This window comes from Maylandia zebra, linkage group LG23 (genome assembly GCF_041146795.1).
Source record: "Maylandia zebra isolate NMK-2024a linkage group LG23, Mzebra_GT3a, whole genome shotgun sequence".
NCBI lineage: Eukaryota > Metazoa > Chordata > Actinopteri > Cichliformes > Cichlidae > Maylandia > Maylandia zebra.
Window position 1 is genome coordinate 15,748,611 of NC_135188.1, and position 125,372 is coordinate 15,873,982.

Sequence of the window (125,372 nt, forward strand, 5' to 3'; positions counted from 1 at the left end):
ATAGATAGATAGATAGATAGATAGATAGATAGATAGATAGATAGATAGATAGATAGATAGATAGATAGATAGATAGATAGATAGATAGATAGATAGATAGATAGATAGATAGATAGATAGATAGATAGATAGATAGATAGATAGATAGATAGATAGATGATCTTCATCAAACTATCCATATATTAAAACGCTGTTGGTTTGTCCAATTATTTGGGCCTCTACAAATTGCTGTAAAAAATGGCTTTAATAGGTAAAAAATTAATGCAAGTGATATTTGTGCTGATGCTATGGATGTGTAATAATTTTAAAAGTAAACCAAACGAAACTTTGAGCCAAAAATTTTAAAATTAAAATGCAAGCAAAAAGTTGCAAAAGTAATAATAAACTGAATGAGCAAAGTCTACATGTAGCACATATAACATATATGCAGTATGACTGGTAAAACAAATCTGGTTGGCTCTAGAATGCTTATTATCTCTACTGTAGTCTTTGGCATATACAGACAGACGTTTTGTATCAACAGAAAGTGTCAGGCAGCGAGCCCGAACTGCCTAAAGCAAACTAAACTTTGTACCTGACAAAATTTGAAACACAGCTGTGTACACTTTCATTTCTGTGGCTGTACATTATTAAAAAAGGATCAGTAAGACAATTGCTTTTGACATGAGACTTAACAATGCATGCATATTTCCTGGAATCAGTGTATAAGATACATATCCAACATGCAAAAACACTAGTAGAATACATTTGTTTTTGGTCCAGCATTAACAAAATATTGAATGTGTCAGTTACAGTTATTGTTGCTGACAGGGGGATTTTTGCATTTTATCCCTGCTTTCAGTATTTGTGCTAAGCTAAGCTAACTTTCTTGAGCTCCATACTAAATAAACAGATGTGAGAGAGTTTAAGAATATTTTAATCTTTTAATCTATCTCTCAGCAAGAAAACTTTAATTTTGAGAGTGAAAATTAGTCTTAAATTAATCAGGACAGACGCAGCTCTGACTGAATGCTAATAAGGCTCTCTATCTGCTGAGAGTGCTAATAGGCACCTCTCTGATAACAAGTTTCGAGATAACTCTGCAGATGTAGCAACCGTACATGACATTGTCTGCTTATCGGAGGATATTTTAAGAGGATCGCTTTACCTTGAGCAAGTTCACGGTGGAATATAGCAATATAAAAAACTTTATTTAGTATTTGGGTGAAATATTTTTCATAGTTTTTCTGGGGAGGATTGCTCAAAATAACATTGCCTTTTCAGTTACAGAGAATAAATTTGATAACTGTTCTTTTCCTCCTTTGGGGCTCAATGCAACTTTTGAAAAGCTTTGCAGTAAACCTGACTTTGATATCAAAGGAAACTGCTGGGTGCGTTGGGCTGCTGTTCCATTCTGTAGGCTTGTTGTTGCCTTTGTAGTCATCTTGTTGCTTGTCTCTTAATTGACAGAGAAAGTAGACCACAATGTTATGGATTGTGGGTGTTATCTCCAGTCTGGCATTCCCTCGGCACACTGCACAACTCATTTCTCACTTTGGTTGCAGGGGCTTGGAGCGCATCTCTTTCTTACAGCCCTCAGAAGTCAGGTGGCCCTCAGCCATTCCAGCTGTCTGTCGAGTGTCATTGTGAATCAGCATCACGCAGGGGTGTAAAAGACAATCACACAGTTTTACATGCTACATTTGCCTTTAATTGAGGGGAAATCGTGCGCAGAGCTGAGCCCCAAATAGAAATCTCCAGCAACACTTCTGTGCATGTGTAATTAGCGCAGTAAATCTCCTAATTAGCTTGTTGCGTTGTCAGTGGTTATAGCAGCATCCGGATGGCGGGGGGTGGGTGAATGGAGGGTCTGGGGTGTGGTGGTGGCGATGGTTGTGATGGTGGGGGATCCAGCAGATGGCTGCGTGCTGTCTTGCAGGCACACATTCGTGGAGCGAAGAGGCGGAAACTGTGTCAGACAATCCTCTGTAAGGCCACTGCCAGGAGCCCACCGACTCTATCCCTCCAATCCCCCCACACACCCTAACCCTGCTCTCCTCCAACCCAGCAGCCACAGAAGCAGAAGTCAAGAATAGAGGAAGTCTTGTCACATTGGATGTAAAGGCATCCCATGTTCTGAGGGGTGATACACCCTGGAAACAAACAACCGCCGCTCGGCTGTGCAGCCCTGATGTTTGTCTCTTTCCCCTACTTATTAGTCCCTTTTGGTCAGATACTGTCACAGATCTGCACCGCTTGCAGTTGAGGTTTGGCCTCAAGTTGACATAATCCAGTGTCGACTATAATGTTTGGTCCCTTTATTGAACAGAGCCTGAAAACACCAAAGTATTTATGCTGATATCATTACAGATTTTATATATATTCAAATTTTCTCGTCTGTCAGGAGAATGTGGATGAAAATGTTTAACAAGATGATGAAGATTCTGTTTGCAGACTGAATGTGATTTATTTAAAAATAAATTCTGTTTTAAACATGTAAATAAAAACAGAAGGTGTTAAAAAAAATTCTCCTTAGTTGGTCATTGCTGCTAAAATATAACATATTTAGGACAAATCATTACAGCGGTCCTACATTGTGCCTCAGCTAGCCTGAAATCTGTTCTGACGCAGAGAACAAAAGCGGTTCGGGGGACTTTTTTCTCCTCCAGATGTTGAATTTGATTCGAAAAGAAAAGGTGATTTTGAGGGGGTTGGGGGAAAAAGGGAGGAGGGAGGTGGGTGCGCGGGGGACAACGACAGCTGCTGCAAGAAAGCAAGCAGACAGCAGTGGAGCATTACGATGCAACGCCGAAAGGTGAGAGTAAAAGACAAAAATATTCCAGGGCAACAACAGCAATGGGCAAGGTGTGCACATTGTTTGTCAAATCTTATTATGGCTGATGGATTTCTCATTGTGCTGTCTTGTTTTTCTCTTTTAAAGAAGAAAAAAAATACACACTTCATTAAATATATGTGCTCCCCTCACAGATTCAACAAAGTGGAAAGCTTGCCGCTCACTGCTCATCTAGAAAACTAAAAAGCAGCTTAAAGGTTAACTATTGAATAGTTAAACAATATTAAGAAAAATGTATAAATGTTTGTCCTTTTTAAGGTGTTGGCATAAGATGTAGATGGATAGATTCCTATTTTAGTTTTATACATTAAACAATAAAAGTTACCAATAAATTAACGAATAATTCACAGATCAAAATGAAAATTTGTTGTTTGCTGCTTTCATTGGTGAAGTAACATTATCTTGTCAAAGGTCTGTTTAGTATTAATTAACTGATAAAGAAAAAATTATTCAAATAATATATATATTTTTTGTTTTTATGATCAGAGAACTTAACAACTTAAGACCAAACAACTGAGGTATTAAAAGTAGATTTTGACAGAAGAGTTTTCTGTCAGTCAACCCACAGGATTTAAGACCTGATATTGGATTTTTGATTTTTTTATGTGCAAAAGTGAAAATTTAGCTGTTAGAAGTGTTAGTTCAGTTGTTTTATTGTATTGTTTTAATTAAACAGACCAAGATTTTAAGGGGAAACCTGGGACTTGTCTGTCTCCAGAGCCCATTATAGTGAATAAAGTTAGAATAAAAGAGCACCCAAAGCTGATACTTGAGGGACACGAAAGATGACAAAGGACAACCATGCAAGATGCCCAGAGTTTGCAGGGTTGTTGAAATAAATATAGCAGAAATGTAGATTGGGCACTATTTCTAGGCTCAAGTGCTCAAGCACAGATATTACTTATGTACTGTTGTGTAGCCTTATCTACAATAATGCGGCATAATATATTGGATTTTTATTTCAAAACCTTGACCACCAGTGCTTTTGGACTCTAAGGAATCCAGATAATGAGCATACCCTCAGAGAGACCTGAGAAACAAACAAATATTCATATTTAAGAAGCTGGTAAATCAATGCTTTTGTGTTTTTGCTTGAGAGATATCAATTAAGGAATGTGCTGCCAGTTACTTTGCTTAATAAGCTAAGCTTTACAGCACTAAGCGAATGGGATGGTATGCTGGTATCTGTGGAAATAATGAAACTGCAACTTGTTTCTTAGTAAAATATTTCAGCCATTGGGCCTTCAGGATATGAGATCTGCCTTGGCTGCTTCTGGACCACATTTTATAAACAATTCTATAAAATTTCACGTGTATGCTGATGATATACTACTGTATCACAGTTACTGTGCAATAACAACATTGTTGTCTATCAGTGTAATGGAATGAATGGACCGGTGCTTATACAGCACTTTTCTTCTCTAACTGAGCACTCAAAGTGTTTTTGCTACATGCAGCATTCACCCATTCATACCCATTTTAGACACATTCAGGTTTGACTGTATTTGACACCATTTGACAAGAAGGTATTGATGCGTGTGCTGATGCGGATCTTCCAGTTGATGGTTGTACTTTAAGTAATTTCTTTAGAAATTCACTTTTTGTGTTTAAATACTTGCTGCATGTTGTCTTTTTTTTTTGAGAAATGTTTTCTTTTTTGGATATCGGTCTTTTCTGTGAGCTCTAGATTTGTCTTTCTCTTATTTATTTAATAACCCTGTTATTACATTAGTATAATCTCTTTCTTTGTCCAATCTGTTCTTTTCACCTTTAACCGTTTTGGTCTAAAATTGTAATAAGTCTACAGTTGTATCACAGTATAAATATATTATAATGTAACTAGAGATTTAATGTAACATCCCCATTTTACTGCAATTAATATTAATGACAAGATGATGTGAATATTATTTTATCAGATGGCAGTTTGCCAAAGGCACAAAAATCCAGAAAGAGTTAAGTGTCAAAAAAATTGAAACAATTTGAGAACCAGCATGTCCTATATATTTCTGATATAGTTTAATTAAATGACATCCAGTGATTGAAAAAGATATAGTTTCAATTAAAAGAGGCTTAATTGAAAAAGGTCATTTCAAAAACTAAATGTTCTATTAGAAATTCAATTACCTCCCAGAGAAAAGGAATATAATATAATTCTTCATAATGGACTCTGGAATGTAATATGTCGACCAATTAACTATTTTTTATTTGATTTAGGTAGATTTTATGATCTTTGTTCACAATATCAATTACATGGAGAGCTTTGTGAAGGCAGTGTTCATAATGGCTGCAAATGGCAGAGGAGGAGAGAACCCTTGACTAATTAATGCATCCCTAACCAGCTTTCAATTATAACACAAATCATGCACTAACACACATGTAGGTCAGGATTCTGAGCCTTTGTTCAATGTGGAGTTTTAGTACAGAAAATTTGTCTTTTCCAAACCAAAGCCAACATCCAGCACAGTTTTATTGAAATTTATCGTTTAAAGTTACAGTACCGTGTGTACTTGTAAGACTCGAGTGGTGCTTTGAACACTGTCAGGTGAATCTTTGCTCCGTCTGGCTGCTTTTCCACTTTTGACAGATATCAATCAATCCAACAGATGAGGTCAGGTGTTTTAATTTGCTCACGCTGCGTCCTGGGAAATGAATATTCAGCACTTCGATGATAGAGCTTTGCTGTTTATGCACATTGAAGCACACATTAATTTGCTGGCACCACTGCTCTTTTTTTTTTTTCCCTCGGCGTTTTTATAATATGCAGGCCGTAACAGGAAAAAGTTGTGCTGAGAACATTTTTTTTAAAAAGCAGAAAATATGAATATTTAGTGATGCCTCGCATACATTTTCCTTGTTTACCCACATCGGTTTGCTTTTTCCACCAGTGCCCTGGTTCATATTCAGTTTGGTGCAACAAATCGAGGAGGTGCATGATCACTAACATGACAAAGTTAAAATCTTATGGGTAAGAAATAGTCCAGTAATAAAATGTAACATTCATTGCTAATCTAAAGACTGACTTGTGGCCCTGGCAACAAATCTAAATTATATACCTGAGTATCCAAAGAAGGAACTTTACTTCATTATGTGTTACATTTCACGCCACATTTTGTCATTTTAATTAATCCCATTTATCTTAAAACAAAAGCAGGACCAACTTCCTCATTTGCGCTCAGACTCAAACGCTGGTGACCTGACTTTCTTTTCCCCCTTTATCATTACACAAAGCTTCGCACTGACCTTCATGCAATGTAAGATACATAATTATGCTCTTTCAGCCAGACACCTTCTGTCCTTAACTTAAGCTTGTTATCTCCCTTTTATCTTTGCATTCTCCTTTGTCTTTCTGTTAAGACCTAGTCTTGCACTTTCAATAAACACAAAAACAAAGAGGTCAAGGTTGGTGGCTCAGCTTCAGCTAAACAGCAGAAATAACAATCCAAACACATAATTCCTTATATTTTACCTATTAAACATATTTCCTAACATTGGGCTTTGTTCCGTGGCATACAATTCTGAGGTCACAGTGACCTCAGTCTTTTAAGCAGCCGTTTTTCTGCACGAGTGCTTTTACTTTTGACACTTTTCTAATAATCCTTTGCAGGGATGTTGAATTCAGAAATTTTTACATGTGGTATTACTTTGATGTAGAAAAAAGCAAAGCTATTAATACAATTAGGAGTCTTTACTATAATGCATAAGACCACAGCATTGATGTAAGAAAACATTTCTGAAATGAAGAAAATAACAACTAAATAACATCAATCATCGTAAATTAGGACTTGGTTAGGACATGATGAAACAGGACTGGCCAACCTCACCCTGCTGTTATGCTATATGGGCCCTTTTGTAGACACTTAATTCTATTTTTTTAAATAGTGTGAGTGATTCCAAGTACTTTCCCTGTTTCTCTTGTATACGTTCCGGGGGTTTTGTTGTTGTTGTTGTTGTTTTCCTTTCCCTACCATTTCTGAATTGTAAATAACTGTGCAAGTACTCCCTCACAAACACAACACACACAATATTGTGTCTTTAATGTTTAAATGTTACCAATGTTCTTATTCTGTTCAATGGTTTTTCCTATTTTGGAAATTTGAAGAAAGAAAGAAAGAAAGAAAGAAAGAAAGAAAGAAAGAAAGAAAGAAAGAAAGAAAGAAAGAAAGAAAGAAAGAAAGAAAGAAAGAAAGAAAGAAAGAAAGAAAGAAAGAAAGAAAGAAAGAAAGAAAGAAAAATGTCATTGTTGCTTGTAAAATGTTTTCTTTCCTTAGTGTTTTTGACAATGGCTTTATTATCTATATGTTGTCAGTTAACTGTTCATTCTTACAGCCAAAAAGAAAGAAAGAAAGAGAAATCTCCCAGGTTCTTTAGTGTATGAATTTCTTCCTTTTCTTTTCTATGCAACGCTTAAAAACCTGAGACAACTTAATATGTCACATTCAGCTTTGAAGAATAGTGACTGGTGATTTTCTTACATTTTCTGGACTTTGAACATCTGTCAGAAAAAAAAAATAATATGTTGATATGTTGAGTTGCAGCTCAGTTTGCTAAAAATTAAAGCTCAGTCTGCTGTCTTCCAGCAGGGGGCAATGTTAACCAAGGAGGGAGGACAAGCCAACGCTGACTGAAATTAAGGTGAAGATTTGTTACTGAAAAACAAAACTGGGAGACAAAATCAAAGCATATCATATCAACTGTTTTCCAGGAAAAGAAACAGATTAAGTATGATCTTCTGAGCTGATGGCCTACAAACACACCGGCTCCCTGATCACAACATGCGGAAGTGTTCAACCTAATGTGATAAAATGTTGTTGGAAATCCAACTCAATTGTACAGCTGCTGCAGAAGAGCAACGGCTGCTCGAAATGATGAGATCCCTTTTTGTAAAACGCACAAAATAAACGAACGCCTGATTCACAAGAGGCACTTTGATATCAGATAAACACACTGATGTTTCACACAAACCAGCTTTATTACACATTTAGTCGCTAGCTTGAGGATTTGTTTTAAATACAATGCACTAATACGCACAAACACACGCACAGGTACACACATCACATACACATGTAAATACTACAAGCTGCATAATTTCGTTCTGCTTCCACATGAGCAGTGGATTATTACCACTGCATAATGTATTTTCACCTTGGTGAAAGTGTTGTGCAGTTATTCAGAATTGTTAGCAGCAGAAATTCAAAATCATTCCACATAATTACCTGCAGATGAAGGACATAATACAGGCTGCTGACATAGAAATAACTTACTGATATGTTGCCGAGTTCACTTTTGTCTCTCAACAGTGTAACTGAGAACAGTAACCAATTAGAGGGACTTCAGTGCAATATTGAGGCATTTTCTTTCAATTTAAATTAAAATTGCTAAATTCAATGTAACGTTGCTATAACCGAGAGTTTGCAAAGTAGATTTTATCTTACAACACAGCAATTATTTAATATGGAGCATTTTTAGTAGATCATTCATAGCACCATATCATGTCCTCTAGTTCAGACATGATTAAATGTGACTTTAAATATATTCAATTAGATGTAAATGCATTTGTTATGTATATGTGTATTTTTCTGCCTCTTCAGAATTTGGACTGTGCTGTTGTCTCTTACACTCTGAATAATCCAAATAAAGACTGAACTTAGATATTAAATGTCATCTAAGTTCTAAAGCATTGACAATAATATCCCAATAGTATATAACATTTAAGCCTATGCTTTGATTCATTAAGCCTGTTTAGCTGTTAGTACTGTGCTTTTCACATAAAGTAGTAAGATTTTTAATATGGGACTTCCACTACCATTGCTTTTAAACCTATTTAAAAGCAACTTTTAATAAACTGTTTGCTAAATACCAGAAAAGTATGAATTTAATTGCATTTAATTATTGGATAGTTTAAGTAAACAAAAGAGATGAAGTATTTTATTAAATAAAAACATCACAGTTCTGTTCTTTCTTTTCATTTTTTGTTCAGCCTCGCGTGTGCTCCAGCCACACTATGGGGTGTCTATCACACTTGTGTTGTGCTGGGAGAATAAGCTTCTGTGTGTTTGCGTGTGCATGACTGTATGAGTGAAGGGTTGGGGCGGCAGCTGGCTGAGGCTTTTTTTCAATGCACTCGCCTTGGGGAGCCCCCACTCCAGCTGTGATTGATGCGCTCCTGTTGCTGACCGTGCAGAGGCCAGAGCACGGGGACCCGCCGAGGCTGATGTTTATTTGTGGTCAGAAACCGCCTCGGTCAGGGGGCCCTGGTCGTCAAACATCTTAATCCTCGCAAACACAGCTCTGGGTCTGATTTTCTCCTCGGGCAGGATACATCAGGTTCTCTTTTTGTTCTTGACTCGGGTGCACTGCGCTAAATCTCTGCTGATTTTAGCTGTTGTTCCTTACCATTGTGTGAAATGTCAAACATGTTTTCAAAAGGTAAAAAAGCTTCAAAGATTTTATTTTATTTTTTGCTGTATTTTGGGAAATAAACTTTATACATTTTTTTTTCCTTCACAAAGAAAACATTAGTTTGAGAGAGCTTGTGTGTTTTCTCTGACACATGCAGCCAAATATAGTTATAGACACTGAAATCTAAACACTCAGGACTTATGGTTCTGTGGGAGAGTGCCAGATACATTCATGTCTCTTTGATCTCAGTGGACGTTGGCTTCCCTGCACTGAATGAAGAATGCTTTTTGTATGTGACATTCTGGAGCACTTCAAGGAAATGATCGGTCAAAGTGCAATCAACAGGCAAAGCCAAGACTTCGTACCTAACTCCCTGCGGGGCCATGAAGGTAAAATCACAGAGCCCTGAACTCACTAAGGGAGAGCTCAGGCAGAAGAGCACAGCAGTTTGTTTTTGTTTCGGCTGCGCTCTTTATTGTTCTTGCAAAAAGCTGTTATTTAAAAATTGTAATTATTCACTTCATTGCTTGGGGCTCATAATGCAAAATAATTTAATTGCTGTCTGACAATGAGTAAACAGACTTTTATACTTATGAACAGCTTGTCTGTCTTTCTGGTAATCATAAAAATATAACTGCTCAAATCTTCCAACTCATAAGGAGTAAATCAACCAATCACACATGAGTATTATTGTCACAGGACAACATACAAGGACCTGTCTTTCTGTTACAAAACTGGTTACTGTTGCTATGTGGTATTTGTTCTGTTTATTACAAGTATTTAGTACACCTCTGCTGTGACTTATACTTTTACCAGCATTGAACATTGTCATTGTTAAATGCTGAGAAAGATGCTCCTCTTGTTGTTGTTAGTGTACAGAACACAAAATACATGAGAGAGATGTAAAAGTCAGATTTCAGGCGGAGCTGTTGTGCACTTCACTGACATCTCTGGATAAAGTGATCTGTGAGTGCGCATCACAGTGTTACTCCAACTATTATTCCTAATATCAACTTCAATTTTGATGAAGTCTTTATTTAAGTAAATACCAAAACCTAACAAAATACCATCACAAGTCTGCACACAAAATGAATAACAATTATTAGCTCTGCTATGCTGTTATAGATGACGTTTGGATACATATTCCTGATTCAATAATGCTTACATAGTCTTTGCTGTTGTTAGTTGAGATGGAACCCGTACACTCTATCTTAAAGACTATTAGGCAGTTTAACCCTAACCCAGGTTTTGTGGATTTAAGCTTTAATGAGGTTAAGTAAATTATGCAGAAGTTTCACTGCTCAATAACAAGAAATGTTTAAGTATTTAAGCGTGGTAAATCGAATTGGAAAAATTCTATTACTAACTAAAATGACTTTGTAGATTCAGTTTAATTTGATTAAATAAATGTAAATTCAATTGTCATGTTTGAAAATACATGCAATCTGGGAAGCCGTTGGGAGTAACAGACCATTTTTCAGGGCTTCCAGTTAGGCATCGGCTATCTGGGCCAAGACTTCCTGTTTAATCTGCAGGCCTTTGTTTATAATGCAAATGAATCAAAAAAACAAATAAAATACAGATTACCATTAGACATTTTTCAATGGGCTGGGATTTCAGCAATGCCATGCTTCTTTTGCACTACACAGTGACTGTTCACCTGCATGCAAAAGCATGCAAGACCTTAATCAAATTTGATTGGTCAATAGAACTTGGAATGTAAAGGGAAACCAAGAAACTCCATTACCAAAAATATTTTCCCTTGCCTACAGATTCTGCATATTCATATGCAGATATCACCCTCATTCAGACCTGCTGCACAAGAAAGATTAAAATTTAAGTCAAAAGCTGCAAAATGAGCAATTTTTGTGTAACAAGTATTCAGACTGCTGGACTTGTTAAGCAGTTTTGACCGTGTCTGTGCTCTGATGGCACATCTGCAATCTGTGTTTGTTTTTATAGAGACCTGCTTTACTACATCTCTCAGCCCACATTACCACAGGTTAATGGTTGACTTTTAAAATTAATGACCCTGAAAGATATACAAACACTTGCGCTTAAAGGCATGATGTAGATGTTCGTGTCATCGTTGGGCACAATTTTCAGTGTGTTATTTGTTATCATGCGCTGCAACACAGAGAAGAATTTTACAACCATTAGTTTGTGGTTAAAAGTGAAGCTTTTGCCTTTGATTTTCACAGTTGTTATCTAAATTGACTCGACCTTTTACAAGTAAAGGGCCAGCGTGATGGCTAAGTAAATGCAAAATGATTCCAGCAGTATTTTATTGATTAACATCCGGTTGTGTGGCGACAACAGATGCTATGAATCCTTCCAGGTTAAAATTAAGCTTCCTCTTGGCATGCTAGTGTGACAGCGCTGTTCTCGCAGTGTCCAAAACATTCAGTGGATTACCAGGAATAATAAAACCAACACCCAGCACTTTAAGCGGGATGTGCCTATCTGATGCAAGAGGGGGAGATTGATCTCCCATAATGCTTTGTCTTGATGAGACAATGAAAAATGGCCCTAGCTGGAGACATGTCAATATCAGGGCTGGAGATGCACCGACGGTCCTAGGTTCTTATTTAATCCAGTTTCCTTTAAGATGATAGCTCTTGTTACATTTTCACTGCCTGTCTGTCAGCTTGACATCGCAATATTCCCCCTCTCCTCACTTTCCTGCTCAGTTTCATTTATTTTAAAACGCCATTTCACACACGGCTGACTTTAACAAGGCATTATACAGCACTGAGGGAAGGTCTGGGAGATAGAATTGTGACAGATACAACATTTTTTACGGCAAGAATACAGAATATTGTAAACAGCAGAGTGTATAAATGTGGCAGAGTTCAGAAAGGAAAGCTGCTCATGTATGTATAGATGTCATTCAGTTTCTTCTTCCCTGTGGAAATTACATACATGGGCAAAACACTATTTATTTAGAGCTTTTTAGCAGTAGGAGCAGCAATGGTTCCAGTTTTATTCATTCAAATAAAACATTCTATTTCACAGAGTGATTACTGAGTATTGATTATGTGTGATTTAGTTTCAAGGTCCTATTAGAAAACCATAACCAGGCAAGTATGGAAATGTGCAATTTTAGAATAAGAAATGCTGAGCTGATCTACGGAAAGCCTCTTCACTTCTTATTGATACCATTCTGCTGAAATTCACTGCACTTCATCCTCAGGACGTGTAAAGGTAGTCCTTAAGGGATAATACTGAATGGAGCTAAATGGCAAAATTTTTTATTTACAGACCACTTTTTATTTTAGTTTTTGCAAATATTGTCTTGATTTTATAGTGACAATGAAATTAAACAATACTAAGATGGTTCAGTTTTTCTTACAGAAAACTGAAACTGGATTTTTTTCCCCATAAAACACATAAAATAGCACCTTTGTACAGTTTGTGAAATTAACACTGACAGATTTCCAACATGACTTACGGTTGGTGCACTTTTTCAAATAATGGCTAGATATTGGATGATCAATACTCATGGCCTGATGCTGTGCTGAGCTTACAAAGCCCAAGTGTGGTTCAGAACACCCATGCCAAGTGATGATGGCTAGTTTAAGTTTTTGGTGTAGTTCACCCCAGTTTTGACAGTTGGCTTACAAAGTGGCAGCAGGAGTGGCAGCAAAGCCCCGCTTTGGCTATCACTAACCATAACAAGAGTACACATTGGGTATGTAGTGAAATCAAAACAGTAACATGTGACTGAAGTAGCCAATCACAAGCTAGGTCTTAGACTCAGGTAAATGTGACGGAACCATAAAAGCAGATTCATCAGGTTCATACACACATATATAAACAATTAAAGATTTAAATAATAGATTTGGAAACACAAATATGTAAAATAAACTAATGATGAATAATATGACTTATTCAACATAAGTAAAATCTCACAGTCTTATATTTTATTGTATTTATTTTTCTATGGTTTTTCTCTTGTCCACTAACTAACTTGCAAAACACTTTGGTCAGCTCTGTTACTTTGAATATGCGATAGAAATACAATTGCGATTGACGCTGACATGACTGCATAAAAAGCAGCTTTTTGGGTGGTCGGTGTTGACAGCTAGCCAGGAGCTTTTTTAGAAATTCTTATCTGTAATTGAAATCAATAGTGAATGCTAAAAAGTGGCATGGCTAATGCAATATCCCTGTTAACAAGGAAACCTATAAAATGTTATACTCCTTGGCACCGCCTCCCTAGGACCCGATGTATCCTGGATATCCTGGACACCCACTATGAAACCAGAAGTCCCAAGAGTGAAAGCTCTTTTATTTAGAAATTCTAAATAAAAGAGCTTTAAGGTCAACTGCCTTAAAGCAGTGCTGTGACAGAGAGGCATTTTTTCTTTTACTCCTCAATAATTCCCCCCAGAATCCCTATGGAAAACTTGTGATATTAGTGGTTTAGTATTTTACCCCTGTCTCATCTGCTGTAACCACTATGGCTTTTCACTGTGAGAGTGCAGTGACAGTAAGGGTGTAGTTGCTCGCTGCACCCTCCACGATGCAGCTGTGGGTGAAACACGCTGTGGCTGACATATCAGTGATGTTTATTAAGAGACGAGTCTATCAGGTCTCATAAGCCGGTTCTCGCAGGCGGCAGATCTTTTGTTTCTTCCGGAGGGTGTCATCAATCTTGCGTGGCTGCGCTCTCCTGAGCGCTTGATGGGAGATCACGGATTCCTCCCTCCCATTGCAATGGGTTCAGTGGTAGACGCAGGTAGACAGCATACACGCACACAAACACACACAGAGATATACACAGAGAGAAGACTACATGCTCTGTAGAGTGCCTCTATTCCGAGATGGAAAACACAGAGGGAGGCTCTGTTGTAGACATGACACTGTATTTCTTTATGTTACTATGAGGGATGAACTTGCCATTAAAAAGCAGTAAAAAATATACAGTATTCATATTTTTGTTTTGAAGCACCATGAGGACTTTAATGTTTAATATCTGCTCTGTTCTAGTATGTTTCATTTTCTCTCCTCTAATCTGTACCGGGAATTTTGTTCTAAATATATGACGTTCATTTTTTAGCTGCTTCTGTTTATCTGCTTGATTTTTCTTCAACTTTTCAGGGCTCCCAGAATTTTTATTTTATGGTTGCCAGCTAGTGCAACCATCTTCAACTGATCTGGAGCCCTCCAGGCCTGTCAGAATCGGTAATAAGTGGATTTTTTCTTTAAACTTTTGGGCTGAAATGGTTTCGTCCTTGATGCCCTGGAAGTAAACTACATCACTAGGCTGACCTTATTAAGAAATAAAAAAGTCAATGAAAATAAGCTTCAAGAAAGAATTTTCGACATTGAATAAACAGGTCTCACCTGAAGCAAATTTACCCAGTCAACTCAAAAAATTTGCCGACATAGACAAGCCTTTATAAAATTCAGGAGTGTTTCTCAAAGTCCCATTTTTAGATGTCCTAAAGCGTGCCAGTGTAAAAAACCACAAGTATTAGTATTAGTAGTGTTGTCATGTGGACAAGTGTAGTTTTTTGTTGTTTCCCCGTATAGAGAAGTATACTTACTAAGAGACCATTTAAAACTGGGAGAATTGATTGATTCAAGCAAAAAGTCTGCAGCGCTGCAAAGCAGCAGAGTGAACACACAGACAGGGGACATTACAATACAAATCCCCCCAAGAATGCATTTTTAAACCCTATTTAGAGATGCTCTTGACTTTCTGATCATACCATATCGCTGAGGTTCTGCTTGCAGCTTTGAAGTAAATATTAAATTCTACCTATTAAATCTTAATTAGCTTTTAGAGAAAACTGTGAAAACCTAAAGAGAAAATCTGTTATCCACTCTTAAATAAATATCATATAACACATATGAAAACTGAACTTAAAGTGCATTGGGTGCGCACGATCCTGTAAGTAGTACTGCAATAGAAGTACAGCCATTGACGGTAAATATCTATTGAATGGTTTTTATGGTGTGGTCTTGCAGTGAGTGTCTCTTGCCTGTAATATTAAATTGATATACTTGGCATATGGAGACTTGGATAGAAAGTGCCCTCTGCACCAGCTAAAACCAAATGAAAGTAGATAACAGCATCGACTCGGAGCCTTCTTCGGTGTCATAACTTGTATGTAAATCTCTGTGCCTGGGATCGGAGACCTTCATTAAGTGCGCTTTAGTAGATTTATGAAGTGATCTGTGCAGGAGTCGTTTGTAGATGCTGTTCGCTTTAGACCTGGACATGATGAATATACTCCACTTGGCTCTGGCTGGACTGCTGAATTTGAAATTGGTGCTGTCCAAAGAACGCTGCTTTTTCCAGAGCTGGATGGAGCACTCCTGTTTATTCTGGGAGTCGACTCTACCGCGTTGACCTTTAACAAAATATGCCACCACTCTTGCAAAAGGGCATTCATTCCTTTAAGTAATTTTTTGCCATTATGATTCCTTTACATCCTCTGCTGCTGAGACACGGTTACCTTTGTCAGGATTATTAAGTGTGTAACATTAAGCAGCTCTCAGTGCTTCAGGTTTCATTACAAATGGTATTCAAGCCACATAGAAAGGTTAGCGTGTTCTGCCCTGAATCCTCATCCCTCTCTCCCAATAGTAATGAATTGAAGGGATCATTTCATACTAATTGCTTTTTCAGGATGATAATCCAAGCAATAAACTGCAAAGAGGCGTTGGCTGTCCGCAGGGAAATACGCCCAAATGAAATAAACACCCGTTCACTTTTGACTCCGATCTGTTCAGCTGCAGACCAGAACACATGCTGGCGCCTGAACTGAAAGAAGGCGAGGAAGTTTGAATCAATATTTCCTATTAGAGACGCTGATGCTTAGACCAACAATGACCCACTCTGAATGAGGTCCAGAGTATTGTGTGTTCAGGTGTATGGAGTAATTGAATTCTCTATTGAAAAGGCTCCTCTGATTAAACTGAAGAATAAAAGGAAAATGCAATCAAAGAGACGGTTCCTTGGGACAAAGCGTTACCTTTAAAGTTTGTCATCAAAGTTATTTTGATTAATGTGGGAGTCTGTTCCTGGAATGGTGCTTTAAAAAGAACATACTGAATTATATTATTTTGCAAGCATGGCTGTTTGTGAGTTTTTAAATGATCCACAATCAGGCAGTCTCTTTCTCTTGCAAGTTTGTTCCTTGAACATGCATGCATTCACCGTGTTCTTATTCATGTGTGTTTATAGCTGCCAGGTGGTGTATTGTGTTAATAGACAGATAAAAATCAGCGAGGAAATGGCCCTCCCAGCGCTGACCCTTCCACCACCCCGGCTCTATCTGTCAAGCTGTCCTCCCTCTGACTTTTCACCCTCTGATCCCCATCTCCTGCTTTGGACTAAGAGAAAACAGACCAGTACTCCCAGAGCACATTGCAAGCCAGTTAAAGGCTGCTGCAGAAATGCCTTAAAAAGCAGGCATGGTCATGCAAATGCATAGACAAAAACTGTTTTATCCTGCAAACAAGCAAAAGTAAAGTATTTGCACTAAAGATGAGCAAACAGTTATAATTTTTTGATGCATATTTGCATTTTAAATAATTGAATTCTTTATCCCTAAACAAAACTATTACTTAATCCTTTGCATATATTTCCGTGCTTTTAAAAAATAGCCAATAGTTTGTGGACATATTTATGGCTATGATATCTACCATAATAGTGACTAAGTGACATCTGACAGCTGATGTTTGTAGTGGGACTCTTTGTCAAGTACCTCTGTGTTCCATTGAATAGCCTATTAGCCTACAGACCTTGAAAAAAGACGCTTGCCACTGGCATTCAGTTTTATCTGAGCTTGTTAAAACATAGTGAAATTTAAGTTAAGCATTCCTTTGCAAAATTAAACCCAACAAGGTTAAGCATCTACTCACACAAAGTAGAAAGCTTGGCTAATTATTTCTGCTTTTATAAATTAAACAGCAATTATTCACAAACCTTCACCAGTTTTTCTGCAAATGAGTTTTTCTGGATAATTCTTATATATAAAACTTGCTTAGCATTTATGTAATGTCGCATTTGAGTTGCTATAATGCAGCAAATACATCAATTCTCATTCCAACTATAATGTTCCAGCTTGAACATTAACACAAATAGTTAATGTGAATTTCTGTGTATGTAGTTCGCAGCAGGTTTGCCAAATAAATATAGATTTATCACACTTAATCTCCGCAATACCACAAACAGACCGCATGTAATTACCAGCCTGATCCTGTTCAACAGCAAACTGATACCAGACTTATGGTTGTGTTATTGTTTTGCTACACCAGATTTGCTCTGAAGATCGTAAATGGTGTTTTACATGGTCCCTGGCTTGGATGCAACCATTTCAAAGGCAATAAGTTCACAAGTTCATCGCACATGGTTGCAAAAATGTTAGTCAGCATTAGCTTGTTTATGTTACACTGATTTACTGATTTACATCATTTGAACCCGGACTCACAGCTGTCATATGAGCAAGCTTTGCTTCTGCCTTTTGCACTCTATGAACCCTTCTGGAGAATCATTACTTAAAACCTATTTTTCTAGACTTTGTTTGCTGTTGGAAGGCAGCTGTTTTAGCGATGTCTTTTAGAATGGCGGCCAATGGGGAAAAGTTTTTTTTTTTCTAAACAGTGCATGTATAGAAACCCTCACAGTTGTGAAATGGTCATGGACATACATTTCTTTCTTTTGTTCTCTTTTTGTTTTTGTTTTTTTGCATATGCACATTCATTTTGCATATTCATCACAAATTTACCACATGTTCAAAAGGTTTTCTAGGAAAGTCTTGGTAAAAAATTAGGTGAAGGCACAAAATAAATTTCCTGTTCCACAAACAAATACATTTTGAGCATATGTATGGAGCATTGTGAGCAGCTGGTATCTAGTCTCATCCAGGCTGTATATTTTGGGTAATCTCTTTCCATGTCCTCAGCTCCTTGAGTATCTAAGCATCAGGTGCAGATAAAATTTGCTGTGATAAAACACTGCTGCAGGAGAAAAGTAAGAATTGGTTGCTGTGCTGATTGCCTTCCCCTGCCTGTGTGTCAGATAGTGATCAACAAGAAACTCTCGAGTGTGCTTCATCCCATCTCCACCTGCCTGCTGCTGTCCGTCTGTCTGTCTGCAGCTTCTCATTCTGTTGGCCTGGCACAGCAGAGGGGAGAGGAGCAGGACTGAATAGATGTCTGAAGGCTGAGGGAGACCTCTCTTTTTAAACTCCCATCTGATAGGACAGGCACAAAGGAGCCAATCACGGTTTTGCTGAAGTCAGTATATTGGAGGCACATACATTACAGGGTTTCCAGGAGAAAGAAAGTAAAGGTGAAAAACAGAGAAATTAGACAGGCTTCTTTGTAACCCTTTCTTGTTGATTTTGCTCCTGCAGTCTCTGCAAACTGAAATTGATAGCCGGTTAAAATTAGATTATTTTCTTCTCCTCAGCTCTTGATGAGGCAGTAACAGTAATGCTCTTTAATCTTTTACTCCTGATGAAAAAGGAGTGATATCTTCATTATCAGCCTTGTTTTATTTGCTGTTTGTTTGCTATTAGCCTTTTTTAAAATATTGTTATTTTCACATATAATCTATTCCATGTTAGAGAGAGTTGTCTCTGGTGGAGCTGGTGGAATACTACAGTGTTGACATTCAAGTGGTTTAACTTCCAAGATTAGACTGACTTAAATATGACAGACATTGAGCACAACATTAGTTCAGAAAGACCTGAAGAAATCAAACAGCTGACTTTTGAGTCATTCCCTTTGCAACCCATCTCAAGCTCCTCCTCTAATGGTATATCTAATGTAATCTAGTCTTTGCTGGGTCTTGCTGCTGCTCTTAGTGCACAAGAAAATTCAATTCAGTTAAGTTTTTGAGCTGTAGTGGTCCTGACTGAAACATAGTAAGTAAAACATTGCCTATTTCACGTGATAAAATGAAATATCACTTCTTCGTTTCAAATATATGTGCATTTTTGATTTCAATGTTGTTTATCTAACAGTTTGTAAGCTGCTATATATACTTCCTACTTTATTATTTCAGGTATTTCGTATCTATCACATGCTATTATTAGGTCTATTATTATGGCTCTGCTGAGTGCTTGTATTATTTAGTATTTTTTTACTAAATAATACGTGTTTTTAGACATCTTTATGTAATCTGTGGAATAAATCTGCATCTACTAGTAAATCCAAATTTTAAAAATCATTAATAATGGCTTATTTTAAGCTAAATTTATAGTAATTTGCTTAGAATATACTGCCAACCTAACTCAGTTCACATCAATAGTGGTGTTCTAGTTGTGGCAAATACAGACATTCTTTACTTAAATAGAAGTACAGATGCCTGTGTTAAAAATAATACTATTTGCTCTCTACTTCTCTCTACTTCTTATGTAGAGGTTGACTTTGCCTCCACAAGTAGCAAAGCATGGGAAAAAGAATCACAATAATTTCTAATGGAAGCTTTAAGATTCTCATTTTAACATACCGATAGGAAAACCTGCTATGTCTCAGCATTTAAAAACGTTGTCTAAAAAGGTTTTCTGTTGAGATTTTTTTCATAATTTTTTATTTATTTTAAAAGGGGTTTTTCGTGTATTATTGTATTTTTTATTGACTATTATGGCAATTAATGTTCTTATTTATTTCACTCTTTTTTACATACAGCACTTTGTGATTGTTTATCGGTGACAAGAACTTAATAAGTAAACTTTACTTACTTTCCTTAGACAACTAAATTCAACAAGATACGAGATGTTTCACGAGCTCTGTTGGCTGATCCTACACTGACAGTATACTGTATATTGTCTAGGTGGAATTAAGTGAATTATTTTAGTGTCATCGGTGTAAATGCAAATCGATAACCTAATACTGACCATGAGTACCACAGCCACCGTGCACCAGCCGAACATAGTGATTTACTGTAAATTCACCACAGTACAAGCTAACCTTTTTATCCTGCTATGATGCAACATTTGAATAACACAAAATTTGTATACTTAGCTGCTTTGACATTTTACAATATGGAAATAAATCATTTATCATAATACATCACATACAGATCCAAAATGTGATTAAAACTGCATTTAATGTTTAAATCTGCAGTTTAGCAAGTGTCACTGAGCAGTCTTTACCTTTAAATATAACTTCTGTTCTTCTTGTCCTGTCCTGTTTGTCTTCTTACATCTTTCTCCATCTCTGATTGAACTTATTTCACACTCTTTTCTCTCTTAGGGAATAAAGAAGCGGGACCTTTAGCTAGCAGCCCACTATGCGACAAACTACACACGAACAATTTGTGTGTTTGCTGATGTTTGTTGAGCTAATAGAAAAGCTGCATTTAAAAATACCTGCCACTTAAAAAAATGTTACTCCCTTTATTCAGCAGCAATAAGTAGATTCTAAAGTGACACAACTTACAGACACCGTTTGTTCTGACCCATTTTAACCCTTAACTATAAATGCTATAAATGACACAGCTGAACCTAAAGTAAAGGGTCTGTTTTGAAAATGTAAGAAATTACAGATATTTGTGTAAAAATGTAGGGAATAAAAGTAAAAAGTTGCCAGAAAAATAAATACCCAAGTGAAATACAGATAGTTAAATACAATAATAAAGCATTTGTATGTTCGCTACTTCTCTGCCTTCCAGATAATTTTTTTAAAAATTATCCATCTGTCCTTCAAGAAAACTAAAACTAGGTCCTCAAATGGCTTGTTCCAAAACCTCAGTCTCGATAGACACTCGATAGACAAAATATCATCCCATATTCTCAGCAGAAAAACAAACCCAAAGTATAATATTTCCACCTCTGTGCTGGACTGTGGGGGTGGTGTTCTTTGAGCAATACTCAGCATTTCTATTCCTCTAAATGTAGCACGTTGACTTGATGCCAAAAAGTTAGATTTTGGTTTCATCTGACCACAGCACTTTCCCCCACGCTTTCTCTGGATCATTTAGATGTTCACTGGCAAACGTAAGACTGGTCTGTACTGCACATGTGCCTTCTTGAGGAGCCTTGCCAGTGCTGTAAGATTTCAGTCCATTACAAAAAAGAGTGTTACCAATGGTGTTCTTGATGACTGTGGTCCCCAATTGCCTTTATATAATTAGCAGACTACTTCTATGTGGTTTTGAGCTGACCTTTTTCATGATCATCCACACCCCATGAGGAGCTCCTGGCTGAGGGTGACTGATTCTTTTTATGTCTCTTCCGCTGCCAAAAAATCGCACCAACAGTTATCACCTCAACAGGCTTCTTGTTGATGGTCTTGCATTCCATTCTGGACGTGTGCATTTCCACAGCCTTATCCCTGACATCCTTGTTATGTCTTTTATACACATACGCTGAGGTCAGCAGTGTCTGTAATGATTCTGGCTATATACTTATTTCACTCAATGAAATAAGTAAAGCAAACTTATAAATTCAGCAGGGGATCAAATAATTATTTCCCTAACTCTATATAGACTCTATCCTACATCTAGAATACATTCATTATTTCGATGACCTAACCCTTTGTTTATTACTTCTTACTATTTTATTAGAACTTGCCTTAACAGTAACATTAGTAGTGATGTTAATATCAGCTTGTGTGCAGTGCAGTGCAGATATGGGGTCACAGGAAGTGTATTTTTCATGCAGATACCTTTTTAAGCTATAATTCAAATGTATAAAAAATACATCTAAATTTTCCAGCACTCTGTCATGACTGAATACTTCAACAGACAGTCAGCTGGCATTCACTCCCAGCCGCATCCGAACTGACTCTGAGAGAAAATATTAGGCCGAAGTATCTCAGGCGTGATGTGCCTATTAGATTATTCCAGAGACCAAACAACAGAGCTGGGAGAGGAGGCAGTGGAGAGGGTGGCAGACTGGGAGTAAAGCCTCTCTGAGCGCTGGCAATCAGGTGGTATTAGGCTCTACCAGTTAGAAGCATCAGTGAGGCAGACACAGCTCGGTGTTAGCTGTACATGTGTACATGCTCTCAGTCATCATCCTAGACACAATAATGGAAAACCAGATACCTTATCAAGCTTAACTGTCAGTCTGGAGGCCAAGCTGAGGAGATTAAGTGCAGGATATGTGTGACGGTGCGATGCATGTGGTCGGGAAATGGGCTGGGAGGAAGTGTATGAGAATGAGAGTTAGGGGATAGAAGGGTAAGATGCCTTCCTGAGGTTTGGTTGCAGAATAGTCCCAACTGTATTATATCTGCTTTGTTACAGAGAGAGTACAGCATGGTATTGTTCTCTTTATCCTACTGGGAGATCCTTAGAGTGTTTCTTGATTGACGCTGGAGATCCACCCACTCCGGGTTGTTAATGAGAAAAGCCCTGAGGACACAGAAATTCAGCAGACATTACTCCATGACCTTTGTGAGGTTTGCTTGGGATGCTGCAGCAAGGCATTCATGCAGCCACGGCGTGGGCCACGCGTCAGGCTCCTCGGGGCTCCACTCAGGGACAGGGAGTAACACTAGGGAGCCTCGTTATGTGCGCAACATCAAAACGAATCAGGCTCTGTCCGCCACCCCTCATCTCAGACCCCCATTGTGGGCTGCAGGGTGAGCATGTGGAGGTAATGAGACCGTGTTGCACTTCGGCCCCCACCGCCACCTCCACTACGAGACACTAACAACTACTGGTGCCCCAGGGATGTCCGTTAGATACACAGTGAGAAAAAGAAAGAGTGAAATGGGGGGAAAAATGAGTGTGAGAGAGAAAGAGAGACCAGGCAGTCCACCTAACCAGCTGAAGTGGAAGTTATCCTCATCAAGTGTGTGTGCATGTGTGTGTGACTCATGCACTGCCAGGGGTATTCAGAGGTCTTGAAGGAGCTGTGCCAAGTTGTGTGGAAGTTTCTCTTGTTGCCAAAAGGCGCTGGGGAGTCAAGCCTCCCTGCAGTCACACAGAGAGTGGTTGAATCTTTATTCATGAGTAATCCAAGTGTCCATGTAATCAGAGACTCATTGAATTAAAAATTGACAAAATACATACTCTTTGGTGTATTTTCTCACTAAGCACAGATGATTTCAGGCCACTAAATGGTCTGCAGCTGGAGAGAAAGAAGGAAAATCTTTTAAGTTCTGCAGTAAAGCTGCAGAATGACAGAACACACATCCTTCTCAAAAACAACACAGAGCCCCAAACAGTTTTTTCACCCAAACAGCCACTTGTACCAGTAGCAAGTACCAGTTTACCATTTGCACTCTGACATGATTAAGGTGAGTGATATAGCTTGGTTTGGCCATTGAAACATTAGTGTTAGAAATTCAAACATTAATTTTATCAATGTCACAACCATCTTGCACTAAGTACAGGTTGTATATTGGTTGGAAACTGAGAGTAAACTGAGAGTTTTGGTAACATGCGTTCACCATGCAAATAACGCTGGCAGTAACTATCTTTATTCAACATGAGTCACAACAATAGGGATCTTCTTCCATGCTAACAGTCCCAAAATAACACGAATCCAGTATTTATGCACTTTAAAGGTTTGTTTGCCCACTTCCAAAAAGCTTATTTTGTCACTGTTTCATGCAGATAACTTGAGAATTTTTTCCACTGGAGATTTTGTCTGCCCACCACTCATCATAAGGATCAGCTGCACTGACCATTCCTTTTCCAGTAACAGTCAACAGTTTCATAATATCAAATTTAATTGCTTTTATGACGATGGGAAACAATATTTAAAAAGCTTAAAGTTTTTTGTTGTTGCTTTTGTTGTTGCTGCTGTTTTATTTCTCTTTTTGCTTATTATTGCACTTTTTCAGTGAAAGAAAGCCAACATCACCCATTGTGACTAAGACTTGGCAAATTATACAAGTGATGCTTTTGTTCGTCTGTGACATAATTAGTGAGCAAGTGTCTAAGAGGCAAAGAAAGCCATCTTTTGAAAAGATTCCCACACATGGTGTGTCATGTGTTTTCCTACGGTTCAGCTCTGCTCATCTGATTATTAGAATTACAAATAGACTAACTGTATTTATACCAAACCCTTCAGACTCAGGAGTATGTGCTCATGAATCTTTTCATGAACACATTATCTTATATAATAATTTTTGCCAAAGTTTTTCTGTCTTCTACCACCTGCACTATGTTGAGGGGGCATCTTAGAGCTGACTTTCCAAATGAGCTCATCCAAATGCCTCCTCTCAACTGTAGATAAGCTGCTGTTTCAACAGACATCACCATAGAAGATGGCTGGCACCACCACAGAGTCAAAGCGCCCCCTCCACTGCAAAAGATCTTAGTCTCCTCAGCAGGTGCAGTCTGCTCTGACCCTTCCTGTAAAGAGCATCAGTGTTGTGACTCCAGTCCAGTTTATTGTTCAGGTGAACACCCAGGTACTTGTGACAGTCCAATGTCAGATCCCTGGATGTTCAGTGGTGTAGGTGTGGTGGGTCTGTGCCTACGGAAATCCACCACCGACTCCTTGGTTTTCCCCGTGTTGGACTGGAGAAGGTACCGTTGGCACCAGTCCACAAAGTCCCGAATCCACTGTCTGTACTCTGAGTCATCCTCACCTGTAATGAGGCCGACTATGGCAGAGTCATCAGAGAACTTTTGTAGATGGCAGCCTGAGTAGTTGATGGAGAAGTCTGCAGTATAGAGGGTGAACAAGAACGTTGCCAGCACAATTCCCTGCGGGGCCCCCGTACTGCAGACCAGCCTTAATCTAGTCTGTGATACAGTCTGCTATGCTGTCAATGTCCTACCTGTGAGGAGCACAGAGTTTTCCCCGTTTTACCTTGCAGGTTGGAACAGATAACATTTTTTACATTCAAGTAAAGCATCTATTCTGTGAAGTCTTCTACACTTTCTCACATCCAGGATAGTGTAGATTCTAGGATATTCTGGAAAACATGACGCTTACCTGATGCCAGCAATAAGACGAGCAGCTTTGTTTATTGTTTTTGGCCGGACAAAATAAAAACAATCTAAACTAATATCTTTTGCAGGTGCTTAACAAGTTCCATTAATGTGGAATACAGTACAAAAACATCAAATGTATTTGAAGCACGCAATGAGCATCCAGTGCACTGTTCTGGCACCAGCATACGCAAAACGTGCAGCACCTTGATCGTTTTTTGTCATATGGACCCTTGCAGACATGCGCACATCATGAATTGTTGATTACTGTACAGTATGCAAGAAACATGGACCCAAAACCGAACCTTAAATAAAGGTTGCTCTAGTTTTGGGGTGGGTTCGGTTTTTGTAACTAAAGTTAAAGTGCAAAAGATTAAAGTTCCTCCTGTTTCCATTTAATGTATGAAAACGAGTCAACCCCCAGACTCCAATTTTGACATGCTAAACTTTACAGCAGAAATAAAAACGTTAACAGCAAGGTTCACATGTGTTTTTGGTCCATATAGCTAATTCCCCCCTTCCTGACAACTGCTCAGTGGTATTTTTGTTCTTTATTTTTTATTTTTATATTTATATATGGTTTTCAAATCACTTGTCTATTAAAATTAAATTAAAGCTGAAGTTCAGTTTAAAAGGGTGGAAGGCTGGACTTCACTTTTAATTCACTGAACCAGACCTCTTTAATATATTTGGGTATACATAATTTTTAATGCAAGTATTTTATAAGTAATTTATCAAAATTAACTGTGCAATATGAAATTTGTTGGAAAAATTACTTAACAGTGGCATTGGCAGTGGCATATCTGAAAGAGCCCATAGCATGACTTTAATTACCCTGTTATTATAAATAGAAACCTACTAAAAGAACAATAATAATTAAAATGGGACATAGTGCAACAGAAATAAACGTACAGCAAAGTTTGTAGAGATGAAATGCTATTATGGGGAAACCAGTAGACCTCTATGCTCAAGGGGAATAATACCAGTGGGTTTCCTTGGCAACAAAATGGGATGCGCCAATTAGATTAGGGTAGGTTTAACAGACGCAAGTCAAGCTTTGCATAAATAAAGCTACCCAGCCAGGGTCTGTTTTCCTTCCCTAAAAACCTATCACTCAAAGAACTGCTTGTTTTAAATCTGTTTAAGCGTTAAATATTTCAACCTGCGTATAGCTGTTTGAAAGAGTTGCCTATCGATACACAAAAACTGATGATATTGTTAATAAATGAAGTGAATAAGTTTGTTGTGCAGAGAAGTTACACGCTTTTTTTTTCTTTTAAAACAAAAAAAGGATCTGTGTGCTCTGCACATGTGCTAATATAATGGAAACTGCAGATTTTTAAATGTGGCAGGAATAACTTCTGTTATTTTGGGTCCGGTCATTCATTTTGAACCTGGCAGATTTTGGCTGGACTCTAATTTCAGCACAAATTAAACTGGTGAACAGGAGGAAGTGTCGCCAGCAGCATGTGGCACAGCAGCTCAAGCTGTTAGCAGCTGAACAGGCACAGCTGAGGAGCAGTCTCTCTAGGTCTCAGGGGGCTCGTGCAGCAGTCTGTCTGTCCTTACCTATTTCACTTCTTCTCTGCTCTCTTTGGGGACTTCTCCTGTTAGTGTAGTGTTTGCTGTAAGAGACAAGTCTGCCTTTCCATCTGGGCTCAGTTTCAGAGTGAGCTAAACTGCAGTCAATGTCACACAAGAAGTTGCTGAATTATTAAGAGTTCCAGATTTGCTGTGCACTGCACATCTTTCATCCATCTGTTGGAGGAGCATTCATATATGGCAAAGCGTACCTGCTGCAGTTGCTGGCAATCTGTCGCAGATCAAATTTTGATGGTTCAAACATTTGTTGTCACCATGAAGAAGTTTGGCTCTTGTGGTGTTCGACTCCATATTACCCAGCGAGCTTTTCTCCGATTTTCTGTGCTCCGTGATGGCACAGTACATCAGGTAAAATCCTCTTTAACTCTGAATATTTTAAAGTAAGTGAACTGAAATGTCATTATACCACCTTGGATAGCGCTTATTAACAATTTGTTTCCAGAAAGAAGGAGAAAGAGATAATAAGACAGACAGAAAGGGAGACTGAGGTGTAAAAATAGCAGCCCACGAACACCCTCCTAATCATCTGGCCCATTTCCTCAAGGTGATATGGTATAAAAGTTAGAACTGTAAGTCCTCGGTGAGTGCAAGGAGACGTTGTATCACCTCTGGTTTAATCATAGCAGCTTTAATCAACAGGTTTTTACAAAGCGAAAAGCAGGTGTAGTGTGAGAGCTCTGAGATACATCTCAGTTGTCCTAATGTCATCCTCTGACCTGCAGTGACCTGTCATATGTGTCATTATTGCTGCTTTTTTTGTTTTGCACTAAGCCATTTAGTGCTAGGCAGAAATCTGAAGAAGTAAGACGTAATATGCATAATACTAAGAGGAGAAAGAAGAAGCTATTTCTGTTCCGTTTCTGTCACAAGCCATGTTATAGACTATTTAATTTTCATATTTATGGAAATTAGGCCTTGTAAAACCATTTGCTATAAACTGAATGATCAGAAGGTCCCCTCTGTAAAACAGCCAAAAAGTGGGCTTGACAAATATCTGTGCAATGACAGCAATGTAATATAGTGCCATGATTTGCAGTATGAAACAGGCATAAAATACTGAACTGTCTTTGAAGTCTTTTCTATGTATTGTATATGTCCTCAAAAAAGCATTTCCCGATCAAAGGCCTTGGATCCTACTGAACATGCATGATAATGTAATTTCTCTCAGGGTTTACAATATTCAGATTCCACATTTAAGAACTTTTTCGTTATTGTCAAGCAAAATGAAATAAAAACTATGGCTACCTCACGTGGTGAGTGATATTGAAAACACGATAAAACAGATATCCACCCATGTATTCCCCTAACTACTTTACTTTGGACATTTCCCAAGGCTGGTACACAGAGAGACAACCACGAATACAAAATATAAGGAATATTAACATAATAAAAGCACAACTAACAAGGATACAAGCTCGTCATCAGCAAGATGCATGGAAAGGCCTGAATTTAGCAATAAACCCATAATATATTTCCTGAGCGCTGAGACCCCTAGCAAACAAAGTCGTCAATGTCCTGCTGACTTAATAACTCCAGAGCCCCAAACCTGCTCTAGCATGAATATCAGCACACAAACTCTGCGCCTGGCAGCTTTATGGCATGGGTTTTCCATCACCAATGTAGCTGTAGTGTGTAGGTGACCCAATCGTTTGGCCCATATGGTGTATCACTAGATTTGCAACACCCAGTTTTTTGTATACGATTGTGTGATTGAATTTTTACAGAAAATAAAAATCTGAAAATATTCATACCGAATGTATCTGTAAAACTGTTTATGAAAACATTTTTCTTGGTTATCTGTGAATAATAACTTGAAGCACACAGGGAAGCATGTTTTCTGTTTTCATGCTGCAGTGAATCAATCTTCCCCTAACCATGACCAAAGTGCTTTTTTAGCCTTAACTTCACCACACACAGGATGCAAACCTGTGGCGTCAAATTCTCACATTATGTCTACCTATTGTCCGTCCTTGGAACCTCTATACGGTTACAGCATTCAGAACCTCCTGTATCAGAAAACTATGTCAGAGGGTAATAATAGTCCTGTTAGCAATTATGTTTTCCATCAAAACATAACTGTCTGTTTTTTCTGCTTTCAGTTTGCTATTGCACATCCTGATAGGAGGTAGACTTCCTTTCCAATGCACTTATCTAAAACTAAAATAGAATTGCATTCATTTTATTGGCTGTTTAGCGTGCCCCTGTGACACTGATTGTATTGTAATTCTGTTGATCAATTTGTTTATATATGATTATAAGATAATTACTAATATACTACTACTTTAATGCCTGGAATTGTGCTTTATTTCGCCGTGGTCGTTGCCTCCCAGTGCAGAAGCTCTTCTGTGTTCTGTGGCAGACTTCGTACTTGACATTTCCATGATTCATGCCTGGTGTGATGGCTGGCCTGGAGGCTCACAGAACCTTTACTAAGACAGAACCAGGCTGCGGTTGTCTGCACGGCCAGAGAGCACAGTATACTGCATATATAACTGTGCCCGTGGTTAAAATTCTGCCTTTTGATGCTTATCAATGTTTAAAACCACATTTTGTAGGATCTGTTTTGATCCATTGTGTAAACCATATTATTTACTTTATTCTGGCTTGAGCTCACTGTTGGAGTGCAGCACACACAGTTCACAGTGAACTTTTTCTTTGCAGAACTTGAGTTCTGAGTGGTATTCAATATTTTTGAGAAACCCACACAGCGTATGCTCTCTTTTCATGTTTTAGAGAAATCATGAAGTCAGCTCCACATGCATATGTTTCAGTGCTTTGGGGAAATGATAGTGGCTATGAATAACAAATAGATGTGAGTCAGTGCAGTTGAAAAGCCTTGTCTTTGTTGCTGTTATTAAAGTCGTGGTAGCTGGAGAAATGGACCCAAAGTATGCTGTTGATCTTTCTGTGAGCTGATATCAAAGCCCGGACAGCAAACGAGTGGTAAGTAGTGGGGGACACGAGGGATCCCTGGAGCAAAAAAAGGGTAAAGATGAAGGGATGTGGAGGAGATGAAAGAGGGAGAAGCGAGAGAAGCTGAGAGAAAACAGAGGAAGAGGAGAGAGAGCCTGTGTGCCTTTGTGTGTGTCTGTATACCAATGTCTGCTAGAGGAAGGACTTCAAAGGCCAAGCAGAGCAAAGGCTGCTTAGCTTTTTCACTTTTTTCTTTTTTCCATCGAAGCTTCACTTGTGTCTGATCCCCCATCCCCCTTTTCTGATTATTCATCTGTCTCTCCTCAAAGGCAGAAGGGCCTATTGAATTCTGCAGGGCACTACTGACATGAATATTTCTGCTGCATCAGAGACATTTGCTGTAGGTGCTTCGCAGTGGTTCAGTTGTAATTGAGTGCATGATCCCTGAAGCTTCCCACAAAGTTTATTGACTGCAATATTGGCTGCATTATGGACTGCAATGCTGCTGTCTGGTGTATCTAATAAAAGTTGAGCCTCAGTGCTAAAAACAGTTTTTTTTCATTAAGAGAATTGTATTTTCAAAATTGTGCACCATTTACCAAACATATCATTGCCAAAAGGACACCTTACCAGTCATCTGTCGAATTTACTGAAGCCCCAGCAGTCTCAACAAAAAACTTTTATTAACACACAAACACAAACATTTTCAGGAGGCGTATCCCATTTCGACCTCGGGCCTTCCTGGCCATACTCAGCTCAGATGTTCCTGTATACTATGCCAGCCAGTTGTATGTAAGAGCATCTTTGCACAGCCTGGAGACCCCAGACTCTATAGATCTTGTGCTTAGAGCTTGTTCCTGTGCCGCCATGATTAGTGCCTCTGTGCTGTCTTTAAGTCCAGCTTCATCCAGTCATTGATAGGTTTCTTAGATATCCACCACTTCCTCTATCTGACGGTGGTACATACTGTGCAAGGACCTGTCCTTCCATTATGGTTCCTCTTCTTGCTCCTCTTCTTTCTTGGGTTTCTGCTATCTGAGATATTCACTAAACACATGTTGTTTCATCCTGAATAGTGGTTCTGACACTCACTAGTCTTTGGCCTCATTTCTTCCACTTAGAGTATATCTCAGGGTGCTGGACTTGTAGTGACACCCTCCATGCATGGTAAAGAGCTTTCTTGTCTTAATGTCAGTGGCTTCTATCTCCTCCTTTGTCTAGAGCAGTGGTTCCCAAACTTTTTTTGCTAGGCCCCCCTTTGTTTTACAAGAAAAATGCCCGCGTCCCGCGCACGCGCGCACACACATGCACGGACATATCCTCCAACCACACACACCCATATTTTGCTCCATTGCGGTTTCTTTCACACCTCAAACATTTAGTAAACAATTAAGCAAATACAAGTAATCTGCAATAAATGACAGGTAGTAAGAAAATAACCTACTAACTCTTTTAGGCTACGTCCACACCTACACGGGTATTTTTGAAAACGCAGCTGTTTCGTCCACACGTAAACGGCGTTTCGAATCACCGAAAACGGAGATTTTTTTAAAACTCGTTTTTTTCCGTTTACGTGTGGACGAGGAATACAGAGTTCGTCACGCAACGTCAAAGGTATGTGCCTTTTTTCACGTCACGCTGTGCGTCACGTTTACATGAGATGAATTGCAGAGTGGCAGATAGAGACGAAATACTGTTAATCTGACTATCTTCAGGTTTTACACGCAGTTACTGTCCCTCCATTTAGAAAGAAGGCAGAGGCGTCACGGTGTGATTATTTTGTGTGTGTAGTTGTTTTTTTTCCTGTGTAATAATATTCAACATTGCTATCAATACAGATTTTAGACTCTGCTGTCTATACTAGAGGCACCAAAACACTGAAACATTACCCATTTCTATAAGTCTTAAAACTAGCCAAAGGGTTTTCAAATTGGTTGTGCCTTAATTGGAGGAATGGAGTAGTACATGGGCCTATATGACCCTCACACACAATCAGGACACTATCGAGACTCATTCTATTGTTGTAGATCTTATCTAAAAAATATTCAGTGCAAGTGCTTTTAAATGATGTAGTAACACTTGCTGAAGAATGAGACAATAAAAAGGATTGGTGACAGCAACAGGGCAGAATGCATTTAAAGTTCTTATGGGCTTCCAGCCTTGCTGTGGGTGTCAGTGTGCCTTTTTCTCAGTTTGTCAGTCTTCAACTCTGTGACTGATTTACTCTCCCCAGTCAAAGAGGAGTCTTTCAGATGCCATAATGCTGATCATGTTGCTCTTTGAAGAAGAAGCAGCTTCCCTGGAGGTACAGATGGCTATGTGCCTTCTCAGATTGTGTTAAGAGAGATGAGGGGCGGCAGGGTGGAGTTTGTTGTCGTTGTCATCGTTCTATACATGGTGGAGGTTGAGGGATGGTGGCGGTGGGGTGTACTTTTGGGGGAATTTGAGAAAAATCAAAGCTTTGTTTGTGCTCAGAGGCATAGGTGAGTGGGTACAACTGGTGGCAGCTGCTGTCACATAAAGACAGACTGTCAGGGCTCTGATGGAGCTCATGGTTGTCTAATTTTGACTGGCTCTCATTCATGACACACTTAAGTGGCATTTGTTTCTCTTTGCCTCAAAGCCTGGTTTAATTTTTTATGCCAAAAGTGTCCACAAAACAGAGAAGTTAAAATGTGAGGATGTCTTAAAGGGATGTCGCAACCAATTAACTTACCAAAATTCTGAATTCATACGTTCGCATGGGCGTGCAGAGTATCTTTTTGGCACGGTGGTTGATTTAGGGGGGGATTCTGAAGAAAGACGTAACTTCATTTTATGCCATTATCCATTGATTTCAAGTCATTTTCATAGCGGGGGCGATGTTCTTTTGGATATTTTATGGTTGCATCAAAAGTCAGGTTGTATAACAATAGTCACACTTCCTACTACTTCTTTGTTTTTGTGTTTTATAACAGATCTGTAGCCTTTCCGAGATGTAAAGTTACTGTGGAAGTTAAAAATCTATCCAATGCTCTCAGGTTTCTCTATTCTGTCCTCATTCACAGATTTTGACAGATAAATCCTCTCCCCTGTGTTTGTAGAGGGCCCAAAGGAGTTGACTGACTTGTGCGGACAATATATTGGCCCTATGAATGTACTTTAAGACACTGGTTGTGAGTGGATCATTATATTGCATAGACAGAGATTGTTGTTATATTGCAAATCCATGAAGATGGGGCTCATCGCTGTTATGGATCAACAAAGGGGACGGGCCATATAGTGTGAGTGCACAGTTGTTAACATTTAGAGGGGGTGAAATAGTTACGAGCATATAAAATTTGATTGCCCCTTTAGAGAACTTAGCAGCAAGTGTAAAGTTTGCACTCTGTGGGATCAATGGCTCCCTTTTTCTATTGTACACTATATCTCAATTTCCGTCTGTTACTTCTCTCTGGTGGGTAGTAGATCTGAGTTCACGCTGAAGTAATAGCTCCCTCTCTCAGAAATACTGTCTTTTGATGCTATATGCTTTGGATCCACCTTGTATTTATTACGGTGAGAATGCTGTAAAGCATACATTCTGGGAGTAGAAAAGCTCCTTCCAAATATCAACTCTTAATAGCGCTGCATGAAGTGACAATAATTCCCTCTTATTGTCTATAATGTAATAGCTGTTGTTTTCATGACATATACATGACACACTCGGTCCAGGATTGACAAACAAGGCCCCGGGGCTTTGTAAAACACACCACCCTGAAGTTAACATAGGTTTGACAAACTCCACAGTGTGCATACATGTTCCTCCCCTCCCACGTGGGCCTTGTAAAGACTTTATTTGAGAAGGTAGGACTGCAGTTAAAACTGAACACAAAGGCAGTTTGGGAGGGGAGGGGCGACGTGTTAATGGGCTAATGTGTGAGAGCTAATCACCACTCGGCCGTTAACCACACGCAGGCACCACTGGGCTCATTCCAGGGGTTAACTAAACTGAGCCGTGACACATGGCTGGGCTTTATGGGGTCCAGGCAGGGAGAGGAGGGCCACGGATGACGCTAAAGAGCCCATAATAATGACAGCAATTACCACAATCCGCTTAAACAAATGGGAGCGTGCCGAAACCTCATCATACTCTGATCAGATTGGCCCTAATGAGATAAAGATGCCAATTAATCCTGTGTTAATTGCTGCAGCGCATTCTCAGTAAAACACTGAAATATGCACATGCAAATGTAAGACAGGCCCTGCTGTGCTGTCCAGGATCCAAACTGCAAAATGTTGAGAGCGTATTTACATAATGATTATGATGATGATGGTCGTGTGGATAATGATGATGTTGCTGATGAGTGTTCCTATCTCAGCTGTAGATTTTGAATGATGACCCTCCCTTACTGATCACTTGCTGCATTTCCTCGAATCTGCGTGACTCAGAGTTATCACAAAGCAGAGACGTGCTCAAAGTCAGACTGACATTTGCATTAAGGTAATGTTTGGTGACTGATGCCACCCTCTAATGATTCCAAATGCTGGTCAGGTAACCTCTCTCAATTCTGTGTCTGAACCCCAAAGTGCTGAGATGACACTGAGCAGTTGGTGACCTCATTATGGCTATTACTGCAGTGAGGAAATTTATAACATGCATGTCTGTGATGACAAATTCTATAAATCACAGCATTAGCTCCTGCTCAGAAGTCCTTCGCTGTTAGGTTCCCCTCAGCATCGATGCCATTGCGATCCATTTTCTTTCATGTTCTCTAATTGCCGTCCTCATAGTTTTGCTCTTTTTCATGCCAGTGTTGACGTGCTCTAATAGTCAGTCCATCTAAAGTGAGTGCGTTGTCGCTTCTGCCATTATACAGGCCATTTTCATTTCATCTGCAGAGGTCCTGCCTCCTAACCACAGTGACAGCATCCCCCTAAATCATGCCCATGTGTAATTGCTCTCTACTTACCCAAATGGCTATGGCCTTCTCTATTTGCCTAAGAGCCTTTACTCAAGCTTCTCGGGAATTCACGCTTCTGTTTCAAAGCTCTTTGACTAGTTCTTTATGCTGAACTCAGTGTCATTTGCTTCATTACACTCATTCATAGTAAGGTCAGCCGAATCTGTTTTGCATCCTGTAGCTGTTAATGGGAAAAACTTGATTTTTTCCCCTTTGTTTTAAAAGGACCTTAGGTTTTTAAGAAAATTTAATATGTCAAATCTTTCACGTCATTAAAATAGAGTAATGCATCATTCTGTTAGTTTCTATAATACCAAGTAACCATTTTGTTTTTAATCATAGTGATGCTGCTAAAAATAGGTTCTACATTGCAGTGAGATGCATGCATTTCATGCATTCTAGACACATTGGAGTGTAAGGCTGAAAAAGAGGTATATAAATAAAGTCTATCTGAAGCTGGAAAGCTGGAAATTAATGTCAAATGTAAAAGTTCCATAGCCGACATTTAAGCTCTTCGATATCTGATTATTATTGCATTCCCATATATTAGCATGTTTGTTTTTTCAGTGTGTGACAGGAATTTTAGATGCAAGAGCACGTAAGAAAGAGGCAAGTAAAGAAGACTTAGGTTTTACGGTATTAAGGCTGTTTTAGGGTAACATCGCTGTATTAAGGCTGTCATAAAGTGTACAGAGTAGAGGTGAGGGTGCAGATGCAGGAGGTAACTGCTTTTGTGACGGTTCAAAAACAAGAAAAAAGAGACTAGTAACAAAGTCCAAAGGGTAAAGAAACAGAAATGTTAAATCACGAAAAATAGGAACTTAAAGAAGAAAAAAAACCAGGACAGCACAAGAGGAGACATAAAAAAGGCAATGTCACAAAGAGGAACACAAGACTATATACACACAGAGGGCTGATTAGACAGCAGGAGACAGGTGGGGAACGAGGCACAGCTGAAAGTAATTAATGCAGGTGAAGGCAAATAGGATGCGCTGACAGTCACACGGGAGGAAAAAAACAAAGTAAAACTAGAACAAAATACAACATAAAGCTAACCAAAGGAAAGACAAGCCAAAGGGACGACGAGACGGGTACCACTAAATGCAAAATGCAGAAAAAGATAAACCTCTGCACTAGAGTTACCACGACGTAAAAACAAAAATCAAAGACTCACTAAAGTCTCAAGGAATTAAACATACAATTTACTAAAATGATAAAGAAATCAAAATAGGGACTAAAAACATTCAAATAGCACAAAATCAAAACTTCAAATCCAGAGCTCACATCATAAAATGTTGTGATTATAACTAAGGCTTGTGGAGCAAAACTTGCTTTAAAGCTGTTTGCAACCAACAGAGGGAAAAGCAAGGAAAAAGGTTGTTCCTAAGAATCCATATTTCTTATTGATGATGGCGGGGGAAAGGCAAAGATGGTAATTAAAAACTTTATGCATTGAGATCTGAGGGCATGAGGCTGTTTTCTGGAACAAGTGAGGTCTGCAGGATAAGTTTCCGTGATGATCTGCCCCAGTGCAAAGTACCTTTGTAACATTGAAAAGAAAACCCTGCAGCTACCTGGCTTAGCCTGTAATCCTGCTTCATAGTACAGACCTCTTAAGTTGTAACACCAAATTTGTTTCATTTGTACAGTTTCCATAGTTCTTTTTGAAGTTTGTGTCAGTAAAATACACCAATGTCCCAAATGTTGACAATGAAAAAAAAAAGAGCAATCTTTGAGCTCATGATCAGAAATCTTTTTGCATGCACCCGTTATCACTCTGCTGGTAAAATCTAACACTATTATATAATGAATGAGCCAAAAGTGTCTAAATGTAAATACATTTTAGGTCATTGTTTTTCAGGATGGCTCATATCCCCTTGAAATTGCATCAGGAAGGGCAATCCATTGAAAAATCTACTAAATCAAATATGCGCAGCTACCCGCTGTGGTGACCCCGTGTGAATAAGGGACCAGTCGAAAGTAGGTTTTGCTTCCCAAAACGTCTCATGAGTGATGAGTGTTTTACGTCTGAGCTGACACCCGTATAGAGCTGAATGACTGATGCAAAATGATTCATGTGAACTTTGTCTGATACCTTTGTGGTTAAGGTCTGTTTAGGTACAGACATAGATTTTTTATCTATGTGACACTTTAGTTAAAAGTATGTTTTCATACCTGGTTAAGACAATACCTTCTTGGTCCTGGTCACTGAAAGAAGGAACTATTCACTGTAGGAAATTGGAATAAACAATGGTCTCTTGCTACACAGCCTGACGCTTTATTTTTTTCAAGCTCCATATCTAATTTTTCATTTAATGAATGAATCTGAGGAAGACGTTGTCCCAAACTCTTCCGTGATTTTCCACTACAGCTGCTTCTCACCACACCTATAAACAATTTTACATCCATCCTGTTTTGTACCAACTATTTTGTTTTGAACAAACAGACAATTTTAGTCCCTCTAATGCGTCATTATTTCCAGCTTTAATCCCGCCAGACATCCATCTTAGTCTGTAGACAGTTACAATAATAACAGCAGAATACAAACACACATAAATACCATATTTACCATAAATAGTAAAAAATGGATTTAATGTAATAAAAATCTTCAGGATTTTAAGGATTATAGCTTCGACTTCACTGACACAGCCTGTCAAGTTGACATTTTGGAGATTTTCTGCCTGACAACAGTGATATTTGTCTTGTATTTGTATTTATTTATTAGATAAAAAGTGACACAAGGGATGAGAAAAAGATTGCCCTATCACACCCATACACACATATTGTATATTTGCACACACAACAGCTGGCAGATTATGTCTACACTCTGACAATGATAATGGCTGTGTCCATTGTGGTGCCCCACTTTTTAATTTTGATTTTGGGAGGTGAGTGAAGTCATTATATTGCAGCCCTAGCCTGGTTTTATGAACAATCAAATTCCCCAGAGGCTTTCTCCTCTCCTCTCTTCTCCACTCACACACAAACAAATATCCAGACATGGACAACAGATAAGCACACACACACTCTCATATGCACATACACATACATCACACCAAGTCAGTCCCCTTCCCCCCAGTGATTTGCCCTGCTATTAGGCCCACAGGTTCCAGAGGGCTGCTGAGCGAATGGGGTGTCCCAGACCCACTCAGCGTCAGAAACACATCACTTAACCCTGACGCTCTCACCCGCCTTCACTCGGCATGAAAAGCCAAAAGCCTTTTCCAGTTAGGCCCTGCCTGTCTTGCCGCTATTGATTTTGTGACAATGGGAAAGTCTAGTGTCAAATCAAGGAGCAAATCATTGAGAGAAAGTTTCAATTACTTTTTTTCCTTGCTTCTCCTGAAATTAAAGGCTACAGTGGATTCTGCTCTGTCCTCCTCTCCTCTGTCCTGTCATGGGTAATGGGGTTGGAGGCCGAGGCTACACAGTGAGGAGAACCAGTTACAAACCCACAGCCAAAGCATTTTGAAGATCTAGTGTTTAAAAATGTTCACAGCAATCTTTGCATACATCTTCAATACAGTATGTTCTTATTGCCAGAGTGTCAAGTACTGCTGCTATGTGGAATCTGGTGGCGTTTCACAGATATGCACAATGTGTTCTTGGTGTCTGTGCTGTGACGCACCAGGATATGGCAACATTTATCATGCCTGGACGCTTATAAAAGAACCCATGGCCTCACACACTTGGTAAGCATCATTCTTTGATGTGCATGGTTTTTGCTGTGAAAGGGGCATACTTTAAGACAAGTAACATGAGGTGATTCCCAGCAACTCTCCACTGAGGGTGAAAGTGAAGAAAAAAGCAAGTGTGATGCAATCCTAAACCATTGTCCACATTATCCTTGTGCAGGTAACAAAGGCAGTTTGGCGCAGTCAGACTTGCAGCATTGTAGCCTCTAATTGTGTTCGTGGTCATGGTTCAACAGCAGAATCACTTTGGCAATCCAGTCGAAGCTGGCTTTCAGCTTTCTTTTGTGCTGTTGGCTTTGTGTTCATGCATAAACACTAAAAGAAAGATCCCATGTGTCATCATTAGGATAGGGATTTGTGTTAGCGTGTAGACGAGTCATAAACCTTCTTACGGCCTTGTATCTGTAAGAGACAAAACTTCTTGGGGTTTCATTTCTGCTGTAAACTGGGGTCTGTGGTGACTGACTCACTTTTGGAGCCACCCTGCAGTTGGCACTCATGAAACTGCAGTCTTTGGCAGGGCTTCATTATTCAGCATTGGAGGTTGCCCTCTGAAGAAACCAAAGTGAAACAAAGTACACAACACTCCCAAACAGGACATGAACCGCAGTCTCCTAGCTGACAAACTCGTGACTTACTCCGCCGCCACCCTCCAGCCTTATAATGCAGACTTTGTGTTCTTTGAAAGCAAATCTTGGTGCCTAATATTGATACTGCCAGTTCATCAAGTCACTGACACCAAAGGACACAATGTTCATATCTATGAACACCAAAGGAATTTGACAGAATGGCAGCATTTGATGCCCTGGGACGCTTTGGACGACACATATATAGCGAACAGTAACTTTTGTATAATCGTAATCCGACAATTGCTCTGTAACAAGCAAAACAACCTAAAAATAAAAGCAGTAAGAAGTCATCGCATTACTGATGAAAGACCAAGCTAAGTAAAACATAACCAGTTTGGATCTGATGTTTTGTGCACACAGTTGCGTTTGACTGTTTGTCATCCTCCAATGCAACGGTACATAATGAGGAGTGTGGGTTCAGCAGTGATTGGATTAGTTGAGGTTCTACGTCTTTTGACTTCTACACACTTCTAATGGAGATGGAACTGGCTCTAAAGTGATTACTGTCTTATTTAATCATTTCAGGAGAAAATGTTCTAATCAATTCTGCAAGTGTGCAGCCAGATGTTTGGAGTTTCTATAATTGAGTTATTTCAGTCAGACAAACAGAGATGTGTTTGGTCTAATTAGACTCCGTTGTCAGGGAAATCAAAAATTCTTCAAGCGGGAGCTGAATGCTTTTAATACACCCGTTGAGTGATGTATCATTTTTAGAATTAATTTCTGATGCAATAAAAAATTGTCTGATCTTTGGATGTTCCTGTTCATCAAGAGCTGTCACTTATTTCTGTCATAATTTTCTCGGAACAAACTGTTTAGAAAGTACATTGTTTGTCTCCGTTTGATCTTCCCAGAGTAATCAGGCGGTCGCAGATATTTATAGCACTCTTCCTCAATCTTGGATGGAATTAATATTTGAGCAAATGAATGGGCTCTTTACTTCTGTCAACGTATGTGGCTCAAAGATGATTTGTGCTGTTGTGATGTTAAAGCATCTTATGGTTTTCGCTTAATTTATCTGTGTATACATGCAGAGCTTTGAAGAGAAACTGTCTTTAGTTGGACTGGGTTGATTTTCTTTCTGGCAGCGCTTAGCCTGTGCGACTTCATTACCCCCGTCAGGCCCGCCAAGCACATTGGCTAATTACTCAGCGAGTCCAGCATTGGCAGGTAGTTGCACACATATTGATCAAAGTGCTTAAGGCTGGACTTTCAAACAGAAATTAATCAAGCATTATTTTTGCTGAGGAAAAATATTAAATATCAAACTGTTCTGTATTTGATGTGATGTGCGTGATGTGGTGTTTACAAATCAATTTTTTTTACTAGATTATTGGCTAAACATAAGATGACATCAGAGAATATGAATCACTGTGCAGTGACGTAGAGGCATCCAGTGTAAAGGACTGGTTCTAATCACAATCCAGTCAGCGAGTTGAAGATGTCTGGACATCTAACAACTCGGTACAAGATTTCCAGTTCATTCCACATCTGAGTCATACCACCACCTTCAGGGTGAAGATTTCAACATTGCAAAATATCAGAAAGGGCTATCAGTAAAACCAAAGCTGGTCTGTCTGTTTTTGGACACATTATGTGTCTTTCTTTCATTGCATTTGCTATGCAGATACTGTATCTGCATAGCAAATGCAATGAAAGAAAGACAGGGACTGTTACTAAGAATGTATCTGAGATACATTCTTAGTAACAGTCCCTCAGATTTATTGATGAGGCTTTAATTTTGGCTTGAAAATAATTGCATCTAAAGAGTGTAACCGAACATTATGAGCGCCGTAGAGATTTACTGCAGGGCTGTTGTGAATGGGATTGTACTGAATGGAGCTGGTGTACCTAAGAAACTGACAATTAATTTTATGATTTATTGCCTTTGAAAAAAAAAAAATACTAACCATGGTAAGATTTTTGTCTAGAAAGTTTTTGATATTTTTTAAAAACAACAGCAAACAGTAATATAATGTACAAGCATATTGTGAAGGCAACACAGTCCTCTTCATCACATCAACAGCCTTCAGTTCTGCACAACATGCTGATGATTCCCTGTCCATGCACTCCACAGACTGTATATAAAAAACAGCTTCCGTGCATTACCTATTGATTTTTCAAGTCTTGTTAGTAACCCTCGAAAGAGCATTTTTATTGTTGCGTTGTCGTTGTGTTTTTTTTTTTTTTGTTTGTTTGTTTGTTTTTGGGGGGGGGGGGTGCTGCTGTTTGTCTTAAATCAGATGTCACTGGAATTGAGGATGCCTCAAGCTCGTGTAGTGGCAACCTGTCAATCACAATGTGACTACACACTAAACCGTACACCCCCCTTTGTGATCAAGCAAGCAACTGAGATGATAAACTCATCAGGAAAGTGTTTATTGAGGTCATAGATCAACTGTGCAGCAGAGTCATTTATTATGATGAACCGCAACCAGAGGAGTCGCCACCTGATGGTCACTAGAAAGAAATACAGGTGTAAGACACTTCCACATTGGCTTCACTTTTTATACATGCTTTATGATAGTGTTGTCATTTCAGCAACAAGACTATAACTAAATATATTTTTGCTGATAATCAAAGTACAACTAAATTTTAAAAAAAAGTCAAAGAACTTCTGTGTTCTTTGACTGGATGGATCAGCGCAACATTTAAATACTAGGCGGAGTTGTGTGGCTGTGTCATTTTTAAACATGTTGCTCAAATATGGTCACATGCAATGCTAATATGAGAGGTGCAATAACAGATTTAAAGCATGAATCTTTTAAAAGTTTTGGCAATCTTAACAAAACTTCCAAAAGTAAAAAAATAAAGTCACATTTCCCTTCATTTTATATGAATCAGCTGATGACTTTCAGTGTGTAAGTTTGGTTAGTCTCTTGAGTTCAGATGAAAGTATGTGCTCTGTAGCCCTGTGGATTTATCTGAGGTCATTTCTGTAGCTTGGTGAGCTGCCAAGAAGCCTGGATTGAAACGTACGTCAGCAGCGTGATTAACGGATAATGACAGACCCGGGTGTCGATATGTTCTGCGCTCAGATTTGTGGTGTGAGCATTATCACAGGCTCGGGCCCAGTATATCATCCGAAGGGAGTCAGCAAAGAAGTGTGGCAGGAGAGCAGTATGGCGACCGCTGCAATTTCAAGAAGGCGAAAAAAATTAGGAGAGAAGATTCGAAGCTCCCCTGGTGACATGTGGAGCTTATTTCTCATTTTCGTGTGCAGACAGTAAATACTTTGCTTTTTTCCAGGTACTCCTGACCTGAACCTGTGACCTCCCCTTGGTCTCTGATGATACTCCCATGGTCCCTGGCTCAAGGCTGCCGAGCAGGCGGCACAGCCAGGGCCCGGCTTTGTAATTCACAGGCCTCTAGATCGCCTGCCACAGCGTATTGATTTTTGTTTCCCCAATCTCCAAGAGAGAAGCAAAGAAAAGATTAAAAACACTGTCAGTTTGAAGTTGAATAAGAATCCTGCACTGGGGAGATACCTTGGAGAGCAAGGGGTCACAGCTGTGGTACGTATATCTCTTTACAGGTTTAACCCTTCCTTGGCCTGTAATCCAATTATCAGTACACAAAACCAGCATGTGGGCAGAATGTTATTTTGATATCTGCATTTTATCATCCGTGAACACAGACACTATTTATGAATACATGAAAACCAGGTTGTGAGTCACATACAGGGTCTAACTGGGGGCCAAACAGCAAAGCTGCGTAGGCACCCGTGGCTTCTATAGCTTTATCCTCTTCGCTCATCTTCTGCCATTGCATTGGGAATCATAGCATTTTAAAAAGTTTTCAAATCAAGCACGTAGATTATTCCACAACCTGGACTAAACTATTCCAGTATCATAAATAGATCAAAGTTAGAGGTTCTGATATTGAAAATCTGGTGTTGTTAGAAAGGGTTCACAGATTCCTTTGATTTCTGTCATAATTCAATTATGGAAAGTTTTTTTTCCACAGATCTTCAGATCAATTCTCACAAAACTTATCAGATGGATTTTAGATCTTCAAAACACTTCATTGCAGCCAAAAAGAAGTGAATTCATCCCAGCAACTGTTTTACAGTCTGACTGTACATGTCCATCTGCATGTACCCTTCACATGCTTTTTAGGGAGTTATAGTAATTATTATATATTCACCAAATTTAAAGCTTCAGAAAGTAAAGATGCATTATGTTCAAAAAGAGATGTTTCTGTTTCTTTGAACCATTTCTGTTTTTCACCTCATTGTTGTGGCCTTACGTTTTAGTTGACTCTTCCAGTTCTCAGCCTTGTTTCCAGCTGTGCCTTCAGTGAACTAGAAAGTAATGACAAAGCACTTGTATATTCATTTGTTTCACACATGAATTCTGTACAATGTCTCTAAAATCAGGTGAGACATTGTCTGAAGTTTTCCTCTCTCATATGTAACACACAGCAGGAGATAGCTCACATCTGATGTATTCTAATTATTGAAAATGTCTGATAGTACCTGGACGGACACAATGACTTTGCGCTAGGGAGGATACCATCCCAGACCATCAAATTGCAAATACGACTGGCTCAAAGATTTGTGTTGACTCTTGTGGGGGGAAAAAGCTCAAGTCAGTCTAAATTGTTTTTGTACTTCTGTGTTATGAGCTCAAATTCAAATCTCTAATATGTCAATAATTAGTATCACTTTGACTCAACTCTGTGAGTGATGTACCTGTACTTTAGCTCATATGCAACTATGAAAAAATCAAATGCATCATGTTCATTTCATTAATATTTATGTGGTTACAGATGCAGGAGTAGCTGCCTTTAAGGGAACTGGGGGCAATGGAGTCTTTGAATGAACTAGAGGATGTGCTTCAGCTTTAAATATTGAGTCCATGTGATGAAAATTTTAATCTTTCCCCCCCAAAAATTTTTAATATTACCATATGTAGAAGCTAATAAAAATAGATTTTGTACCTCAGACCTGACCTACATATTTTTTCTTAAGCTAATCAACAGTAGACTAAAATAGGAGGTTACATTAATCAAAGAATCCCATAAAAAGAGCATCGTTGCATTTATTCGATGGAGGGTGCCAACACAGAGTTGGCAAAGTCTAAACTGAAAGCAGTATTTTGGGAGGCCCCCGGAGACACACACTCTTGCCTGTATATACTGCCATCTTTCTACATTACAGTAAAGAAAGCTGTTGTTCAAACTCTATGTGTGTGTCTGTGATGTGTAGCTGGCATTTTGATCATCGCAGTCAGGCCCTGTTCATCTCTGTGGTATTGAAAAGGCTTCTTATTGGCCCTGACCCTACATGAAATATTGTGTTATCAGCTGAGCACGAGTTGCCATGAGGCATTAGGGCTAGCGCATTTCTCCAGCTCCCCTCCCCTACAATCCCCATCCACTGGAAAGAGATCACAAATACAGTGCTGTCACTCCCTGTCCGCTCTGTTTACTTGATTTCTATCTATCTATGGTCAAAGCAAGAATGTCAAATCGAGTCAGAGTCTGGGGATGTCTTTAAATATTTTTGCTTTATTGATATTCTTAAGGAGGGCAGCTTTTTTTCCCCACTCCTTGCAGATCTAATTTAATTGTCACAAGTAACTGGATGAAATGTATGTATGTAACCGCAAACGTACTGTACTCGGGATGTTTCAAATACAGGTGATAACTCTAATAAAAGATGACAGAAGACATAAGAAAACAAATTACAGGGTGACAATTTCCTCAGAGGCTGTCACCCAAGGTTCAAATGGCAGACACCATGTTCTATTATTTATTGAGTTAGTTGATGAAATGTCATCTTTGATGATGTGATGTTCACAGGGAGGGCTGACGTCTAAGAAGTTCAACTGACAAGCATCGCCGTAGCCTTGCCAAAAACATGTACTCTTCTTTAAATATTGAAGGCCTACATAAGGAGGAACATGGAGTCCTTTGTGCTGCCTGTCATTATTATACACATGTCAGCTGGTGCAAATTAATTGGCTGGATAGCACTCTTTTTTTGCACACTGATTAAAGGAAACGGGATACCTTGTAGCTTTTGTGCAGGTGTTTTTCTAAGTGTATGGTCAAAAAGACATCGAACCTTGGACAGATCACTCTTGTCTCTGTGTTTTCCACTAATATGCAGTTTATATTACTGGAGAAGGCATACTAGCAGCTATTTACTACTGGTATTACATTGCCTCATTTTTTATCAAATTAGTTTAAATGCGCTAGAAAAAGTCAACAGAAGAGAGCAAAAAGCAACTGACAGGATACACAGCACTATAAAATTCCCACAATTTACAGAGCAGGATATTGTATTTTATTTTATTCATATGAATTTGCCTTTAGGCAATTTCACAAGCTTAAAGTCTTGCACAATATGCCGGGCCTCCTCAAAGGGCATATTAGTGTTTGCTGTTGCATATTAATTTAGCATCCAGGATGACTGACTGGATTCAACCCTCCATGCTCCTTTATGCCTTCTTCTCTCACCCTGGAGGGGTAATATTGCAAGATTATGAGTCCTGTGTGTTATATTTATACCCCCCCCCCCCCCCCCCCCCCCCCCCATCCCCTCCTCTTTCTACTCCTTTTTATCTCAAGCAATTATGTCTTTCATCCCATCAATCTGTCACTCAACATCTACTTATACCCACCACACTGTTTAGCCGGGAGACTCATCTGTTCATTCACAGCTAAACACTTTTTGATCAGCCCTCGTTTAGTTAATACAGAAGATTTTGACTGCAGCCTACACGTGGCACACATTAAGACGTAATTTTTGCAAGTGAGTCGTTAAATATACTTCCATGCAGAGCACATTTGAGCAGGCGTCGCCGTAAAATAAAACATTTCTTTTGCTGCTATTAGCCACAAGCTACATGCTGCTGTATTTACGTCATGCCCAACAATCTCATTGAAAAGTTATTTTTGCCATGTTGACGTGCCTCCATATGGCTGTACAGGTGTGAGGGGAGAATATGTGAAGAATCTATCACTACTGTACCGCAGCGGCCCTAGTTATTTTTGTTTGTCCCATCCTCTTTGGTAGAACACGGGGGGGGGGGGGGGCTCAGGGAGCGCGTGGAGCAGAATATGTGCGAGCAGAGGATCAATGGGAAGAAAAAAGCATAAGCCCATGTGCACAAAAGAACAGAAAGCGCAAACAGAAAACACACCCACACATCATAAACAGGCGCACACATGCAAACATTATAAATACACAGCGTAAACCCAGGTGGATTTGGTGCAAGCTGTTTTCACTGGCAGCAACTCCCCCCTTCCCACCGCTGCCACACCCCCCCCCCCCAGCCACATCCCAGCCCTGTTCAGCAAAGCTGTCACAGCGGCAGCACTCATAATGAAGGGTAAAATATTTTATTCAGATTTATTAATTTGAAAATGAAGCATGCCTGTCGACAGAGGGACAGTTCTTCTCAATCTGTCAACGCGGAGCCACTCTGCGCTGACACCAGGATTCATTTGTCTTGTCGGCTCTGACAGTCGGATTCTCCCAGTGCTCTGCGGAGAGGGATCGCCCAGGGATTTTTTGAGCTGGATAAAACACATTCCGACAAGGAACAGCCTCTTTATTAATGCAAATTAGGCCAGAAAAATTCCAGCAACAGCTACTTGGCTCCAGAGTCCTGGCTCCATTCTGTTTTTTCTTCTTTTTTGGGGGGGTGGGGGGGTAAAAGATGGTGGTGGTGGGGGGTGTTAATAAAAGCAGCCTCAGTGTGTTTGTGAGAATAGGGCCTGCAGGAGGACCTGTCACACCGCAGCTGTGACACTCTCCACACACATGGGACCAAATTTTGGAGCCCTTCCTGCACTTTTAGGTGCCCTTTCCAGGTATAATTGCTCATATCACAACAGTGAATACTGTTTTTGAGATTTGCTTTCAAAAAGATAAACTAGTAGGAAAAACTAGTACGTCTACAAGCATTAATCGGGGTTAAACTATTGAATTGTTATATATAATAGGTGCATACTGGCCAAACCTTTTACCCTCTATTTTTGAATTGGGATATGGATTTTTTCTCTCTGCTGCATGTCTGTGTGCCTGTTTAGACCAGAGGCCACAGGACTCACGAACTGTGGCTGACTTGCGCTTGCCTGGATGAGTGCAGGCGAGTTGTTGTTTTATTTCGCCGAGAGTCCTTTGACATTTATCTCTCTTCACCTGCTCCCTGATGGTGATTCCAAGTGACAGGGTCTCCTCTCTTTATTCCTTCTCTGTCTTTCTGTCTTTTCTCTCCAGCCCCCCCAGCCCCCCCTCCTCCACTCTGCTTCTTCTTCTTCTTTTTCACTGTTTTTGGTCATTTCTCCACTTGCACTATAACCCCATCCCTTCCTTTTTCTCTCCTCCAAACCTCGCTGCAGATACGTGAATTTTAAACCTGACCACTATTGGAACTGCACAAAGTAGAAACAGCTCAAGATGCCGGGGTGAAGACATGCATGATGGGATTGTTTCCTTATAATGTTCAAAACCGGAATGCCTCTCTGATCCTTCAATTACTTAAATGGATGAGATAGGAAAGGAGAGCATGTTGCCACTGTAGCTCTACTGTTACATTTAGATTAGTTAATTGGTTATCCTCTGCAACATGGTAGAGGCTGTATTTCACTGAAGCAGACAGGAGGCTTCGCTTATTCAAAGTCCTCACACTGTCAATATATTGTGGCACACAAGGGCTTCTGTCTGGTCTCCTGCAGTGTGGATTTACTCTTGCCTGAAGACAGATGTATTATATGTAACCACTGCACACTGTTGCTATTTGTGAGGCTCCAATGCGATGCGGGCTGCTGCAAAAATTCGACTAAAATGTCAGCCAGAGAGGTGGCTGCTTCAATTTGTTTTCACCCGGTGTATTGGCCAGGTCTTCTGGGAAAAGTCACCTTAATTGCAAAGGCTTCAATACTTGACCTCACCATCAGTTCATTAACCCAGCAATAAAAGAAGCCCTCATTCTGCCAGAAATGCACCCACTCTGCCCATGTGAAAACTATCTCACTCCCACAACCCTGTTTTACCCCGAGAGTGAACGCCTCTGATCGCCACCCACTTTATCAATTGCCTTCATAATTTTAAAAGCCTTTTTTATGTTGTTGTTTTTCTCTCATATAGTAAATGGAGCCATAATTTAATATTTTAATGCATGTTAATGTGTTGTTTAACCTTCTAGCAACAATCAGGCGTCTCTAAAAGGTTAACCTTGAACGTGAGCCAGTGCAGACAGCAGCACAATAACGCGTCAATCTTTGAAAAACATCTCTGTCTAATGGATTAGTGGTTGATTGCACAGCCCCATCTCGAGGTAGATGCCGTATATATTGGATAGGCATTAAAACGAGCATTCCTCAATTTTCCCGCTGCCGCCCCTCAGTGTCAATGGATCGCTGGGGCAACAAAACGCTGAGTCAACGCTCCTCTCTTAATTTATCTTGGGCTTGATTATAGCTTCATTCATGTCTGCAGGAGTCCACCAGCAAAAAGTTAACAGGTTAGATTTAAAAGAAAGGATAAGTCTGTTCAAATTTCCCTTTTCCCTTTTATGATATATCGGTGGTTAGACTGTAAGGTTGTATGAAAACACGGCAGACCTGAACTGACATAAAAGGTAAATAATATTGTAAGAAACATGACAGGGGGTTTAAAGAAACAAAGAATTTTCTTGAAATGAATGAGAGAAAGGGCATGCAGCTACTGGTGTGTGAAGGGTAACTAGACTGTCAGTAACCTTTACGTGATGGGCTGACATTGTATCTATCACATTAAGGATTGGTCAGGTGGAAACACAGCGATCAGGCACAGCCTAATATCCTGCACCAAAGGAGGGAATTTTATGAATGAAATACATTTCAGTTATTTTTCTGTGACCTGAAACGTGATTTCTTATTGAAATATATTTTATACATATCACACATTTAAAGGCCTTCGTATGTGTCTTTTGTATAGGCATTCAAAGATCTGAAAAACTATAAAAGTTATTCAACAATTACCGGTATAACACAGGACAAACACAGAAAATCACATTAACTATTTACAATTCCAACAGAACGTCATTGATTTGAAACAGAAATTCTGAAATTTCTCAACAAAGAGTGATATAGTTGCTGCAATTTTAGTATTTTTTATTTAAACAACCTTTCATACACATGGGAGAACAAAGCAGAATCAAGACTAAAGTCAAGGCAACAGAAATGTAAAACATAAAATTTCATTTAAAACAAAGAAGCAGAAGAAAAAAGAACAAAGAAAAAATTACAAAGTGCAATTTAAAAAATAATCAAAAAACCCAGCTATTCCATTTACATTGGATATAAGTTGGGATTGCTGAAAGATTCAGGTAATATATTCACGCGTGCAACCAGTTGTAGACGAGGGTCACACTGCAAAGAAAGATGATCAATAACATTGAAATAATAAAAAGAAATAATACTTAAAGTTAGTTATCTGACACACTTACAACAGGGCTTACAAGACTACCACACTTACAGTTATTTAGTATGGTAATCCTTTTTTAGTCTGTGTTAGAGAGTTTTGCTGCTTATCAAGCAGAAAGGCAACAGAACAAAGTCTGTTCGGTCTAAACAGGTCGGGTACATTATCCGTGGAGGTTTTTGATTTGATGCAGGTCTGGGGTCTGCGAGTCAGAATGTCCAATATCTGAGATTCCAACCTAACAAAATACAGAATACTTTCCACTGCCCTGAGATGAAACTAAAGAAAGGAAATCCCCAAAATATCAAAGTTATAATCTGCCTTGTTACATAATAAACCCTTGTTGCAACATGCCACTGAGTATGGTACTGCTACTAAGCCACTGTTAAAACACTGTTATTTACGGAAAGCTGAAACATTTTGTAAAATCTAAAGGAAATAATTAGATAATTTAAAGAAAAATATTAAAACCTATATTGAAAGTGAGAAAATTTAAGAATAGATGCTGGTAATCTACTTCCAATGGCATAACACTAAAAAAAAAATGGTGGAGCATATCACAGCTAATAAAGCAACGGGTAGTTAACATGATTGGGTATTTTTAAAAAGCCTGACAGAGAGTCTTTCAGAAATTAGGATGGGGAGGAGTTCACCACAAATTTTAGAATTTAGGAAAAGAGTGTTTATTTAAACAGGAAGGGTAACTCATGATATTAAGAGTTTCTTTTGCAAACGTGTCCAGCTGGCTCGTAAATCACTTTACGCTTTGCCTAGGCGTAAAGTCCAGTTCACCATTAACTTTTTATAGTTATTTGAACAAGGAAGCATTAACTTAACATATTTGTCCAACCATGGGAGAAGTCAGGGCTCCCAGAGAAACAAGCACAAGCACAGAAGCAACATGCAAACTCAGCACAGAAAGGCCCTGGATTTGCACCCAGAACCCACTCACTGTGAGGAGACAGAGTGCCAATGACTGAGCCCCTCTACTATCTCGATAATAAAATATCAATTCAAAGAATCTTATAATACCTATAGCCACAAGTTAGTGGGAAAAAATTCCACTGTTACAGCTTTACAAAAAGGAAAAAAAAATGCTGCTGGCATCGAATTCAGATATTATTAAAAAGAAAAAGAAAAAGTCTTTGTTGTCTTTGATCTTAGGAAACCAATTAGGTTTATATTTACAATTTATTTGATTTTCCAACTTTATTGGAAGGAGATTTGTAAAAGTAAATAAAGTGTGTTGACTTGAGTTTGTTTGTCATGGAGTAGTTTGTCTGTCAATCTGCTGGTTGTGTCCCAGGTTTCCGCTGTTTATCCACCCATTCTCACATCTATCTTTATCCCCAGTCTGTAACCAGAGGCTCGAGCTCTGAAAAGGTGCATGTGAGATGCCTGTGATACACTACAGTGACAGTAGTTGAGCAATGGGCCTGTCTTGTTCTGGTGCCCCTGCTGAAGCACAGTTCCCCTTTGTTCTGTGATGTATTGATCCATTCAGACCTCCTCCCGAATGTACTCCACTGGTGTTCACTCTGCTCAAACCAGCTTGTGCCATGGATCTTCCTCTAATGCTCACTCTCACTCAGCAGCAAGAAACAGAGTCTGCGCAAAACCCAAAGACTAAGCTCTCCACCACAGTTCTTACTCTAGTAATAATGTTAACAACAATTAAAAACGTGCTGTTTTTTAAAGCTACCCAGCCCTTACACTTTGTTGTCCATCTTATCATCTGCATCTTTAGAAGACTACATCATTTTTATTCTCTCCACATCAACGTGTCTTAAGATGCAGAGGCATTGTTTGGAAAAAAGTTCATTTGAAAATCTTACAGTCTCACTTTATATTCTCTCATAAAGTGAATGCATTTAGGGCCGTTAGTGCTACTTGCCAGGTTACTCATGGTATAATTAACATGCCATTACACTTGCACCCATAGTAACTCAGAAGTGTTACACAGAGGCAAATCTTTCATTTATTAGGAATAAAACAAAACAGATAATAATGATGAAAAGCCAACTGCAGTAACTTTTTACATTTTTGTGGCCTTGCAGTTGTCCGAATCAACGTGTGTTAGAATCAGCGAGAGGGTTATGTGTTTGAATCTGTTCCATTAGAGCTGCCTCCACACAGCCTAAAAGCTGTGCAGGATGAAAGGGAGGATTTATCTGCACAACCTCATCACATGATGTGACCCAGGGCCTGAAGCAGAAAGGTCTCTCTCTCAGGTGCCATGGAAACCAGCCCACCTCTGGCTGCTTGTCCTGCTTCGTCCTCCATTCGCCCTCTGTGCTTCTCCTGTGGAGGTTTCTGAGGCCTGTTGAATGTCTGAGTTTTTTAAAAGGCTATTCCAAATCTGTAAGAATTTTAACACATGCTTTTATGAATCTCTAAATTTCAAATTTCGCAAAATTTCTAATTAAAAAAGAACAATCGGATACTAATGCTCTAAATTGTCATCAAGTTCATCCTGTTTCCTTTAATTATCCTTGTGATAATGAATTATGTGTAGAATGGAACTGGCCACCAGTGGCAACATGTAAACATTGTCATTTCACTGTATGTCAGAAAGATTACTGCTAGAACTACCCAACCAAATTTCATGAAACATGGTGGAGAGGTGAAATATTGACAAAAGAAGAACCCGTTAAATTTTGATGTGGCTTCAAATCACTTTCTCTAAAAACAAGGAAAGAAGACGCTCACTCCGAAGTGGACTTCTAGTTTAGGAAGCTAAGCCTGTGTGTGTATACAAGGTGCTATGACTCACCCTGCATGTCAGAATAAAATCTAAGCCATTGATAAGGAACTCTCTGTAGACCTTTCTGTAGAAGGAGTGGTGAGGCATAGATCGGGGCTTTGAGCACGGTGGCCTCGGTACTTATGAAATGCAAGAAGTTAGAACCATCAGGGCTCTTTCTAGAGACAGTTGTCTGAACCACCAAGTAGGCAGGTCCTTAATCGTGGAGGTCACCAAGAACTTAAAGGTCACTCACTGCTTAAAAAGTCAGTTATGGTAAATGGCCTGTATTTATATAGCGCTTTTACTAGTCCCTAAGGACCCCAAAGCACTTTACATATCCAGTCATCCACCCATTCACACACTGGTGATGGCAAGCTACATTGTAGCCACAGCCACCCTGGGGCGCACTGACAGAGGCGAGGCTGCCGGACACTGGCGCCACCGGGCCCTCTGACCACCACCAGTAGGCAACGGGTGAAGTGTCTTGCCCAAGGACACAACGACCGAGACTGTCCAAGCCGGGGTTCGAACCGGCAACCTTCCGATTACAAGGCGAACTCCTAACTCTTGAGCCACAATCGCCCAGTTATGATAGGACCTGCTGGAAAGATGTGCATCTCTGCAGCACTTCCTCATCCAGGTAGTGCAAACAGACAAAAGCAAATCTAAGTAAAATACAAATGACAACCTGTTGGGAATTTCTAATTGTATTATGGGAATGCCAAGAGCTTTAGAACAATGATTTTGAGGTGGGCTTGAACTAAAACTTTTGTTAACAAATAACACCAGACACCACCTAATGCCATGTTGCCTCTAGATTGAAGTATGCTGGTGGTAGCATAATGCTATGAAGGTACTGGTCAGTGGTGGTGGTAGGGAAACTGGTCATACTGAGTGCATGAGACTAATAACTGGAAAAGCCAGACAAAGAAAGAAGAAAGTCTGCTCAGCAGCGCAGACAGTGTGAGATTGCGCAGATGGTCCACATTTGAGTGTAATCATGACCAAGACAGCTTGGAAATGTCTTTGGGTCAATTTTCCTGCTGTTCTTGAGTGGCCCAACTATAATCCAGAGTTAAACCTCACAGAACATCTGAAGATAGTATTTCTAACCAAAAATACTGTCGCAAAAGCTGCTGTAATTGCTCCCAGAGGGGCTTGAAATGACTGAATTGATATGTTTGTATATGAATAATTTCAGTTTTTGATTTCTAGTTGATTTACAGAAATGGCGCAACCCATATGGAAAAGAAATAGTAAAAACATATATGATTTACTCATGAAAGTGGCCACTTTCTCATTACTTTCATATTTTTTTTTAGTAAGTATACAAAACATACAAGTTTCATTGTATAATTTTTCAAGGGATCTTATATCTGTTTTCACTCTTGTATGCTTTTCATACAAGTTTCATACAAGACAGATAAAAACTTTATAAGATTTATATATATCTTTTCCATATGGGAAGACCCACTATCTCTTTTTGATTTACTGAATTTAGATTAACAGGCAGTCTATTCATTATTATATAAACTGTGCAAAATCCAAAGGCTGAGGATACTTTATGAACCAACTATTGGACTGAGGTTCCACGGTCAAGACATTTTATGTCCGGTTTTGTCCTTTGCTGGTGCTCCTGAGGATCTGCAGAGCAGAGGTGTCAGAGCTGAAGCTGCTGTCATGTCCTACACCTGAGCGTTACATTTGCCACCACTGTTAGAGTCTGCCTTTGTTACTTTTAATAGCTGTGATGGCTTCACAGAATCCCACTAGGGTCGATGGCACTCTGGTATGGAAAAATTCATTCATTCGGCTCAGCACTCCATAATACACTGCTTACATCTCTGCTGAAAATTAAGCATTTTACAGGACATCTATTAGCATTTCCTGTTTCATCACTAGTGTGTAGCTGATCGTGTGTCAGCTTGGCAATAAATGGAAGAAGATCACTGCCAGCTCTGTGATTTGTTTGCTTTGCCATGTAGCCTGAAAGTATCAGCATATATTTAGATTTCTAAATGCCCTGCTAACATAACTTAGCAGATGTTGGGGAGTCATATGGATGTTGGTGTAACAGAGACCCCCTCAGGTATTCTCATTATTCTACTACTGAGCAGATGGCAAGGAAACTTACCACACGTACTATTATCCATCATACATATTCTGCTCCCAATTTACATAGCTGGTGCTTCAAGGGAGCTCCTACAGGGAGAGCTCCTAGCTCCAGGATTGCACTGCAGCTCCACCTGAGGCTTTGGAAGAGAGTCTGAGATGTCACTGCCACTACACCTCAAGCTCAAATATGCTAATGGTTGTACAAAGGAATTCCAATGGGTGCATTCCACTTTGTATATTTTGATTTGAGAGGGAGAAAAATTTGCAGCCTGATGATTTTTAAATAGTTTCATATCATTCAGGAAGTGTTTTACGATGAAACAGCCTTAATAAGATGAATAAAATAGACAATTTTATTACATCCATCACTTATCAGGCTTTCAAATTTCCAGCATGATGCATTTACATGTGGTGGCATTTCAAAAATAAATTAACATTAAAATGCCCCGAAGACCTATTTTCTCATTCAGCTTCTTTCTATTATCCATGGTCTCCTACACAAGTCCACAGCTGTCTGCCAGAGCTAAAACTGTGTTGTTCAGTTAAATGGGTGTGTTCTGAATAGGCACTTTGAATCAAGCTGTCCTATCAATTGTGACTGTCTGAGTTTAAGTATTATCTGATTATCTATAGTTTGTGTGTGAGTGCGTTTTAATTCCAGTCCTGATTTGTGGATATTTTGTAGTGAATATTTAAAAGGAGCCAAATTTAGTTTTTGATTACTAGTAGCACTATGGGGCCAGTGTATTTTTACATAAATTCCAGTTTTGTTTGGTCTCATGCACACACACACACAGCTGTACAAGCTGTGCATGTATGCGCAGCAAACGCCAGGGCTGAAAATTGAAACCAACATGTGATGCCACAAACTGCTGTTCCTCAAATAGCCACTTACGGCTGGCTCCAAAAAATAAATATATAATAAACAAGTCAGTAATATGCATCCTTATTTCAAAATGCTTAGATATAGAGTGTAAATAAATATGTGTATAACTGACTACACAATGTACACTTTTTTTTGGTTTTTTTGGCACACATCATGACTTTTGGAGAGACATTGTTTTTTAGGTTTTTATTTGTTAGAACTATAATTCCATTATATGAAGTAGAGGCAGCAGATAAATCCAAAACTGGCCAGGTCGAATCAAACAGTATAGATGTATACACAGCACTACGAACCTGAGGAATATTATATAAATTCCACTGGAGGGTGTACTGTCCTTTTACGTTATGAATTATTATGGTTGTGGCTACTTTGACTGAAAGTTAAGAATACACACATGGCTGCAGTCGGCACAGCAAAGATAGTGGAAGACATATATATAACTTTCAGGAGAAAATCCTTTTTTAAAAATAGATTTTGGGGAAAAGTAAAAAAATAAAAATAGCTTTTCTCATTCAAATATGTTCATTTCTGGCTCCGAAAAACTGAGATGACCAGCCAAAATGCAAAAACCACCTCTTCATAACTAATGGCTGATGGCAGCTATTCATGTTTATTTATACTATACATATAAAGCTGTCAAAGGGCTGAAAAAGACCGCTGAAGACCAAAGATAGACATACGAACACCACATGCTTTCCTAAATGGTCAGTAAGGGTGTTTTTGCAAATATTTTATGAAGAAAAATCTAGAATGAATTTGAATGAACTCAATGCGATTTGGTGATTGACACTGAATGCAATTTTTTTATTTTTAAATTTTGAGAAAACACTACTTTTAACATACTGATGATAATGCAATGTATTCATGCAGGCTTCAGGGTTTTGTTTTATTATATGAAATGTGTTGGTCGGTCCACTAATGCACTGGCTCAAGTGCACATTGTTTGCAAAGATTTGCAGAAATGTTTCATGCTGAATTGAATTCAGAGTGGAGATGAGTTTGCAGGTAGCTGTCTTTTAACTCTGCTTGTAATAAAACACCAAGACACTCTTATGTATTAAAATACGCTCCATTTTATGTGTGTCACACATGTATACATCCAGGCCAGTGATTTGCACAGCACTGTCCTTACTTTAGTTCCACTCTGGAGCTCTTTTTGCCCCTCCTCTTCTGCCTCCTTCTTCTCTCTTCCCGCTGAAAGACTCTCAGTGGTGGAGGGAAGCAGCAGCAGTGAGGCAGCACTGGGCCTGAAGGGCACTTTTCAGCCTGGCCAGACACACTCAGGCCTTGCTGCTTGGCTGCGCAACATGGGTCACCGCCTTACATTAGGAGGACCCTGCCAAAGTCAGCCAAGCGGAGCCCTGCAACATACCTGAAAATGAATGAACAAAGTCGCTGTGCCTACTGCAACAAAACAAGCATGTCTGACTGGGAAGTCAGTTTCTGATATCAAAATGAAATATTAATGACATCAGAAAGGTGTTTTTCATAATGCGTCTCATCAGTAGATGGATTTTTCTAGTCGTAAATCTTTATGCACATTATCTATCTAATATTTATAACAAATGAGAAGGCTGGCCAATAGTTTTGATTGGTGCCCCTTATCTTGGCACAGCATGGAGATGAAATGGTCTCCACGGGGCCAGCTGGGGCTGTTGTTGAGGTCAGAAGGAGAGGCTAAAGCAGACCTCTTATTATTTATTTGGAGTTCAGGCTCTATCCATCACTGCGGGTCCTCAGAGTCTCCCTAGTTGTAAGGCAGGAACCACATCTTCCAGCTTCTCCACTGAATCCCACTCTTACAGTCCAATGATAGACGTTTCACGAGAGGCACCTCAAGGTGGGGCTAAATGGTCTTACAGTATATTCCCAATCATGTCGCGTAGGCGGAGTCTGACTCTCATGCTCTTTGCTATGTTGCTGCCTGCCCAGCTTCTACTATAGCTTACATGACAAAAGCAAGGGGATGGAGTGAGTGAAATAAACCTACACTTCGTGTTTCTCACAGCCACTTTTTGGGGGGTAATTTAGCAGGGAGAGGGGGGTTTGGATCTCTGCGCGACATTACAAGAAAACGCGCATGTTTAGTAGTAGAAAGCAGCTGCCTGTCTCTTTTACGCATATCCTACTCCAGTGAAGGCAGCAGCAGTTCAGATCAGATTTCACATTCAACCCCGACCAGCTGAGAGAGGGAGAGAGAGACAGCCAGAGAGCAGGAGTGCTCGTTTCTCCGCTTTCGTCTCCGAAATCCCCTTTTTTCCTGAGCGCCACTGACCGTTCCAGCGAGGAAAAACCCGGGTGTGCGGCGCAGTTATCGGGATTTTTTTTATTTTTATTTTTTACCTCCCTCCCTCCTTTTTTTCTTTTATGTATTTTTGCAGGATTTCAGCAGCGAGAGTACCACAGAGAATTAGATAAGAGGGGAGAAGAAGAAGAAGAAGAAGAAGAGATGGACGAGCAGCCGAGGTTGATGCACTCTCACACGGGGGTAGGCATGGCAGGGCACCCCGGCCTGCCGCAGCATATGCAAGAAGGCACCGGAGGAACGGACGGTGACGGAAGAAAGCAGGACATTGGAGACATTTTACAGCAAATTATGACCATCACGGATCAAAGTCTGGATGAAGCCCAAGCCAGGTAAAGGACACACGCTGGTTCGCTGTCAAGAGACGGCGGCGGCAAAGTAGATAAAAAAAAACTAAAATTAAAAGATGGTGAAATTAAAAATAAAGAAACAAATTCTAAATATATGCGCGGACATTTTCAAATTTCCTGAGCGCTACGGCGAAGAGGAAAGTAGAAACGTAAAGGCGGTGCGTTTCTGTGCAAAAGCCGACACAACCGATTTTGCTCCAATTAAAATAACTCGACAGCCGCGCTTCAGCAGAAAATTAAAGTGTGTGAATATGGCGTTTATTGCCAACGTGTCGCCCACTGAGGGTATTTTTGAAACACTTTTACTTTAGCGCAGTCAAGCTGCTTTTATTAGTGCACTCAGATAAAGCTCATCATTTATTTCTAAATATGAAATGGAGTAAGCGAGTAACAGCCCGCGCTGTCTCTGGAGTGTTGTGCAGTTCACAGCAAATGCAGAGCAACTTTCTTACTTGTGATACATAATTCAGGATTTCACCCATCTTGTGTGTTCCGCCTTAAATTCAGCGAAGATGAAGTTATGCATTAAAAAAAATCTTTGTTTTTGTTTTGTTTGTTTTTTAAATTGATGAACTATAATGATATAATTTTATTTTCTTAGTGTAAATATTGGAGCGTACATAAAGGTAACTATCAAAGGGTTTATAGCACATGTGTACACATACAGCTGTTAATAATTTACTTTTTTCCCCTGTGATTGCTCTGCAGCGTTTAACTGCTAAATTAGTTAAATCGGTAGTTTCTAATCAGTAATTTAACACAGGATAAAATCTATGCTTTTCCTTGCTGTGGTTTGCTCATAAAGCCACTTTTCTGTTTCAGGAAACACGCTCTGAACTGTCACAGAATGAAGCCAGCTCTTTTCAATGTCTTGTGTGAAATCAAAGAAAAAACAGGTATGTTCATACTAATTTCGCAGGAGTGTGTACCACTGCTCTGTCGCTGCCTCCAAATATCCTCACGCAGGTGAAGGGAATTCAAAAGTGCACACACTGTATTATTAAGTAGCTGAAAAACCCACAGAGGCACAGTACCTGCTCTCCTTATCACCAGAGTCTAATTTGCTATTGAGGCTCAAATTCACGTTGGAAGGCTCGATTCAGTCACAACACAATTCACCATATAAATTTCAGTGACATGTAAGACATGTGTTTCCTCATGTAGCGCCAAAGTCTGCGTGTTTTAGCGGTTTCACAATAGGAACTGTGGACAATTACCTCCAACAGTCCTTATCAATTATTGTGTCAAAATATGAATGAGGTTCTTTTTTGATGCTATTGTGGAATAATAGAGAGTATTGAGCAAAAATTGTCACAAGCACGTTGATGTCTCCCCTTGTGAGTTAACTGTCAAGTCTGCTGAATACGTCTCTTTCTATTATGTATTGTGTCTCTCTATTAAAGCAGTTGTGAGAGAGCATGTCAGCAGAATAATTGCTAGGAGAGAAATAACGTAACATAGGAGGCGTAAGTCATGTTTCCAAATCATTCTCCCTGTGACATTTTTGAAATTGGCACAGAGAGAATTCAGTGCACTTCAGCTTGATAGCGTGCACCTCGTCTTTTATTTCCTTGTCTTTACACCGATGTGCTTTAGGACTCTTGCAAACTTACATTGTTGAGATACCGAGTTGCCAAAACCATGGCAGCAAGAGTCAGGGTTTCTGTGTTTTCCACTCATTAGTACATGACATCAAATGGAAGGGGGGGGAGGGGGGGGGGGGGGGGGGGGAGAAGATATTGTTTCATTGTCTCCAAAGTTGCACTTGCTTATACTTGACCTTTGTGGTAGCGGTGATTGGTGCTGTTTGTGTTGTTTCTCGTGTGTGTGATCCCACCCTCGCTTGGTGCTTTCATGGATGTTTTCATTGAGGCTTTCATTGAAGATCACCTCGCTGCTCACCCCCCCCCCCCACAAGCGTGGCAGTTTATCTTGAATCGGCCACTGCCTCAGGAGAGAGCAGGGGGGCCTTTTGAAGCCTGCTGGCTCACTCTCAGTTTTGTTGTCTTGGTAGGTTTTATCGAAGGGGAGTGACACAGTTATGCATAGTGTTTTACTCCCTGGCGCTTCTCGGAGTTCATCTAAAGTTCGGCTCTTCTGAGAGTACAAAGTAACTTGGACCCCTTCCTGCCTGCACTCCCTTTTGTTTTCGCTTTCAGCTGGTAACCTATAAATACAAGGTGCAGCATAAGGAGCTGTGTGCTGGAGATCTGGTGCCTGTCGTGTTATTGTAGTTTTTTTTTTCATTTTATCCAGTCAGCTTTGTTCTAGTTTAGAAAGAAACATTTATGCAGTTTCTACTAATTCGGATACACTTTAAATGCCACAGTAGAAATAAAGCTCAGAGATTACTACAGCAAAGAGTAACTGTGCATTTCTCCTTTCTCACACCTCAGCTGTGCAGTCAAGTTTAGTGTAAATAAAGTATGGAGTGTGAAAAACACTTCCTTCCATGTAACACATCAAGTCACTGACAGATTAGGCGCCATTATACAAAGGTTGTGCCCGCTCTTTTGACTTAATCCTTTCAATAATATTTGCCTTTCTTGATGAGACCAGCAGTGTGCATTTGTACACGATGAGCGATATTATGAATGAATATTTCTTGGGTCAGTTTTTGAATTTCAGCTGTAAAAGGCTTCTCTGCTGTGTTGTGAAAAAGTCGTAGCTTGTTGCTCCATCTAGTGGTTTTCCCTTCTTTTGAAATCTAATTAAAGTAGTGGAATTACTGAGTGTTTAATATCTTTTCTATTGTAATGTAATTGAAGTTAAGAATTTTTTTTAATGTACATTTACACAAATCTGAGGCTATACTGGCAAAACAAAGTAGCTGAATTGGCTTTTATGTTCAAAGGTGCTTCAATGTTTACTGTAAAGTGTAAATTTGGTTCTTTTTACTACATTTTTTTGGCACACCTTTTTGCTTAGATGTTCTTCACATTTCAATATTGAAATTACTACTAAATCAGTATGAACCACTTTTAAATATTTCAGCGCGCAGCTTTAGCAACTGCTCGGAGCTGCAAGTGTGCGGCTGTAACTTTGTCCTCAGTAACCATCAGAGTGCAGAGACAGTGTGTATCCACAGAGCTGCTGTTTGCTTGTGTATATTTTCCATCCCTGGAGCCGCTGACAGCACCTGCAGGACACAATGCCAGTGCTGATCTAGGGCCTGAACTTGTGACCTGCTCTGTGTATTTTTACTGGGAAGAAGTGAGCGATGGCCAACAGAAATATTGTGCAGTATAAACAAGCACAATAGAACACCGACACCAGGGAGGAAAAAGAGGAGGAAGGAACACTTTATTTAAACCAGTGTTTTTAGTTGCTTTTTTTCTTCCTTTTTTGACAGGCAGCGGCTCTGACTTTACCCAGATTCATTCCGGGCATATTTGGGCTGTCTATTTTACTTCAAAGGAATGCTGTTTTCCTGATGCTGTGTGTGTGTGCGCGCGCGCGTGTGCAGCATCATACATTAATAAGAGGAGACAAAGCATAAAATATATAGAGCATATTAATTATATGACTGTATTTATCTCAAATGTGGAGCAAAGGTAAAAGCAGCACAGCTTCTCTGTGTTAGTGCTCATCGTAGCTGTGCCGCTGAGCTCTTGTAGTTTCACATAGATACTTTCCAAAAATATGTCGTAACAGTTGGACTCCACTGCCATTGGACGATATAATCTTTACCTCTCACTAACCGATTTCTTTAAATTCGCAGGGTGTCAAAGGTGAATATATCAAGTGAGCTATTTATTTGTCTATTAATGTATCTTTATCACAGGTATTTGTAAGGTGCCCTGTTTTTTTTCTTGGGCTTCTCCTTTACTTTTTTATGATTGATGAAAATGCCTCTTTAGATAAGCAAAGGCTTGACAAACTGATTTGGAAAATGAGCCGCCTTGACCTCTGTAAACACTTCATCAACATCGTAAATCTCTGGCAGTGTCAAACAAAACCACTCCTTGACTGAGCTGCTCAGTAAATGCGCTGCGCTGACTCGCTGTTTAATTTTTTTCCTCTCAACCTCAACAAAAGGCCAGCTTTCTCGTGGCCCGTGTTTGTGTAGTGTAAGGTTTCAAGCCTAGGGGATCCTCCATTTATAAAAATGACTAGCCGAGTGATGTAATGTTATTTTTTGAAGGGTGAAAATAGGGTGTTTTATAGAGGGCAGCCGAGCAGTGTTTGACAGGATGAAATGAGCCAGAGGTCTGATTATGGAAGGTGCGTGGAAGCCTACACTACATTGACTTGTCAGACCATTCAGATGCTTGGCATCTGCCTATTTGTATTAGAGGCTGAACTCGGCTCAGCTCTGCACGTCACTGGCGAAACGCTTTGAAGCAGCCTTCGAGGTGATCGGGTATGATGTAACCTTTAAAACGTGATACAGCTGGTGCAGTGCTGAAACCGCTGGTCAATACTTAAAAATTGGTAAGATGACAGAAAATCTATCACCGCTGGCATTGATATGTGATCAATCACCTTTAAAGCAACAATACAAGTATGTCCGACGTGAGGATCCATTTATAAAAGGAATATCTTTTGCTTTTTTGCCACTAAATGGCTTTTGTTATTGACTGTTTTTATTAATGAATTGGTTAGCTTTGTGACTTATTAGAAATCAGTGACTTAATGCAGTTTCATGGGATCAGTCAAAAAGTATTCAATTTACTGTAATTTAAGAACAAGAAAAGGAGTAAATTCTCCCATGCGAGCAAACAGAGTTGTCGATTTATTGGTTTTTTATACTCAAACAATTACTTTAAACAGGTCTCGACACATTTCGATCAGCCGATTAATCAAATAATTGACGAGTCTTTGCAGTTTGCCGCAAAAGAGAGATCTGAAAAAAATCTTGGAAAATTGTGATCACCTTTCAGTCCACTAAATGAAGCAATTGACAGATCAATCACAATTAAATTGTTTATGAACTGTTTTCTTGAATATGTACCTGACTGATAAACTGACGGTTTGGTCTATTACATGTTAGAAGGTTGTTAAAAAAAGGAGTTAGCTGAAGGCTCTGTTTTCAGGTTACCAAACTGATACACATGGACTTGATATATGAAATAGCCACATTACAGCAGCAATTAAGCGTTTGTAGGGCTTGTTGGGAGTCACTGCAAGTGCAAAGCAGCAGGTAGTAACAGTACACATTACCTTCCGCGTACTGTATTACATGTCGAGGTGGATGTCACGGGGCCGTGCCTCCCCTCTCGTGATCGTCTCCCGGTGGATGCAGATACGTGCAGCCTTTGTCTCCCTCTTATCCTTCCTCCCCCGTGCTGATACAGCAGCATCCAGCAGGAGAGAAATGCCAAGCTCGCCGCCACAGCTGTTTCCCCAATCGCTCTGCTTAATCATCCACTGAGAGAGAGGAAGAGCTGAAGTCTAATTCTGCTCTGAGGATGTCGACGACTGGGGAAAATGTGTTTTGATTAACCAACATAAGGCAGACTTTTTTTTTCGGTGCTGCATTTGATGCAGAATCGTAATCACAGAATCATCAGCGAGTGACAGCATTGTAAATGGCGAGCTAATACCATTACAGTATAGAACAATGTGGTTACATTATACATTATGCAAATTGTCAGTCGCCTAATTGATACATGTTAATCATATTAAGGAGCTTAATTATAGGAATCTTAGTGTGCTGCGATTTGGTAATTAACACTGACATCACACGTACAAGGAAAGTGATCTATTTTTTTCCAGGACACATTTCTCTTCTCATCCTTGTGAAAAGGAAGCAGCAGCTCTACATCGTTTTTATATTTTTGAATTTCCTGAACTGATGAATGATTTTCTTCCTCTCTGCTGAAGGCTACTGGAATGCAGTTTGTAGAAAAAATTACATTTAGCTCCCAGCAGCTCTGCCAGTGTGGAGATTACAGACTGAAGGCGAGATCCAAGCAGACTTGTAAAAGAGCGCGGGCCTCAATCTTTTACCTGAATGTCGACTCCTGCGCCTAAATATCACTGTTCTGCCATTTACCTCGATCAAGGCTCTCTTTGCAATCTCAGTCCCTGCAGGTTTGCTCTGCCTTTTTTTATACTGGCCTCCTTAATATGTTACGAATTTAATCAAGTCTACAAATTTGTTATGCACGTTAAATTGAACATGCAATGGCACATTCGAATGTGGTTGCCATACCAACCCCCCAGGAGTTCATTTTCCATAATGTAGTGTTTGGAATCTCATTTCCTCCACTCTCCCCTGCTGCTACTTGCAGACGCCACCTCCAGGCTTCCACTGTATGTTCGCCACGAAGGAGGCTCGACTGCCACAGCTTTCAAACACTGGAGGGAGGGAGAAAAGAAGGAGAGAGGGAGAGAGAGGCCTCTCTCCACGTAGTGGAAATGACACAAATTAATATACACTACTTAAACCAGACCAAGATTAATGGTTCCCTTTCGCTGCAGCTTAGTCCCACTGTCAGTTGCCGGGTGCTCGTTGGACAAAATCAACACTAATCAACATTTATTCCACTTTTGCCCTGGGCTCTCAGGAGTCTGGCAGGACTGCCTGCCCCCCCTCCCTTACCTCCTCTCTTCCCTCCCAGCAATCCACCCCTCCCTCCGTCCGTCTCGCTACGCTTTTCACCTCTCATCCAGCTCCTCCATACATCACCCTCCTCACACCGCTCGGCTCCTCAGAGAAGAGTGCGCCCCCTCCTATCAGGCCACATTAGAGTCATGATAGATTTTCTCTTTTCATTTGCATCTGATATTTAACACAGCAAAGCAGTTGCTCTGTCACTTTACAGTACAAGCGTATGAGCGCGTGCACGCGGGCTCTTGTACGCGTGTGTCTTTTTGAAGCAGTTGGTAATCTTATCTGCACTCAGTCACCACTGCATTATGGGAAACAGGATATTCATTCACTGCTCAGTCAGGAGTGTGTATGTGTGCACGTTTCAAGTTGTGTATTTATACAGCACTTCATTTGCTGGAAAGTAGTATTTTAGATTTCCCACCACCAGTAAACTGAACTCCGAGGTGTCACGTGTGCATTTTCCGAGTATCCATTCAGCTTATCGTGCGCGTCGTAAATTTCCCTTTGATTTCAGTGACTGGCACTCGGATCTGCTGACTCTTCTTTCAGCTCCACCATCAGCCTCGCACAGCAACAATAAGTGTCCCGTGAAGGCTCATAATTGGCCGAGCTAATGCAGGTCACAATTCCACTGATGCTGCACGACTCTTTGTCATTCCACCAGCTATGATAAAAAAAACGCTCACAGGGGCGATTAATAAGAAATATGAACAAAATTAAACAGCATCTATATCCTGACTGTAACTATGGGGCAAACATGGAAAACATTATATCTTGACTGAGGCTCATGCTGCTGCAACTTAAGGAAATTTTAATGTTTTCCTTCTTGTGATTCTGATGCTTTGGTACATAATAGTATTTATTCATGCAGTGTGATTTTTCCACTGGAAGTTTTGAGGACAGACAAAGTAATTCAACCAAAGGAAGGAAATAATGAGGAGAACTACATCTGGATGATGTAACGATTCACCATCATTAAATTTTAGGGACTGTTAAAATTGTTGAAAATTATTACATGATCCGATAGTGTTATGGATATTTCTGGTTAATCCATCAGCAGTAAACCGAGCACTTAAAAATTCCAGTTTAAAAATAATTCCTGACATTACTTCCTGATATCTGGATATATAGGACTAATGTTAATTTAGCTGATGTGGTTGTCAGATGCTGTACCTCGAGCACTTCCAGGTCGTATAACATAACATTTTTAGATTTGACACAATACCTGTAGATGGAAAAATCTTAAATATACAAAGTCATGCAAGTAAGTTTGTTTCCATAGTTGTAAAACACAACAGCCTACTAGTAATATTAGCATGCCACTATAGATGCACCCACTGCTGTTTAGATTTCTAAAAGTCTGATTTCCTCATTCCATTTTTTTCCCCAAATCCTGTTCATTACGTTGTAATTACAAATTCAAAACATGAGTTGGCGGTAGGATTGCTGTCAGTGTTGGAGCTAATAAACATTAAAGAAGAGTAAGGCAAAAGAGAAAGAAAAGAGAAGACCTCAGAACCAGTTAACTGATTGGCAGTCATGAAGATGAGGAAAGAGGAAATGCTACACTGCCAGATTACTGACTTTACAGAGTTAGCATCATGAGAAAGCAAGTTTGGAGACATTATCCAAATCAGTTCCCAACTGGAGTGATTCCAATTAGTGCCTGGGAGATGTGACATAGGTTAATATGATCACCAGAGAATCATTTATATCTGAAGCTGATTGGCCAGTTTTTAACCATGAGTTGTCAGCTGTGAAAGAATTATTTCTTTATGATAAGTTTCTTTAAGTTTCAAATTTATAACAAAAACAAAAAAGACAGATGGGAAAAATAGACCTTGGCGTTGGATATTGGTTAAGCTTATTTCAAAGATTGACATCAGCCCAGAATTTCTCAGTTGGTCCTTATTTGTCACTCAAGTAAGGTGCTGAAACACCCCCCCACCCCCACCCCCTCCCTCCCTCAGATCTACAGTCCTCTTTTGTGTGCGTTGTTTTCACAACCATTTGGATTTTCATTCATCCAGCTATTGTCTTACCCACTTGTTCCTATTTAGGGAGCTGGATGTGCTGGATCTATTCCCAGCAGGCATTGGGTGGGAGCCAAGGAAACACACTCAGCGGGTGAACAGTCCATCACAGCAGTTCAGATTTTATTAATGTCCAGTAATCTGAGGTGGAACCCCTACTGCGACAGTCTCAGATTTAGAATCTGCGTGTTGCTTTATCCCCCTCTGAAGATGAAATTGTGCAAACAGCTGATGCCTCTTTTCCTACTTTGCCAAGATATTCAGCGCAGTGTTGTCCATCTTGTAGGACTGCACGGCCAGAGGCATTGTCATGGAACCAACTGGCCTCATTGAAGTGACACCTAGTGCTTTGTCAGCTTTGTGTCTCAGGTGCCAACCTGCGCTTCCCAAAATAAACTGTCATGCAATGTGGCAGGACAGAAAAATGTAGAAGGAGCATGTTGGGGCCCTGTGCCCCCCTGAAAGGAAACAAATGTTCCATAGCAGAAATGTATTGTGGCTTTGGATGCCTTCCCAGCACCGACACCAGCGACGTGGAGGGAAACTTAAAGCGTGGAGTGTGATTGTCTGCAGCATCAGCAGGGGTCGCAGCAGGTGGGAACGTAGAAGTAAAACGTGAAGTTTCTCTGCATTGACATAGCTTTTTAATTGCAATTATTTCAACTTATTTCATTTCACTGTGGACCTGTTAGAGTTTGACAGCTCTTTGTTACTTGCAGACATCCTCTTCCAGAAATAGCTTATGCTTACTGTAGTTAGCTGCTCTTCCTGTTTTTATAAATGGTCTGTCATTTTCTCTCTGCGGTGCAACATCACACCAGGGAAGTGAGCGGAGGATGTGTTCTTGGTTGAAGTCACTTTCAGACTGGTGTCAGGAGGCTGGAAAGGGTGAGCATGCGGAAAGTCATATGCAGAGATTCCTTACCGACCTCTAAAGTGTGACCACCAGCCGTGTCTGCCCTGTTGGATTTGGCCCTGAGTGTGTGATTCCTGCTAGATCTCGCTGTGGCCAGTGTGTTCTATAGCTGCTATGACATTTTTATGACTAGTGGACTGAAGTAAAGGTGGGAGTCACAAAGGCTTGAAATGGATCTGCACCTCTATAATGAGGAACCAGAAGCTAATCATGCACACAAAGGGAAGGCTTCTGTAGGCTGACAGCGAAAAGTATAATGATGTTTCACTAAACATGGATTGCAGAGCTGGAAAGGTTGTGATGTGAACATTGTTTGAGCCAGGATTGTCTGGAGGAGGAGAAATGGGCTCATTAATACTCTACAAGGGGGTCACTGCTCCATCCAAGCGAGACAATAAGCACTTCTGTTAAAGCCGTGCACCTACTGAGCTCTGAAATGTTACATTTGTATGTTAAAAATTGTTTTTCAGTACAAACAAAACACAAAAGATTTTTCTAAAATTCAAAGTACAACTAATTCTCGAGGCTAATATTTGAATTTTACAGGAAGTCAGCATAAAAGACGTTTTTTATTTCTAATAAAACTAAACCAGTTTGCTAAATCACGTTCGTTTTATTACACTGTCACTGTGACAGCTACACGACTTGACAAATGTAATAAATTTTAATTGATTGAACAGTCCATGGTATAAAACTGAAGATGGATTCATTTTTTACACTTTTTGTTTTAAATAAATATACCAAATAAATCATTTCTAAATGAGATTTCATCCACATTTATCCTGTTGCTCCGTCATACCTTTAGCTGTGATGCTAACGTTGCCAAAGGAATATGAAACGTGAATGTGCTTTATGTAATTCCAATACTAATGTCATGTTTTAGTTGGGTTTTCTTTACCAAGGAATTCAGAATGGTGTTTAGTGTCTACTGTTATACAAGATACAAGAAGCATAACTGGAAAAGGCTACAAAACTAGCTAAAATAAGCTATCTGACAGACTCTGTTGGTAACTTAATAAGAGGAAGTATTTTAATGTTGCAATTTGTCTTGTACAAAGTTACATTTTACAAAGTGAAGTTAGACCGCTGACAGACCTCTTGGAAAACATCAGGTGCAGGGGTCATTGCAGTTTCCATTAGCCTATGATAATCCTACTAACCAATTTTAAAAGAAGAAGAAGAAGAAAAAAAATCCAACCAGTGACAAATCATTTTTGGATTAATTTCTTATTTATTCTAGCAGTATTATTGCACCGTTATTCCAACATTACACCTTTTTTAATTGTACAATTAATCAGCCAAATAAAAAAAACATCAGGATAATAATTGATAATCAACATAATCATTAGCTGTATTTCTAACAGCCAACTGGCCGACCTGTCATTGCTCTTCTAGCTGATAAATCCGCTCTGCTCCTGCCTCCGCTGTAAAGAGATTGTGTTGATAAGTTAATATTCCGACAACAGAGATGAGATAAAGAGGTTTAAGGAGTTTGGAGGATAGTGTAACCTTGATAAAACGCTCATCTCAGTGACACTGATTTTCACCATCCATCTTCATCTGATATGAAGTATGCAAATGGTGGCATCGGCTGGGAGTGGAGTACGGTGCTGTTAAATGGGCCATTTCAAATGTTCTTTGTACCATGCTGACTTCCAAAAAATTCACTGTCAGCCAGCTCAGCGCAGACTGAAATCTTTTTGGAGACACTTTTCCACCTTTATCTTATATCTTCTTCTATTTCTTCCCACTTCCATCCGCCTCGCCCTCTTTTTTTTCTTCCCTTCTCCAGCTTTCCCTTCCCCTCTCCTTGCGTGCCATACAAATTAGGTAGGCACTGACAGTGTCAGAATGGCTACTCATGAAATATTAACAGCTTGTAGAGAATTTTACATTGCTACATTTCTCTTCATTTTTAACTGTGTCAGCACAGGCTGTGGAACATTTATTTGTGTGAGTTCAGGAAGGCTATTACCCTAACAGCTTTTTTTTCTCCAATGTTGTAGATGATATCCATCAACCCTCTTTCCAAATTCATGCAGTCTATCTCACCTCAAATATTTTTGCCTTGCAAATGGAAGTGATTCGATTGTGTTTATTTGTACCTACCGCATCCTGGATACGTGATCTTTGGGTACAAGAGCTTCGATGTAAGAAGCTGTTTATTGCCTTATGAAGCTGGTAATTATCTCCTTATGGGTAAAATAAGAAAAACACTGTGGATTAGACAACATATGGAAGCCTGTTAAAATGTCTGCATGGAAGGTAAACCTTGGACTGACTGTGATAAACAATGAGTCCAATTATAAGTTGTTGAGGATCAGTATTACCGAGCGTTAAAGAGAATCTAAAAGAGGTGCCATGCTTCTCTTGTTTGCCTTTAAGACGGTTGATTTTGCTTTTATTTTTATTTTTTTATCTCTACTGGTCTCCAAGCGCCTTCAGCTCAGTGGGCGGGGTTGGCCTCTCTCTCTCTGCCTTTTTGTTGGATGGCCTCTATAAAGATGGAGCTGTCAATCATCTGCAGGCTTCCCAGTGCTGAGAGGCAGCATCAGCTCTCTGTGAGAGACTGGAACAATGACTTTTGTTGTCACACATGTGCATTTCTGTGGAGCGGTCTGTGGACAGCGTTTTGCCCTTTAATTAAATTCATTCTTTCAGTCTGGAAGGAGTCAAACAGATGAGAGTCTAAATAATTGAACAGACCAAATACAAAGATGGACATACAAGCCATTTTGGGCTTTTTTTGACAGCTTATTACAACTTGGGCAACCGTTTCTCCTAGAAATCACGTTGCTGCCCACAAAGCACCAGATGTCTTTGGATGTTGTTTTCTGGTTGGCCAGTTGTTCCCTTTAAAAACACGTCCATTTAAATCTAAAAATGAAGGTTTAGTAGACGCCCACGTCACACCTAGCCATTGTCTGGCTTAAATCATGTATCTTTTTTTGATGCAACACTTGATTGACGTTTTATTTGGTTGCGAAACGACTGTGATTAAACAGCCACACAACATTTACTCCTCATACACAGAGTAGCATTACAGATGGCAGCATTTTTATTTTTAAATATAAAGACTTGCTTTGCTGGTTACATCTGCATGCAATGTTATGGATTTCATGGTGTTACAGCTTATTCTGTGTTGTATGGTGAGGTTATCTATCCTCTGGACAGTCTAAACGTATTGTTGCTACATGCTAGTGCAGCATGGTGATGAATGGTGTCTCACAGCAAACCCACTGGCTGCTTTAACCTTGGTCACTGGTTAACCAAATCCCACATTGTTTAGACATCCAGTAAAATCGTCTTCCCAGGTTTTTGGCGAGTGGTGCATAAATGGTTCGGTTAAATTTAGAAGCATAGCATCATTTTTAGATGTATATAGTGATGGAGTCGATTCAAGGGTATATTTTTTCTTCTATCACTATTTGTGGTGTTTTGTTTTATAGAATTTCTATGAGAAAGGTTTGACTTCGATTTCACTTTAGTCTAAAAAATAAATATCCCAATACCAAAATACAGCTAATTGTGGCTAATGTAGAGGTTTGTCTATATAGCAGGAATTGACTGTGGAATAATTGCTTATTATATAAAGAAAAGACATGTTGGAATGCTTCAAAAGTTTTATTTTAAATCGTCATTGTCTCATTATTAGTGTATTTTGCATTTTGTCGTAACTCTATTCTTTAAAATAAATGAATAAAATGATAAAATCCTGAGAGTAGTTTCCTATTTTAGCTAATCTAACGAATTTAAAAATCAGGGCTGTAATACAGAACAGTTACTATTGATAAAAATCAGTTTTACACTGATTTATTATACTGGTCATCGAACTTGGAGTCAGACAACATGTGAAAACTGTGGCATAGTCCGCTAGTATTAATAGGACAGAGTGATGTGACTCACTGTAAAAGACAACAAAAAGGTAAATCAGATTCAGGTGTAAATATTGCTTCTATCATAGTTTTGTTACTTTGAAAAATAAATGGAGGAAAATTAGTTAATGAGGTGTGTCCTCCTCTCTTATTATATGTGGCTGGGGCTTCCTCTCCTCCTGACTAATGATGATGTGTGGCACAGGTAGCTGTCAGCAAGGCATGATTAATTAAAAGAAAAACTAGGCCGATTTGTCATATCGTTCTAACTGTGGTCAGAGAGCAAGGCGACTTGCGCTGCTGCTGCCTTCCCACCCGCCACTGTACCTTGACTTCTAGAGCTTGTTGAGTTCTACAACTGTTTGTGAGAAGTCTCATCAGCTCCAGGGGAGTTTTTATCAGCGTCTCTCTGCTTAGACTGTCTCAGCACAAACCCGATAACAATTAGGAGGCGTCTGCTTTGGAATGGAGCTAAGATACATAACCGTGCCAAGCGAGGCTGACATAACGAACAGATCCAGCACAGAGGAGAGCACTCCTTTGTTGAGTTTGAAGTCTCAGAGAAGCACGGATCCTTTGCCACTAACACAGCTAAAGCCGCATTTGATGTTCAGCGTTTGTGTTTTAGAGGCTCATCCATGCAACATTGATTACCAGCGCTGAGATTCCAGCATTGCTTTCAATGCACGCTGACTGAAGCTTCTCAGCTGCCTCTCACTGCAGGCCCAGCAAAGAGAGCAGGAGTCTTGTTTGTGTTGGACTGCAGTGTTGCTCCCAGCGTGCAGCCTGGCCCTTGTCAGCGGCCCTGTCATATCTGTCTCGGGCCTGTCCCGGCAGCCAACCAAGGCTCCCACGTCACAAAGGCGGGCTCATCCTGGGAGAGACAGGTGTCAGCAACTTCCCCCTTCCGTACCCCCCCCCCCCCCCCCCCCCCTCCCTTCACCTCTCCCCCCCCACACACACACATTTGTCGAGGCAGATGCCTGCTGCAACAGAGCCTTATATTTGAAGCTGAGCAGCTTGGAAAGAAGGGTCATCTGTGCCACCCATTCACAGTCGCCATATCGCAAGAGACCGCAGCTCCATCAGCTCCATCAGCTGTGTGAGAGCGCTCGTGTCAGATACGAAGCATCCACCAGAGGAGACTGTCCCGGTCCGAAAGCATTACAGACTGGGGCTGAGTCCTGACTGACTGACACACTGACTGACAGCTTTATTGTGTCCTTTGAGGAACGAGGATAAAAGGCTCTTATGAAGAGGCCTTCCAAACACAGACCGCACTCGGTCGTGCTCGAAAAGAATTACTCGTTTCTTTGTATGCATTGTTGTTTCTTTGTGTAGAGTCCAGGTCTTTCAGCTGACAACACGATTTTCTTTTAATTGTCCAAAAGCAGCTATGGAGAAGTCTGACTAGCTTTGGTTTCAAAGCTTCAGGAATAGCATTTAGAATACTGTGTAACTGTACTACAGTGTAGGTTTGGGCGTTATGTTAAAATTTTCCAATCATCCACCATCGGTCCAGTATACAAGTGTACAAGTACTCCCTCTGTGTGCTCACACTCTTACATATTCATTTAATGTAATAAATTAGTACAAACTGACATATTTGGCTTTATTTTTGTTCTAAATCAGAGAAAACTGGCATCCCTAAGGACCTAAATGAATGAGCTTTGCCAACTTTACATGAGCAGAGATGTGAGGGTAATATGTGTTATTTGATGATCAAGAGGGAAAACCTTAAATATATGGTAGTGTCGGTTAAAAACTACCAAGCTAGCCTAGCAGGAGCTCTGATAGCATGTTAGCTCAGAAACTAGTAAGATACCGGAATACCTATTTCCACACTGGTGCTCTATTCCATTTAACTACTTAACTATGAGACCATGTGACGTGACCATGCAATGGCAGTTCTCCACAGGGCTATAATCACTAGTCATATATGATGAGAATCCCAGTGAGTATCTCTGTATGTTATGGGCCAATACAAAGAGAAGGAGTGTTATTCAGTTTAAGTTAATTATTTAATGTTTTGAATTTTCAAGGAGGCAAACTATTAAATTAGCAAAAATTACACAATAAAACTCATGTCAGTCATTGATGGCAGATGCAATCCTCTAATCACTTAACCTTACAGCAGTTCTTGAAAGTACAGGCTGCCGACTCATCATCACCAGAGGCGTGGCTGATGATAACAATCAAATATAAGGCGGAATAAGTCAAATAAGCTGCTACTCTAATAGTAACTCTGAGGAGAGACACTTCAGTAACGTAACTTTCACTATCATCAAGTTTTCTTTTATTTACTTTGACGTTTAACATTAGATAGCTAGCAACGTAGCGTAGTAGTCAAGCCCTGCTGGCCGTGACGTGACTGAGCCAAGTGCGCATTTCTTTTATTATGAATCTTTGCTCAGGGCCTCAGCGGACTGTGGAGTCAGCACTGATCATGAGTCTAGTACACCTTGAACATGGCCATAAAATGACCTGTGGGTGGTGCAACTCAGAAGGCAGAGCAGGCCGCCTATCCAGGCTTCTCAAGTTTGTATGTTGAAATGTCCTTGGAAAAGATCCTGAACCTTATATTTCCCCTGGCATAAAAATGTGTGCAATAAATAAAGCATGTAAGTGCATAAAGTACTGTGTGTGAGTCAGTGTGAATACTGAATGTGTAGTTTTAAAGCACTTTGAGGGTTGTTAAGACTGGAAAAGCATTAATAGCAGTCCATTTACCATTTAAAATTATTCTCTGGATTTTTTTAAGCTGAGAGACAAAGAGAGCAGAAAAAAAACATGGTAACGTCGCCTCATTTTAGAAGCAAATTTGTCCTTGTTCTGTTCCTGATCTACCTGCCAGTGCATGACATTTTTATTCAAAGAAGTGACATGAAATAGTGAGCGCTATCCCCGTTCTCGTGTCTTCATGCTATGCGGCCAGCATCTCTATTTTTCCCCTGCATGTGTTATTTTTGCAGTGATCTAAATTGATCCAGGGTGAAGCCAGACAAAGATTGCTGTATATTTAATGTCTTTCAGCAGCCACATTAAGAGTGCATTTGTATGGCAGTGGTGGTGGGAGGTGAAGGGGTGGGTGGGGGCTGCTGTGACATTAATAATTTAATTGCAGTCGTGTATCTGAATGCTGCAGGAGCACCAAGTGATGGATATTTTTAATGATATGAAGAGCGAAACCCTGAAAGATCAATGCAGGCAAACACACACACACACACACACACACACAGTATCTGTCAGTGTTAATCTAAGTGCCTGGTGAGGATGATTGTGCTCCCACACTAATATTGTTTTGGTCCATAAGCCGTCTGGTCTGATCTTGCGGGCTGAAGGTCTCCGGCCCAAATGACTCTGTCCCCTTTGCTGGTGCTGTCAGAACTGACAGTCCTCATGTTTATTTCATTTTACGTCTGGGCTGTCTCGTTTCCCTATCCTCCAATGTCATTAACGCTCTGAGCCAGGACCCTGCAGTGGCGCGCCTAATGAATTCCTCTGCGGCTCCTCACTCCCCACCTAGTTACCCCAGCTCAAGGTGTCAAATTAAAGCAGGCTGCAGAGAGAGAAAAAGAGAGAGAGAGAGAGGAAACAGTTTGAATGTGTCTGTGTGTGTTTATGTTTGTTTTAAGTTTGTTACTGAGAGAGCCTTGATTTCCTGACCACCAGAAACAAGCGAACTTTTAATCTTTTAATTAAAAATGAGCCAACAACAATAGACAAAAACACCTCTGTGGCGCAGCAATGAGTTTGATGCTACAACACAAGAGCTGTGTCTGATGTCGACATGCTGCTTTAACCTTCTTTTTGGTTTTCGATGTGTGTGATTATTAAGCCTCACTTGATGAGGAATTGTTGCTTTTTAAGATTCGGGATCTCCGGGATAATTTGGGGAGTGAAATCGGCAGCAGTGTGGATGCCCGGGTGACTGCTAATTGTGCTTATTTAGTTGTCATTGTGATAAGCGTAACGAGGCCAGACGTGTTATTGAGCTGTGAGGCTGCAGTGGGGAAACAGATTTCTTACATTCAGCCCACATTGATAGCGCCTTCATGATGAGCATTTGTGTTTCTGGTAAATCTGCAATATCATTTGTTTCTCTCTTTTTCTTTTTACTTTATGAGTATACAAGACACATATTGAGGCAAAGCGATGCCGGTTCTCTGTCAAAGTGTGTGGGTCTATTTCCCAGTGGAGACCTTTCAGAAGTGACCACAGTGCTGCAGCCTGAGAGCCAGAGGAGCAGGCCTCCTTGTGTGGCTCACTCTCTCTCTCTCTGACAGCGCAGGAAGATGGAAAATGGTGTCAATCAATTCATCAGAGCAGCACGGGTGGCTGTGCAGAGAGGAGAGCTGGGGGCGTGGTAATGGCAGCATGCAGGAGGAGCGCAGCGCATGATTGTGGCTTCCTGCTGCAACTATTCCCCCTCACTGCTATAGCTGATGCTGCAGTCCCTTAATGGACTGAGTGACGGTACACCCACCGGCTACAAAAGAACCCTGTGGTGCATCCTTAGTGGATGGCGTTGTGTTGTGTCGTGGGAGTGTTTGAAGGGGCCTCCTTCACAGCATCTCCGTACGCTGCACAGTCACGACCGTGTTTTGGTCCACCTCGGCACTTAGTCCACGGCTTGTTAGGCTAAAAGAATGTGCTGCGTTAATTAAAGATGTGTAAATATGCTCGAATGGGCTGCATCTTCACATTAGAGAGATTTGCGGAATCAGCGCTGTAATATATTTTAATTAAGGATTAATTAAAAAATAATGTGGATTTTATTTTGCCTGGCAGACTGGGTTTGGGCATGATTCTGGCGTCTGCTGTGAGCTCATCAGTGGAATATTGAGCACCTCGCCGGCTCCTCAGGAGCACGGGGAGACTCTCAAGGTCTCCTGGAAACAAAAGCTCTGCCCTCTTGCCTGTTTGGAAAAAAGAAGAAAGGAAAACACACATTTACTGTGGGAGGGAGTGGCCTATGCGTTGGCTTAATTAAATTTTTTTCAACCCCCCCCATCCTCACCCTCACCCATCGTCTTCCCTCTTTTTCGGCTGGAAGAGCAGCAGAGTGGCTCTGAGACACGGAACACTAGTTGTGCTGGCAATTATGTTAATGGGATGCTATTAGGCCATGATTCCGTATGAGCGATCGGGGAGAAGAAGAGCCCCGGCGGCAGAAAATGATAACGGAGCGTGCGCCTCGTTGATACCGCTCCAGCAGGATCATTTGCATAATGAACCCTCCCCACTAACGAGGGGTGTGGCCTCGACACTGAGCTACTTAGAGAGCTCGGGAGTCGCAGCATGAGGCGAGCCGACACTGAAAGCACAATGTGACAAAAAGATTCATGGACTTCACTAGTCGTTGGGAAAGCCATTTTGGCACGAATGTAACTGTAGCATGCAAATTCCTGTGCTCGCTCCTTCACAAACTCAGTTTACAGGCACTGCTCAGTGTGTCTTTCTACAGAGAGACATGACAATGCAGTTTCTTTGTAATGCACTCTTATTTTGAAAAATGAATGAGGCAAGTTCCATATTGCCAGCTCTTTGGTCTAATCTAGTCCTAGAGTGACTAGAATCAAAGGTGATTTTTTTCCCCCTGTGCAGCGTTGGCACATATAGCATGCTGTTATTTTCGGTACAGTCTAAAATGTCTTTGGCTTCTATAAATAGTTACAAATCAAATATTCATTACGCTGCCATTCTCAATTAATTCATGTTCTTTTTATACTTTCAACCTCTCTTTAGAGGCAACATTTTGCATTCTACAGCACACACACACACATGTATACAGATAGCGTGTGGAATATTTGGCTGTATGATTCACTAAGCGTTAAGAAGGAAACTACCTTGGGGCACCAAAGCCCTGTGGATTCCCTCAGCAGCAAAAATAAAACAAGCTGAGCTCCACTTCATTCACACTGCTAAACACACTGCATGTATAGTAGCCTTTTTAGTCTTATGTATACAGATGAGGTTATGCACTCATGCTATTGATCCAAATAGTGACAATTTATTATTAATCTAGTAGCACAAGGTTGCATTTTTATTCGTGCATTGCTCCTCTCTCTTGATGTCTTGATGTATTATTTGTGTGTCCACGCAGAGCACATATTTTCCTGAGGCACGGCCTGTCGTCTTTAGACACAGCCTCAGGATTTGATCAGAATGATCTGGAGGCCCAGGGGAAGACATTAAACACCCAGAATGCCCCTCAGGCTGCTCTCCCCTCCTCTCGTTCTCAACCTTTCATTCTCCCTTAATGAGAACTCCTCCTAATTATTTCAGTGGCTGGAGCGTGGGGACACAGCCGGAGTTAGATCCCCTGCGCTCGGACGTGACTGCTATGCTGATGAAGGCAGGGGATCAATAATTTAGGCCCTAGCCTTAATGGTGGGGTGAGAAGAAAGCGATACATCTGAGTCAGAGATTACATTTTAAAGGCACAGCCTGAGCTCCAGCCGGAGTTAACTAGAAACCCCTGAATGTGTTTGCTGTAAACAGCTGACACATTTATGTTTACTGGAATCCTTATTGCGCTTCCTCTAAAGCTAAGTCTGTGTCTAAGTGCTTGTTTACCTAGCTTTGTATCTCCTGGATTCAATTATTGCAGTCTGCACAGTCACTCTGAAAATGTCTCGCTTGCCAAACGATTTGCATTTGAAGTACATGTGGATATAATTGATTTAGAGGCATGAATATTGATAGCATCTTATTAGCTCGGTGCCCATCCCTCAAACCACTCTGTGGAGAATAATGGTCCTCTGAGCATTTTTCTGGTCATCTTGCTTTAGCGGATGCACACATAATCTTTAAGTGTACAGAGCATTGGCTCCATGAAGCCCTTCCATCTCCCTCTGGGGAGGCATCCATGCATCTTTTAAGGACTGTTCACATCAAGAAGGCCTGAGCAGAGTACCCTGCAGTCTCTCCCTCAATTATTAAAGCTGGGATTTTGATGCTCTTTCTCTAACTTAGCTTTGGAAGAAAGTGAAGGCGAGAAGGGATCCACATGCAGGGGACAGTAGCCAAACCAAACCTCACATCCCTCCTTTGGAAGGAGGAGAAAGATGGTGACAATTTTCTGTGGCAGTTTATTAGAAGATTCTTTTTCTTTTAATGGAAACTTGGAGGAGGTTTTGAAACATTCATATGGATTTCATATTGCAGACATTCCTGCTTCAAACAGAATGATTCACTGCGGCTTGCATTACAGTTTTCCAGCGCTGCGTACACTGTCACTGTGTGATAGAAAAAAGGGCTGCATCCAATTATAACAGGGGACACATTTGCTCACAGTGTTTCCTTTGATTGATGTGTGAGGGCTGTGATCGGCCCTCTAACGAAGTCCAAATGGCTCAGATTGAAACATTACTTATTGACTCAGCCTGACAAACAATAACATCGACAACAGACATCAGTGTCCTCTGTGCTCGTTGCCATAGAAGTGGTAAATATGAGCGATGAATCAACTAAGTACAAGACAAGATCTCACGTTATTCTCTTCATCACGTGTAATGTAGGAAGATTTAGTTATTGCATTCAGGAACATGGTACAGAATCCCCACTTGGCCTTGATTGGATCATTGTTTATTTTTTCCATTTAAGTGCCAAGGAAGTCATGCAGACTCCAAAAATGGTTTGGCTGATGGCAATGGCACTCCATATAAACTCCCATCTATTGTCTCTGTGAATTGCAGCTGCCTTTAACTCTGATTAAATATTGATATCCATGTGAACACTTGTGCCATATTGAGTGCTTTATTCAGAGCCACAGTCTCCCTCTGCAGTATGGAACGAGCCGGTGTCCGCTTGAAAAATAGGCCCATTGTTTCTGGGATCATTTTTGATTTATGGCGACAAAATAAAGTGTTCTGACACGGAGCTGGAATTAAGACTCGCCCGATCTCCCGCTAAGGTGTTGGAGAATTTGAATAAATGCTTCTGAGAGTGCGAGCTAACACGCGTGTTCTCAGTTTACGGCACATGTGAAGCTGCTGTGAATAGCAGCGGCTGTCGCAGTAATTTAATATTGTCTTCCACGGGCATAAATATTCTCTGGTTGGGAAAAGACAGAGGATTAGTATGGCCTAATTGATATTTGACAAGATTTATTCATTGTGATTCCACAATCAATCAAGACAACACTCTTTAAAGTGGTTTGTTACATGAAAGCCGGTCATATCTTTGATTTGCACAAGCGTGGGTCAAAGTGTGTTATACATGCTTACGAAGACTTTGGAAAGATTATGTGCACATTTGCGTCTCTTTAAGGTAGACGTGTGTCTCGTTGATGATTCTGTGCCTGAATATAATGGCGTAAATTGTCATGAGAGCTATGGAGACAAGCTTTAGTCTTAGTATTTCCTGTTTTACAAGTATATTTATATATTTAAATACATTTTCCGCACACAAATAGCACTACTTACATCAGTACAACATAATAACTTCCTATAATCGCTCTCTGTCTTTCTTTTCTTTTCATTTTTATTCCAGAATTAATTCTCAGTACATCCTGCTCAGTGTTGTAAATGTGCTGGATATAACCAAGTTGCAAGAGGCTGGGTGCAAAAACCAATCCCCATATTAATTCACAATGTTATGAAAAATGTTAACAGACAAGAAACTGATTTGACCTCTGTGGCTAATCTCACCTTTGCACAGTAACAACTGTACAGAAACAATTTAAAAAAAAAAAAAAAGTCCTTCATTTAAAACATTTTAGGAGACATGGCTGCTAAACTGAAATACAAGCTAGCATAGAGAGCAGGACTCGACCGCTGTGTGCTAAACTACAGTCATTTGAATCACTCAAACACTTTTATGGCGTTATTTGACTTTTGACTATTTGATTATTTGAATTGTTTGACAAATGCCCCAGACATCTGTGCTCCAGTTTTGTTGAGCATGCTAGCATTAATGGGTAACTTAGCGGGCAACACCCCGCCCTCTTCTTCTGGCTCCAAAAACCAACAAGGTGATGGTGAAAATGCTAATATTTAGTCTTCAAAATGTAGCGTTACGAATGCCCATCTTTTGCAATCGGAAGACTCATGGAAGAGTTTTGGATAAAACAGAGTTGCAAGGTAAAATTAGAAATAATTAGTAAATGAAAACATTATTTATGCTAAAAACACAGAAATTTCAGTTACTACCACTACTTTGATCTTTTTTACTGCAATACTTCCTGTTTAGCTGCTTCACATTAAAAGCCTTCCAAGGGCTCGAATAGCGTAATCCCACTCATTCCAGTAACACATTCTGCAGAATGGTTTTTTTTTTCCCATCACAGTGATTGTGACTGCCATTGAAAATAATTAGTGAATGAAAATTGTTCATCTGCTGAATGGGGAAATTCCAGTTGCTTCTTCTTTGATGGATTTGTTTGTCCTGCCTAGATGCTTAAAGACTTCCAGCAGTTTAAGGAGCAAAATCTGTTCCTTTTCTAGTAATGCGATACAGACGACCGTAGGAAGTGACCGCTGTTCAGCAGTGATTGAAAAAGAAAATGGCAAAGTAGACACGATTAGAAATGCATGACTATTGGTGAAATTAGAGCTGAGGAATGTGCATTGTTCCATACTTATCATGTGTGCCATTACAAGGCCCCGAAATTCCTCTGAACCCTAGTGTTGTTTAGCATCTGCTTTATTTGTTCAAGCTATAATTTGAGAATTGTTCATTACTGAAATCCCTGTTTTTATCTGAGAACCTACTAAACTCAACCATCAGACAAATTGCACGATAATCTGGGGACCCCATCATCTTGGATTGCATCCACAGATTAGCTTGAGGCACAGTGGCGCTCTCTCCCTCCTGTGTCTTTCATCCCACACTGCAATAGTTGCCACATACTGAGATAATGCTACTGCAAGAGGAGACATTTTCTTTCCTTCTCTCTTTCTGTTTTTCTCTCTTTGTCTTTTCTCCGAATAATAGATCTCCTGCCAGTGGAGTTTCTTTTTTCCCCCCTCTGTGTTTTGCTGATATCTCAGGGTCAACTCAATAGCTATATGAAATAGAAACATTATAGACTCTTACTTTGAGACTTTAAAAGTGTGTATGTTCATGCAGTATACCACGATCCGTGTCTGAAATGCCATGCTCTTGGGAGAGGAGAGCTATCCACATATAAGAAATGAATGAGGTAATGTGCTGGGAGGTAATGGGTTTATGCAACATACTGGAACAGAGAAGCTCATTAGGAGACTGGAGCCTTTACCCCAGTGCTGCTTGCCTTTACTCCCTTTGTCATAACAGACTGGTGGAAGCCAGGGAATTCGGAGCGGGAGTGGCGGGAGGGGGGGCTGGATCCATTTTGGGAGGTGGAATTTAATATTGGGAGCCTTTGCACAGAGGCACAGGTGAGTTGCTTTATGTATGAAATGGCCTGTTTCCAAACAGCAAACTAGCCATGTCACTTATACTGGCAAGGAGCGCAATCAGTGAGAATGCACTCAGTATTAATACTATATAAGCAACCTACATGTCATATTAAATGTGCAAAAAAGGTCGATGGAAATAGTGATTGAAATCAAAATCTTAAAAATAACTGCTTAGAAAAAGCTGGAGCTGAGTGCTTAGTGCAAATCAAAATGTGTCTGTAGTACTAAACTCCTTCCACAAGCAAATCTCACCACTTGGCAGCCATATTGAAACCCCCTCTGAGCACCTATTTTGGCAGTTATTTTGAAACATTATCTGCAATAAGTGTAATTTCAGTGGGCACCCAGGCATAAACACTGCATGTGTAGTTTCACCAGTCCAAAAAAAAAACAGTTAAAAGTATGCAGCCTTACTAACAGAACAAGGTTACAACAGAAGAACAATAGAAGAAGTTTGACCTGAAATACAAATAATTAGTTTAGGGCGAGCGATGAATTATCATCAGTTACATTTGCTGTGTGGGTGTCAACTGATTATTAGAACATGTTAAAATAGTGTAACCAACAACAACAAAGGACATGAGAGGTTAAGCCAACAGGGGAATGCCTTAACTTAGTCTTTTTAAATAATATAATTTTAGTTGTTGGTAGTTTCAAGTGTTATGAAACTACCAACTATGGAAAGGCTTTTAAGGATTTTAATTGCATTCACTTTTGAGGGCATTTTTCACTATTTTGTGCTATTTTGCAAACCAGATTATGCCAAGCAAACATTTTATTGCAATTCAAAAAATAAATAGATTCACTTTAGAACCTCTTGAGACAAATCCCTTAAAATCGAGAAGCTAGAATTAGGCAGTTTTTGGCACTTTTACTTAAATGTAATTTGATGATTGCATGATTTTTAAAATACTTCCCAGTTTTTGTCAGTTGGCTCATCTGTAACCGAGTTATTGTTTCAGTGTGTATAATTTGAAACTTATACTGAATACTGCACGGGCTCCCTTAAAGTAGTTTCCATTCAGTATTAATGGCCAGTTCATTTTAAAAGGTTTAAAACATAGTCTCAGATATCTGTTGTGATATTGCGAAATTTGTTCATTTAACTGTAAACTTCACAGCCTGGATTTTAAAAGTGAGCAGATGCACTGCTACAGAAATAGTCTCTTTGCTTTGATGAGGATTTTGTTGTACAGCGAGTGTAATGTTTTGTTGGTAGCTGCACACAACACGACAGGAAAATTCAAGTCTGGGCTTTGTGCCATCCACAACGTTATCACACATCAGTGGACAGCACATCAGCTGATGGAAGTGTGTGCACACTTTGCTCAGTGCTGGTGTCTGCATTATAACTCAGCGGATAACATGCTTCGATCATGTTTGGTTTGGATGATTGAGATGTAGTTGAGAGGGGGTGTGTGTGTCTCTGGCTAGGGTGGTAGGATTTGTTTGGCAGGCAGGCATCACCAGGTTTCTGGCCTCCGTGGAGGCAGAGTTTCCGGTCTATTTCCAGCACAGCGTGTTCATTCTAGGTGACTGGGGGTGGGGGGATTGGGGGAGTGTGTGTGTGTCATTAAAGGCCCGTCCTCTGCCTCTACCCAAGTGTGAAATGCTGCGCCTTGGAGATGCTGGTCTGCTTTTGTTTGTTCGACCACTTCAACTCAGAGATCCTGGGCAGAAGGTTATCGCTGCTTTTAGAGGTCAAAAACATGCTGCGCTGCTTCAATCCAGCCTTTCTTATATAGATATATATAAGATTTAAGATAAGCGACCAACCGAGCCCATATCCTTATCACATATCATTGATTTTTGCTTTTTTCTCACTTCATTTGTTTTGCAAGACAAATTAAATACATCTTAATTAGTGTAATTCAGACTGCACAGGCTTATTGAAAGACTACTCTATACAGTTTTCTCATTTACTGTCAGGAAAGAGTAATGAGCCTGTTGGGACAGATCACCACAACAATAAAATCGCCCAATTACCCCCTTGTTGACTATTTCAAAACCATTTTATAGTTGATTCAAAGATATAAAACTTTATTGGATAAAAAGATACGGGACAGAGCACTGTATGGTTTCCTTGGCTCTAGTTTATACTATCCATATTATAGGTCCTTCATGACATTTAAAACTTTATTAGACAGGACTAAGAAATCTGGGAGCAGTATATAAAATGAGGAATTTATTAGACTTTGTGCCCTTTTGTGTAGGTTTTCTTTGAAATATTGTATAGCGAGACAGATGAGCCCAGCCGGTGTCTGTAATGATGTGCAGTAAAGAGCAGGTAACAGATGCTGAAATAAAAGGAACATGATATATCAATATTTAGCATAGCAGATGTGATACGGCATTTTATAATGCCAGTAATCCCCAACTGACCCTGTAAGCCTGTAACAGCCGTGTGATTAGTACATTTAACTAAACAGCAATAAGAGCCAGGACCTTCTTGTCAGATATACAGGATTTTATTTTTGTTTTCAGGGTCATCTTCCCATGATGCACCGAGCCGAGACGTATACATCCTGCATAGTGAATGATATCTTCTAGATGTGGTTCAGAAAAGGCTATAAAAGCACCATGTTAAGCCGGAGACTTTTTTTTTTTCTTTCTTTCCTGAGGCAGGTGCGCATCCTTAGCCACGAGAGCAGAATTTAAAAGGAAGCAGGGAGGTAGGCTCTGCGGGGAAACCAAAGTAGGAAGTCAATATAGCCTGAATCTTTTATGAAGGCAGAGGTATTCAGATCACAGCTCTGCTGACAGAAAGAGCAGGCTGCTGCTTATATGAGGAGACAGAGACTAGTAGAGGGTCTAAATCTCTCCCAGATTTACCTCAGTCCTCATTAACGCAGGAGCTGCTGCTCGTTACAGCTCGCAACTCGCTGTATGTATAGCTTCTTATAATGCGATGCCAAAACTAAGCTGCAATGTAGGAATACATGCATCCACACGAGGTAACGCTTGAGTGCATTTTTCAGTTCGTATGGGCTACATCAGTTAAATGCAATCCTTTTTAAGGAAGAATACATTTTTTATATTTTGAATACATATATTCACGTCATTATTTCACACTGGTAACATTTCCTCAAAACAACTGATGAAATCTGGAACCATACTGGCATAAGTGTATCAAGCAGTTAAAACCAATGCATGCAATATGTCTGACCGTGTCATTACGATTACAAGTGCTGCAGCTGGTCATACTTTAGATTCAGATTCAGATAACTGTTAATCCCAAAGAAGGCAATGTGTTTGCAGCTTACCCACACAGCTTAGAGAACTAGCTTTGTTAGATGTACTTAAAACTTTTTCTAATGAATTCATTAAATTGAAAGCAACATCAATCAAAGTGTAAGACTGTGTATTTAAAAACTGAACATTAACTACAACTCCCAAGATGCAATTAGGTCAAAACCATTTGATCTTTGAGCTTAAATTACTTCGAAGTGCTCCAGTAATGGCAGCTGGAAGCTGGGAAGAGCCATGTTGCGGTCTTTCACAAATAGTTTTTTGAGATGTGCCACGCAACCTTATCTGATATCAAATGTGTTTGCCAGTGGCCACAGTGGAGAGCAGTATGAAAACACTGCTATTATATAGAAGGATGAGGGCAGGTGGAGATATGGTAATGCTTAAAAAAAACAGAAGAATGATGCATTTTCATGGAGATGCTGATAGCGTCGTAGGCATGAAAAGTGCTTCGCGTAGCCGAGCAACAATGAAAAGATGTAAAGTGTCCAGCTCTTTTATGACCTACACGTCACACAATGAAGTGCATGTGAATGTCTGATCGTCAAAGTGATGCAGACAGAATGCAGTGTTGTTAGATGGTGAAAAGTTCTTTTAAATACTACCTTAAAACTTATGGGATCCTTTGTACATAAATTTGGCAAAGGGCAGCATAATTTCCTGTTTTGTCAAAGCAATTATGCTAAAAACTGCCCTTGTCAATTATAGTTATATTAATAGTGGATCACATGACTGGGTGGAACGTCAAAGGGCTCTCTTGTTGCCATGAATCGACTAACAATTATCTGCAGTTTCCTTCATCTTTACAGAGAAGTTTATTTATTCGTTCAGGCAGTTGCAGCAGATCAGCTGATCTTAATTAAAGCCCGCATTAGTTGACGTCTCAGCTGATGCCCTCCAATCACGTAACTGGCAATTTTTACAGTGGGCCCCCTATTTAACCTGCCTCCCTGCAATTGCATCTGCAAGCCACTTTGCAACCCACCTCCACCCCTGCTACTCAGTGATAAATTTGCTCTGTTTTACACCAGGTGGGTTTTATGTTCCCTTATGCGCACGGAAGGGCGGAAACGTGTGCTCTCCTGTCGTCTGGACCTGCATGTGGAAAAGGAGCAAGATCTCAGAACTATGCAGCAAAATATAAAGTACTACAGATGGAAAGATTTAATGTCTTTTGATTTTAGTGGTCCTGACTCCTGACTCAGCTACGTGCTCACCAACTTCGTCCCAAGGTGGAGCATTTAGCAGCTCGGGAGATGGTGAAGATCAAAAAGGAGGTAGAAATGAGTTAATACTGAACAAAATCATGACACTAAATTAATGCTAATCTTCGTTTTTGTTCTGCGGGACGTGTAAACAGTTTCCTGTTGGTCATCCATGACATTTCTAAGATGCTACGTCATTGCATTGTGTCTATGCTAACAAGTGTCCAAACGTCAGTTAGCAGCCCATCAAGACAAGCTGAATAAAAAGATGAGGTATTCTTTGGTGTCTGAAATATAGATAATAGCTCATATTAACGGCAGCCTTTTCAGCACAAGCACTACATGGTTCCTGCAGGGCTTTAAGACTCAGTTCACACTCAATCATCTTTGTCTGCTGTCCTCACTTCACTCAGACTTTTTCTGAGCTCGTTTGAGTGTGCGTTTTGTGTTGAAAGACAGAGCGTCTGAGTGGCTCTTGTTTACCAAGGCTGCATCCGGGGGAGTTTAAGTCTGTTATTGATTAGGGAGCCAGAGTGCATCTGAGAACTGATGTTTTGTGAAGCTTCGGCTGAAGAATAGCCCGTGTTGTGTCGAGAACTGAAAATAGCCCATCAGCGCCTAACCAAATTAATGCGTACTTGCTGCTGCCAAGATCTAATTTAGCATGCTGGAGAAATGCACAAAGACACCAAATGACACGGGATGAAAAGGGAAAATATTAATTTGAGAGGGAAACAAATATCCAACAGGGGTTTAATAGATTCCTGGAAATGTAACAGTGATGCTGCCCTGCTCATTCATGATATCGCCTCGGCGCACAGGGAAGAGCAGGTGCAGCATTGCAGAAAGGTCGAGGTTGGGCTTTGTGAATGTTGGCCAGCTACTCTGGGGCCTGGGAGATGTCCACAATAACAGACCTTTTTTATGTCCTTTTTCTCACCCAGAGATGCTCCGCTGGCTCTCATTGCAATTAAAACCAAGTGTCCATCAGTGGCTATCTCTGCTCTGTGTGGCCCATATGTTTGGGTGCTGATAGAGCGTGGATTACTCTGTTTGGGACACAGATAACAGGCTGTTTATAACCTTGGCAGAGTCTGGGGCCTAATCTGGCAGGAGCATATTTCCCCTTGCTCTCTGATAAAGGCCTGTTAGCAGCTTTATCACACGGGCAGATAGAAGTCGAGCCAGAGCGAGACGAGCACAGCTCTGAGCCCAATCTGGCACCACACACACGGTTCTGCCGCTTTATTTTTAGAAGCCTTCTCAACCTCCCCCCAACACACATACACACATTTACACAAACACCAGCCCCGCTCCCTGTCAGAAAGAGCAATTAATTTCTACATCTGCCTTCTCGAGCAACACAAGGACCAACAAACAAATTAAAAGGACAATGTCCCCATTCATCATCATAGCATTTGGAGCTGCATTATGAGAAAAGAAACGAGAGCAGCGAAATGGAAGCCATTCTCTCTTATACATGTCATCATGTTTGCTGTAGTTTGTTATATATAATGTAGCACCTAAACATAATTAGTCTTAGCCTGCATTTATGGGAGCTATTCTTTATGTATGAATGGCCATCTCAGTTCATTTAAATAAAAAAAGAACCCATCGTTGTCTAAATAAAAGGGATGGGGTTTTATAGCCTGTTTTCTGCTTATACCTCTAAGTTGCTGTGGGATACGTGCAGCCTTGCTCTGCTATTTTCTGTATCCCCATCTTGATGGCTCTGCGTAGGCGCAATTAGAGAGAGCACTCCTTTCACAGCCAGAGAAAATTGTCGTCCTCTGTAAATTGCTTTTGCCGCAGCTTAAAGAAGATCTCTTGTTACCCTCTCATTCAGTCTTTCTCGCAGCCCGCTCTCCCCCTCTTTCAGGAAAATTGCTTTCTCGCAATCAACAGATTGCTTGCTGCACTTAGGGGTAAATACAGGTAGACTAGAGCATTAGCATAACATTATTCAGACAAGTGTCAACCTCTAGGCAGTTAGCGCTGCATCTAAGCTCAGTGTGAGGTGAAATGAAGTGCTACAGAGTTGGAGGAGCTGCTGCTGCTGCTGCTCATGCCGAGATTTTCCGAGAGGAGCCTGAATTGGCCAAAAGTGTAAGAGTAAGAGGAGATGATGCACTTAAGTGTTTCTGCACTCAAAGAGGGGTAAAAAAAACAACAACAAAAAAAAAAACACAAGTCATCTTAAAGGAATTGAAGCATGGAAATGTGACAGCGAATCTTGCTTCAAGGTGACTTAACGTGTGCAGTTTACTCCCTGTCAGGCTGCTGGAGGAGTCAGATCCTGGATTCTCTGGAGGTCTGCAGCATGTAGGTCACACCAGCCTCATCATCCAACTGCAAACCGTGCAGGATACAGGCTTTATTGGTGCGGTGGTGATATATGGCACGCTGACACGAGGCTGGAGACAGAGCTGGATATTGGACCAGTCCTGCTACAGAAAAATGTTAATGCTTTTTTACTCGCGTCGGTTAGCTCAAATTAACCTCACAAGCAAGAGTCTAATTAAGTTTCCTCATTGAAGCTTAACACCACTCCTCTCGTCTGTGGATGATTTGATCCCCTCTGTCCTTGGGGATGGGCTGTGAAGAGCAGCAGGCGCGATCTTTCACCGAAGGAGACACCCTCTCCGTCCTCTACTATTACTCCACCCTGTTCTCTGTTCTTTCTTGATTGACAACAGGGGTTCCTTCTGACCTACATTTGCATCTGCTCCGTGACCCAAAAAGGGCCCACGTAATGAGCTGCTTGGTCATTTTTTTAAAAATCCCCAGCACTCAACTTGTGTGGTTGCGTTTCACTGTGTTGTGGTAGCAGTGTCCCCAGGGCTTTGTGTCTGGAGCTGCACGGCTGCACAAAAGCACCGTCCCATCCAGACGCCTGCCTGCATGGTCACCCAGGCCATTCTGGGTCATCTGATTACTCTTCACGGTGATTACTAATCAGGGGCTTGTGCTAATATTGCTCAGACGCAGAAGCGAAATCATCACTCAGATCTCAATCTTATTTGTCAGATGCTCTGTCTTCAGTTTTCCTGAAGTGTCTTCTCAAATGTGGCAATAAAACCAAAATCCATTCAGAGTCGTAGCCATGCAGAGCACCGGGTTGTAATATAATCTGACTGTGCAATGAGCCTGTTATTGTTTCCTCCCAAACACCGGGAACAGTCATCTCTGGCAGCAGCTTGTACACAAACAGAGAGAGATCCCCTGGGATCCTAGTGTGGATTCCACGAGCGAGTGTGAAAGCCGTTTGCTGCTCCCAAGACATGCAGCGAATGTTAGTGCAGCACAACCTGTCTGATAAACACGCATCATGACATCGGAAATATGAACATTTTCTTGATAAAGATGCTTTGTCAAAAAATAGCTCTGAATACACTGAAGTGCACTTAGAGAACAAATGGCCTCTTTCTATTCTTACACAGCACTGTCAGATTGGATATATGAGCTGTACAATATTGCTAATGTTGTAACATCTTATTGAATAGACAGACATCACACAAATACCTGCATGCATATCATACATAGAAATAGTGAGGTGATTGAATTTAGCTCCAGCAGAAATATAAATTTAGACTCAGGAACAACCCTGGAACTTGTTTCCTGGTTTCATTTCCTGTCTCTTCACTGTGGGATTTTCTCTTATCAGCATGCGTTATATCATGTGAATAATCTCATTTTCCTGCAGCTTTTTTTTGCAGCTTTCATAATGAGAATTTCCCACAATCCTGATTTTGATGAACATTCTCGCTGCTGTAAGCGTTCCAGAGAAAAACCATTCCTTTTTGGAGGAGAGAAGAATAAGACATATTCACCTAGAAATTGCTTCTCTTTTTATTCATTTCACTCCTGCTTTAGTCCACCTCATTTCAGATATTACTGCTCCCATCTGTGCTGAACAATCAGAAAGGAAGCCTCTTTTGTGGCTCTCATTTTCCTCGGGCCTGCAGTCTCAATGACATAATGTTGTGCACGGGCCTCTGCAGGGCACGTCTTGCTATCTCTCACTGTGGATTCACACTCAAGTAGCTTCACTGTTCCTGATATGTAAAATACCAAATCCTATCATTTCTTTGGCTAAATAACACTGGTCCCAAAGGCGTTGTGTGATGTTTTAATGAGAGCCCCGATTCCCGATGCTCAACGGCATCTTCTCCTCTGCATTTCCTTAAACTGCCAAGTAAGAGCCCCATTAATAATTCAGCTCATTAAAGTGTGTAATTAATCTGGAGCTGTGTAACAGGGAGAGACTGGGGCGCAGGGAGAAATCTCTCCAGGGGGGCACAAGAGAAACATTGGGCTAAGAGACACAGCACACCCGCTGTGATGGAACCAGTTTCCCGGCACACAACCAGTCCTCCTGCATCATTTATCTGGCAGGAAAAAAGCCACAGAGAGGCGCCGCCGCTTCTGCTGCTACACCCGAGACATCTTCAGGCAACTCAGCCAATCAACAATTCAGCACGGGTACACACAGGGGCAGGCACTCTGTGGACTCTGTGCTTGCCTGCACGTCCTTGTGAATGTGGAGAATCTGTTCTGGTGTCTGTTTATGGAAGATGTAGGAGGTCAGTTTCTTGGAAGGCGGTTTTAGTCGCCATGTACGTCCTGCAAAATATAAATCCAAAAATACAAATATCCAAAAGTTCTTTTTTTTAATTCAAATAATTGACATAGTCGTAATTAAAGAGCCGCACATGTTATATGTTACTGCGATATTTAATGTATAGGTTGAATCACTGTTCAGTGTTTTACTGGCATGTAAATATATTATGCTTTAACAACACAACACAAAAATTATATTTTTGAAGTCATATTTATGTGTTTGTGTGCATATTACCTTCCCAATTTAAAGTTTCTACTTTTATAACCATTAAACATCAGATATGTTGCTTTGGTTTGTGATTACATGCTCCGTCACTGGAAGCTCAGCTGTTTCACAACGCTTTTTTACATTAGTGCTAATACTGCTCCACAAAGCCACTTCACACAGTCAAAACAGATAAAATATCATGTGCTCTCTATGTAGTTATTGTAGATGCTCAAAGCTAAACCCAGTTAACCGTTTAAGTAATTGAGGCTTTTTTGTACCACCTAGATGAGTTTTTTTTTTTAAATCATATGAAAAAGTCTCATTTGCACCGACAAAAACTAATAAATGTAGTCCTGTTAAACGATGCTAGCTGTATGCTAACTAATCAAATTTATTACATAATTTATTCACAACTAATGTTATAATAATATAATTATACTAGATAGTCTTTGCAAATAAAAGTATGAAAGAAGCAGGAAAAGATCCCAATGAATGTCTTTTGTATGTTTTTAAAATTGTAACATTATGGTCAGCTACTACTACGACCATGCTCCTACACCTCTGTCTGTTTTAACTTTAGCAATTAATGCTCAACCAAAAAGCCCCACCATGAATGTAAAGTGCCTAACAATCCATTTCCTCAACTTCATTGTCACTTCCTGTAGTTACACGTTTGACTTTTTAAGGTAGTATAATTTATTCAAAGCAGCTTTCATGTCAAAAATGCCAAGGTGACATTCAGCTGACTAGAACGGAAGCGTTTCCTGCACATATGTTCATAGGTGCATTGACATTTACATGCTGCAGAATTACAAAGTTTGTCACACTGACTGATAACACATTAGCCGCATCACCAAAATCAGAAAAAGATGCCGTATTGCTGATTTGTGGCGAGAAACTACTCTTCAGCTCTCACACAGAGCCTCACTTGGTCACAGTTCAAGGAATCCTTATAAAAATTACTGTTTATTTTATGTGTTTTTGGAAAATACTCCTGGTAAGCCAGTGTGAGACTCACTGTGTTGGCCTCAAACATCAGTGAAGACTCTGGGAAAAGCAGAAACCTGGAACCAGACGCTGTGAATAATTTATGCTTTAAAATGGACGTGGGATAATTTATCAAATTTATTGCCAGTTAATTTCATTTTCATCAACAGATTAAATGATTTTATCACTTCTAATAGTGTCCCGCTTATTACAGCATCTTTATCAATCCTTTTTAATTGTAATTTAGGCGGATAAAACTTAAACTGTGATGTATGACTAGCAGCCTCTGAAAGCTACTTTGTTATCACATTGTGTTGAGAGATTTCTCAGTTAGTGAACCCATTTTTGAATAGTGCGGTAGGTTGAATTACATTGTACAACACAGATATCTGTGGACTGAATTTGTTTTTAAGTTACAAAACTCAAAGGATATCATCAGTTCTCAAAGGCACAAAGCCCAAACAAGGCAACTGAGGTGATATTTGTGCTGTTTGCTTTCAGATGTTTCAGGTAGACCTCAGTAAACAGTGGCATTTACACTCAGCATGCCTGCTGCCACTCACGAGCCCTCAGCTGCTCCAGATGTGGCTTAATTTACTGCGACTTGGCTAATCATGGTGATTAAGGATTAATTACTGTTAATCACTTTTACATAAACTGGTTGGCGGTAGGAGAGCTGTGCTCTGAGAAACATGCCACACATCACTGTGTGTAGTCAAATAGATGGAATGGGACAGAGCTGGAAGCTGCCAGGCCTCTCAGTCCCGGGTTTCTGTGCATTTCTGATGTAGCTTTTTAACTCCAGAGTTCACCAGTATAAGGAAGTCAACCTCTAATAATACTTAATTCTGGTCGTGTGGTGCCAGTTTGGTTTTCACTGAACATATGTGGGGATTGGTTAAGTCTCGGCATACCGAAGCGGGAGCATGTTTCTTAGTAACAGGAGAGGCGTTGTCAATATTCAACACAGCAGTTGTGTCTGGTCAGCTGAGGCTAAACAGACACTGCTGGGCCGTGTGACTGTCCTGCTACAGGAGATAAGAATGTGAAGGAGCAAAACCACTGGGAGTTCTATTAACACAGACTGACAAGGGAATCACAGGGACATCAGGGGGTCCGCGGTGAGGCTGACAACAAAGCCGCTGCACTGTACCCCCCCACCCCCGCCCCTCCCGCACAAGCTCAGGGTGGCAGTGTGGTCACCTTCCCTCCTTGGCCTGGTTTCACACTGTGACATGCTCGTCTGCTCTCCTGAAGGAATGGTTTTAATAAGGTGGAGCAGATCAAGGCGACTGTTAATGACATGGCAGGCCCAGTCAACACAGTGCCCGAGGCCCTGGATGGCCCCAGTCTGGTGCATGCTGCTGGACGCTCAGTGTCTCATGAGGGACACTTAGAACACTTGTCTGGATGCTCTTTAACTGCTACCCATCCAAGTGTCGTATGAAAAAGTTCCACAGTGGAGTGAACCCAAGCAGATGGGCTTATATTTGTGCCTTTTGTTACTGATATTTGTCAGTTTAATTTTATGCAGGATCGAATACTTATGAACTGAAAGCACATGATCAAAAGGTACACCATTATAAATGCAAAATGGCTGAGTATTTTATAAATTATGCTAAGGTGTTATATAGAATATATTAAAGCTTTGTGCGACACAGCAAAGCAACAGGATAAGTAAAAATTTTACAGGCTTGTACAAAAATGACTTTTTAGTCTTTGGAGGTCATTTACACTTTCTTGAACACAGCATAAAGGGTTAATCTTTTTATATCTCACAAAAGTTATAAATAAATTAAGAACAATATTAATGCATTGCTTTTCTAATTGATATTAGTGTGTTAACACTACCAGCTGTAGTCACTAGCTGTCTGCTGTTGGTGGTTTAAGTCACTAAGCACTGGTGTCTTTTGGTGCATTTTTAATGCAGTTATCTGACAAAGAGGTCCTGAATAGTTGTCTAAGTCAGTACAGGGGCATACCTGCAGTGTTTATGTGTGCAGCTTCCAAACCAAACTCAATAGGCTCTGCTAATAACACTTCACCCACTTGACCAAATATGGCCACTGCTAACTCGGAAAAAGAAAAAGAAGGATACTGACAGCCATAATACTACAAATCAAGTCACTGAAGCAGGACTTAATAACCCAGTGGGTATTTTATATCATAATGGCTGCATCAGCATATGATCGCATGTAGAGTATCATAGAGGACATCTTTGAATCCTCATGCCACCCACAGCAAAAATAGAAAGTCAGTTATCTTCTCTGGCATCAGTTTTCACCACAAGTCCATTAGCTGACCAATAGGAACACAGTGCACTCCTTTGTATGCCACATGGCAACGAGACAAGCAGGCTAAAGAATAAACCAGGTCTCACTTTTAAGCTTTTTTTTCCAGACAAAGAAAGCAGTTATGATCATCTAAAACACTACAGTTTGTTTGCATTGTTCTCATTGAAAGTTGCCTCTTATAGCTCCTTTTTAATGACATAATACTGTCTCCAAGCCAATTCAAGGCAGCAGTTTATGGTATTCCTCTTAATTGCCTACACTGAACATTGAATTTGTTTGGTATTCTTAACCCAGCACAAGAAGTTTGTGGGGAGGGGTAATTTTTTATACATGTTTCTACACTTTGTGGGTCAGAACCTCGTGAGACTGTGCAGATGAGCTGAAAATGCAACCATGTAAAAAGAGCTCAAACTTTGTCTGCACCTCATGATCTCCAGCAGTGGATACAAACCAATGAAGAATATGAAAAGATTGAAGCTTGAGGTTTTTCTTCTAATTTAGTAACAAAATACATTTCTGCAACTTTTCTAAATGACATGAAAGAAATTGCATCTCACTGCTCAAACTATGACAGGGATTTCAAGATGGTTTGTTTAATTTAATCAGATATACTGAAATATTCTTTGGAAAAGTAAATTTCGCCGTTCTTGGCTGAGTAGATATTAACGGAACTAGATGGAAGCCCGAGGCTGTCAGTGAACTAATTCATCCTGGATGCTGGGAGATTAGGTCAAGCATTTAGTTTTGCTAAAAAACTTTTTTTTTCTAAAATGTCAGAAGAAGAACAACTATATACTAAAAAAAAAAAACCCCTGTAAATTTTAAGTGGTAAGTTTTTGTCTGCTGTGTTATTAGTGGCCCTAAGACCTCGGTGGATCCAATTCTAATTCCCTCCATTAGTGGTATCAGTAGACGATTGCAGTGTGTGCGATCAGGACTTCCTAACAAAGACAATGCTGCTTCTTTCTCTTCTGAACTGGTGGTGACAAAGCAGAGGGACCACATGGTGGATGAGAGAGCAGCGGAGCGCTTTAATGTGAAGGCTGTCAGCTCCACTCCCCTTGGTTTTCACCTTCTGAAGAGCACGAGGCCTTATCGGTTTAATTGACTCTTTATCTTTTTGTTAATTTCCCCTTTAGTGCAGTAACTCCCATTCTGCCTTTTGATATGTCATTTTACACTGGCTTTTGCGTGACTTACAGGAAGTGTCTGTATAGATTAGTATATTTCATGAAAAGGCAGATTTCCTTTTAACAACACAGTAAAGGAGCTCAGTTGCCACTTAACTGTCGCCATTGTCCATTAACCTCTGTGATATTGTCTGTTAACCTTCCTCAATTAAAATGAATCTCGAGACTTTATGCATTTAAAGTAAATGCAGTAAAATAATTTTATTCTTCACACATCCCAAAGCACTTTTTGTGCATATCTTATGAATGAAGTATAATTTTATATCACCGGCAGCGATCCTTGAGTCCTTACAAAGGCAAACAGAGGGGACTTAAGGAGAGCAGGATTTAACAGTTTGATGCCTGTCGTCTTCCTCCTGGTGTATGTTGGTTCTCTTTCCATTCCAGTACACTTGCGACTGTATAATGAATTATGCCGATGTTGAATTAGCATGTAGCTGTCGCTTCGGCTCTGGTGCCTGCCTTGTGACAGGACCACCACAGCACAGGCTTGTGTAGAGAGAGGGGGCTTCTACTGTGATTTATTAACTGCTAAAACCACAATGAAGTGTGTCCACTGAAGCACCAATACAAACAAATAGGGCCAATCCCGTCACTGCAAATCCAGACAGACAGGCTCGACCACTGCCTGACCAGAAAGGGTTAATTATGCAAAAGCGTTTGGCTTTGACCCGACACACAGTAATGTTTTAAAGAAGGACTGTTTAGTGCAGGATTACACCACATTCTGTTTATTACTTTAAAAATATAGGGATTTTACTCACATGCATTTTCTTTGAAAGCTCCAAATTAATGATCTAGTTGTTATTTTTCAAGCGAAGAGAAGATAAGAATATTTTTACAGTTGCGAAAAATGTAAAACCTACTGAAGTTAAAATATTTTCACAACGACATAAGTTAACAACTACTGGATTTCAACTACAGTCGGTCACGATGACGCGTTTGCTTGGCGGAATGTTTCTGATTAAAAAAGGGCTACTGAGTGACTGCAGTCATAAATAAATGGCACAAATAAATAACCATATTTTTAAAATGGCAGTTTTCCATGTGAGATGATGACATTAGCATTCACTTGTTTTTTTCAGGCACTTTCCTGAAGTGCAATTAATCCGTCCCTTGTCCTAGCATGACTCCCTCTGCTAGACGTCATTCACAACACACTACTGTTTAGCTCACGCTTTCAGCACCGTGCATACACTAGCTTATATTTTATGATTCATTTATACACAGTAATGTACACCGTTGATACAGTTCCTACAGCCAAGTTTACAATGGAATATCATTTGAATAAAACGACGTCTCTGTAGGTACAAGATAAGGCCGTATTTTAAAGCAAATTCTTAACACACATAACGAAAATTATCCACAGCAGTTTACTGTCGTATTGCCATAAATAATTTCTGCCAGGCCAGAGTGACAAGCCAATATAACTGCAAGTTTTTCCTGGCATTTCTTTTTTGGTCTCATCCTTTCAGCATGATTTGAAAGTTTTATCCAGCAGTATAGCCTGTAAACTAGAGCCAGCTTGATGTACAGCATTTTTCAGTTGACATTTGCTTATTAATAATAAATTGTTATGGATGTGGATCGACATGAAAACTTTCTGGCTAGTTTGTCCAGCAGAGGGACTCCATTATTCAGTATGCTCAGCTCTGTCTGCAGCACATGTAGCAGAATAGCATCGTAGCTGTACAGATGTTGGAGCAGAGTAGCTGCCATATTTCATGCATATGCATACAGAAAATTAGTCAATATAGAAATACCGGAATTTTTTACTCTGATTAAATTGTGAAGTTTTCTATGCATTTTCTTGTTACTGCTGACTGCTTGCTTAATGCTTGAGCAAATAAAACCTCAGTAAGTTAAGTGGCATCAGATAGGCTGGATAGAAAGATAAGATGATGTTTTATATTCAAAACTAAGCAGAAGTTTGAATTTTAATAGAAGTATCAACCCAAATACATATTTACTCTGTGTTTTTAGCCCTATCTTCTGTGCACCACTGAAAAACTGACTGAAAACATGAGCGGCTGAAGTCTTTGCTGGCAAAGAGCTCTTCAAAATGTCAAACCAGGCAGTTGTTGATCTGACTGAGCATGCTGTCACCTGACCGGCATCGAGTGTCACTTTTGGCTGTCTCTCCCCGTGCCGCTCCTCGTGACGTAACAGTGCAGCTCACAGTATCTGGGTGCAGAATGGGAGGCCTCCAAAGGTCTCCACCAGTCTGAACTAAGGCATCCAATCTCTGTCAGAGGCCTTTATGTTTTACCGTCCATCTCGCTAACTATGACAGACCAGCCCAACGTCATTAATTAAACATAAGGCTTCCCCCCAATCACCCGATCTCCGTGACAGGCTGCCATGCCAACAGTCCCTGTCGACATGCCTCCGAAATCTAGAAGGGGATTACATATGGTAATGTTTTTTGACAGCCTGCCATTTGCCTCTGTTAATCTGATAGGATAAGATATCTGGACTGCAGAGCATGGTGTGCAGTAACTCTTTGAGTCTGATATTGTTATGCCACAAAAAAACTGAATCATTTCGAAGATGCAGGCAGTGTCCTGGAAGAAATCTTAATCCCCTGACAAGCTTTTGATACAATCCCAAATATTGTCACTGACTCAAAAGTATATTTTTAGACTTGGATCTGGCTTGTATTTGCTGTCAATTTTAATATTCCGCACATTCTTGAATCATATCAAGTATGGTGAGATGATGTGACAATCTATAATGGACCTGTGTCCTTCCACAGCATTTCTCCAAAGACACTAGTTCTGTTGCCCCAGGCTACCGGCCCACTTTCATTTTGCCACGGTTCGTTCTCCTTCAGAGGGAGAAGACGGGTTATTCTCTGGTCTTTGTTCAATTAAGACCAACCCCAAACTCAGAGCCTCTCTGAAATGGTGCATCTCTGTTGCAAGTTGTTCAATTAATATTTCAATACCCACAGACATCTTCATGTAAGGCCATGAGCCAGTCTTCTCGGATGACTAATAAATGGGAAACGGAGAATGTTACACATGTGCTCGCTGAAAAACAAGCAACGTGGGGGGAGCGGGAGGAGGTTTAGGCAAGCTGCTCTCCCCCAAACAAGGACGTTAATCATCTCCAAGCATGATATTCCGAGCTTACCCTCAAAGAGCAAAAGCTTTTTCCCTCAGCCTCGCGGAAATGAAATAAATATTCCCAGAGAAACAACCAGACAGTTAAACATCCACCTCTCCAAAAGCCAATTGCCCTTGGCTTTTATTAAATATCGATTTGATTTGTAAAAGGCCAGATGTTGGGAAGTTAAACAAATGTCGTGTTCTCCCATTCCAGTTTACTTTTGTCTTCTCAGCCGGTGACATTTTGTCTCTCAGCATGTACACAGAGCAGTAAAACCACCAACCATCCTCTCCCAATCCATCCACACAGAGACACCATGAATACGTGATTTCTTCCCGGCAAAATCATCTATTGTGCATCCGATTCATAAATTCATTAATAACAACAGCTACTGTGGTAAAAAAAAAAATCCCATGTTTTTATTAACGCATAAGCAAAGCAATAAAGCCTGGTGCGTGCCTCCTTGAGAGAATTGCTTGTCAACAACAGGAAGGGGGGGGGGGGGGGGGGGGAATAAGGCATCGTCTGACAACAAGCCATCTTTGAAACACCTCCAAGAGAGAAATGGCATCCATTAGAGACATACAAAAAAGCGCGTGCTTGTCGACGAGCAGTGGGGGGAAATCTCTCGCACACACATCCACAGATAATTGTTTATCCCTGAGAGAACCTTCAGTGTTTGTCTGCGGGTGGCTAAGTAAGTTCACCAGCACTATTGGACAGGGAGTGCCCACCAGACCCAAGGCTCGAAATACATTAGGATGAATCAATTAGGCTGCCATTAGCCAATAAAGTGGCCCTCACTGAGTCGTGTAATTATGACCCACAGCAAAGCCAATTTTATGGAGGCACATTATCCCTTTCTTTTCCTTATTAATTGTATTTGTTTGAGATAATCCCTCCATGGTTTTAATTATGCGCTTTAGGTTCAGGGTGGAAGAAATAAATCATCATTTGCTTCAATCACTTCCAAATACTGCAGGTCTGCAGTTTTGTTTTGTTTTTTCTCACCGTAAGGGAAGCTACCCATCGCGGGGCAATGACTGCACTGATTAGGCACTTAAATTAAAAATGAATGCAGAAATCCAGATTAACCCCACTCAGAGCGAGTTCCCGTCAGATTCTGCGATAAGATGCCAGGAAGAGCTGATATTATATGCAGCCAGCTACTTAGCTTGTTCCCAGCTCAGAGGACACTGTAAGTGTGACAATGTGCTGTCAATGAGGGATGACAGTACACAGCCAACATGGCGTAATGCATTGTTCCTTCCTGGGTCCCTCCTGACAGATGCTCTCCAAGACAGCTGGATCAGCAGCAAGAATGGAGCCGGGATACGAGGGGAGGATATGATATGCGGGCTGATTAGCGAAGGTATACACGTGTCAACAAGCGAGGCCTGGGGATCACGTCGGAGTTTGTGTTAATTGTCAGTTTAAGACAGCGTTACCTACTGATTTTGAGCACAATGCAGGGCTTTGAATAAGCAGCATTGCTGGATGCAGTCGTTTTCTTTCCATTTGTCCATGACCTTTCTTATTCGTAGAGAAAAAATGTCAGCCTGCTAGAACTTTTTCTGTTTCCCATCCAAGAGATCTCCTAAGAAATGACCTTCTCTGCAACAGGCACTCTTCTAAGACTGATGTTGGAGGAGCTTCAAGCCAAGTAAAATAAACACTTTGAATGTTAAGCTGGAACTTGGCAGACATGAACTGAATCATTTTTGTGGACACAGGGAATTTTTATGTTCCATTTTCATTTGACAGTCTAGACATTTTATGGGTTAGGGAAGAAATCTAGTCTAGGACTTTTGCCTGAAACATCTGTGAAGACATGCTGATGTTCTCTGGACTTTTACTCTTTGTTCCTGGACTTGGGAAGCAGGAAACGATATCTTGTCCCATGTGCTTTATGTCAATTTTGAAAAGATCATTTTTATTACAGATGCACCAAATGTAAAGTCCTGGGCCAATTTCAAAACACCCAAACTGTATTATAGTTTTTGTCTTAGCCACTTTAGAGATGTGTCACACATTATGTTGTCTAATGTTTATTCTTCTGTAATCTTTTGCTCAAAAACACTCTGTACTCTGCCATATACAGTACTCTGTGTATGGCTTGTTTAGTGAGACGCAAATACACAACAGTGGCAGCACAGATTACACGTTTCACAGATTTACTAAGATTTAGGGGCTCTGTGACCATCTTGGATTGTGAAGCCGAGGTTGCTGGGGGTTCTCCAGCTTTCCGAGTTGGAGATCCAACTTGAGGGGACATTCCAGTTCCCACTTAAAATTAATCAGGGCATTCGTTTTAGAATTACTGTAGTCAGTAATCTCAGGCAGCTGTGCCAAACAGCAATATTTCTGTTAAATTAACAACATTTTATGATAGTCATGTAATAAAAGCACATTCCCAGTGTTCCTTTAAATGAACTGTCATTGGGAAACCAGAGCTGCTGCAGAGAATGCTGGACTAATGCTGTGTTCTTCTGCTTTGCTAGCAGTTTAATAAATAGTGAATAAACTGAATGTCTCATTAATAATAACCAATAACTAACCAACTAATAAGGCAGCATTAGAAAGCATTGTTTTGTTTTTTTGCTGATTTTGGTCTTCATTTCCTCCTTTATCCTAATGAAACAAAGCATCTTCATAACTGATGAGTTAATGAGTGGTTTTAAAGTCTAATACATCATCACACCGTCTGAACAGTTAACTAGAGGAAAAATGATGTAACAAAACAGAAACACCGGCCATTGCCAACATTAATTAATCAAATAGGTCCACTTAAATATCAATCTTCTACTTACACAGCACATTAACAGGCTTTAATTTTGAAGAGGTGTTATTTAAGTCAACTCTTTACGTCTAAAACTCAGATAGATAGTTTCAGTATGGCTTGACCTATAAATCCTGCAACCTGTTTTCAGTTCAGTGTTACCATAATGTAAGTTGTCAGCCTTCTTTTTTCTTCTTTAAGTATGTACTGCTGTGAGATGTTTTCCTACTAAAAATTACTTCCAGAAAGGGCAGCTAGTCCATGGGATATTGTGGTGTGCTCCTATTTTAACACCCACTTTAGATCGGCATTTATGAGGTGGTAAATGTAGAAAAAGTGCCTCTCTGTACTGGTGAGCATTCAAGAGCCGTGGGAGCGGCAGCGGCGGCGGGGCCACTGCTGATGTACGTTAACTAAAGCAGACAGGCGGGTTTAGAGTTTCTGATGGAGCAGGTTTGATTGGGTCATAACGTGGCAGCAGTTGTGACGGTGTGGAGGTAAGGCGCGTGTGAAGCCATCTGAGATTTTCCCCTCTAAGCCTGTCTATACATTACTGGAGTGATGAAAGAGTCTTGGTAACGAGACAGGATGTTTGTACTGTCTTGCCATCTCAAGAGACGTCCCCCCCCCCCAACGCCGCCATTTCTCCTCCAATACTCCTCCCACACTCAATCTACCTCCCGCTGAGTCTATGGCCTGAAACCCTGACCTCTTCCACTCGCCAACAGTTGCCATATTTGCATTTCCAGTCCACTTAAAGGCAAAGGTGGGGGTGAATGTGGGAGCCCCCCTCCTCTTCCCCTACAAGTACAGCAGGCTTCATTCTCATCCCAGTGACCCCCTGCCCAGGACTACCAACCCGGACAGCAGTCTGGGGTTAATGCACCAAGCACTCCTATTGTCTCTGAATTAATGAAGTGCTCCGTGCCTGTCCCTTCTCATTCAATGACAACGAGACAAATGACAAGTGGTATTGTTTTAAATGGCTATCGACACTCAAGGGGCGCAAAGTCACAGAGTCAGGGCTCCTGTTAGGTCCGATAACGGTAACACCAGCTGCCGTCAGAGTGCCTTCGATGTCCACTCTGGGGTCAATTTGAATGCTAGCAGCACAACGCTTCACACAGGAGAAGGGATTTTATATTGAAATGGATGGTTCTCAGATGGAGGAGGAAGAGTCTGAGCCTGTGTTTTCACCTCAGAAAATGGAAGGTGGGGACTTGGATGTCCTAAAGAATGGCAAGGGAGACCTCTAGTGGCAAAGAGGAGTATTTGATCAGATTGTTTACTGACGCTATTAATACTTAAACCATACTGTTTTAGGTGTGAAATCAGCTCACACCTAAAACCCACACAGGCACATACACAGCTGCAACTCTGAATGAGTGCTGTAAAGAATAAATAAAGTCCTGGTGAAAAGTTTAAAATATTGGGGGTGATCAGAGTGACTTTCAGAATATTTCTTAAAAGAATTTCCACTTGCCTCAGTGCAATTTCTACTTGATTTAAATGCAAGATTATAGTCAAATTGTACCCATTTTGATTTTAATTCCCAAAATGATTATAGCATTGTTTTGGAAAAATGAGAAATTATCTCAAACCTACTCGTATATAGAAAAACGTCAAGATATAAGGACAAACAAAGACTATTTAAAAAAGTCTGGGGTCCTTTTTTAACCGTGAATTTGGATTACTCTGTATCAAATGGGAAGAGCAGTTTTCTTTCTGCTTTGTTTGTTTGTTTTTAAATTAATGTTAATATCCATTTAAGGAAGAAAGGTTGACTAAAATAACAGGAAACAAAATATTATTTCAGATGTCGGGTTTTGTCAAAAAAATTTAAAAAATGTAAAAAAAAAAAAAAAAGACGACGTAACCCAAGAAAAAATAAACGAATTCCACAACCTAGAAACTGAGAATAGGGAAATATTTGTCAAAACAGTTGTTGCTTATTATTCTGTCAGTATATTAACCAAATAAGGGGACTAATTACTTGAGCTCAAGTGAATCTGGCAGCCAGCTGAGCTGATTAAAAAAGGAAGTGTGGGTGACCAGAAGCCTGATGGGAGAGCTGTGCGATTTTTTTTTGGGGGGGGGGGGGGGAGAGTGGACAAATTGTGGAAAATATCTAAAACATGCAAATCAAAGAAGCTTATGTCTCCAAAAGGAGTGTATCTAATTTGATCATGAGAGCTTCTTTCCATAGATCGTCTTCAGGCCTGTCAAAGTCATTAATTTCTTGGGGTATTTGTGGAAGTAGCTTTGGATGAAAAACAAATGTGAAACCAATTAGGAGGTTGAATTTGAAAGTTGAATAGATAAATGAGAGGAGGCAGCACCATCTTCAAATGGTCCTTTTTTACAGCAGACCCCATGTTTCCTTCAGTGAGGCAGACTTCAGTCTCCCTCAGCCTGTGTGTCGGTCTTTGTTATACTGCACGGCTCACGCTGAGCTGGTGGATGTGTGGGTGCAGCTCAGGGGTGTCAGCTGCACGGTTACGGCTTGTTACGGTGCATCACACCGCTGCAGGTGCGACCTTTATGACTGACCTCTGGCCCTCTCCTGTCATCGCAGTGCTGAGCATTCGCGGCGCCCAGGAGGAGGAGCCCCCAGACCCCCAGCTCATGCGACTGGACAACATGCTTCTGGCAGAGGGCGTGTCCGGACCGGAGAAAGGCGGAGGTTCTGCGGCAGCGGCGGCTGCAGCGGCCGCCTCTGGAGGGGCAGGGGCCGACAACTCAGCAGAGCACTCTGACTACAGGGCCAAGCTGTCCCAGATCAGACAGATCTACCACACAGAGCTGGAGAAGTATGAACAGGTAAGAGCAGACGATGCACCTTAGACCAACACCTGACAGAGTGGGAAAATAGGGCTGTGACGTATAGAGAATTTCTACAGAACCATAACACACTGATTTTTTGAAATAGTGTTTTTAGTGCACGCACACACACACACACACACACACACACACACACACACACACACACACACACGTATGACCAGCTTAATGATGTTAGGGAGTTTCCTGTGCATTTGCTGTGACAGCAGGACACATCAAAAGCAACATCACGATGTGCACTTTAATGCCATTTTAGCTTGTCGTGCATCTCCACGTTTTTGTAGCCTGGCACGCACACCACAGCAGGGCTAGAGGCTCAGGCCTGCAAGCACGGTGGTCTCTAAAGGCATTTTTTATGATACATAACTGCCAGAGCAAAGAGATTCCCAGACAGCGCGGGGAGAAGAATTTCTGCAACAGTTGGAAAAGATGAAAAAGTTCTGCTGAAAACTTTGAAAAAAGGAATGAAGCAGTGATATATTCTGTGCTGCGAAGCCTGAAGCGACTCAAGTTTGAGTCAAGGTTATTGAGCTACAGTTCGATTAATTAAACAATGGCCTTAACTGCCGCTTAAAGCTGCTTTCAGTGTATCCTTAAAAGTCTTTAAATTAAATAAGGTCATAATGAAACATCTTATATGTACTTGTAAGAGCCCTTTAAACTTGAGATGCTGTTTTTATGTGAGACTTGTTCTAATACTTTTTATACTTCGAGTAGCTATTATTTTATGCGGTCCATATATCTTTCCTCGCGGATTTATGCGTGAACCACAAAAAACAAAGAATGCAATAAGATGTGATGAGCAAGTTTAGGAGATGCACCTGGGATGACTTGGCAGGGGATGAAACTATTTGAAGGCAGCTTGTAAGCTTTGCCTTGTAAGATGGATCTTGATGAGGTTCCAGTTTGATTTTAAAAAGTGTGAAACGTGATAGAAAAATAATGTTTAGTAAGCAATGATTTATTTTATTTGTCAAGTAAAATGACCAAAACTTTTCTTAGTTTCAGATTCTCAAATGTGGCAATTTGCAGGTTTATGTGTGATAGAAAATGGAATATTATGAAGTTCCAAGAGTTTGACGAGAAAAACATGTTTTTTACTACTTTATCACATTTTACTTCAGGGTTTTCCAGCTCTGCACACTTTGAAGATGCAGTCCTTCTACAGAAAGTACAAAATCAGTTCAAAAACTGATTATATATTGCTGAGCTGGTCCATCTTCCTATATCTGCTTTTCCCTCCTGAACTTTAATCCAGATTTTTTACTCCTCGCTGAGGCAGGATCACTCTTAAATCAAGTGGCAACCCTTCGACTGTTTCCTCAGTACACGTCAGTAAGAATTCACTTTAGACTGTGTCTTTACCCCAGAATAGTCCATCATATGCAGCCTCTGTGTGTATTCCAAGTATAGTCTTGAAGGGATGCTTTAAAGGAAGGGGGTGATTTTCTCTCATTGCCTTGATAACCGATGCATTCATGACAATAGCATCCCTTTCAGATGAGGCGAGTAAGACAGATGAACACAGAGATAGACAGACACAGACAAAGCCTGACACGGCGAAATCCAGGGAGAGATCGACAGGAGGAGAGGAAATAAAGAAGAGGCGGCAGTAAGAGGCGCGGAGTCGGAGTGTAATATCGTGGCAGATTCACGGCTGGTGTCACATGGGGGGGTGCGATGAATAAAACGTTGTGGCATGTTCGTCTCTCAGGGTTGGCTATGCTGTAAAAAGTGTGTCTGAGAGGGGAACAGCTGTCATTGGTTCCTCTCAACATACTGCCATCACCATTTCTGTTAAATATGAAATATATCAGTGCTTATATTCCCCCTTGGCTCTGCGAGAAAGCTTGCCCCAGAACTACATTAAGAAAAGCGCACGATTTGTGAATTTTAAATACTCGACTCTGCGCGGCAAATTTGACAAATTGAGGTCTCGTCTGCAGTTTTGTCTGACCTTAAGTGAAGTGTGCTCTTGAACGTAATCCTATGTGTGTGTGTTTATCTTCCCTACAGGCGTGTAACGAGTTCACCACCCATGTGATGAACCTGTTGAGAGAGCAGTCACGCACGCGACCCATTTCGCCCAAAGAGATCGAGCGCATGGTGAGCATCATCCACCGCAAGTTCAGCGCCATCCAGATGCAGCTCAAACAGAGCACCTGCGAGGCCGTGATGATCCTGCGCTCCCGCTTCCTCGATGCCAGGTGTGTGCCTTTGCATACAGGTTCAGGTCGTACACGGCACGCTCTGTGCTGCAAATTACAAAATCCTCTACGTGTGCTCTCCTTCTCTGCCTGATATCCATATGAATGGCTGATGTAGGAGGCCTATCATGCCATAAATGTGGTGTAACACATGCTGTTTACCACACATGCTGGACTGGTTTGCATGACTGGGTGCCATTTGGACTTGTATACCCAGCAACACTGGCCAATGAGAGCTTCGTGCATGATCCAAAACACTAACTGCTTCCTTTTTTTTAATGTAATCGCTTGTTCTCTTTGATGCGTGCTTTGGATTTGCATACATTTCTCTAAGGATAAATCTCACTCACTGTCTGAGTTGGAGGCATAACATTTAAATGAGGCATGCACTGCCTTACAAAGCTCCCTATCTATTCTCTTGCAAATGATTGTGGTGGTGCAGCAGCGAAGGGGAAGGGAGAGGAAGAGCTTTCGCTGGTTGAGAGGCACTGCCATGCTCAGCTCCACTGATTAATCTACTGGCTGCTAGAGCCCATGCTGTGCACATTTACATATTCTCATCCAGGCTTTCGAAGCGGGGGACAGAGATTTTAGCACAAATCTCCTCACCGGTGGATCCACGGAAAGAGATTTTCCAGGGTTCCCCTCCAGCTTATGTAAAGCCCTCTTTAGACGTGGCACACGCAGATATGACCTGATGAGTGCAAGAGATGGAGGGGTCGGTCAACTCATGAGCCACCAGCATGTGATATCTGTCTGCTTCAAGGTGTGGTGTTGGCAGGATATCGCTGGATTCATTTTCATATTCAAAGCATGACAGAATGCGTGTTAGCATTTCCTGCTGAGGTTTTACATGGGTGTAAACACACACACACACAAAACAGCAACATACAATAAAGTTGCAATAAAATTCAGTTAAAGCTGTTAAAAATACAGGTGAGCTTTAAAAACCTATTTCAGTGAAGCTGCATCTCAACAACGTAACCACGCAAACCTTTCATGAGCGATCGAAAAAGTGATCAAAAGCTTATAAAGAGAGAGAATGCAGAGTTATGACTGATAAAGTCAGCAGTTTGAAAAAAATTTGTAACCCAAGTTTCACTGTTGACACCAGAGCACGTTTTTGACACATTATTTAAAACTGCTCTAAAATTGAAGCATGGACCTCCGTTTTTTTAACTGTGAACAATGTCAAACGTGGCCATCGAGAGCATTACTACTGAACTGTACACTTCCTCTAAGCGTTTGGGAACATTGTAACATATTTCAGTTTGTAGTTTTAGTTTTGTCACCTGCAAATTCTTTATTTAGTTATTATTCTCACTAACTTTATAGCTGTTTTAAAAAAAACTATTGATCAACCCACTGTACATTACTATACTGCAGATATATCCTTTATCCTTGAAAACAGTGACGTATTTAATAGTTAATTCCTCCTAGATAAGGTGTAATTAATAAAATAAATGCTAGAGCTGTTCCATATTTGCTGGTGTAATGCAGTCAGAATATCAGATTTTCACCACAATGAAATTTGAAATTATATTATCAAACATAGAGATTACTCAAATTACTATTCAGCGTATTTTATCTCTTTTTTGTGAGTATGAATGCAAAAAAGACATGTGCAAATGCACAATTATTTATGATACGTTTAATTGACATCCCAGTGATAATTCTTGAGTTAAATGTTATGTTAATGAATGGGTTTAGGTTTAAACTGCACACTTTAAAACTGTAAAATAAGATTTCCATTGTTGTCCTTTAATTATACATATATATTTAAAAGGGGGAAAAAACACTTAACTTAAAAAATTCTGTCTAATCACAGAGCAAGTACACAAATCCAGAGCAGTCATAGTCAGTATATTCCCAAAACAGTGTTACGGTTTAAAGCGGAGCCCTACCCTGGCTGGTTTTAACGTCTGTATGTCTGAATATTCAAAAGGAAAACACTGCTATTAAACCTTTTAAAAAATGGAGACTGTGATTTCTTCTTTATCTCCCCACAATTAATAGTAGATATTGACTTAATTATTATGACCCAGTTATGTGCTTTTATTGCCAGCCCTAATGCTTTCTTCAGATGCTCATAAACAGAGCTGTAGTGCAGCAATTCTGGGCCTAATTGTTCTCTTGAGTCCTGACAAAGTGTCTCAGTGCAAAGCTGCAGCTAAATTGAAAGTTTCTGGTGCAGCAGAGGTTTTCACAAAGGGGGGTAATGTACATCCAAATCAAGGCCAGATAAACCCGCAGAGACCGTGCTGGTGTCAAGCCAACATCACGGATGCTCGGCTTATAACTGATGACCGGCTTGAGTTGGTATCGGCGTGCTGAAAACCACTTCCTCCATATTAAAGCAACCACAATATTTAATAGGGTGAACTTGCAGAAATGTCATGTTTAAAAGTGAATCCAAGATTTCGGATAAGGTTACATTTGTAGTTGTTGTGCAGTTTATTTTAGATTTTTCCTCAGTTTTGGAGATGGCCGCTGTAGAAATGACTGCCGTCTTATGAATACATTGGAACTAAATGACACTTGCATTGTGGTGCGTAAGTGCCAAGAATACATTTTAAAACTCAGCAGCGATGCATCTTTCCAAAGTCATGACCTGATTACAGTAAGAATGCACAAACTTTGTCATGAGCTATTTTATGGAGGAACAATTTTCTTTCTGTCAACTACAGACAATGAGGGCGAGGCTGGCTAACTAAAGAAAAAAGACACGTCCATCCATCTTTTACAATTTCCCCGATTGTCTCGTCCCATTATATTTAAGAGAAAGCAAACATCTCTGCAGTGGAAAAGTCCCAAACTGTTACCTTGTGGATAAAGGCTGGAGGAGAAATAAGCAAATTTGATTTTGAGATCAGAGCGCTTATGACTTCTCTCTGTAATGATAGTTCCCCAGCGTTTCTTACCAGTTCCATGTTGTTATCGTTGCTCTAAACTTAATTTTATCCCCGTTTGAACCTTCACTCTTTGCAGACGAAAAAGACGAAACTTCAACAAGCAGGCGACAGAGATCCTGAATGAATATTTCTACTCGCACCTCAGTAACCCCTACCCCAGCGAGGAGGCTAAAGAAGAGCTGGCAAAGAAGTGCGCCATCACAGTGGCCCAGGTACACCGCAGATCACCGCCACCTCACAGCACCTGTAGGAACACTGCCGTACACAGAGTAGCAGGACAAAGACGAGTTTTAATATGAAGCTGGCGCAGAGCGTCTTGGCAAGTAACCTAATAATATGTTTTGTGACTGTCATGAGTACAGACAGCGTCTCTAATCTTTTAGCAGTGCCTTTCATTGAGACAACAAAGGACTTAAAGTATAAATACGCCTTGTCATGAGTCTGTAATCTCGTAAATCAAACCAGACAAAGCTATTTTTGACCAGTGACACAGTGTTCCTATTGAAGTAATGCAAGCTAAGCACAACTCAGCTGTCATAGTTCTTATTGATCTAATCTTATAGTGGATCACATGCACCACTTGCAACATAAATTCTAAATACAGTCCAAGTACTTTTACAAAGTGTGACACAAATGGTGAGAAATCCAGCATACTTTGTGCACGTATTTTTTGGGGGGTAAACGAAGTGAAAATAAAATAGACTGAAGTTTCTAATCGAACATCTTCGAGAAAGCAACTAATTGATTAATCAGCAGCTGCTTTCAGCTTGTGAAATTCAGCGCTGGGATCATTTGAGGCATTTGATGATTAAATCTAACGGTAACTTAACCAACATCTGTCTCATGGCGAGTGCGAAGACTAAAACATCTTTGCATTCCAGCACTCAGGTTGTTTCACTCCTGTGAGAGTTGATAATACGGAAAGCAATGACAACACCAAGGTAAACAGCAGTTTGTGTTTTGAATCCATCATTTGGGAATGGATTGTTTTCTCAATTGGTTTCATTAATTTCTAAGGAATGATTGGAGGGTGCAGCTGGGCCTGATTGTGGAAGCAGCTCGGTAGCCGAATGATTTGTAGAGTTTCCGTTTCTTGGCCATAATAAAGGAGAATGTTTACCTACTCTGTGCATTGGAAACTTTGCAGGATTGATTTGGTTTTCATTTTAATGTTGTTTATCATTAGCGCTGGGATTACCCCCCCGGCTTCATCTGGGAGTCCATTAGCCGTAATGGGTGTTAGCGGATGTTGACTGATTGGTGCTTGCGTGAGTTCTGATGATAGCTGCAGTCATGGTGACATAATGAGACTGTTATTGGCAATCATTCCATTCTGGCACTAATGCAGATTCACAGCACCAGTCTGTGAAGCCCATACCTCTGACAGAGGCTCTCTGCAGTGTTTTGCATGCCATTAAGGCCATGCAAGCTAAACACTGCCATGGTTTTTCTGAGAGCCTCTGTGTGGTAATATGTCGTGACAATTAAACTATATTCTTTTGTTTGTCTGCTCAGGTTTCCAACTGGTTCGGGAATAAAAGAATCAGATACAAGAAAAACATTGGTAAGTTCCAAGAAGAAGCCAACATGTACGCTGCGAGAACTGCCGTGAATGCGGCTAATGCATCCTCACATGGAAGCCAAGCAAATTCACCCTCAACTCCAAACTCTGCAGGTGAGACAGGAAGTCCCTGGCTCTGCTCAGCTATTAGATATGTGCCTCCTCTGTGTACTACAACTTAGTCAATTTTAGAGTTTTTTCATTGCTGATGCTGGTAATTTGTAAAGGAGCAAAAAGTAGATCTGTCAGGCAAACTCAGTTATACACAGAACATGCCTAAAACCTGACAAAGCACCATCGTTACTGCTGAACAAATTAAACATTTCCCCTTCACGACTCTAATTACCCCCCTAGTACTAAAATATGTCCGATTAGACGACCTGAACCCCGTGCCAAGTCTCCATAATCTCACTGTCCTCTTGTCTGGGTCTCAATTAATCCTGTTCTTCATGTATGCTTATTAAACTCTGTATTTATCACGGTCTCTGCTGACACTCTAAGGATAAGTCTGGTAGTATTCTACATTTTTCTTATTTTTGGTGAATAACAGTGGAAAAAAGACTAATAGTGAATTGACCCCACTTACTTTTCTTGTTGAGCCACATTAGTGTACAGAGATGATTAACTCTGACGTCTCATCACGATTACCTAATCCTAGGCAATCAAAAAATGTACTTCATATTTTTTTACAACTGTTACCAAGTGCTGCCAATCAGAGGAAAAAAACGTATCATTCCAACCGAAATACATCAAAACTATTCAGGTTTTCCAGAAAAGTCTATTTCTGCCTTATCCGGTATATAGAATTAGGGTTAACGTTGCCACCTTCTATCAAACCATCACATCTACATTCCTTTTTTTACCTTTCATACACACATTGTAGTTTGTTTGGGGGTTTTTTAATATACCACCTATACCATGTTCATATGAAAAATACCTGCAACATAAATTTCAATTCACACTTGCTTAAATTGCCTAAAATATATAGAAAAATGTTAAAGTTGCCTCTTTCATTAGTAGAATGAAGGATTCAAGTCTTACAGGACATTAATATTTAATCAATTTTTTTCTTTTTTTTTTTGCTAAATGTGTAAATAGCCACAGGTGAAATAAAGCTTTTAAAATTAAATACACTACGTGTTTTAATTAGTAGCCTTTATTAAAAACTGCAATGCCCTGCTGTTATGAGATATTACTTATTTTTAGTTAAGAATGAAAGTTAATTTATGTAATCAATTTTTATAGCAATTTTTGTAGTGGATATTAATTTGACCTAGGAACACTTAACAAAAACATTGTTTGGTTTTTACCAAATAACAACGTTAAGATTGAAAACAGAGCGTTAGTTTGCTTTAATGTCTAGCAGTCGTAATTCTGCATTTTAAGCCACAACATTAAAGCTCAGCTCGCATGTTTAGATAGATATATAGAGCTTTAGCCTGAATAGTGAAGATGATCTTCAGGCCAGGAGAAATATAATTTATATAATCATAGTGTAGTGGTTTACACATGTGCCTGACATGTAAAAGATCCCATTCAAGACTGCGACAAGACAAATACCCAAAAGTTCTGTGTCAGGAAAGGCAGCTGATTTAAAAATCTTTGCCAAATCCCTCTTTAGCAGAAGTAGTTCTTAATTCAGGACTAACATTGAACAGATAAATGACAAATGAAATGGAAATAAGAGAAAAAATATAAAAACCTGTTGACTGCTGTTCCCGGTAGTTTAACTACACTCCTGCATGTGGAGTCCAGGTAGCCCTAGGCCTCAAACTGACCAGCTTCAGAGTTCAGCAGTAATCCAGTAACATCAAAAGATGTGCAACCCCTAGGTCTGAGGGTGGATCGAAAGGACCACCTGCCTGTGCCTAAATTACCTAAATATCACTCGCAGACTTGACACACATTTAATGGGACTGGCGTGGCAGCCATCTTGGAACCTTGAAATCTTATTAGCCTCTATTCCCCTTGTTATGGCTCCCTCTGGTGATGGATAATCCACCTAGTACCACACTAAGACTCTGATATGTTGCCATGTTTACTTTGTGATGATTCCCAGGCTGTTTTCTGTCACCGTGACCCCCCCTAGCCACACATTTATTGTAGTAACAGCTCCCCCTCATCTTAATCAGTCAAAATAAAAAACATCTCTCCCCATACTTTTTGCATAAGCGTTATATCATTCTTCTTCTGTGGTATTTTCTCCAGAGGCAGACAAACCCTCTGCCTCCTGTTGACACCAGCACATCCATGCTCACTGTACATGTGTGGTCATATATTAATGCTTTACAGGTGTGCTTATACACTTTATGTATTGCATAAAGTAGTAAAAATTTGAAAGAATGCCAGACTTATCTTTTTCTACAGTCCAGTGTTGTTGGGAAATGTTTATCATTTGCTGTCTTCCATGGATGAAATATCAGACTTAAGAAGAAGAATGGCTTTTTCGGGCTTCTTAAAATGTCTTTTAAATGTTGTATTCTCCAAAAAAACACAACAACAAGTCACCATCACTAAAGATAGTTTTGTCTTTCAATGAAAGCAGTCCAGGCTACTTGGATGAGACAGCAATTGAGTGCATTTCTTATTAATCTGGGCTCCTTTCTTAATTCTTTTTTGCTAATATGTAAACAGATTACCTGGTAAAACATATACCTGATACACTACTTCTCGGTCCTCACTTCACCCCCCCTGGTCTAACAGCCTGCACGGCTGCTAGCTAACCCTCTGCATGCTGCTCCTCCAGGCTGCTTCCTGAACGGGCTGACTTGCTCCTCTTTGCTTGCTCTCTGTCTCTCTGTGATTCGACTGCTCCCTCTCTCCTTTCAGGTTCTGGTGGCTCTTTTAACATGTCAAACTCGGGGGACTTGTTCATGAGCGTGCAGTCTCTCAATGGGGACTCGTACCAGGGGGCTCAGGTGGGAGCCAACGTGCAGTCGCAGGTAGGGCCCCAAAGCAGAACAGAAGGTGATACAGGGGCGGATCGAGTACTGATCTTTGTAACGCCAGACTCGTCATGCACAGGTTTTAGATGAATTAACTAGTAACTAGGGTAATTTCACCCTCGTAGTATCAGGAAGCATCTGATAATGCTTAAATTAATTTATATTAGCTTAAAAGAACTGCAGAAATATGACAGTGCATCTACAGCCAAACCAGCCAATTCCAAGGAAGCTAGCAAGATGGACTGCATTGATTCAACCTCAAAAAGCCACGCCCACTGGAGGGGAAACGATTCAGTTGATGCTACACTTTTGTGTTTTAGCATTCAGTATTTAATTAGCAGTTACAAAGCTAAGGTTAGATATCTTTTAGTCAACTAAGTTTATCACCAGCTATGCTTTCTGAGTCATCCACATTCCACTATAATGGAAGTTATGCAACTGTTATTCTCATTTCAAACTCCATTTTTTGTTATTCTTAGAATAGCTTTGCATGAACCACAACATCATCATCTGTATTTACTTTATACTAGGAGTTGTGCAGCCTTTTAGTTCAAGCTTTGTCTGAAACAATTCAGTTTAGCTCCCTCCCTTGCAATTTCCTCCTGATTGGCCACTTTTATAAATAGGTCTGAACAGCAGTGGGTGGAGCCTCTGTGTTCACGTTATGATCATATTAAGAGTATCCCCTCTCAGTGAGAACATCCCGAGCCAAGACAAGAAAAGCATCTGAAATGTTTGCCATATTTAATACAAGCAGAAAGTAAGGAAATGCATAACAAGTAGCTTTTAACTTACAGAAATATAGGTGTAAAACTGACATTTTGATATTTGACTTATTAACAACAAATAATGACTCTCATTAATAATAATTAAGCACAGTCCTGCCTGAAATAGTCAAACTGATGTGGGTTATACCTGTTGGTACTGTTTTCCATCACCCTGGTGCTTTTGGGAATTTTTTTTATTTATTTTTTTCTTCTAACAGATGAAACTCACATGGAGGCTTCTAATAACTTGTTTCCCCTCTGATGTGGGCGGGACTTAATTGCCCTCTACCTCTGTGCACTTACTTGTACTCATACACTACTTGTTAACAAAATAAGATTCAGACCCTTTTTCTATAGTGGGACTTGGATAGCATTTGTGGGACTAATAGGGGACCTTTTATTTGTCATGTTTTAATGATTTCTGCTTTGACTGGCACATGCTGTTAATGACGAATCTTCTTAATCTAAATATTGTTAATCTTGCTGGCATAAGAGCATGTGTTCAACTTATTTTCTAATAAACTTCCTTTTTACCCTTGTCATGCACACCCCCTCCAAAAGAAAACACCCAGCTGCTTACTTTTACCTTGATGGAAAAGAGTCATTAATACCCCAGTCTCAAGGGCAGAAGATTTGTCATCCTGTATTCATCCTACAAACAGTTTGATTTCAGCTGGCAAAAACCAAACATCTCTTTATCCTGAATTCCCTTTTTGTTTTGGACTTTGTTGTCTCCAAGGACATACTTGCAGCAGTGTACTCTTGTTGTCTCTCTTGTTGTCTTGTCATCTCTCTCTTTTCTCTTGTGCTTCTCTTGTGTTGACTCTGACCTTGCTTTGTCTGCTCTTTCTGAATGTTTCAGGTGGATACCCTTCGCCATGTTATCAGTCAGACAGGCGGATACAGTGAAGGACTCACAGCCAACCAGATGTACAGTCCGCAGGGCATCAATGTAAGCTTTCCTTTTTTCCCCCTTTGTTTTTCCTTTCTCTCCCTACCAATTATTTCAAAGCCATAGGGCTCAGAATGCCACTTAGTAGGACTTGTCTCCACTCCATGGTCACCTAGTTGATTGCTTCTCTAGCACTCGTGCCACAGGCAGCACGGTACCCACCGTACGCAGGCGTGGTGCTGGCCACACACATGCAGAGCCGCCTTCTGAGCCTGTCATGTTCAATCAGGCCTGGAGTAGCACCTGCAGCCACGTATGGTCAGCCGTGAGAGAGCCGCACAAACAGGTGACACCTCTTTGCTCTGGACTTCAGCTCCCTCTGACCACCTGACCCGTGATTAGCAGCCCCAAGGCCAGAAGTTCCCATTAATGCCCCACAGGAGACATCAGCACCGTCCCGCTAAAAATAAAACCTCACGCTCCTGGAAACGACTCCTCATGTGCCATAGGGGTTTGTCCCCGACGTGTTTGTCTTATTTTTCTGCAGAGTTCGGGTTTAGATGTGGGGGTATGAGGGGTGGGGTGGGGGTTGCTAGCTGGCGGCGGCAAACAGTAGGGAAATTCACAGCGACAAGCCGTGTCGTAAAGGGGAAAATCGATAAGACAGACACAAGGAGAGCAGAGTGTGGACTTGGGACAGCAATCCAAGCGCATTGCTCAGATCATGTTCCTGCCACACTAATGGCCCTGACAGCGAGCCGCGCTGAGGACGAGGACGGTCACAGCCGCGGCTGGGTTCCTCCGCTGTCGTCGTCGTGCCTCACTGGCCATATGATAATCAGATGAAATGTCTCCCGTATAAAAACATGTATGTGTATTCAAATAGGCTTCCTGGCTGCTCCGAGCGCATCCCACAGCTAGCTGTGCTAACCCTGAGAGGACGCTAACGTATTCAGGCCCTGTTCTTTCTCAGTCCTTTGACCTCACAGATACGGTTCTCCTTGGACGCCTGCTTGCTCTACCACATCTTACACTGCCACAGTATGCTGTGTTATTCACTTTTATACCCTGTAAAGAAGCTCTGCAATGCATAATGTAGGAGCAGGATATCTGTCTGGCAGCCTGTTTGCCTGTGATTTATGTTGCTAAGGCTGGTAAATTAGGAATCTCTGCTCTTCACTTGCCTGTTTTTTCTCCAATCCATGCACGACAGTTTAGTTTGATATAATGTTTTAGCAGATAATAGTAAGTTATGACAAAGCTGTCTTTTGTAGAAAACTAGATTTTTTCCACTGAGGTATCTCAACCTCTTTTGGCCTTTATTTTGCAGAATTCAGGGCATAGAAGCACTTTTGTTGTAATGTACAATTTACAAAATACATCATAAGTGGTTTTTGGTTTGTCTTTGCATAAAAGTTATATATATATATATATATATATATATATATATATATATATATATATATATATATATATATATATATATATCGAAAATGGCAACGCTTTTATAACTTCATTGTTAATTAAATGCAGGAACGACCTGTATCCCGAAAAAAACAAACAGTTTTAGAGACTTGTCAAGACAGACTTTAGTGAATCTTGTGTCTAATACAAAAAAGCCTGCTGGATAATGACTGCTGCGGGTGATTACATTATACAATCTGACCCCTCCACTTTTGATTACACATTACAAGCTGTGAAATGAAAGGCTGTCGAGGACCATTTCCAATTTTTCTGATGGTTTTAAATTCGCTATTAACACCCTAAATGCTCTTTAACAGGCCTGTCTCTGGCGGTGAAAAGGACCTCCAGAGTTCTTATTGTATGTTAATTCCTACTGTCAGCATCGTAATTAGTGCATGTTTTGTTTCAGACGCCCTTCCATACAATTTACATATATTCATATTGTTTAAAATGACAGCAGCAGGAATTTATTTCAAGACGAAATCTTGCACAAGTTGACTTTTCCTCTCTTTATTGTTGTCATTGCTTAAATGAGTGAGTGTGCAGTGTATGATGGGGTAATTCTGTTTCTGCTCAGCTGGAAACACGGCAGTATTTTTTTTTATGTCAGTCTTATTCTGAATTATTAGCTGTAATGTGAGCTGTGTTAGCTTTTCCGCCAATCCAGGAGGCAGTTTGACTTAAGGCTGTGTTTGACTGCGTAGTTCAAAGTATCCCAGCGTTGGTGCACTATCTTGCCCTCAGGACTTCTATTCGTTTTTTTATCTCAGTGTGTTTGAGCTGAATCGAGTAATGAACAGAAGAGCAACTCACTCACACCCCACTTCTGGTTCTCTCTGATTCTTTTCCCCTCCCAGGCAAACGGCGGCTGGCAAGATGCTCCAACCCCCTCATCAGTGACATCACCTACAGAAGGACCTGGAAGCGTTCACTCCGATACCTCCAACTGATCCTCCACCCACCTGCTTCCTCTTGATTCCCACTTTCCTCGATCCACCACAACTCTCCCTTCCAAAACTTATACCCTGACCCCCTTTTTTTGGGACTGGATGGGAAACGGCGCGGCACAGTCGGGGTCTGGAGATGACGTTTTCACCATTACGGATAAAACTGTTCACTTTTCCTATCTGGACCACCGCGGCACCGTTAGCAGCCTGCGTAGGGGACTCATATTCACACCACACAGTTTGTACAGTTTCCACTTGATGTCCATGTTGCCTCTTTGTATTTCTCTTTACAGTATATATTCACACAGTAGGCTCACAGCAGCGTATTGGCCCACATCTTGTAAATTGAGATGCTTTCACACTACCTCTATTCGAAATAATAACATAGCAAACAAAATTTAAACGGCTTCGGTTTTACAAAGTTTCGTATTTTTACAAATTTATCACACACCACATCGAGCCCTATCGTTACACGTCTGTTTTCAATACCAGATTACTTTTCTTTTTTTTACCTATGGTGCCAAAGTTCAGCTCTGGAGGTGAATTTTGAAAACATTGTTGTCTCATGTCCTTAAATTTCTCATGCCATACATTGTGACATATTATTATTATTATTATTATGTTAGTCCATTTATATTAGTAAGCTGATATCCAAGTATTCAGCCTCGGTTTGTATTGTTTGTATTCAGAACTTCTACAGCAGACACTGACATTTAAGACCTTTTATTGCTTTGTGCCATAGTAGCTACGTTTCAGCTAACACGCGGTACAACAGTGCAGAGACTTTACAATCTTAAAGCGAGAAATTAAGGAATTGAGCTCAAAGACGTATATATTAAAGCACAATAACATCTACTGATTAAAGTTAAAGGGGAGCATTTGTAAATGTGAAAAAAAAAGAAAAACTGTTTAAATCTAACAGTGAGACAAACGGATCCAAATACTGCTGGTAACCAAACAGTAATTCAGTTTTTAAGGTATCATGTCATCAGGATTGAACACATCGCATGTCCTTTCTCATTCATGTATGGAATCACATTTGTGCCAAAAGTCCGAGCACGAGACGAATCATTTTGAGAACAGAAGATTTTTGGTTTTGCTCAACTTATTCTTTTCCAATAAATAAATTGGAAAAGTCAATAAAAATGTGCAAAATTTGATAAAAATAAATAATCGTTTCCTATTAAAGTTTGTAAAACTGGAACATGCTAAAAAATGTAATAGATATGTCTCTGCAATATTCATTTTTTTTTTTTCTGTTCAAAATGTCTCACTGAATCCTCAGGATTTAGTCACAAATCTAATCGGCATGTGTTCATCTTGATCTGCCTGACCTGTTTTGTAACCTCTGATAACATCAGAGAGAACGTCTGACGTTAGAAAGTAATTATATTCTCACTTATTCACTTTTTTCTTTGTTTAAAATGACACTACACTCATGAACATGATGCCAATCTGAAATGTGAAATTAAATTTGTGACCTTTGTCGTATGTACAGTACAATGTATACATGATTACAATAGTCCTCATGAGCATTTACATACTTTGATACCAAAAAAAGGCAGAATTTTATCCTCCTCATTGGGATCAGCTTTATCGAGGGTTTTCTTTTTCCTGTTTTTGAATGGTTTTAGTATCTGCAGTGCTAGTGAGCATCTCATTATGCTCCAGTACTCTGTATCCAAAGCCAGAAAAATGCACTTGGAATACAGTAGTGTTTATATAAATTCAAATGAAAACAAATACCCTGATGGCACACAAATCCAGAAGATGTTTGGATATATTTTTATGTGTCTCCATTTTGCAAATAAGTCATCTTTTTTGTTTCACTTGATATTCTTTTGACTGTTTTTCTTTTTATGCTACCATTATGTGTGAATTGCCCAAGAATGCTCTATATACAGTATGTAGATATGCGCCTTTACTCTTTTTTTGCATCTTTGAATTTGGACAGTAGCTATTTTAATGCAGCCTCTTTGAGTTCCTGTTGGATTTACGGTGAAATCCTTCTTATTCTTTTGTACTCATGTCACATGTTACAACCCTGCGTCCAAAATGGCTACTGTCCCATTAAAGGTGACGTGAAAAGTTAGCGTTAACATTGCCCTCTCTTTGGCTTTTATTTTAGCTGAACTGAACCCTGAGAGAAAATTCAGTCCCGAGATCCCAAACAGCCTGAAAACCACAGGTATTTTTTTAACAGTATTTATTACACACGTATGAAATCATGGATGTCTCAGAGCTTGGGCGTTGAGATCTACGACGGCGTGATGGCAACAGACAAACTCATTTGAATGACTCAGAGCGGCTCCCCTCTCGACTCACCTGCTCAGTATTACAGCCGAGGGGGCGAGCACCATTGAAATGATGCACAGAACCTGCCTCAGTCGTGTCTTTGGAAGTCATTGGAGTGAACTGACAGCGGCGGCCATGCAAGGCAAACACGAGGATTGTTTTTGCACCCCTCAAAAAAAGGCTTAACTCTACTTTTCACATTGCCTGTCAAATATTATCGAAGCTTCATGTAATGATGCTTTTTAGTTTTTGAATATAAAAGGTAAAAGGGACATGAAAAGAAAGATGACCAATTTGTAAAACATGAAATGTTTTATTTGTTGCATGTCTTTTTGTTCTTCAATAAAATAACGTACTGCAGTGTTTTGAATGTTAACTTCTTTTTTATAAGGATTTCAGAGTGAAATCGTGGAGCCTTTTTCTTGACAGGTTTTAACTTTTAAGATCTCTGCGTATGTAAAAAGGTATCAAATGGAAAACTATTGTCTTTTTAATTCCGATTCAAAACTTGTTTTCTGTGGAGAAAAATAGCTGAAAGGTGTAGGTTTTATGGTCTCTTAATTTGTACTGGCAATGCGTATCCCAAATAAATAGTTTCTTTTGTTGCATAAACGGAGGTTTTGTCATTTTTCTGGTGAAGTTTTGTTTGCTCTTTGTGCTTTTCTCCACCACAAACTTGAGCGTGGTGTTTCCAGCAGACTTTTGTAACAGGGTCAGGGTCAGAAGTCACTGTAGGATACAAGTTAACACATTGTAGACTTGTCAGTCCAACACCTCTGGATAGCATTGCACGTCTCACTTCCAACTAGGCTGTGGCATGGAGGCATTTTATCACCACTAACATAGCACCGGAGCTTGGCCTGAGCTGCCGAGGGTGTGAAGGGGACATTTTCACAGTTTTCACAGTGAGTGAAAGCTGTGTGCTCCCGGCAGACAGACACCTCCTCTATCCCCCACCACCCTTCCCCACACCCAGCGCTCCCTCTGAGGCATGGTTAATGTGCGTTCCCTGAAAGAGGCGGAATCCACACTTATCTCTCTCTTCCAGATAAACCAGACAGGATGTCTGATTCTGCTTCTTCAATTCATCCCTCCTCTGGAAAAAAAAAATAAAAAGAAGGAAGGGGCTGAAACATGAACTTGTGGATTAGGAAGAGGTTCCCAGGAGCATCCAAAATCAGGGAGCGTGACAGAGACTGTGGGAGTGACATATGCAAACATGATCAAGTGTAATTACATGGAGAGGCCTCCTTATTTCTATCAAAGGGTTTCTTTTAGCCAGTGTTTCAGGAATGAAAGGCAAAAAGTGCTGGACGTGTAGCTTTAATTTATTCATGTTCTCCTGCAAACCAAAAAAGGCATTGTGAGACTGATTCAGTCATTACATGGTGAAAAGGTGTAAATCCCATTCTGAGTAAAATCGCTGTGCATTCTTTTGAATGTCTGAGTCCTTTAACAAAAAAAAGGCTGTAAAACATGCTGTACCGTGACAAATGCACTGCAGGTTTTTATGAAGACTGCACTGATCATTGTTCATTTTACATCATGAAAGTATAAATCCAATCAGCAACAGAATCTGGACCACCTTAACTCTTTTAACCTTACCTTGGGAAGGGATTTAGATTAAGAGCAATTAAAGAACATTACCCCCTTTCTTTCTTAAAAACTTAAATTGAACTGGTTTAAATCCTTTTCAAAACTAATAAGAATCCATTGGCAGGTATTATTATTAGGTTAATAAGGGCATACCATTCACAGTAAGCATTTAGTTGGTGATTCGCAAGTTAAAATCTTTGCTGTCCTGGTTAAAACTCATTAATAAGCAACGGTTTTTAATGTATATGATACCTATTATATATTAAGTTTGTGAGGAAACATTTTCCTACCTTTTCTCATTTCACCAACATAAAAACAAAAGGCACAGAGAAAGAAAATCAAAGTTCCCGTTTCATTTTGCTGCTCCTGGTATTGTACCTGCTAGTTCATGTGCTGTCAGTTTTGTTTAATGACAATGCACAACAGAGCCACTGGCAACATATCTACACTGCCCCCTGGTGGCTAGGTGCTGTAGAGATCATAAACCCCGCGCCGCCTGTAAAATAAGTAGTTGTTAACGTGTCTGTTGAGCTATGTTCAGGAATTCTACTCAAACATGACGAAGGGCTGTTCCTTACTTAACTGTACAATTTATCCTTAATTAACTGTACCAAAAACGGTGTCGTTCTACAGTAATAAGTTTGTGCTGATAAATAGTAAGTCATGTCGTTACTACTATGTTAAGAGCCCAGATAGCAAATTGGTAGTTGATGCACATGTGGCTAGCTAGTTTGTAAATTATAAATATAGACTGAGCATTCATGATGGCTCAAGGCAAATCCAGTGATTTAAGCTGGCATATAGCTGGCATATCACCTGGGCTGAGGTGGAACCTCAACATCTCATCTCCACCAATGACCGTTTAAAAAGACGGGTGTAGTTTCCGACTGTGAAAGATGAAGCCAGCAAGCAGGTATGGGAGGAGCTGTGGGTCAGCAGCAGTAGTGACGGGCAAATTCGGTTCATTTTACTGAATCGAGCTTTAATGAGTCACTCACCAAAGTGAATTGGATTTCCTGAGTCATTTGAGTCACTGAGTCAGTTGACCAGAGAGTGCAAAAATTTATATTTTCACTCAAACTTAATTTGTTTCTCTTTTAATGTAAATCCTACTGCTAAGATGAATGATTGTAAAAGAAAACAGCTATTTTATAGAGCAAAAAAGAGCAAATAAAAAATTTGAAAGGGAACATTTATTTATTTTTTATTTTATTAGTATTTTCCTTAAATGTGTCAAATATATTTTCTCATCTAAATGTCCACTGAGCTGTGAGCCAGGGGGCGGTACCCAGCCAACATGTATATATGGGCCCCACCTGGTTTTTGCTCGGGCTGGATGGGTACCATATGGGCATGGGCTCAAACTGGGCTTTTTGTATGGGCCTACTTGGGTTCTTCACATTAAACCCATATGGGTAATGCCAAGTGGGCACTTTTAGTAGGTCCTAGCTGGGTCAAACATGGGAAACATTTAACTTTTTTTTTTTAAACTTTATTATTGCTCAGTAATAAGACAAAAGTATTTATTACCTGAGTACGAGATTCATAAAAATACACCATAGCCATGCATTAGTTTAGTTTGTTTATTTTTAGCAAATGCATTTTGCAATTTAGAATAAATCTGCATTCATGTGCAAAATTTAGCATTTCCCAATGAGATTGAGAACATGCAGTGCCCTCACAGAAAGGGCCAAACAATTTCAACAACAGTGAGAGGTTCTGAATCGAGGTGTTTTAAATTGTAAGGTAAAAACCTTACAAAATTAAAGCTCCAACCCAAACAATCCCCCACGAGCAAGCACTTGGCAACAGTGGGGAGGAAAAACTCCCTTTCAACAGGAAGAAACCTCCAGCAGAACCAGGCTCAGAGAGGGTCAGCCATCTGCCGCGACCTGTTTGGATGGGGCTGATGCGAGACAGAACCAACACTGTAGGATTTTAAAATTGTTGAAATCTTGTGAATTGTATATATCATAGTCGAAATCATAGCCTGATTTCGACTATGATTTTGTAGGGAAACAATGTTTTCAAAAATTTCCCAAAAGAACAACAGTTCCTAGTGGTCTTTGAAGACGATTGTTCAGATGAATTGTTGTTATTCTCCTTAACAACAAAAACCTTAATCCTCTTCTCCTTCATCCTGTTCACTTCAGATATCAACGTTCTTGCTACATTATCTTCAAAGTTTAACTGCCTGAATTCCATGGCAGTCTGTACCATCAGTTTAGACTTATATGTCTTCTTTAGACTCTTATAAACGGCTCTAACAAGTTTGCCTAAAGATTTTGGAAGTTGTGCGGGTAGTTTACCCACAGCCATTTCAATGACGTTTTCTAAAATGGCAAAAATGTTGACCTGCTTTGTTGCTGTGCCTGTCTTTAAGGCGACCATGTTGTTCAGCCTAACAAGAAACTGAATTATAAAGTTTCTTTCTTTAGTTTCTTGTGTCCTTTGCCCTGGACTGGGGATCTGTTCTTCAGACGTTTCAGCAGGACTGGTCTGATTTTCCCAAACAACAGAACCCTTTATCCTTTTCTCCTTTACCTTATTGATCTCTGATATTAAAATTCTTGAGACATTTTCTTCAAATGTTGACTGACGAAATACAATAAAAAATTGTAGCAAGTCCTTGGAGTCGTACATCTTCTGCAGTCCATGGAAAACAGACTTAACCACCCTGTTTATAGATGTTGGCAGTTCTGCAGGTAATTTTCCTGCAGTTTTTTCTGTGACTGTTTTGATGAGTGAAAACATGTCGATGGGTTTTATGACTAATTTAGTTTTTGTTGTAATGGTGTTTGAAAGCTTTACAACAAACTGAACGATAAAGTTTTTTTCATCCATTTCTCGTCTCTCTGCCCGTGTACGGGTCATAAAGACGGATTTGAAGAGAAGTGTCTGCATCTCCTCTTCAGATATTTCTATGGGCCTGGTTTCCTGTGGACTGTCTCCTTTAAAGGAATCCATTTGAGTTTTTTTTCTGTGCTGTTCTCTGATCCCGTTACTAGTGTCTGTAATAACTTTTGTTTCTAATGTCTCTGCAAAGCAAACCCTCGGTGTCGAATTGTGCTATACAAATAAACTTGCCTTGCCTCCGCCCCTATTTATGAGCTGGTAGGACCAGATCAAAGCTGAAAATGTATCACGTGACACCGACGTCAGCTCTGGAGTGTGATGTCACTGGAGAGGGTGTAGCGACTGTTTTTATGTGTTGTCGTTAGCAACAAGGACGGTAAAACCATCGTGTACGCTTGTTTATTTCCCTTTCACAATAAAGCTCAAGATCCTGTTGAGACTTTTCAAAATAAACTGAATGACGTGAAAGAGTGTTTACGGATGAGTATGGGCTCAAATTGTGGTCATAAATATGTTGTACTTGTAAAAAAGATTTGTATGTGTAAAAAAGATTTGTGTGTGGACTTAGCCAAAAAGTACATGTGAAACTCGAACCGGCAACCTTCCGATTACAAGGCGAACTCCCAACTCTTGAACCACGACCGCCCCACAAATAAATAACAAAATATTTATGACCACAATTTGAGCCCATAGATGAGAAGCAAAAAAGAGCCGCCAAGTGCTAAAAATAAACCTTAGACTCAAACGTTAGAACAGTTGAATAAATACTCACGAAGAAAACGGCGGCCGTTACAACTTATGTATCGTTTCATGCATCGCAGGTATACGACGCCCAGCTGCCCGAGATTCACAGAATTTACAGAAAATGTTACATTTTTGTGATTTATATCGTTATCGGGGCTATAGATGCTTATATTGGGATATGTGATTTTGGTCACATCGCACAGCCCTACTCTGAGGTCATAGCAAATTAGAACAAATGAAATATTTTACTGGAGCTTT

At 40.3% G+C, this 125,372-nt stretch overlaps 1 protein-coding gene across 3 annotated transcripts; it reads left to right on the forward strand.

Annotated features, from left to right (window-relative positions):
* Nucleotides 1-56,953: 56,953 nt before the first annotated feature.
* Nucleotides 56,954-120,530, forward strand: LOC101471971 (pre-B-cell leukemia transcription factor 1). Of its 3 annotated transcripts, none has more exons than XM_004552915.4 (9): nt 56,954-57,658; nt 58,499-58,572; nt 103,663-103,907; nt 105,945-106,135; nt 109,124-109,259; nt 110,563-110,611; nt 113,438-113,550; nt 115,183-115,272; nt 117,534-120,530. In XM_004552915.4, the coding sequence occupies exons 1-9, from the start codon at nt 57,471-57,473 to the stop codon at nt 117,624-117,626; spliced, it is 1,179 nt and encodes a 392-aa protein (XP_004552972.1). In that variant the 5' UTR covers nt 56,954-57,470; the 3' UTR covers nt 117,627-120,530. The 3 variants fall into 3 exon arrangements, with proteins under 3 accessions (XP_004552972.1, XP_004552973.1, XP_004552971.1); XM_004552914.3 differs by having other exon boundaries at nt 56,955-57,658; nt 110,563-110,722; XM_004552916.4 differs by lacking the exon at nt 113,438-113,550 and having other exon boundaries at nt 110,563-110,722.
* The last annotated feature ends 4,842 nt before the right edge of the window (nt 120,531-125,372 follow it).

What these genes read in the sequence shown, in the direction of transcription:
- LOC101471971 (XM_004552914.3), top strand. Translation starts at nt 57,471, where the DNA reads ATGGACGAGCAGCCGAGGTTGATGCACTCTCACACGGGGGTAGGCATG. An exon ending in CTGGATGAAGCCCAAGCCAG is followed by an intron (nt 57,659 to 58,498) that starts GTAAAGGACACA and finishes TTTCTGTTTCAG; the next exon opens with GAAACACGCTCTGAACTGTC. An exon ending in ACAGTCCGCAGGGCATCAAT is followed by an intron (nt 115,273 to 117,533) that starts GTAAGCTTTCCT and finishes TTCCCCTCCCAG; the next exon opens with GCAAACGGCGGCTGGCAAGA.